The sequence below is a fragment of the Hesperophylax consimilis genome, chromosome 26 (assembly GCF_061612785.1).
Source record: "Hesperophylax consimilis isolate HC1 chromosome 26, BYU_Hcon_1.0, whole genome shotgun sequence".
Lineage (NCBI taxonomy): Eukaryota > Metazoa > Arthropoda > Insecta > Trichoptera > Limnephilidae > Hesperophylax > Hesperophylax consimilis.
The window spans coordinates 17333570-17477748 of NC_142861.1; the positions used below are offsets into that span (position 1 = coordinate 17333570).

Consider the following 144179-nt stretch of genomic DNA (forward strand, 5'->3'; position numbering starts at 1 on the left):
AGAGTCGGGAGATTTGGATCCATCAGTAGATAAAAGAGAAAAGTTGGGCCATTTAGATGAAATAATGTCATTGAACATATTATTGACAGTTCGGGCCGGGAGATTGGAATGACTTTTAAGGATTCCGATCCCTTCTATTATTGTTGGGGATAGGGTGACGTGACTATATTTTAATTTGTATAAGGGAAGTAGATTATTTTGGATGATGTGAAGCTCTGAGAGAGACTTAAAATTTTTACAGATGTCAGGAAGAGGTTTAGTTGAAGCTCTGATTGTAGATGAATGGGTTGAGTCAATAAATAGACGCTGGGGATAACCTGATGACATTTAGAATTTAAACATTTAAGAACAAATTTGTCAGCAAATAGTTGACGCCTTAAATAAAGAGGAGGATCAGAACATTCTACTTGAAGGGAATTGATGGGTGACGATTGCATCGCTCCAGTTATAATTCGCAAAGATTTAGATTGAATTTTGTCTAATTTATCAAGTACATTTTTGAGGCAGTACTAAAAAGTGGGCAGGCATAATCGAGATGGCTTCGAATAAGTGCGTTGTAAAGCAACTTAATGCAAGTAGGGTGAGCTCCCCACCAAACGCCAGATAATGATCTGATGATATTTAAATTTTTTTCGCATTTAGTAACAAAATTATTAATATGGGAAGACCATTTAAGTTTCCTATCAAATGTTACTCCCAAAAATTTTACTTCAGAAGCGTTGGGGATTGGAGAATTTTTAAATAAAATTTGAACGGGGGGGTTTTTATGGCGGTTTGAGAAGGTGACACACTGAGTCTTTTGGATTGAAAGTTCAAAACCATTTAAGGTGAGCCATGTGCAAAGGGCATTCATGGCTTCGTTAAGATATTTGACGGCGAGAGGGATGATTTTGGATGATAAGAAGAAAGCTATGTCATCTGCGAACTCAATAACTTTTACTTGTGGGGGAATAGTGACATGCATATCATATGTGTATATATTATACAGTAAGGGGGACAATACATCGCCTTGTGGTAAACCCTTCCAAACAGACCTACTTTGAGGAGAAATATCTGGAAGTTCAATGAAAATTTTTTCTATCTAGAAATAGATTAATAATAGATTGGACAAAAATGGGGGGAAGGCCAAGGCCTAGAAGTTTTTTTTTCAGGATTGGGATTGAAACATTGTCAAAGGCGCCTTCTATATCTATAAAGACGGCAAGACAAACTTCCTGTTTAGAAATTGATAAATTAATAATTTCGATAATGAATTAAGACAAGTGTTATTAAACTTTAGAAACCCAAATACAATAGTTTTAGGCGACATAGATTTAAATATATCGAACGATTATACATCAAACTATAAATATAACTACCTAATCATGATAGCGGAAATGAATTATGTGCCGTGTATAAAGTCTTACACTAGAAACGTCAACGGACAGCGTCCATCGTGCATCGACCATATTTTTCCAAATATTGTTTGAATCATAGTTGGATATACTCCGAAATGATGACGTCAATGAGTGCTGTAAAATATTTGAAAATAGATTAACGAATTATATAAACGACTCAAAAAAAAATTCATAAAGGAAACTCGGCAAAATTTCGTAAAATCAAACCTTGGATAACACACGGACTTGTTGTGTCCGTAAGACATAAAGAGAGACTTTACAAAGAAACTTTAAAAAAAACCACTAGATATAATTTTAAATAACCATTTTAGAGAATACAAAAATAAATTAGCCTATCTCATGAAAAACACTAAAGAAAAATACTATTTTTTTTATTGTTGATACATTACATATTTTACAATATTTCATATTCTAATTCAGTAATGTTGGCCTCACTGGGTTGTTTACCCGTGCTGAGGCCCCCATTTTATAATATAAGAATTTATACATTTAAAAAAAAAAAAAAAAACAACATTAAAATAAAAAATTTAAACTAAAAATAAAGATTAAAAATTAAAATATAATTATCACACTAAAAGAAAAATATTAAAAGAGAATGGAAATCGGCATTTATAATGATATATGTGTTTGTGCGCGTTTTATATATTTTTTTGTGTTGCGTGTATATGTTTTATTCTTTTATGTTATAGAATTTTGGTAATATTGTCTTTTTGTTCTTTAATCCATTTTTTTATTTTGTGTTTGAATTTATTTTATTTTCCTCAATTTTTTCAAGTGGAAGACTGTTGAATGCTTTAATAGCGTGGTATTTATGGTGTCTTTGTCCAAAGGTAGTGTTTACCGTCGGAGTTTTTATGTTTTCTTTGTACGCTTGTCTGACCGGTCTATTAGTGATATTTTGTGTTTGTTGGGGTTTGTTTTTTTGGTCGAAAATGTAGTTTAGTAGTGTTTTAACATATAATTGACGTATATCAAGTACGTCACAGCTTTTAAATATTTGGTCTGTGTCGGTTAGTTTATGTTTTTTGAGTATTACCTTTAATATCGTTTTCTGTGCGATTTCTATTTGAGCGATAGCTGCGTTTGTTGCTCCTCCCCAACCAATTATTCCATATTCTATTATTGATTGGAATAGTGCATAATATATTGTTTTCAATTGTTTTATTTTATATATGTTTCTTATATTTAGGAAAATGTTTATTGTTCTGAGGAGTCTATTTGTGATTTGTTTGATGTGATGTGTCCATCTAAGATTATGGTCAATTACGATTCCTAGATACTTTATTTGTTCTGTTTTTTCTAGAGGGGGGCAATCAATATAAAAAATAAAGTTGATGATTTTGAAAACTACAGTAAGATAATTGGACTATAAATGAAATCTTGGAAAATAAGCAGAAAACAAAAAATAATACAATAAAGAGCATAATACAAAACAATAATATAATAAACTGTATTGAGGAACCTAATAAAGCAGAAAATGCATTTAATGATTTCTTCGCGAATATCGGAAAGAATCTAGGAGAAAAAATTAAAATTCAAAAAATATTATTGAAAAACAGTAAACAGAAAATAAACTAAAAATTTTGGAACTAACCAATCCACCCGAAGTTGTACAAATTACATCAAAAATGCTAGGTGGTTCTGCCCCGGGTTTCGACGGTCTTTCGGTATAAACACTAAAAAGTATTAAAAATTACGTTTCTACAGAAATCTCCCATATAATAACTGAGAAACTGTGTCTTAAAGAAACTTAAAGAAACTGTGTCTTATAATCACTGTGTCTTATAATAAATGTGTCTTATAATAATAAAAAAAAAATATATATATTTATATTTTTTTCACTGATTCAATCTGTATTGCAATATGGAATTGTTGGCTGAGGTGGTGTATTCAAAACCTCTCTCTTGCCTGTAGAAATCATCCAGAGAATATTAATAAAAATAATTTTAATAAAAATAAGACATGTGATTACCCCACCGTCAGATTATTTATAGAATTTAAAGTCCCTTCTCTGTTAATCACTTAAAAAAACATCACTTTTACAATTTCATAAAGATTCTTTCAACAACGAAAACCAAATACTTTTTTCAAACAGCAACATACCAAATGTGCAAGGTTCTATAACCTCCCCGCGCTGCAAAACCACCACAGCCCAAACATTTTATAAATATAGTGGAGGGAAATGGTTTAACGAATTACCTCTAGATGTAAGATTACAAAAAAAATTGTTGAAATTCAAATTCACAATTTAAAATATAATTCAGCAGTATTTCTTTAATTATTACACTTTTAAAACAATATAATAATTCTCTAAAGTAATATTAGGTATCGTTTTTTCTGCTTTCTTCTTTTTTTCTCTCCTCCTTTTTTCTATTATTTTTTTACAACAATTGTCTGTAACCTGTATTTTATTTTTATTTGTTTAAAATATGTTAAAATAGTAATTAATTACGTTTCCCCACCTTTTTAACACGAGCGTTTGCTCAAAGAAAAGGTTTGTTACTTTACTCTTTCTGATATTAAAAAAAAAAAAACAACCTTGTAATATGTATACATTATAACTGTACCTATTAAACCAATAAACCAAAAAAATATATATATATAAATAAATAAATAATAGCTTCAAGACAGGAATTTTTCCCAGCATGTATAAAGAGCTATAATTACTCAAATATTTAAATCCGATAGTCCAGAGGACGTTTCTAATTATAGACCTATTTCACTATTATCTTATATATCGAAAATTTTTGAAAAAAATACTAAAAAAAGACTTAATGCATTCATAAAAAAAAACTCAATCATAAACGAAAATCAATTTGGATTTACAGAAGGAAAAAGTACTCAAGATGCCATTGCAAAAATCTCATCTAGTATTCAGAGTAGCCTGGACAAATCAAATGAATGTAAAGGAATTTTCATTGACCTAAAGAAAGCATTTGATAGCATTTCCCATGAAAGACTTGTATTAAAATTTAAAGCAAATGGCATAAACCACGTAGCCCTTAAATGGATAGAAAGCTACTTAACAGAGATACCTCAAATTGTAAAATGAAACCAAACATTTAGTATCACTAACATTTGGCATTCCTCAAGGCACAGTTAAAAGTCTATTATTATTTATAATATATATGTTAATAACATTTTCCAACAGAAAATTAAAGGGGAATTAATTTCCTACTTAGATGACACTGTGTTATTAATAAAATTTCAAACATGGGAAATAGTCAACAAACTTAAAAACGAAGATATTAATGCTTAAAAATCATGGTTTGATAATAACCTGCTCACACTTAATGCTAAAAAAACAATATATGTCTTATTCTCCTTAAAGAAAATACCTAATCAGAAAGTAAGTATTAAAATCCACGACGAAAAATGTGATAATGTAAACTGTAAACAAAACAATCCTATTTGTACTGTAATCAACTCTTCTTCAGAAGTTAAATATCTCGGTGTGATCATTGATCAAAACCTGAAGTAGAACGGCTGTTCCACATTAGAGAGCTTGTAAAGAGAATCAGGAAATGCATAGATATATTTGTTAGGTTAAGAAATATTTTAAATGTGAAAACAATAAAAAAATGTTTACTGTGCCCTTGTCCACTCTTTGCTTATCTACGGAATCATAGGCTGGGGAGGATCCTATAAAAACAATCGAAACTCTGTAAAAGTTTCACAAAGAATCATCAATAAAGTAATAATTTTAAAAAAAAATCTACCTTCTCAACAGAGTCACTATTTAAATTGTTTCCAGTACCAAATGTCAATGAAATATTTAAGCAAGCTTCCATTGTAAAAATGTGCAAAGAAAAAAATAACAAAGAATACTTAGAATTTTACAAACTAATGAGTAATAGAAATCAATTTATTACACCAAATTTTTAAACAACACAAATGCAAAACCATTATATTTACCAAGCCATAAAAACTACAATAATCTCCCTTCTGAACTGTGCTGTATTGTCAACCAATCAGAACAAATAAATGATATAATTTAAAAAAAACTTAAATTAAACATTACATTTAAAAATCTATATTCTATACACAAATATTATTACAACATAAAACCTATGGAAGAATCGCGGCTCCCTTATCAGACACAAGAAATCCTCTTTTCTGATAAGGTATGATATGATCCAAAATGTAATATTGTTAAATATTTACGTATCTAAATTCATTATATTACAATAATAAAAAAAAAACAAATGAATATTCAGCTCAGTCAGCATAAACAAAACATGCAGAGCAACCAGTGTCGTGAGTAAATGTCACTTTTCGTTTTAAATTTATAAATTGGTTTCAAATGGCAATAGTTATTGAGATACCACCGAGAAATTAGTTATTGCAGTGATTTATTGCGGATTAACTAGTTTTATAACGGAGAGTTGAAACAATCGACTGTTACACTTGATACTTATATATCTACCTAATAGAGAAAATGAATTCTCTTTTTCAAGATGACATTCGGGCATTGCAGAATTGTTCACCTGTAAACTCGTCAGGTGAGCAATATGGTATAAATAATGGTAAATATTCGGAATCGCTGGACAAGGATTATATGAAATATTTTTAAATAAAACCTTCTGATTTACCTTAATTACTATAAAAGGAATCTGACTGCATTTGGGATATTTTTAATTTTAGCATTTTAATTTTTAATTAGGTAAATCGAAAATTCACTTTCGTTGTATGGGATGACAGCTGGAATGATTTCTGTTGATGACATTTTCTCTGGTTGGTATTCTTGATACGAGTAGCTAGAATTTGAATCATTTCGGAATGCAAATTCTAGTTAGGTACTGTTTTGGCCAAACTCGAAAAATAAAATATTTTTATGTTACTTATAAAACTTAAATTATTTATATTTAGGTAATATTATAATTATTGTTTTATTTAACCTAAACTATAGTAACCTAACCTATAATAATCAAACCTAAACCAACCTAACCTAATCTAACCTATTTCCTAATAATAATCCTACCTAACCTATAATAATCCAACCTAACCTAACCTAACCTATAATAATCCAACCTAACCTATATCCTAATAATAATCCAACCTAACCTAACCTAACCTACAATAATCCAACCTAACCTAACCTAACCTACAATAATCCAACCTAACCTATATCCTAATAATAATCCTACCTAACCTATAATAATCCAACCTAACCTATATCCTAATAATAATCCAACCTAACCTAACCTAACCTATATCCTAATAATAATCCAACCTAACCTAACCTAACCTATAATAATCCAACCTAACCTATATCCTAATAATAATCCAACCTAACCTAACCTAACCTATATCCTAATAATAATCCAACCTAACCTAACCTAACCTATATCCTAATAATAATCCAACCTAACCTAACCTATATCCTAATAATAATCCAACCCAACCTATAATAATCGAACCTAACCTACAATAATCCAACCTAACCTATAATAATCCAACCTAACCTAACCTAACCTATATCCTAATAATAATCCTACCTAACCTATAATATCCAATCTATCCTAACCTAACCTAAATCCTAATAATAAACCAACCTAACCTATAATAATCCAACCTTACCTATAATAACCCCACCTTTTTTAATTTTTCTATTTTATAAAACATACCTAAATATCTTTATTTTATTTTTCGAGTTTCGCTAAAATAGTACCTTACTAGTATTTGCACATGGTAAAAAATATAGCCACTCGTATCAGAAATACAAACAAAAGAAAATTTTATCAACAGAAATCATTCCAGCTGTCATCCCATACAACGAAAGTGAATTTTCGATTTACGTAATTAAAAATTAAAATGCTAAAATTAAAAATATCCCAAATGCAGTCACATTCCTTTTATAGTAATTAAGGTAAATCAGTAGGTTTTATTTAAAAATATTTCATATAATCCTTGTCCAGCGATTCCGAATAATTACCTAAATAATATATTAACTTGTAGTTTTGTCAGATGAGCATTAAGGCAGAATTGTTCACCTGTAATTTTGTCAGATGAGCATTATGGCAGAATTGTTAACCTGTAATTTTGTTAGATGAGCACTATGGCAAAATTGTTAACCTGTAATTTTGTCAGATGAGCATTATGGCACTACAGCACGATCCGCATGCGGCAAATGGAATATGTGAAAAATTGGTTCAAGGAGAGTCTAGAAAACCAGTGTCGAAAACCAGTTTCTAAGGAATCGTGGGCTGTATTTTGGAAAAATGATTATTTTACCCTTTGTTGTGCCAGTGAGTCGCTGATAAAAAATATATTTGTAAATTAGTTTTTTCATAAAATAATATGGGAAAATTATTGTTTACCTGAGGTAATGTACTGTTCAAACTTGTAGCCCCAAGTGGAAAAGGCCTTCTCTTTCTCCGTAATGTTGACTTTCCTCGCCTCAGCTTCAGTTGTCGTTAAATAGTGAGCATATATAACGCCTCGGAACAGGCAGGCGGAGAACCTGAACGATAGATATAATTTATATGGCTGTTGACATATTTCTTGTAACAACCCTCGCGAACACATAAAAGGCACATCCTTCAGAGATATGGCGCTCTGATCAAAGACATTAAAATCTTCCTTATGGTCTTTGAAATATTTAAGAAAAAATTTAATTTTTTCTTCACGTTCTGTGTTTTTGATGACACTAGTTATATTGTGGTTTAAGTCGAAGTAAACGCTCCCATCCGGGATCTTGTTGATGTATTTCAATTGAGAGACATCGTTTATGAAATTTCTCTGAGCCCCGATGCTGTAATGGCCTATGAGTTTAGGCCTGGAGAAGTACGGGAAGTCCTTCATAAATAATCTGCGATCTACTGGAAGCTCCATTTCTTAAGCACATTGACCACGAATAGTTATATATCTGTGGTAAACTGTTATATATCAAAATATTAACAAAATCACAGCTTGTTACCTAGTTCAACGTTGTACAATATACTGTAAATAATATTGGGGATTACAGATAAAAGAAATATGCACAAGTCATATCAGTATCATATTACAAACATACATGGTGTCTGGTCAAACTCGTAGTACAAGCAAAAAACTGGTCAATCTACAATATTTAGAGAACCCAAAAAAAAAATTCGATTTTAGGATTTAATTTTTTTACTTTTTTTGACTTGAATTGAATTTAAAGCCACAGCTTCGACGCATTTCAAAAGAATGTGAAAAGTGACCTCCAAAGAATATTACAAGGAATCATTACATCATGGCAGTATGGTTTCTTAGGCTTAATTTATATATAAAATAAGTATTATAATTAACATTCAATATTGAAGTCATTATTATGGAGGTAAGTAAGTACTAAAAATGCAAAATCTTATTTAACGAGACGTCCGATTAGACACCGTTGACTCGATAAACGAGGAAAATGACTTTTTTTTTATAGTGAATACCTCACAAGAGTCCCAACTGCTCCCGTCTGGAGCCAGTGAGACTATGGCATCCCCAATTGGGGGATGTTGTGAGGCTGAAGGTAAGTGGGGAAGGGAAAGAGGAAGGTGGGGAAGTACCTGGCTATTCAGATCTAGTCACTAAACACGGCTAAAGCTATTTGGAGCAACGTTTCAATTTTGAATGGTGGTCTTACACCAGGGCGATACTGGTAGTATCTTCCACTCTGGAACGTGCCGCAAATATACTATATATTATTTTAATTAATTAATTGTGAAATTACACAAATTAATTAAATAAAATTTATTTGCGCACGCCGGGTTCGAACCCGCGACCTTCGGAATGGTAGTCCAATGCGTTACCACTGGACTATGCCGGCCGTCTGTTTCTGATGAAAGGACATTTCATTAGTGATACCATAATAATAGGTACTACTTACACAATAAATGCATAAGTATTTGGGGAAGTGGTGAGGAGATGAATGGAAGAGGTTGTGAGGTCACAGCGTTTATTGAGTCAGTGTTGTTGTGCAAGATGACTCCTGACCGATGTTCACGCAGTTGGTGAATGGAGTGGTCGAGGCGATGAAGTTGGTGGAGACTGGAGTTGGTTAGTGACGATGAACGACGATGTCATCAGTTGGTATGCATCAAGTGTGGACGCATGTAGGTGGTATTCATCACTAGTGAAGACGTTGCGTCTTCCTGTGTCACTCCAGTGTGAAGTAAGTGGTGGCCAGGGAAGATGTCACAAGGCCTTGACTGATCATTTTGTAGCCTCTCCTTTAAGGTCGCGCAACGCTGGACGTAGTAGGCCGGTGGTTCATGGCGGCTCTGTGATGTAAGAGCGGGGCACGGACGTCTTGCAGTATACAAGTGCGATGTGCAGAGGCGAGGCACGGCACCGGCGCTAGCGCGCAGGACGGGCGACCGGCCGCCTCAGCTCTCAGTTGCAGCTAGATCAGGGGCGTATAACTCCCGTCTGACCTTGTAACCCTGATGGGAGGAGTTATTCCCTTCCCAAATTCTCATCATTCATCATTCTCATTGGCAAATTAGCAAAAATTGTAGTTTGATCTCTCGCTCTCTACCATAGCGACTTGTGAAACAGAAAGAGAAGCTAAGCATGGGTTATGCTCCGATAAAAATTAACGGTAATTTCCAAGACGCCATTTCGAAAGTTGAAGTCAGTTGAAGTTTTTAGCGTAAATATTTTGAATTTTTTTTTCATCCATCTAAAAATAATGTTGCGTGCTAGAATTCTTCAAGGTGATAAATTAATGCTGTGTTGTGTTAAAGTGCGTTATCCGGTTTATCTCCACCAATTGAAAGAAGGACCCGAACCCGTTGTTAAATACAGGTACTAACCTCTCGTTATTTGATACAATGTTTCTGATTCCTGAATGTACTTCATTGGCTAATAATTCAATTAATATTCCTTTTCAGACCTATCCGTATTCCGACGCGATACTATACCACGTATTAGGATGCTAAAACTGCCAAACAAAGCCACGATTACATCAAACAAGTTCATTTAAACCTCTCCAGAATTGCATCATGTAAGTACCTTATTCAGATTTAACCAGCATTTTCCATAATGTTTGCTGACGACAAAGCTGTGGAAATTATATGAAACCCTTGCAGGAAAATTTGAATAACTTCTAGTGCTGTGGCAGTAATAATTAACACTTAAATTTGTTACTCTTTAACTAATATTTATAAGATGTAAGTCACCTACAATAAGGGTACTGTAAGGTATACACTTAATTTATATTACAGTGAAACTCGCTCAAGATGTTTTGTTTTCACTCCCTACAAATTCTGCAGAAACTGCATAAAACGCGATTTTTTTCCATACAAGAAAGTTCAAAAGTTAAACAGTGAATTAATCCATCACCATTAATGTCCCCTTTTTCTTAAAATATTTTTAATTAATTTTATCCATGAAATTTATTGAATGTGTTCAATACTAGAATAGTGTAATCATTGGTCTCAAATTTTGTCTTTTTCTAGGTAAGACGAAGGGCATTTTGAGCTGCATTGGTCCGACGGCAGCCCTTTCTCCCAGGAAACAGAAGACGCACTTGGAGATTTTGGGGACCAGACGGCAGCTGCGATCAGTGGCGGCCAGCTAATATGTGCTCCCGAGCGCCGAACAACCAACAAGATTTCCGACATGGCTAATCACAATACGAAATTCGGTTCGGTTATAATATCTCATTCAAAAGGTACCTACTTATTAAGCGCGCTTAACTTGCAGACCGACTTTGACTTGTGCCTATGTTCGTAGCAGTTCGTTTTCGATTGCGATCCAAAATTTAACTGCTTTGTCGCATATTCTGTGGAACAGTCGAAAGCGTGGGTCCATACCATTACATACTATTCTTTGCAAATAATACCATATCAAGAACGGCGTTCGGAGTTTTACCACCACATCAGAAGGAACGGTTTATTCAGTAGAAAGTTAAACTAAAACGCGTATGTTTGATATTATTGTCGATATCGTTGTTTCAATTTACCATCTGCTATTTTTCAGCGAATGTTACGCTTCTTCGATACAAGCATACAGGATAAAACTTGTCATTAAGAGATGAGTGATGGTCAGATTACTTATTATCAGTTCAGTCAGTACTCGCCGTTGCCGGGCATTGTCTCTTGAATTTAAAACTTTTCTTACTCTGAGAAAGTTTTGAAGTTTAATTGCAGGTTATATCGATCTTGTATATCAATTATTAATAAGGCATATCAATTGCATGTTATACTAATTTATGATTACTTTTGTGTTTGTTCAACGTATAAATTAAGAATGAGTTTGAATGTGGAATACATTAAGAATAATAGGTCGAGTTTTGAAAACAAAGTGATAATAAAAAATGCCGGTCCACCTAAAACCTGAACTGATAATAAAATAAGAGTGCAAATCTGGATCGAAGAAGTTTACTCGATCATTTAACAAAACAATGTATAACAAAGCTTGTAGCTCTGTGCATGTGATCAATTGAATAGTTTATTTTGTTTTACGTGTTTAATTTACGATGTTGATTCAGTTTGGACAATCAGCGGTGTTACTGATGTAACTCACCTTTCTGAAAAAATCAAAAAACATAATTCTTATCATTTACATTTACAAAAAGTTTTGAGCTTAAAGGTTTTAGGAAAAGTTGACATCAGAATGCAATTGGATTCAGGCTACCGTGCCTAAGGTAAACACCATAATGAGCTATTTAATAAAAATCGATACAGGTCAAATTTCCCAGAACATGATTTCAATGTGACGCTTAAAACGTATGACTTCCTAAATAAAGTTCAGTACCTAAAAGGTAAACTCTGTGCAATTTACGCCCGCGACGATTTTTCAAAAGCTAACGGCGCTTTATCAATTTTACAACTTTTTTATAGTACTTGTTTATTAGAAGACTTTCCCGAGACTGTGAAATTACTAAAACTTTTGTGCACCATTCGTGACCTTTGGAATGACCTCAGTTGAAAGCTAAAGATGTTTCTCAACGTTAAAAAGAATAAAATCTTTTAACACGTTGAGCCAGGACAGACTGAACGCACTATCAGTGTTAAGCATTGATAGAGGTCTTTGCTAAACAAAATGAACAGAGAATAGAACTTCTTTATAAATAGGTATGTACCTTTATTTAATTTATTTTATGACTTAATGTTGTAATCCGGTGAACCCCCACATATTTTGACCACCGGCCGCCACTGGCTGCGATATGTATAACATTTGTATATATATATATATATATAACAGACTTTTCTGTAGGCCTTTTTAAGGTATACAATTCCGTAGTACATTATTTTGATATTCTCATAAGGTCTCGCCAGCGTTAGCAATGTAAGCGGCCAAAAATAATCTTTATATCGACTTTTCTCTGCTTTTTATCAATATGTGTCAATGCATATTTATCTAAACCTTCCGGAAGAAATTCTCTAAATGATGCTGAAAACCTTATCGAAATCAGTCGCATAGTTAAGAAGAACTAAGCGCACAAACAGACAGACGCGAATGTCACTTTATTTTATACTATTTATAGATAATGGATTCCACCACGAATTTTCAGTATCCAAAATAGAAATATTAATTACATGTTCTTAACTTCTATTTCATAATATCTTTTGTTGTTTTACAAGCTATATTTCTTTACAAGCTTTTATTATGTATACGATTTTTATTTCTTATATTATGGTTTATGTATTATGATTTAAATTATACCATGTAAAAGTCAAAAGGCGTTACTATTACTTGACATAATGAATATCTTTTAACACGTTGAATATGTATTTTGTGTATATATTCTTGTACTTTTGTGCAAGGTCAAATTAAATCCTATTAAGTTGTTGCAGTAAGACAGAAATCCTGGGTTCGATTCCTAGTTGAGACTGTTACTTTTTATTTTTCTGTGTCTTGTTCTGTTTCATGTTTTGTATAGATATATTAGTATTATCTTCTACTTCAGTGATAAATCAATGCTCAATACATCGGTTGTACTGACCCTGTTTTGTATTAGTGTCCATTGTCTTTTTGAAAATAAAAAATAATTTTTGTTGTGTGCATAGCTGTGGGTTTTTTTTATTTTTCTTTTCCTGCATTCCAATATTTTTATTTTTAAAATATAATTTTTTTGAGCTAGTGAATGAACGATGTTGGCTGGGTGCAGTTATATTGTCTATGTTTGCACTTTTTTTAAATTGCCTTGAGTTTTCTTTATGGGTCCACAATATATTTACCTGTCTGGACCAAACGACCGTTTTATCTGTGTTCGTCTGTGGTTAAGGGGGTGACAAAAAGGGGCCATACAAAAAGCCCGAAGAAATAGATCTAGAGAGTGGTTTATTTATGAGCTAGATGCTCCCCAGGTCTAACTCACTAACTGAGTTTAAGAGTGACTGTCCTAGGTACCTCGATGGCGCTGCTTTATACAGAGCACATGCATTTGAGATTATTAAAGCATTCGTAAGGAGGTACTATATGTACTGTGCGCTGGTCTGGAAGGTCTCGAGCGTTCAATGTTTGGTGATCAGGAGAGAGGCACGAAATGAAAGAAAGTTGTGAAGGTCACATGTGTTTATTGGTGAGTCAGGTAGCCGTGACGAAGAGATGATGTAGGACAGAAGAATACACCGGATGCTGGCTGATGATGGCAGGTCAAGCGCGGGTCAGTGAGTTGACGCCGGGCGCTGGTGACCGGGACTCAATGGAGGTCAGGCACTGGCGAAGAACGTAGGTCTTCAGGCACTCCAGTGCTGACGAGACGGCCGAAGGTGCGGCGAACCTTGTAGGCGGTTGAACGGGAACGGCGTGACCAGTGAGGATGCAGCGTGCCCTCGTGGTGGTCATGGTAGCGTGGAAGAAGCGCTGGTCAGAGACACTGGAACCAGGGCGCTTGTAGTCCGAGCAGCGCTTGCCAGGAACGGCGATCTGGACAAGGCGCTAAGATGATGTCCCGATAGAGTCCATGGTGGTACGGGCGAAGCCGGGTATACGTCCTTCGCGCTAGTAAGAAGAGCGCGGTTGATCACTCGTTGAACCTCGTAGACTGACGGCTGGTAAATAACTAACTGACTGACTGACTCGCTGCGTCGGGCATATTTATACTACACGGCCGACGGCGGCAGTAGGTAGGTGGATGGCAACTAAATCGAAGACACTCGCTCGATCTGGATCATTCGCGAACTTTCGACGGCGTGGCAATTATGCCTAGGCCGTAGGCTCGAATCTTCTGGCGAGTTCTCGTAGTATCCGAGACGGACTGCAGTATTATTGTCATCGATAGGCAGTTAGGTACTTGAAGTACGTAGGTTGCTCTTGTTTACGATTTCGGCTGCAAATATGTACCTAAGTAGCAATTAGCAGGTACGTACCTAAGTAGGTCGAGCGGTTTATTATTAATTATTGTAGATTTTTCTCGACGCTACAAATGTACCATGAACCATTCTAGTACCCAGAGGCGGATTTGCCCTTAGGCCTATGTAGGCCCGGGCCTAGGGCGGCCAGATATTAGGGGCGGCCAATCGTGACAAAAAAGTCACAGATGATAACAAGAAATTACTTCCGAAGTACCTAAATATTCTACGTACGAAATAGCGATATGCAAGAGCGTGTTTACACACAGCACACAGCGCGCCCCCACGCCCCGCAGCCGCCCTCGCCACACCTATCATGCTCCGTCGCTCGCCCGCTCGCGTATTTCCAATCCCTACCGTGATTCAGTTGCGCTAGTGACTGAATCTGGGGATTAGTGTGTCCAGGAGTGACATACGTATGAATACATCCCTCCAACTGCGGTGCAAGGCGATGGGTCAAGATAGTCCGGCTGGAAAGGTCAAAAGGCCTCCCTCACCCAGTCTCTCTCGATCCGGCCCGCCACGCAGCAAGCAGGTGGGCAGACGTATCCGCCGCCAAGACCTGGACAAATCTCACCCCATGAACCATGAATGATAATGGCAGGAAAATTAAAACGGTTTTGACCCTAGGAACTTACTGAAAAGTTTGGATACTCCTGGTCAATATGATGGGTACTGAGAAAGGGGCGGCTACATGGTCTGGGGCCTAGGGCGGCCAAGACTGCAAATCCGCCTCTGCTAGTACCTAAAACTTCGAAAATCAATTTATTTGAAAACGAAAGCTCTTATCATAAAAAGTCATTCTACAAAATCGATTCCAAATGTGATGTAGATTCACTAGTTGCCCGTTTGTACTACGAATTTCTGGACACCGTGTGTTATTTTTTTATCATCTAATACTACTCAATCAAAATGCCAAAAAAGCATTAAGATATTAATTTTATTTTGTAATCGTGACACACACACCGATATCAATTACTTACGTGTTTTGTCAAATATTTATCAAGATTAGTCACTTTGTAAATAGATGTTTTGTGGGGAATTTGCATTTCTTATTTCATCTAAAATGGATATGAAGTTCACTTAAATTTTGTTGCTTTATATCTTATAATTAACCTGGAGTGTTTTTATTGATTAAAGTTTCAAATTACACTTAATCGATAATATCTTTTGAACACAGGAAATTTGAAATCAAATTCACGGGCGTAAACACTAATGCGATTGAAATAAAAGCGCATTCATTGTCGTCTTACTGGAAATGAAGACGAGCCACCATTTTTCTTATTGGAAAAGGGATTCCAATGATATATGGTGAACCAACCTCATATGCGCTCGCTGTATTTTGTTGATATTTGTCCAAGTTATTGCATTTTTATGTAATCATTGTAGCAATATACGAGGGGGTATCCAAAAAAAACCGAACTGAGGTGTCGGGAGGCACAGTTTCTGTAGTGCCGGGTTCTGCTGGTAGGACCGTATACATGTACAGCTACCTTTCCCCAGTCATTAAGCCAAGTACTGCGCTGGAGAGGTCGTCCTTTCAACTGGTGTGAATTTTTTGGTGACAAGTTGTTTTGTTTGCTCATCGTTTTTGCGATGGCCAATTTAATTATTATAATTTATTCATTTCAAATAAGCCTTAAATTCCATTTTTCCCAATCCTACTGACAGAAAAAACAATATATTCGAATATTTGTAACTGATCCACATCTTTATATAAATTTTTCTATGTTCCATAAAACACCCAATCGGGCTATAATGGTGTATATCCCGGGTTACGAATAACCTGACAATATTTGAAAATCTCCTACTACCACCACAATAAGCGGAAAATGTTGCTTGTGTTGTGATGGAGGACTTCAGAGGAAGGAGGAGCCAGCCGAGAAAATAAACACACTGCGCCTGGGTGGGACCCAAACGCGATGTCAACTCAGCCACCGACCGGTCAGGTCAAGTGATATAGACAGCCTACACTGTTCCCATCTTTCATAGAGACAGTTGTTGACACTGTGACAGTCAACTATGAATGGTTATATACCGGGCCAATCTCCGATAGAGACATTCAACTGTTGATGGTGTTACACCGTATAAACCTCGCATAGAGACATTCAACACTGTCCCAATCAACTGTGAATGATGTTTCACCGTGCTGAGATCGTTTGAGCTTGTGCAATAATAACAATTTATTATTAAACAATGTTTATATTTCTAAAAAAAAAATCTCAAAGTTAACTATAATAATAAATTATTTTAGCTAAAATTTAGGATTAAACATCTATTCTGTATCATTTTTTTTAATAAATATATTAGTTAACAGCCCTCCACACAAGCTATTATTCATTTTTTACAAAATCTAAGATTCAATTGAAGATCTAAGCTATATATTACAATAAACCAAAAATGGATAACCTTACATAAATAAAACATAAATAAAAAAATTAGGTAGTTACTTATCGATTTCCATGATGTAAATTGTAGTATATATTCAATGCACTTAGTTGGGGTGCTTAACAATGGTCAATCAACGCCATTTTTTTCTTTCTTATAATTGAAAAGTCCCCGTGAAAGGCCGATTCTATGTCTATTACAGCATTAGAAAAATTTTTGATCAGCAGAAAATGAAATTTTGAGAAAAATTGTTGAGCTCTGACATCACAGAAATTTCCTCATATTCAGCTGTGTACATTTTTCTAACCAGTGATTGTGATTGATCGAAATGTATTCTTTTAAATTTTGACTAGATTGAATGATAAACAATTTTTTAACGCGGTTGACGCAACTCAATTTCAACTTTAGCATAACCAGTGTAATAATGTAATGATTTTCATGATACTGTCATGAAATTATGAATATATAGACTGTCAGAATTCTATGCCGCATCCTGATACGGTTAAATTTTCCGTTGGCCAAAAGAGGAACTAAGAAAATACCAAAAAAACTCAAAATAGCGGTAAATAGCTTTCCAAAAGGAACATATTCTAGGACAATTTAATTTTTTTTAATTTTTAATTATTTAACGTTTTGCAAGGAAAGGTGATTTTTTTATATGTATGACATTTATGTCTCAAAATAGCCATTTATTAGATGTTAAATCAAAATCTAATTCACAGATCAAAATTACAAATTTTAAAAACTTTAAGAAATCGTGTTATGTGATTTTCTCTTGTTTGTTTAAAAAAAAGAGTTCTCCGTGAATGATTTCAAAAACAAAAGAATAGCTTGGTGTTGCCAATTGAATAAATTTCTACAATTTATTGCCAAATAAAATTGTACTTTGCAGGCGGCCTAACAAAACTACTTATTTTTAAAATCCTCTTACAATATCTACAGTTATGTTTGGAATTGTTTATTTTTAATTTTTCTAGGGGCAATTGTAATATTAATATCATACTCATAATAAAATAGACTTAATAACGGTCTTTTATGGAGCAAATAACTTGTATTTTTAAATTATTTTATCGATTTGTGTTTGCTAGACTGGCCAAAGTATTGCTTGATATCCAAATATTGCAATAATATATTCTCTTTTCAAATAATTTATTAACCACTGTGTTTTATTTTTTTGTACCCAATGACATAATAATATATATAGACACGCTGTAGAAATCTCAAATTGGCAAGAAAAATAAAAGTCATTTGTCTTGCTTTCGATTTCATAGTTTTAGTACTAAACTGTCACGCATCATGCGAGGTTGTGTGCTACTGTGTAAGTTGCATGTGAGATGAGAAAGTATTTTCATTACTCTGCAAAACACTAGTAAATGCCGAGGAATGACATTTCATTAGTAAATACACACATATTATTTATTATAAAAAAAACAATTATTTCCATTGTTTCTTGAAGATTTTCAGCGCCATTGGAGAAAGTGAGATAGCGAACGTAGCGACGTATTAGTAAAAGAAGGACAACCTATGAAAGTAGTTCGTCTCCTGCCGATTTTTGCTGATATCGGTAGATCTACCTTAATTTCGGTAGGAATGGCATCGCTGATACCAACAGAAGAAATGGGGGAGGGTTGTGATTAATGGGCTATTCGGATCTTGTTCTTAAAGATAGCTCAATTAATTTAGTACAATGTTCCAATTCACTAAGGAGATTCAAGAGTGAAAGATACTCTCAGTATCGCCCTGGTGAAAGAGCGCCATTCAAAATATAAACGTTGCAAACGTTGGTAACCAGATCTGAATGGCCCGGGAATACCTCTTACCCATATCCTTCACCTTCCCTCTCATAATCCCCATCGTCTCACTGGCTCCAGACGGTTGGAAGCAATTGGGACTCTTGTGCGGTATTCACATTTAAAGCGGGTAGGTACATTTAAAAAAAGTTCTTATTATTTCAGGTTTTACAGGAAAAAAACATTTTTTTAAATAATGTTTATTTCATTCTGATATTTTCATCAAAATTAATAAAAAGCCGCAGCTGTAATCATTACAAATTAATTTTTAAAAAAATGTAAAAAACTGAATTGATTACAAATTGATTAAAAAAGTACAAAGCTTCATTGATTACAACCTGATAAAAAAATATAAAACTTACATTTACAATAAAAAAGCATTAAAAAACTTGATTGATTACAACTTATAAAAATGTACAAAAGGTTACATGAATTGCAATTCAACAAAAAAGTGTTAAAAAAAACTTCATTGATTAAAAACTTAATAACAAAGTAAAAAAGCTTTATTGATTAACTCAATAAAAATGGTAAAAAATAATATATAATACAACTTAATAGAAAAATGTCGTTGATTACAACTTAATAAAAATGCATAAATGATTAATTAATTAAAACAATAAATATATCTCCATCAATTAAAACTTTGCACAAAAAATATAAAAGCTCTGTGGTATTTCTATTTATTCTTGTGAGTTACGAATAACCTAAAAATATTTCAAAATCTCAACTTATATTGTCTCATAGAAATCATTGTGTTTTCCTTAATATTGTGGTGAGAAATATGATCTAAACGGAGAAAGAAGAAAAAAAATAACAACAAAACAAACCACAGAATAATTAAAATGTGCACCTGTACGGAACTAAAGGTACCGACCACAACATGAAAAACAAAAACTTACAAAATTTTGTGAATTTATCATTAAAAAAAATTATATGAAACAACGAAAAAGTGAAGCAACGATAACGTTTGTAATATATTTGTTCAATAAATGCGTGTTTTTTAATATTTTTTTTCGTTTTCATTTAGTTAAAAAAACGTAAAGTGAGCTATTTTAATTTCTTTTTATGTTTGCATTAAAAGTTTTCATGTTTCAAAAATTTTATTTAATTTATTCTAGTAGTAAAATATGAGAGCGATTTTCATCACCTTTCAAAAACAGGTTTTTGTTTTTGGATACGTTTAGAAATATTCAATTGATATTGATTTTATTGCAAAGCGGAAATGTTCCGGCTGTCTGACAGAATTATGATTGAGGCCTGAGAAATTAAATAACAGAACCAGAAATGTTTTATAATTTTTGGAGCATGCTTTTGATTATCGTCAAAAATGACATATACTCGTATATATACTAATCGTTTTGCAACTCTAATCGTATATAAGCGACAGCGGGTACGTACTCAGTCAGTCTACTACGCGCTACGTTTAACGCGCTAATCAAAATAATTTACTCCTTTCACGCCGCGATTGCTTAAATAATCCTTGCTGCGTATGTGTTTAATTACTAGTGTGATATTTAAAATACTGTTGAAATTTATTCACGACTGTTTTATCCCGTCTATTATAAAATATTACATGGTTTACTTTCAATACCGAACACAACTTCAACCTTCCCAACATATATATTTTAAGAGGTTAAAAACGCAAAGTGTTCAAGGGCACAATACATAATAATACATGAGTAATTTTAGATTTATTAAATCTGGAGTGCCACAAGGGTCAATTTTAGGACCCAAATTATACATTATATATGTAATTGCCATGCAATTTAACTTTTTAAAATAGCCCGTAGATTCATTTTTGCTGATGATACTGCACTAGTTGTCTCTAATGAAAACCCTGAAATAGTTATTCAAGAATTACAAATAGACTTTAACGAGCTACTTAAATGGTCTCATGATGTAGGACTAATTATTAATGTCAAAAAAACTAAATACATGTATATAAGATCACCGAGCTTGAAAATGTGGAACTTACCTAAAATAACTGCACATAATTTTGAATATATACATAAAAAAAATGAATAATATTTGCTGCTGTGAAAAAATTGATTTTACAAACGAATATACTTACCTTGGCATAATTGTAGACAATAACTTTAAATGGGACAAAAGTGTGACCAAAATTTGTAACCAGCTCCGATGTTTGGCGAGTAATTTTTATAAATTCAAATTTGTATTGCCTCGATGCACTCTCAAACTTATATATCATTCTATGGTCGAATCAATACTTAGATATGGAATTCGAACTTGGGGACACTCGAGTAATATTAATATTAAATACATTCAAAATTTACAAACTGCTATAATTAAAAAAATTGTTAAACCTAGCATTTACAAACAAAGAAACAACTTAAAATTACTGTATGGCTCTGAGGGCCTACTCTCAATTAAAGGGCTTCTCTGGTTTATTATAATTATGGATAATGCGGGAGAAAATGCGTGCAAAAAGTCATTGGTGCATAGTCACAAAACAAGATTTACTGGAAAAAAAGCCTAAAAATACCAATAATATCAAATAAGTATGGTAGCAGAACACTTGACTATTTGATACCTGTGATTTATAACAAATTTAACGAAAACTTTAACTTAAAAAATAATGAGGAACCCTGCCCTAAACTGACAAAAAAGTGGTTAATAAATGAACAAAACGTTTATCTATCCTAAACATTATATTTGGTATTAATATTTAAACTTAAGCTAATGTGTATTATGTTATAACATTAAATGGTAGAACCTACAGACAAACTGATTGTCACAGCTTTGTGGGACTACCCATATCTTATATTGTATTAAATATAATTATATTCAATTTAATAAATAAATAAAAAATTAAATTAAATAAAAAAATAATTTCGGTGGAAATTCGGAATGCAATAAGTAGACGCAAAAAATAATGTTGTTTCACCAAGTACCATAAAATAAATTTCTTTTTTTGTTCCCTTTAGAAACAATACTTTCATGCGTATTCTTTAAAAAAAGCATTTATTGCTTACAAAAGTACAAGCGTACCCTTTTACCTATCCTTCCGTCTTTTATTTCCTACTTAACTGTAATTCTGTATTCATTTTATTATCTATTTATGCAACTGCGAGGAAAGCTCAAGCTGAACTGAAACTGGTTGGTTTGTATATTTTATATACTAACTCAATAACAAAGTAAAAGTAATTTTTTATTCAAATTATAATTTTAATCTGGCCACAAAGTTACTGGTGCTATAAAAATAAGAATAAATGTTATTGTAATATGAACTGAATAAAATTTAAAAAATAATTAAGTTTATTATATTTTTTTAAACCTTCAGGCTAATTTGTTAGCTTTTGGGAACAACTCATAGAAATCGTTGTATCTTCCTTATTGTCGTAGTGAGAAATAAGAGCTAAACGGATTAAGAAAGAGAAAGCACCATGCTTTATATTCAAATATAGAAATTAATCACTGGAGTATTATGAAATGCACCTCTTCGAAACCAAAGGAACGCAATTTGAAAAAAAAATTATGAAATTTCGTAATTTTTTAAATAATTATATTTATATAAGACGGCAAACGAGTGAGGTGACAATAACAATTGTAATACATTTGTCAAATACATTTAGTGGGTTTTTCTATATTTATTCGTCAACAGTAATTTTAGTTACAAAAACGTAAAGTGAACCAATCAATAGTAAATAAATCAAAAAACATATATTTTTATTTTTAATAATACACTTTGAAAGCGTATTTTATCACCTTCCCTTATCAGTTTTTAGTTTTCGGATACGTTCAGAAATAGGCCAGAAGAGTTAAGTAGAAATACTCTAAAATGTATTCATTTGTTAACCTAACCCAGAGGTCGGCAAATTGCGGCTCCGGAGCCGCATGCGGCTCTTTAGCCTCTTAAGTGCGGCTCCCGCGCAAAAGTTCACGGAAAGGCGCGCAAGACGCGCCGATGGTATCAGCGGGTGACGCCTGTGGGGTGCGCGGTGCGAGGGAGACTCTTCTCGCGTTTCAATAAGTCTGGTTTTCGTTGGATAGCAGTCACCTCGCCAGTCACGTTTGTCGCGCACGTGTTTCAAGGGTTTTTTTCCATCCAGCTTCACATTCTACAGGTATTTACATCATTAATTTAATATTTATTTGATATTTTTATATGATAATCATTTATATTATAATATTATTTATTTAGTGTTGGTGTCGGAAAAAAATTATATTATAATATGGTAGTTATTTAGTATTGGTGACGGAAAAAAAATTTTTGGGATTTTTTTATAGGTCCCCTATTTCACATGGCTTGTTGAGTTGAGTGGACCGAGACTTTCGCGTTTATTCAAAACTTAGATGGCCTTCCGACATGTCTTATTTGTAAGGAAAAATTGGCGCATAACAAAAAGTAAAATTTGGAGAGACATTTAAAAATAAACACACTTCATTTAGCAATAAATATCCTGTCGGTAATGCAAGGAAGAAAGCAGTTGAGGAACCGTACACAGACGGCGAATACATTAAAGTTTTTTTTGTTGTTTGTTTTTGGGGTGTTATGCCGTGTTGCGCTAACTCCTTCTTTAGCCGACGTTTCGGACAGCGTTGCAGTGTAGTGCAGTGCATCAGGGCAGATCTGGTAGATCCGAAGATGTGAGAGTTAGCGCAACACGGCATAACACCCCAAAAACAAACAACAAAAATGCTTTTGGCCGTAAGAATCTAAAAACTTACATTAAAAGTTGTTTTGTAAAGGCATCCGAAGAACTATTTCGGGATTTTAAGAACAAGGCAGAAATTTAAAAAAAAATTAAAGAGTTCCGTTGTCTGCCAAAACAGTGAAAGATAGAACACTTAAAATGTCTTCGAATATAACCATCCAGCAAATCGAAGATCTAAAATTGGTTTAGGCTTTATCAATAGTAGTTGACGAGTCTTGTGACATAAATGATACAGCGCAAGTTTCGATTTTTGTAAGATTTATTTCTCATTCAGGTCCTAAAGAAGAACTTTTAGGATTATTGCCACTCAAAGGTCAGACGCGTGGAGAGGATATCGCAAACGCTGTAATTGGATGCATGGATAAACATCAAATTTCTCTCGAAAAAATTGTGTCGATTTCAACAGACGGGGCCAAAAGTACGACCGGCCACAGAAAGGGGTTTGTTGCTCTTTTGAAAGAAAAAAATAATCACGAGATACTTGCTTACCATTGCATCATTCATCAAGAAGCGCTTTGTGTGCAGACATTTCCAAAAGAAATTTGTAAGGTTATGGAATTGGTGATTACGATTGTTAACTCCATTTTAGCTAAAGCTCTTAATCATAGCCAATTCAAAGAATTTTTAGTTGAAATTGAGAGTGAGTACGGTGATCTTCTGATTCATAACAAGGTACGTTGGTTATCAAGAGGGAACGTTTTAAAGCGTTTCAAATTGCTGTTTACAGAAATCAAAGCATTTCTCCTTGAGAAGGGTGTTAACTATCCAGAACTAACAGACGATAAGTGGATTCAAAACTTTTATTTCATGGTAGACGTTACGTCTCATCTAAATAAAATCATTTTTTTCGATGTTAGAAGAAGTCGTTTTATTTGAAAACAAATTATCCCTCTTTGCTGAAGATTTTGCAAGGGAAACATTGTTTCACTTTCCGAGTCTGCTGAAGCATCGCCAAGAAAATAATTCTTTCATTGACAAGCACTACTAAATATGGAGCTCTAAATTTGAACGTTTTTGTGTTGATTTATAAATACTGGAGAAGAAAAAATGTGAGCTTAGTTCACAACACAAGTGGTCTACCTTGAAAGACCTAGAGAAGGAAGACATGATCATATTCAACGCTTGGAATAGTATTCCCAACTCTTATGACCAGCTGAAAAAACTCGCTTTTTCTGTACTATCCCTTTTCGGTTCTACATATTCATGCGAACAATCTTTTCAAGCATGAACTTTATCAAGAGTAAACTGAGAAGTCGTCTTATTGATGACAACCTGAAATCGTGCCTAAAATTAGAACAACAACATACAAACCTGACTTACTCAAACTTTCGAAGGAGATGCAAGGGCATGGTTCGCATTAAGTACTTATTATGATTGTCATTGTCATGGTTTAATATATATTATTTTTAATATGTTTTTTAAATTTTTCTTTGTACAATATTTTACGTTACTTAAATCTTACAAAACTGATCAATCATTTTGATTGTAAGAAATTTCTCATTTTGCCTGTTTATTCGTTTGAAATAAAATAATTATATCTCAACTTAATATTTGAATAGGTAATACATCATAATTACGTAATAGTGTGATACTTTATATTAAAATACTTAACTGATTATTATAATGCTTTTATAATTGGCTCTTATTTTTTTTTAAATCGTTGTATTGTACATATTTGGCTCTTTGGCAAATAAGTTTGCCGACCTCTGACCTAACCTAACGAACATTGTGTATTTTGATGCAATAAGAACGTTCTGTTAAATTGACAAATATCAATATTAATAAAATACAAAATGGATCACAACTTCGGAAACATGTTGATGTACCAATCATCTAAGACTGAAATGTCCTCATCTGGGAACGGCTGGCCCATCCTCACATTGGACCTGGGCATCCGTTCAAACACCAGCTCCAGGAGTGGGAGACTCCGGACGTTGTTCCCGCAAGACCCAAATTGCTTAATGATTTCACGCTCAAAGCACCGTTTGATGTACGAGAGCATCTCGTCACAGAAGTTCATGCAGACGCTGGGACTCCACAAAATCTGGAACAAATGTTATTATTAAAATATGTATTTAAATTTCATATCAAAGTCTTACAAAATTGAATAGTCACTTAGATAATAAAAAATCTATCAGTTTTTTACAGAAATGTTCAAACCAAAAACACATGATTTTGCATTACTTGGTATTGGAACGCCTTAAGGAGTTAACGAGAAACTTGTTATAAATCAGTAGAAATTGGGTATGCGGGGCTTAAATAAAGTATGTTATCTTCATTTATCTTAGATATTGTTAAAACTCTCGTTTGGGGAAAATGTATTCAGCTAAAACTAATAAAACAGGCGTAATTAACTAGTAAAAGTTTACTTACTTCATTCTGTTTGGACAAATCGTTAATATTGAATGTTTTTACTTCTTTGACTATACCCTCATCGTCTGTGAACCCGCAGACTACGGTTACAATGCCCACCAAGAAGCACTGCATCCACCAGACACGTGTTTTGTGTCTCCTGAAATAAAATAATTAACAATATTTTACCAACAAATCAGCTGTCACAATTTCAAAAATGGCCTAAAGGTTATCGAACACATATCCTCGCCTCATTTCACTAACTTGTTCGAGGTGAGGTGTGTAGTGTGTATTGCAGAATGGAGTTTCATTCAAAGAATCAGAATTCTCAAAAACGGCTCATGAATATGATATAAGAAAATATAATGGAAATGGGTGTGGCAGCGTGTTTGTATAGGGCTGTTATTAGCTGTAATTTACGGCGCCTTCCCAAACCGTTAATTGTGTTCAGGAGATAGGAGATTGAAACGAGTGTCTGCACAATTGATTTAGTTTATTCGTGAGGACGAATATTATAATTTATACAGAACGCGGTGACGGTGGCAGAAAGAGTGGTAGTACTGGCGGTTGAATCGAACGCTAAAACAGGAATGAAGATTCCTCTTCTCATGCTCGCTTGCGTATAGCAGCGGATTAATTCGCGTTAGTATTGCCACATGTGGGGGGAAATAAATAAGTCCCACATGGGAAAGGAAACATAGAGGACCCCATTATTATTTTCTATTTGGTAGGTGGGTATGTGTACCGCCGCCCCGGGAACCATTTATTGGATCACCAACACCTCTGAGATAGGTCGCCCCAAATGGTTCGCTACATGTGGTTACTTTGCAGAGGTGCTCGGGTGTATGAGGTGAGGCTTTTCCACATCTTGGTGGCTGATGCATCTGCCCACCGACTGCGTGGCGGGCCGGATTTGAGAGAGGCCGGTAGATGGAGACCTTTTGACTTCTCCAGCTGAACTTTTTTGACCCGTTGCTTTGCCCCGCAGTGGAAGGGATGGATTCATCCGATCGTCGCGCGTCGCTCCTGGACCCCTAGATTCTTACCTACCCCTTATACTCTTTTCCTTCCCAGAATAATCTCTCTTTTCGTTAAATAAAACGACCGCCCTCACAACATCCCCAAAGATGACATAGGTCTTGAGGAAATTTATGTTCATTGGGCTCTCCTGTGTGAGCTTAATGTAAAAAAATATTATTTGTTGCCCATTTGCCCCAAAGCTTCTATTTTTTGAGAAAATGTAAGAAAAATAGTTACCCTTTTTAAGAATATGCTCATTAGTACGAAGTAAAATAGAATATAATTCAACAGTATGGTCACCGTTCTACAAAGTCCATTCTCAAGCCTTAGAAAAGGTACAAAATAAATTTCTTCGGTACATCAATTTTAAAATGAATATTCCCATCGAATTTATAAATTATAATAACTTACGTACCGAAACCAGACTTCTCAAACTATCGGATAGAAGAGTTCTAACTGATATATTATTTTTATTCAAAATTATCAAATCTCTCATTGACAGCCCTGAATTATTGGAATTAATTTATATGAATGTACCTGCCAGACAAACTCGAAGCATAGACAGTTTTAAATGTAACAATAACCTCAATACTAACTACTCTTTGTACTCACCAATTCCAAGAATTCATCACCTTGCAAACAAATATTGTAAACTTATCGACATATTTGGTGTTTCAACTTTCAACTTTGAGAGTTTCAAAAGGCAACTAATTTTAGACCTTTTTGCTAAGTATTAACTTGTAGTATTTATTAGCTTTAAAAAAAAAGGTCTAGCCTTCATACTTTTTTATACCTTCATACATTTACTTTACCATATTATTTTCTAATTACCTTATGAATAAATTATATTTAGCTATTTTATCCATGTACATGTTACACTTATATACATATACTGTCAACTTATTATGTAAAAGCCCAATAGGGCGTTAATAAATAATAAATAAATAAATAAATAAATATAATATTCTATTTATCGATTAATAAGTAAAAATTATTTAGGCATATTTTTACATTTGCAGCGAAATTTTAGGAAGAACTTTGGGGTGAGTCGATAGGAAAATATTTGTGGACCACTGCATTTAGCGATTTCTAAACGATCTGTAACAGAAAAATCAGAAAAGGATACGGTCACATCTAGGACACGAACCCAGGATTCTTGCCTTGCCGGGGCACAAAATAAATATTACAATTTGTGGTTTTACTCAATAAAGTTATTAAAAAAAAAAAAAATTATATAAAGTACCTGAAAATGGTTTCATGCCAAGTTTCCACAATTTGCCTGTTTGTCTTCAACTCGACAAACGGCATCTTCCTTAGCACCTCCCGGACCTGCTTCTCGGAGAGGCTTCCTGACAGAAAGTTCTCACTTAGCGAGGATCGTTCCATCAGAACGCCATCCATTGCAGCTCTGTAGAACAAACGGTGCTGGTTCAATTGGCTTTCAAATACGCAGCAGAATTCTAAACTTTCATCCACCGGGCGCTCAATGTCAGGATTGCAAGAAGGGTTATCTAGAATTATGAAAGATGAACAGATAAACAATAAATTGAAATTTCAAACAAGTGTAAAATTATAAAATAAACATACAAAATACAAGTTGGTGTAAGGTTGGTCGGAGGTAAAAAAAATATTTTTATTTTTGACATCTCACAATTAAAATCACAAGTTAATGTCGTTAGTGAAATTTCAATAAGAATTATTTATAGAACAAGTGAAAAAATGTGACGAAAGTTCTCTTCTTCAAGATGACACTCGGGCATGGCAGAATTGTTCACCTGTGATCTTGTCAGGTGAACAATATGGCATTAATACTATGTTAATCTGTTGTTTTGTCAGGGGAGCATTAAGGCAGAATTGTTAACCTGTAGTTTTGTCAGGTGAGCACGTCTTCTTTTTTGTATTAAAGGAAAATTTAAATATAAGTTATAAGGTTTACAATTTACACAATATTTAATACCATTCTTCTAGACTCTAGAGGAACATTAGCTTGTGGTTGGAAGAGGAGTGTACATTATATTATTGTAGATATTACATTATGTATTTTACGCAGAATCAAGAGAAGTAGGAAAAAAATATATTGTAAGTAAAATGTACTGCTAGTAGTTAATATATATATATATATTTTTTATAATATTGATTACATTTTGTGCTTTTGATTGTCCAACTAGGAAGGATTCCCGTTTTGGGACAGTCAAATTTACAGGTTTCAAGTTATCCTAGACGAACACAGGATTTAAGAGTAGATAAAATAAGTATGTTAAAATGAAGATACATAAAAGATACATAAAAAGATACAAAAAAGATACATAGAGGCGTTCGTGATAAATAATTATCAAATTGCATTTTTTAGTATCATTTCGGAATCAGTCCTGCCTAGATCCAACAACCATTTTGTCACTCTTGGACCGAAGGATGACAATTCACACAGTTTCAGCTGAGAGGGGATTTTATTATATATTTTAGGACCGAGATATGAGAATATTTTTTGATTGCCGCTCTGTTGCTTGTTGGAACGGAAAGGTAATTTCTTCCCTTACTTCTGGTTTGATGTTTGTGTTCGGCTGTTTTCATTTTGTTTTTATTTTTATGAACATGCATTACAATTTTTTTATATAGAACTGTCGGACATCTAGTACATTAAATTCCTTGAAGAGAGCGTCGCTCGAATATTTTAAAGGTTTCTTCATAATAACACATAAAATAGATTTCTGTGCCTTCAATAACGGGTTTAATGTTGTTCTTCCTGTACCTCCCCACCCAATGCAACCGTAGGTTATGATTGAGTTACACAGCCCGTAGTATATGTTTTTTAAGTCTTGTTTTTTTTTAAATTTCCCGTAATGAAATAAATATGTGAATCTTTTAGCTACATTTTCAATCTAATTCTTCCATTTGAGGTTATTATCAATTATAACGCTTAAGTATTTAATAAATTTAACACACTCGAGGGCTTCACACTTACATGGAGGGTTATTATTTCCACAGGTAATTTTATGTATTATAAGGTATTGGGGTTGCCCTGAAATAGTAGAACTGAATGTTAAGTTTTCGGTTTTTGATACGATTAATATAAGCAAATTACTGTCCAGCCATTGTTACACTCTGTTTATACCGGTGTTCGCAAGGTGGTGTATTTCCTTCCAATCGTCTCCTTCAAACAATATAACGCTATCATCTGCGAACGTAATAATTTTCCCACCTTTATGTTGATTACGCAGTTCGTTAATATATATAATGAAGAGAAGAGGACCTAGCGTACTTCCTTGTGGCACACCAAAATTATTTTCTAACGAAGTGCTAATATCCACATTAATTCTAGTTTGTTGGAATCGATTAGAAATATAACTCCGTATTCATTGAAAAACTTTTCCCGTTATTCCTATATTTCTTTCGTCTTTATAGTAGTATTTTATGAGATATTGTGTAGAAAGCCTTGGCCAGGTCCAGGAATAGGGCAATGGTTTTCTTGCCCCGGTCCACATTTTCTGCTATAGACATGCGATGGCATCATTTGTTCCTTTACCCGACCGAAAACCGTACTGGTTTGGGCTTAGCAATTTATGGTTCTCCACATATTCCCTTAGCCTTGTTTTGAAGATCTTTTCAATGACTTTTGATATTGCGCTTATAGTTTTCTACGAGAAATTTTGGTCCAATTTTGTGAATTGGGACAATTGTTGATTTTTTAAGTGATCGGGAAATATTCCTAAAGCAAAGCTTAAATTATAAATATATGACCGCGGAGCGGCAATTTGAAATTGTGTTTTTTTAAAATTATGTATGTATTTAAACTATCTGGGCCCTTAGCATGGGAAGTTTTAAGACTTTTGATTATTTTTATGATCTCTTCTACAGTGGTTGGTTTAATTTCAAATGAAAAGGTTGGATTGTTTGTTTTGATTTCCGACGCTAAAGAGTCTTCAGTTTTCTGAGTCTCTTTTAAAATATTTTTTTGCTAGTATATAGCCAACGGATGCAAAATATTGATTTGTATGACACGCAATAGTTTGAGGGTCCGTTATGGTCAAATTTCCAATATTTAATTCATTCATAGATGTGCCAGTATAACGTTGAGTTTTTGTTATGTCTCTGACAACATTCCACACATTTTTGCTGGAATTATCCTTATCAAGTAAGGATTTATAATAACGCTCTTTACATTTACGAATAAAGTTTTTGCATATATTTCGGTATCGGTGATAGTTTTGCTTTTTAGTTTCGTTCAATGGGTCAATTTTCGCTATTTTATGTAGATGGTTCCTTTTATGTATAGATTTAACAAGGCCGTTACTAATCCATGGAGTGAGTTTTACTTTATTGTTTGAATGATTTATTATTGTGTGTTTTGTTATGTATGTATTGATTTCATCAGTAAAATAGTTTAGCGCATTGTTAACTTCAGTTTGTTTATAAATATATTCCCAATTTTTTTTATTAAGATCAATTAATAATGTATCATAATCAATTATTAATTTGTTTTTTTATTTTCTGTTTTTTGGGTTCTGAGTTTGGGATACTGATTGCAACGGTGTAGTGGTCAGTAATTGTAGAATATATTTGAAATTTTTATGTTTTATATATATATATATATGATCCAGATACGAGCTTGAATTACCTTGTAGCCTAGTTTGAGAATTAATATTGGAAAAAAAGTTACTTTCCGCCATAGCACATAAATAGTCGTCACACTATCTGTGCATTACTTCTCCGATTGTATTTATATTCATGTCCCCGATTAGCACGTAATGGGGATAATCCTTAGATTTTTTGTCTCTACAATGAGATTTTCTAGGAAAAACTGGATGTCACTAAACGATGGCGATCTATAAATAGCTAAGATACCTAAATACTCATTTATGTTAATTTTTAAACAATTACATTGATTTATGTGTATTTCTTGAACTGCGGAATTGAATGTGTTGTCGATATAAACCACCACGCCGCTATTTTGGTTAATATGTGATGTAGTGTGGTATTCATTATAGCCTGAAATTTGTTTGGCGATATAGGATTCACTTAAGGCGACACAATACCCTGATAACGGGGATTTGCCCCGACGCTCACATTTTAATTATTTCTGATGAGCTTATTACTAAAATCTTAAATGTTTCTAGAGGGATTCGAAGGGATGCAAGTTATTTATATTTAAGATTAATAAAAACAGGACCTTACAATTAAATGTATTATGTAAAACGATAAGTACATTTTATTAAATGTAAAATGTTGTAAGATAAGCGGCAAGTACCAGATTTTATTTTTCTAGACGATGAATTAGTAACTTCCCGACGACTCCCTCACAAAAGATTATAGATTTTATTAATGTATTCATAAGAATTAATTAAAATAAAAACACTCGCGAAAATCCAATTTCTGGCCAGATACACGAAAAACGACCGCCAGTACTTCAAAACTCTCTATTGTGCGTAGTATATTTGTGTGCGGGTTGACAAGGAGTTACTACGTATTGATTCAGACGCCGCGAAAGTTCCGGCCTGTAAGGTTGTGTGTCACCCGGCCCGTCACTCTGGTCATTTCTTTTACGTATTTTTTTATTTAATCAAACGATTACTTTGAAATCTATTAGTGAAATTTTCTGTTTTTTATAATTTAACTTCTTCCTCAAGTGAGTAAAGGTTTTTTTATATAAATAATAAATATAAATATAAATAATAACCAATACAAAAGAATACATTGTTAAATGCGTAAATGTGTAGGCACTTGAGAAAAAAGATGACACTAAAGTATTGTCGTTATGTTATTATATATCATTTCTAGCCCAAGTAGACTTTTTTACTATTAATCTTTTTTTCACGCGACGCGGCTGTCTGTCCGGTTGTCACAACCAGCGGCACAGAATGTTATAGAGTGCCCCTTCACTAGAATCGTTTTCCTAGTTTTATTATTTATTTATTTATTTATTTAACTACAGGAAGGTAGCGAGAGGTACCTAATGTACATAGGTACTCGACTCGTACCACAGCGCTTCGGCAGTTTGGCACTGTATGAGTGGTTTGGTATATTTATGGGCACTGTGATTAAACGTACTCGTGTTATTGAGGTTATTATTGCAATTTTGGAAAAATATGATCACCTTACTTATTTTTTATTTTTTCTTTGTTGTATATATTTTTAAATTATGTATGTATTCTTTCTCATCTTAAATATTTGATAGAACATATCTCACTGTACCTTTTTACTATTTCCTTGTTAAAAATATTATGAACTGAATATACAATTTGGCTGTCCTGAAACGGGTATCATTCCCAGTTGGACAGACAAAGGATCATTTTGAAATGTATTGTAATATATATGTACATCTATGAATAAATAAATAAATAAATCTATGAATAAATAAATAAATAAATTTATTTACGCCCTACTGGGCTTTTACATTAATTTCTAATTATACAGTCATGTTAGTTGTAACAATGGAATATCTAATAAATTATGGTAAAATAAAAGGAGTTTTTTTACTAAGGAGTGGTATTCTCTTATATTTCAATAAAGTGTTTGTGAAGAGTTCGTTTCATTACTAATACTCCAGGGCAATTACCGATTCGCGATCGTAATTATTCCGGTAGTCCCAATTTTTTTATATGTTTTATAAACTGGTCCCCTGATGTCGCGAGTATTCAACTGGCTGGCCTTCCGGAACATCGCTTAGCAGAGAGGACACGAACCGCACCATGAGCTGACAAAATTTACGAACGGTGATGACGCCTCAGTTTAATAATTTACCTTTGGTCATCCTTCGTTCTACATATAAATAACAGCAATGCTTACCGCATCGCTTGGCGCCCATTATTACATTCATCAGGTTAGTTTATAATAAATGTCACCATCCAATTGTCGCTTTCAATGCAATTTTTAAATTACCCATCGTGCTTTCAACCTTCGGTTGTAGCACACGCCTGAGTTATTTGTCATCAATTAAAAGAGTTCTCATGTTGATTAAATGTTGTAGTAATAAATGTTGTATTATGGAATTCATTTTCTCCTCTCTTTTATTTACTACACTTACTGCCCTCGTGGCAATAACCCCTCTTACAATGCTCGCGCCGCCATTTTGAAAAAAACCGGCCGAAATCGCTCCAAAATCTAGTTTTTCCAAAATATCTCATTCCCAATGCAAATTTCGGCTAAATTAGCTAAACAATTAAAGTAGAACATAAAATTACTTACTACTTTTGTGTAAACAATTTTCTTCAATCTCTAATAGGTACCGAGGTAGAAAGTCGTAAAGGTGCGTATATTTTTGAAAAAAACAAGTTTTTTGCGCGACTAGCTTTTGTTTTTTGTAAATATCTCGTTTTCAGTACAATTTTGTGAAAAAATTATTGATACTAATTTTGTAGAAAATAAAATTTCATAAAATAAATAGGTATTTAATTTATGTGTTTTAACTCTAATATGTATCCAAGCTCTTATCCACCAAAACCTGTTAAATTACCCAACAACAAATTTTTGAAATTCGAAAGTTTTTTTTCCATAAAACAAAAACTCTACATCGAAAGTTTTTCTCCATACAGACAATTAGACACATGTCACCTATAAAGTACCTAAAGTCATTCGAATATTAAAAAGAGTCATTAATCTTTTAAGTTTAGATTGTTAGATCATTTGTTGTAGATAGAATTGTGCAATTATCTTCCCAAGTTACTGCACTTACTTACGTTGAAATGATTTTCAAATTTAAGGTAAAATTGAATCAATTTATAATAAATCTCTTGGCTAATATATACTTACGTTTCAGTTAAATATGGGAAAACAGAAGACAAAAGGAGTTTTATCCCGAACAAAATTACGGCACCAAGGAAAATGTTTAACGGAATGGAGAAGGTACTACTTAAATACACACATAAAAATAGATCTTTGGGATACGTTTTTTACAGAACATAATTGTACAATGTCAGCTTAAATAATTTTATATATGTAGATATATACATATATACGCAGTCGATAAACTTCTGAGCATATTGAATTTGGAATATAAGAAGTAAATTAATTTTGATTTCCGGTGACATATTTTTATTTTTACCGAAATGCATTTTTTACACCAAATAAGCTCAGGAATTGTTGGTAAAAGTTTGTCGGGCATGTCTTAATAGGTACATCTCTAAATAATTAGGGAATAGAGACAGTATAAATAATTAACAATATTTCTCATTTTAGGAAAAATTCCGCAAGACTTCATCCAGATAATATTGCAAATAATAAAGAAAATACGAGTATTGTGTTAAACACTATACCGACACTCAACATGGTAATTTTTTCACAATTTCTGTAAATATAAAGTAAATAATATTAATTTTATATGATTAAATAAGCGCTCTAAAAAAATTAACAAAAACTGACATTATTTTTCAGCACGGACCAGAGATGAATGAACCTGAAAAGTTTTCACTATTTGCTGGCTCTAGTTCTTATGACACTAACGTGCATGCCGTTTCCAGCCCCTTATAGCTAGGTCTGACGCAGGCATGACGATTGTTGTCAACTGATATGTTCTCACAACAATAATTGTTGAAGAAAAATAAAATTAAGGAATGAAATTTAAAACACTTAACCTCTGTTTCAATTTTTGGCCTGGTTTTGGTGGATTAGAGCTTGGATACGTATTAGAATTAAAACACATAAATTATGTACATATTTATTTTATGAAATTTTATTTTCTACAAAATTAGTATCAATAATTTTTACACAAAATTGTACTGGAAACGAGATATTTACAAAAAATCAAAGCTAGTCGCGCAAAAAACTTGTTTTTTTCAAAAATATACGCACCTTTACGACTTTCTACCTCGGTACCTATTAGAGATTGAAGAAAATTGTTTTCACAAAAGTTGTAGGTAATTTTATGTTTTACTTTAATTATCTAGCTAATTTAGCCAAAATTTGCATTGAGAATGAGATATTTTGGAAAAACTAGATTTTGGCGCGATTACAGCCGGTTTTTTTTAAATGGTGGCGCGAGCACCGGTGCGCCATGGTCGGAAATTCAGATTATACATCATGGGATCAGTTTATAAAACATATAAAAAAAATTGGGACTACCGGAATAATTACGATCGCAACCCCCTTTTTGGCGCTATGTGTACTGGCCTATAATACGGAATCCCCAAATATATCGACAACATTCTCACATTTATAACCCAGATAACATGTAGGTACGTTTATAATCAACAAATCAATACAAAAACCGACCAATATCATATAACAACAAAGGCAAAGGCATATGGCAACAAAGAAAAAAAGAACAGGAATCCGCTAGTAAGCAGGGTGAAAAAAATCAAAGGCAGAATAAAGAACACAGAAAAAATGTGCAATTAATGCTTGCTTCTAGACTCAGCAATATACCACCTCTATCTATATTACAGCAGGTAATTTATACACTTGTATATACCCGTCTATACGTACTTATACGCTCGTGTGTATAATTCCAAAATTTGATTGAAAAGTGAATTAACATAATGTTTCTAATATTGTTTTTATTTAATCACGAAAATACTTAATATATCAATAATCCGATGCCGAAAGGACCGATTTCACCGGAGAAAAATTCTGATTTAAACATATAATTTTATTATGAACGTATTGAAGTCGTAAAAAATTTTCAAATACATATTTCCCATACATATTGTTTTCAATTATGTATCCGTAATAGAAATTTTAAACCGTTAAATATTTATGTTATAAACAGAAAGCCTACCTCAAACATTAACGAATTCTTAATGTATCATGAATCTATTTTAAATAACTGTATAGATGATACCCTTATCTTTGGTGATTTCAACATTGACATTCTTCAAAAAAATAATAAATCTCTTAAATACATCAACACGCTAGACTCATACAACTGTTTCATATGTAACACATCCTATCCTACACGAGTAACAGATACCTCTACTTCTCTAATAGACCATATCATCTCAAACAGACAAAATATTTCCTCAACTACTGCAAATATAGATGCCTACCTAAGTGATCATAACATTTTGATATTAGATTACCAAAACAGCTTGAAACATCACACTAATAATAGAATACATTCTTTTTCAAACAACACCAAAACCGATAAAAACATGTTTTATTTTTATTTTATTTTATTTATTTGGGAAAATCAACAGATTATTTACATATATAAGAATAAACTAAATAATAAAGATAAAATCCAATAACAGATTTTCACTTAAAATTATAATAATAATAAAAAATATTAAAACAAGAAACTAAGGGTTCTGTACCCGTGGCCTGAGAAGTTTACAAAAAATACAAAATTGTAAATAATAAATAAAAAATAATAACAGATCTAGGAAAACAAATAATATACTAATAACCAGCTAAATTTCAAAAATTTAAATTTAACTGATATACTAATAACCAACTAAAATTCAAAACAAAATGTATTGTAAAATTTCAACACAGCAGCAATCAATAACACTACACAATAGCAATAATAACAATATAATAAATGTATACCTACAACTAAATTGAACACATGAGTATAAATTGGAAGGTAAGTAACTGGAAAGGATTCAAAGCAATAACATGATAACTTCAAGTAGAATATTTAAAATTATTTAATGTTAGTTATTACATATCTTTTAAAGGTTCCTAAATTACTTGAGAATATGTCCATATCATTAAAATTCTTATTAAATATACTACAGGCTCTGAATATAAACGCATTTTGTCTTATATTAGTAGAACATTTATGGAGATGAAAAAGTGATTTTTCTCTAGTTCTAACGCTCGGAACTCTAAAATTAATTTCAGACAGAAGGGGAGAACAATCAATAAAGCCATTGATAATTTTATGGAGATATATTATATCTGCGGAGTCTCTTCTAGTTTTTAATGGCTTAAGTCCATAAAGGTCCATCGAGCTGTTTATGTCAAGGTTTGAATTTAGTTTGAAATTTAAATGATGGACAAATTTTCTTTGGATGGCTTCAATGCGATTTATGTAAATATTATATTGAGGATTCCATATGGGAGAAGCGAATTCAAGATGACTGCGAACATAAGAAAAATACAATATTTTAAGTGTTATGATATTATTAAATTCTTTTCCAATACGGAATAAGAATCCTAGCATTCTAAGGGCTTTCTTAACAATCATATCAATATGAGCCTCAAATGTAAGTTTACTGTCAAGTATAACACCTAGATCACGAATTTGTGTAACTTTTTTGAGTAGTTGGCCAGCTATATGATAATTATGGTCAAACTTAATTTTATTTCTAGTGAAGGTAATTACATAACATTTAGAAGTGTTCATGTTGAGACGATTGCGGATACAATAATCATTAAGCCTATACAGATCTTCTTGTAGTTTAAAGCAGTCAATTATAGAATTAATAGGCAGGAATATTTTCATATCATCAGCGAAAAGTAGAACATTTGCATAATTAAAGCATTTTATAATGTCGTTGATGAAAATTGTAAACAGTAACGGTCCCAGGTGAGATCCTTGGGGCACACCTGAGGGTATATTTACAATCTCAGAGATGAAGCCATTTATTGTTACTCCCTGAGTGCGCCCATTAAGATAGGAGACTAACCATCTATATAAATCCCCATGAATTCCCAAAGCTAGTAATTTGGACAAAAGAAGACTGTGGTCAATTTTATCAAACGCTTTTGAGAAGTCTGTATAGATTACGTCAACTTGGATTTGATCATCCATTGATTTAGTAATATTTTCAATGAAAATGGCAAGATTAGATACAACCGATCTTTTTTTCATAAAGCCATGTTGGTTCACGAGTATTACAGACTCGATGCAGTTATATAGTTGTTCATGAACAATTTTTTCAAAAATTTTACTAAAGATTGGTAATTTAGATATCGGTCGATAGTTCTGGACATCATTTTTAGCCCCAGACTTAAAAACAGGTGTGATGAGAGCACTCTTCCAACGATCAGGAAAGATACCTTCTTTCAATGAGGATTGAAAGAGCAATAAAAGGGGCTTCGAGATTACCTTGCTACACATTTTGATAAAGAAAGCCGGAATTTTATCACTACCCGCACCCAGTGAGCTAGAAATAGTATCGATTATTTTTTCTATTTTTTGTTTTGAAACTGATACCGAGGAGATATTAACTTGATTGTCAAAATGATAGTTGGTAGAGTGTACATCGGAAATAGTGTTGTAATTAAAGGTGGAGACGAAATGCTGTGAGAACAGGTTACATATTGCGAAAGGATTTTCAGCAGTCACTTCGCCCAGTTTCATAACATGAGGCAAACCAGAATTATTTCTTTTTCCTTTAACATAAGACCAAAAGTTTTTAGGGTCACGAGATATATTAAGTTCAGCGTTTGTTATAAATTGTTTAAGACATTCTCTAGACAATTTCTTTTGCCTTGATCTAAGGATACAGAATTCATGGTAGTCTAAAGGATTGGACCACCTTTTCCACATTTTAAACACTTTATATTTTTCCTTAGTCAGTTTTATTAGGGCTGGACTAAACCAATAGGGATAAGAATTATTAATATGAACTTCCTTTGACGGGACGTTTAATCGAATGATTTCATATAAAATTGTATAAAAGCGGTCAATAGCAGTATTGGTTGATAGGTTTAAAAATTCTGCATCCCAATCAATACTACTAAGGACGTTATTTATTGTTTCATAGTTAGCTTTCCTAAAAAGATTGATTGTTCGTTTGTTGTCCACCATAGGAGTTTCCAGAGATATGTTAATGTCAACAAGAATGCTTCTATGATGTTTACATTCAGGGATGAGATACTGGTCAGTATTTGATACAATTACAGGGATCGAGCTAAAAACAAGGTCTAGGTATGTATGATTATTATTTGGAAAGGTGCAGTACTGTGATAGATCAGTAAATGAAAGGGTGTCAGATAGTTTGGAAATAATTTCAGATTTAGAGCCATTCGTAATTTGCATACTATTACCATTACTTAAAGACCAGTTAATTTGAGGTAAGTTGAAATCACCCGATATGACAAAATGATCATCGTGATGTAGTCCTCGAAGTTCACATAATTTATCCATGAATTCATTTATATTTTGTGAGTGATTGACTCCTGGAGGTATGTAAACACAGCATAAATGAATTTTTATGAAATTATTAATCGTAACAGTCACCCAGATGTCTTCAGCATTCGTGTTAAAATCCTTACGTTCATGAGCTATGAGGTGCTTCTTCAACGCAATCATTACTCCACCTCCTCTTTTTTGCTCATTGCGATCGCGCCTAAATACCAGGTAACGGTTGTCAAATAGCTCTTCACTAGCAATACTGTCTACAAGCCAAGTTTCAGTTATCATAATAATATCATAGTTGTTATTGGTAACATTAAAATAAAATCTATCAGTCTTAGAACGCAGTCCAGTCACATTTTGATAATATACATTCAACATTTTAGTACATTTAGTTGATAAAATATATAAAATATAAGATTGATAAAATAGTTGTAAGCATGTTCTAGTAAATTATAAATATTAGAGTGGTGTTGTAGTAACGCAAGCAGAGTAATTGTAGGATAATTTGGATTAAAGTTGGTAGTATTAAAAGAGTTAGTTGTTAATATTATACAAATAAAGAAAAACCAGTACAAAGGATGATATTTTAAAGTAGGAAAAAAGATAAGGTAGATAGGAAAAATAAATTGATAATAGCTTATAGTCACACGAGACGATGTTAAATCTAAGAAGATTATCAGCAAAAAACCTGAGTCACGTCAGATTCCAATGTCACCTGAATAATGGGACTAGTTTCATTTTTGCGTATAAATATTTTTAAATAGTTGTGGGATTCTACATATGTTAAAAACATATGTAGAATCCCACAACTTTCCACACGAAACCACCAGTAATGCCAATGAAATCTATAATAATTTTAATGAATACATCAAAACAGCAATAAAATCATCCCAACATAAATCTGAGTTACGCATAGGAGACCAACGGAGGGGTAATACTCCATGGTTTGATGCAAAATTAAATGCACTTATCAAACAGCGCAACAATGCGTTTAAAATCTGGAAAAAAATCAGCAAAGTGATATATTCACAGCACTGAGAAATAAAACAAGAAATCAAGTTACCAACTATAGAAGATATGCTAAAACCAAATACTACACGACTATATTTAAAGAAAACCTGCGTAATCCGCGACAGACATGGAAAATAATAAATGCAATTCTAACAAATAGCTCGACACCCCAGAAAGATGAAATTGAATGTCTTCTCATTAAGAATGAAGAAATAACATGCCCAACACAGATAGCTTCAACTTTTAACAACTTCTTTATATCAGTTGGGGAAAACTTAGCAGCTACAATTGCATCATATCCAGATGATTCTATCACTATAAACACGGATCAAAAAGCAATCCAGTCCTTATACATGGCCAAAACAAATAAAACAGAAGTTCTCAGTATCATCTCTCAACTAAAGTCTAATGCATCTCCAGGTTTAGATGGAATTACACCAGTGTACCTGAACTTTTGCAAAGATATATTAGCTGACCACCTTGTTTTTCTTATTAATCAATCCCTGAATAGTGGAATCTTCCCAGATCAACTAAAGATAGCAAAAATAATTCCGATTTACAAAGATGATTGCAAAAAAATCCTTCTAATTACCGTCCTATATCCATCCTCTTTGTCGTCTCTAAAGTTTTTGAAAAGGTTATTAAGCTTAGGCTCACTAAATATCTCCTATCAAACAATTTACTCGCATCCCAACAGTATGGATTCAGAAACCAATCTAACACAAAATGTGCTGCCTTCGATTTTGTATACGCCCTCCAAAAGCATATCGACCAGGGTAAGCATGCTGCAGGCTTATTTATAGATTTAAAAAAGGCTTTCGATACGGTTGACCATGGGATACTACTAAAGAAGCTAGAACACCTAGGCATAGTAGGCACTCCCCTGAAGTTACTGTGTAGCTACCTCTCTAACCGACACTGTCAGACCTTTGTTGGAAAGGGGACAAGCAGCATGGGAACGATAAAATGTGGCGTGCCTCAGGGCTCCGTACTTGGACCATTACTATTTTTAATATATATAAATGATATTGCTAAATGGGGACTTAAGGGTACAATACAACTCTATGCAGATGATACAGTGATTCTTTATCACAATAATGATTTAAACGAACTTGAAAAGGAAATGGAAAGTGATGTAGCTTGCCTGGCAAACTGGCTGCGATTAAACAAACTTAGCCTAAACATAAAAAAAAAAACACATTACATACTGTTTGCAAATAAAAAAATGTATGTCTTAATATAAGTCTTGATAATAACCGCCTTGAAAGGGCTGATGTTACAAAATATCTTGGCCTTTTCATTGATTCACAACTCACATGGAATCACCAATTTAAACATGTTCTATCCAAAATTACTCATATAACTGGTGTTTTATATAGACTTCGCGGGTTACTTCCTCCTTCTCTATTAAAATCGATTTACCATGCTATGATTCACTCACATCTAATATATCTCGCCGGAATCTGGGGATTTGCTACAAAAAAAATTATTTCAGAAGTCCAAGTCGTCCAAAATAGAGCCCTGCGAAATATTTTCAGTTTACCTTGGGACACACATGTCAAAGACATCTACAGAAACACCCAAATACTTCATTTTAATACCATTCCCACTTTTGAAATAACGAAAACTATATTAAAAGTAATTCAACACTCGGCACATTCCAACACTACACTCTATTACAATTACGACGTACACCAACACAACACAAGAAATCACAACAAACTACATATACCAAAAATCAAATCAACAAAATATGGACTAAGATCCCTGGAATACATAGCTCACACAAAATATAATCAACTACCCAACGAGATCAAATGTGCAAGTCAATGTAAAAAGACCCAAACTAACATGCTCAAACTTCATCTTATTAATGACTATCTGAAATAATAATGTTGTGTATGTCCCATCATATGTCCATTTAATACATACAGCTATATGTTTCATGTAATGCGTATCATTCCCGCAATGAGTTTATTAACTCCTGGGAGTACAATGCTTTATATAATATACTATATTCTGTATTGTATACTTTTAATAAAAAAAAATTTAAAAAAAAAAAAATTGACGTAAATAAAGTAAAAGTTTTGTTTACACAGGAAGAGAAGAAACCCGTTATTCTGGAAGGAAGGAGAATAGAAGACATATTTTTTCTTTAACTGTATTAAATAGAATTTCGCAGCACGACTCTTTTTATGATTGTAATTATCTAACTTAGAGATAGTTGAGCGTATACTTCGAGATGACAAGTTCTGGGAAGAAAAAATGCTTATTAAATTAACTAATTTTTAAATGGATTGCATTCTTGTCGAGCTTATCGATCCTGGAGTCACAAGGTCTATGAATGTTCGTGATCCTCCACATATCTTAGATATTGTATGTAAAGAACGTCAATTTGGAAATCGTCGTTTAGATTTCGACGAAATGCTATTTATTGAATAATTATTTTCGTTTTTTATATAAAATTATTTTTACTATTTCTAACTTATATTATAATAAATGATGGCCTTTATACAAAAAAGTTGCATCTTATGCTTTTTACATTACATAATTATTTGTTTTATGTAACTTTTTGTAAACGATAATAATAAATATTGAAAATGACTGATATTTTATTTATCTTGTCAATATATTCAGACATAATTATGATCAGATATTATGAAAATGATTCGTGATTGAATACCGTATTGCTTTGACATCTGTCAATGAAGAACACGTCGGTTACGAGTCATAAGTTACTGCCTACCGTCTAGCAGTATGGTTACAGAAATCTGATAAGAATCATAAAATCATGAACTCCTTCTGCAATAGGTAACGTTTCTATCGAAATTTGCCTAAAACATGCACATTCAACTTAATATTACTATTCACATAGTTTGAAAGACGCCCATTATTAAGCATTTCATATTCAAACCTTACTCATGGGTACCATCTAGTGGATTTCATCGCTGCTCTGACTTCGAACTGTTCGTGGTGTCGGGTGTTCCCCATTGCAACGTACTTCATTCCTCTGCACCCCGAAATATTATAATATTTAATTCGAGCGGAGCGCGTGTGAAACTAATTTGCTTCGCCCACTTAAATCGCGTTCACGCCCATAACTGATATTTTTTTAGGATCTTATTTCGTCTTAATCTGCATTCAGTGAATATTAGTACATGAAAATTTACAACAGATTTTATTTCATCTAAAAATATAAGGAAATCATCAAAATTTTCCATACGTCTAATGTTCTGATGAACAATATTAATTTTATTTGATCCCCAATCGAATTGCTTAATTTTCACATTATCTTCAAAGATGATTTCAGTACTCGGCTTTATGATATTATTGATTTCATCATGTTCGCTTATTACCATTAGAGAGTATGTAGTTGTTTACTGGATGAAGTTTTAGCTGAGTAGCAGACAATAATTAAAAGGTTAGAATTTGGACCAAGTAAGGTAAGGTATGGTATAGATATTTAAAGGTGCGATTATTAGTTTTTTCCTTTTTTTTCCATAAGAAGCAATTACTTTGTGGTTAGACATTATATTTTTTAAAATAAAACAAACACTTTGTATTTAACCATGAATATTTATTATTTTACACATCGACCGGTTTCGCTTACACCAAGCTTCATCAGGATATAATAATAACTAAATACTAAGACAGAGTTTTATTGACAATAAAACTCTGTCTTAAGACAAAGTTTTCGCTAGATTTTTTTCAACATTGGCAAAAAAAGAATTAAATATGTTTGCACATTGTTTCGGATAAATGTGAGCTTCTATGATTTGGTTTTCATGTTCAATGTACTTTATGTTTTGGGTTTTTTTAGTATTTTCTACGGCCAAATTAACTGTTTTCTATATTTGTTTATTGTTATTGTCTGCAGATAGTATTTTATTTTTGAAATAGTCCTCTTTACTTTTTTTAATACAGGTTGTAAGTATATTTTAAATTTTTTTGTAAAAAATATTTGTTTTTTCATCTAGGGGATTTTTTAATGTTGCTTTTCAGTTTTTTTTTGTTTCTGATAGATATTATAAGTCCTTGGGTTATCCAAGGTTTTAAACATCTATGTTATGATTTTATTTGAACTGTAGTTTCAATAGTCGAAGTTGTTTGAACAGGTTTCGGTCTCATCACTATCTAACACATTGTTCCATTGCTCATTTTTTTAGTTTTTCGGCTAAAATAGTCAAATGTATGGTGGATTTTTTGGTTATTAGGTATTATGTTTTTTTGGTTTAGTTTTGTTATCACAAAAAAGAATGCATGCATGGTGGTCAGTTATATCGGTTTTCCAAATAATTGACTTCACTTGCAGATCGATTACTATTTATCAGAAATAGTCTAAACAAGATGGAGTGTGACCTTTTATTTTCCTTGTATTTTTGTTTATTCATGATATGAAGTTATGTTCAGTCATACAATTAATTTATTCATTCTTGTTATTATTTATGACGTTTTCATTAATATTAAGATTAAAATCTCCTGCAATAAAGCATAGCTCAAATTTTCAATTTCAATAGTATGTGTTTAAAATCATTAATAAACGAAATAATGTTCGAACCGTGTGTTCTGTAAACAGCATGGTGGTGTTATGGTATTTTGAGTCGATTTTGAATTGTATTTCGATACAGTTTACTAAATGTATAGGATGTTAATTTATTTTGACAATACTAAATTTATCTCTACATACATAAAAATCTCGTGTCACGGAGTTTGTGGTCGCACTCCTCCGAAACGGCATAATTATAATAATAATAATGTATAATTTTTAGGTATGAGAATAGGTTTTAAAGTGTATTTCATACCGTTAGGTGATTAGGGTGTCCTATCCAGATTTTTTCTCGCTGTTTTTGAAAAATTATATTTTTTGTATTTTTTATTATTTTGTATCAATAAATATCTATAACCTTAAATTTTCACCCACCTACCCCCACCCTACCATTTTTTAATCGTGATTTTAGTATTTATATGTGAAAAATTTCGTCGTTCATATTTCAAACATAACGAAATTATTTACGTTGTTGAATAACAGATGGCGCTGCGTTCGCTTCATCTAACATTCATCCACACATGCGCAAGTCATTCACGAGAAGCGTCGCGACATTTTGACATTTCATTTAGCATTTGTTATGTATCACAACGCAGTACGTGCATATTTTTGTACGAAAATGTGCGTTTGAGCATGTCGCAATTGGGTAAATCTCAATCTCAAGAGGCACGAGCTGAACGAAATCAATTTTTTTTGCTTAAATTTCGGCACACCATGTTTTTCACATGGACAATTATAATTGGCATGTTCTCGCGTGGGTGTATTTGTGTTAGCTAAAGACGGACTGACAAAAAATATTATACACTTAATTGCTCTTCGAAATTAATATTGATTTTTTTTATTTCATTTTCATACTTTAAGATAAAAAATATATTGATTTTTTTCACTTTTCATTTAACCCTTAAAAAATCGAAAAATGAATATGTCCGTTACTTTAATGAAACTCAATGAATTAAGGAAATGAATGGTTGGCGTTTTTTGTTTTTACCGGCGGTCATCGTCTTCAGTGCTCTATTTATCTTTTTGCCATAGATCCCATCCCCACACACTTACAATACATTCGTTATTTTTTTATTTAACAACCGAAATATTCACTATAAATAATTTATATTGCAGAACAACGTCAGCTAGTTGTGTACAAATATTACGAGTCCACTGTTTTTACTGATATCTGTTTTGGTTGAAACATAATTGTAATCTGGTAAGTAAATAGAGGGTGATTCGGTGTTAGTATATGTTTCGGATAAAACTATGAGGTCTGGTTTTTTATATTGTTTAATTTTAAAATTAATCATCCAAACTTTTTTCCACACTCATCATATTGATATGAAAAATGAAGATATCATTTAGATTCTTAGATATAAGTTCGTTGCATGAATCAGTGAACACACATTCATATTATTGAATTTTAAAATTATTTTAAATTTCGTTATCTATGAATTCATTATTATTTGAATTGATTAAGGTTTTTTTAGAGTAATGTTTCTGAAATCATCCTTAAAAGTTTCCTTAGATAATTGTAATATTATTCTGATGTTGATATAATCAGATAGAGGTAGTTATCCATATTTGAGGTAAGAACGGTTAATAATATTATTCAGTTTATATTTGAGTAAAATGTTTGTTGACAAATGAGTATACGGTGATTTGCTTACCACGCCAGAGAAGATAATTAGTGTGTGTGAGACCGCGATTGTCCGTCGATTAGGTCTGACTGTCAAGAGTGTAGGGGGTCCCCAACATGCGGTAACATGTGTTCTAGGTTGGTTCTTGAGAAGTGTTGACTGATTTAGAAATTAATTACAAAGTGTGTGGGAGAGGGTACAATGGTAGAGGGAGGGTAAGTGTAAAAGGAGTGGATAAAGGGAGGGGGGAAATTTATAGAGAGACACATGAGTGAGTGAAAAATCTATTTTACGACGCGAAGAGAATGTAGATCGACTCAGGCTATTTTCTTAAGGTCCTACTCCTTGGCAATTGGCAAGGGAGGCGAAGTGGGATTTTTTCTCACAAATATCCTGCTGTTTTTAGTCATGCGAACTGGTATCCCTTATCCGCTATCGGCATGCGGCAAATGGAATATGTGAAAAATTGGTTCAAGGAGAGTCTAGAAAATCAGTTTTGAAGGAATTGTGGCAGTATTTTGGAAAAATGATTACGTTACCTTTTGTTGTGGCAGTGAGTTGATAAAAAATGATAAAGGAAATATGTGAAAATTATTTGTTTACCTGAGGTAATGTACTGTCCAAACTTGTGGCCCCAATTGGAAGAAGCCTTCTCTTTCTCCGTAATGTTGACTTTCCTCGCCTCATCTTCAGTTGTCGTTAAATAGTGGGCATATATAACGCCTCGGAACAGGCAGGCGGAGAACCTCAACGATTCCTGACCTTTATATGGCTGTTGACTAATTTCTTGTAACAACCCCCGAGAACACATAAAAGGCACATCCTTCAGAGATATGGCGCTCTGATCAAAGACATTAAAATCTTCCTTATGGTCTTTGAAATATTCAAGAAAAAATTTCATCTTTTCTTCACCTTCATTGTTTTTGATGACACTAGTTATATTGTGGTTTAGGTCGAAGTGAACGCTCCCATCCGGGATCTTGTTGATGTATTTCAATTGAGAGACATCGCTTGTGAAATTTCTCTGATCCCCGATGCTGTAATAGCCTATCAGTTTAGGCCTGGGGAAGTACGGGAAGTCCTTCTGAAATAATTTGAGATCTGTTGGAAGCTCCATTTCTTAAGCACATTGACCACGAATAGTTATAAATATGTGATAAACTGTTAGATAACAAAATATTAACATCAAAGCTTGTTACTTAGTTGAACGTTGTACAATATACTGCAAATTATGTTGGGAATTACAGATAAAAGAAATATGCACAAGTCATACCATTATCATATTACAAATATACATGGTGTCCGGAAATTCGCAGTACAAGCAAAAAACTGGTGATTTTTGTTGTTTGTTTTTGGGGTGTTATGCCGTGTTGCGCTAACTCCTTTAGCCGTCGTTTCGGACAGCGTTGCAGTGTCCATCATCAGGGCAGATCCGGTAGATCCGAAGATGTAAGATGATGGACACTGCAACGCTGTCCAAAACGTCGGCTAAAGGAGTTAGCGCAACACGGCATAACACACCAAAAACAAACAACAAAAATGCTTTTGGCCGTGAGAATCTAAAAACTTACCCAAAAAACTGGTGAAGCTGCAACACTTAGAGAACCCCAAAAAAACCTTTTTTTCGATTTGAGCATCTCAATTTTTCACCTTTTTGGCATGCCTTTTTGGCACCCTAAACATGCAAATTTATCTAAATTATTATTACGTACCGGATATATTAAATTGATTTTATTTTTATATTTTTTCTTTCTTATAATTTTGTCGATGTTATTTGCCTCGTAGCCGTTATTAACCGCGATTGTTTTGATTGTTTCTTTTTCTTTTTGATATGCTTTATTTTCCAAGGGAATGTTAATTAGTCTATGTACCATTGAATGGTAAGCTGATAATTTATAGGACCAAGGGTGAGTTGAGTTTGCATTTATTGTTTTGTCGGTAAATGTTGGTTTTCTAAATATTTCGAAGGTATGTTTATTATTATTTTTACCGATTGTTAAATCCAAAAAATTTATTTTACCTTCGATCTCGTGTTCTACTGTGAGGCAAATTTTATTATTAATGGTGTTGGCCCAATTCGTAAAAATATCTAATTGTCGGTTGGTGCCTTTCCAATATATGAGAATATCATCTACATATCTGACATAGTATATAATATGTTTTGCTAAGGGGGATTGAAGAATTATGTTTTCAACATAATCCATAAATATCTCCGCTAGAAGCGGGCTAGAATTTTTCGGTCCAACATCTTTAAAAATAGCGAAAGAAATTAAAAAATGTGGTCTAAATATTGCTTTTAAAACTAATAATAATATAGGAACTAACCTCAAAAACTCTAAAAGTAAAATCCCTAAACTTAAAAATAGCGGCATTTATGAATTAAAATGCGACCATATAGACTGTGATGTCGTTTATATTGGACAGACTGGGAGAGCCTTTTCAACTAGATTCAAAGAACATATGCGTTGCTATAAAAATAATAAAATTGATTTAAAATTCGCAGCTCACCTCTTGGAGAAAAACCACGTCCCGCTTGACAACAACGAGCCTAAACCTTTACACATAGAAAGAAAGGGTTTTAGATTAAATTTACTAGAACAATTAGAGATAAATAAAAAACTAATGATCCAAACATAACCCTAATTAATAATCAAACAAAAATGATCAATTCTCCCCTGCTTAATATTTTCAAAAAAACCCAAAAAATATAATTCCTTAACATAATCACCCACGTACCAACAATTAAGAAAACCCTTAAGTCATTAATTTTAACAGGTGTGCAAACACTGCTGGATTCCCAAATATTTTGGTTATTCCAATTCTTAATGAATCATTTTTGTACATTATAGAAATTTAAATGGGTGGGGATAGATAAAATCATATAAATAAGTCGTCGCCGTGTGGACATATCCACAGTTTGATAATGGCCTCAAAAGCCGAAACGGCTGTCACATTAAAAACTGTAAAAATAACAGAAATACTTGCAGAACTTAATAATTATTAAATTTGATTTATTTTAAATTTATTTAAAAAAAAAACCAGAGCTTCGTCGCATTTCAAAATAAAGTGAAAAATCACCTCCAAAAAATATTCTTCGATGGCGCTACAGCCCATATCGAGCTTTGGCCTCCTGCAACAGTTTGCCTCCAACTCCTCCTGTCCTCAGCGGCTGACTTCCAGTTTGTCGCCTGGAGAAGCTGTGCTGCATCCCCTCTTACCTCATCTTCCCACCTCAGTCTGGGTCTTCCCACTTTTCTCTTTCCACCTGGGTGACCAGTCAGAATTCTTTGTGGGACGCGTGTATCCGGCATTCTCTGTACATGCCCAGCCCATCTCAGCCTGAGGAGTCTCATGTGTGCAGAGATGCTAGGGGCCTTATATATATCGTACAATTCTATATTGTGCCGGATACGCCACTGTTTGCCCTCTTTCACGGGTCCACGTATTCTTCTCAGCACCTTTCTTTCAAAAGTATCCAGCATTTCAGCCATCTTTACCGTCAGTGTCAGCGCCTCACATCCATATGCCAATACAGTTCTTACAATGGTCTTATATATGGTTATTTTGGTTTTTCTGTGGACACTACGTGACTTAAACACTGGCAGCAAAGAGAAGTATGTTTTGTTGGCTGCTGTGATTCTCCTTCTGATTTCTGCTGGATCCTCATTTTTCTCTGTCAGGCTGGAGCCCAGGTAGGCGAATTGATCGACCACTTCGTATGAGTAGTTGTCTTTAAATAGTGCACTACTTCTTCTTCTGTGTGAGGGGTTCCTGCTCTGTACCATCATTTTTGTTTTGTCAACATTAACTCGCAGTCCTACTTCCCGCGCCGCTGTTTCTAAAGGATCGAAGACCTCCTTAATGGCTGAAATTGATCTTCCGACAATGTTGATGTCATCCGCATATCCGACAACTTGACTGCTCTTGAAACAAATATTGGAGCCAGTGTCTATTAGTGTTTTTCGTATTACATGTTCGAGCACAATTTTGAAGAGAGTGGGAGCCAGACTGTCCCCTTATTTAAGTCCCTGTGATACTGTAAATTCTTCCGACAATTCTCCGTCTATTTTGACCTGACATCTTGAGTCTGACATTGTGGCTTTTATGAGCCTAACCAATTTAGGTGGAATCTGGAATTGTAGTAGTATGTCATATAGACACCCCCGATCTATGCTATCATATGCCTGCTTGAAATCAATGAATAGTAGGTGTATGTCTATGTCAAATTCCCAGCACTTTGCCAAGATCTGTCTGACGGTGAACAGTTGGTCTATTGTGAATCTACCGGTGCGGAAGCCTGCCTGATACTCTCCCAGTAGGTTTTCTGCATATTTATCAATTCTTTGTTTCAGTATCATGGTGTATATTTTATATGCTGTGCATAGAAGTGATATGCCTCTATGATTTTCGCATTTTAATTTGTCACCTTTCTTGTGAATTGGGCATATTATGCTTATTTGCCATTCCTCTGGGATTTTTTCCAGTGTCCATATTTTAGTTATTAAATTGAGTAGCAGATTTCTCAGATGCTCATTTCCATACTTGAACAACTCTGCCGGGAGGTTGTCTTTCCCAGGTGATTTGTTGTTTTTAATTTTCTTTAGTGCAGCATTTATTTCTTGCATTGTTGGTGGATTCGCTGATTCTTCATTACTTGATTCAGTGGGGATGTTGGTAGGGTGACTTCTCAGGTCGCTATTAGGGTTGAGAAGTTTATAGAAGTAGTTTTTCCACACGGTTTTTATTCGTTCCTTATCTGATATAATTGATCCATCAGCGTCTTTGCATAGTGTTGTATTCGGTTTGAAACCCTTCTTGAAAAAATATTACAAGGAATCATTTCACCATGGTAGTATTGTTTCTTAGACTTGATTTATATGTAAAATACGTATTATAATTATCATTCAATATTGAAGTCATTATTATATAGGTACTTACCTAAACATGCAAAGTCTAGACACCGTAGACTCGATAAACGTGAAAAATTACTGTTTCTGATGATAGGACATTTTTATGCAGTTGGTAGACTTGATTGGTGGCGAATTCCCCAGGCCGAAGATCGATACCGCGTCGGTGAATGTAGTCAGCGGCGAATCCACCAGGTCGATGGTCAACACCAGATGAAGCAGAGATGAACGGAGTGGAGTGGTCGAGGCGATGAAGTCGGTGGCTCAACACCGCGTTGGTGGAGACCGGACTTGCTGACGATGTCATCAGTTAGTATGCATCAAGTGTGGAAGCATGTAGGTGGTGTTCATCACTAGTGAAGAAGTAGCGTCGTCCTGGTACTCCAGTGTGAAGTAAGTGGTGGTCAGGGAAGATGTCACGAGTCATAGAGGTTGTTGTAATTTCCTGCGGAGTCGATGATCATTTGTAGCCTCTCCTTTAAGGTCGTGCAACGCTGGGCGTAGTAGGTCCGTGGTCCAGGGCGGTGTGGTGAGGTAAGAGCGGGGAGAAGGCGTCTTGCAGTATACAAGTGCGGTGTGCAGATCATTTTAGTAGCTACCGCTACAAGTACACAGCTTATGCAAAAAACAATGTGGCTGATATTAACCCCCTAGCGAATAATTTTTTCCCAAAATTTCACCAAAAAATATTATTTTCTTCGTAAATATTATTTTTTTTATTATTTATTTGAAAACGAAAGCTCTTTTGATAAAAAAAAAGCCATACTACAAAATGGACTCCAAACGCGATGTAGATTCACTAGTTTCTCGTCTGTACTACGAGTTTCTGGACACCGTGTGTTATATTATTTAGCATCTAGGGCTACTCAATCAAAATGCCCAAAAAAACGCATTCCGAGATTAGTTTTATTTTTTGAATCGTGACACACACACCGATATAATCATTAATTTATATATCTTATAAATCAGTTAATATCAATTTTGTATCTCTTAGTAGTAAAGTGCAGTTTTAAGTAAAAACAATTCAGGCACTTGGGGCAATTGCGTCATATTGTTTAAACAATTATCTTTACAGATCACATGACTGCAACTCATTGTATTTGAAGTAGTTTCTTTTGTGAATAGCTCATCAACAATAATTTGATTATTATTTTTTTGGTAAACTAATGTTTTAAGACAAGGTTTTTTATGCATAGCACAAAGGGTAACAATTATTTTACAAGCAATAATTATTCGCCTGAAACACTGATAAAAGATACATGACGCCAACGGGACTCGAACCCGTGTCCCTTCGATTTCCGGTCGACAGCTCTGACCACTGAGCTATGGCGGCTTATCTCTTACCCGCGAAATGATTCAATATATACTAGTGTTTCATTCAACAATTACTGTAGTAATTGTTCAACAATTAAAACAATTGTTCAACAATTACGACAGTAATTTTTGAATGAAACACTAGTATATATTGAATCATTTCGCGATTTGAACAATTGAAACAATTGTTCAAATCGCTACAATTGACTAGTCGGAACATCTCTAATTATTATATTAATTGTTAATGCAGTTTTACTTCTGATAAAAATATAGCAATATATTTCGAGATAAAGACAGCCGAAATAAATATTTTTTAAAAAATTACGGGGCGATTGCGTCAATTTAGTAAATGCCGCATTTACCTCTTCATCTAAACATGGATTACCAACCTTTAGTTATGATTTGATATAGATAGAATACAATGTCAAGGGAACCTATCTTCTTTAAATATATTGCGACTGTCTTTGTTCTAATTTGAGTTGTTTCAAACACCAGCGGTTAAAATCTGTGGTAATTTTTAAAGTATTTTAAGGTTTTTTGGAAAATTTTAACCATTAGGTACCAGAGATTTTAGCTATGACTTTATGCATACCACCGATCAAATAACTGGCCCTAGAGTTCGTAATATAAAAAAATGCTGTTTTACAATAGGAATTTGAAAATGTTTTTTTTTCTGTATTCATTATTTACGAGACTTAAATAAAATACAGGTTTACAGTATTTTTCGACCATCAGACTAGGCTAGCCCGTGTTGGTCGGTGACAACACACATTCATAGACATAGACATTTAATTGAATGCAAAATTTAGTCAAAAAATATTTAAGAAAAAAATTGTTTAAAAATATAGTAGGTAAGTATGTAATTCATACGCGTTTATGTAATTTAAACATTTTAGATGAAAAAAATAATCCTTTTATGATGACGATAAAATAGAACTTAGAATTAAGCAATAATTAATTGTCACATAATACAATAAATTGATATACCAGTAAGTACACATTTTAAATTGATATAGAATGTAAGATTACGTTAGAGAAAATTTAACATGGTCTTGTGAGAACAAAAATAATGAAGTTTTTGAAGGGAATGAATGTCTAGTCAGAAACACACAAATCTGGCTCTATATTTATAGCGCCAACTCGAGTCGGGTCTTCCCTGTCGGGAACCTCCCCTTTCATGGAAAGTGAATTTTTTTTATTTTTTATTTAAAGAAAGCAAGACAAAAATATATATTACAGTAAATAATAAAATAAAATACAGAAAAAAAAACAGAAAAGTTCCAATAAACTACTTTTCAGTAGTTTGTCGATGGCAACTTTTCACATAAAAATATCAAAAAACGATAAAAACTTATTTTATTTAATGACAACAGTGATAACAATAAAAAATAACAATTTGTTTTGAAAATATAAAAACATATACACAACAGTGATAGTATCTACCTATAGTTTGTATTAGACTCTAATACAAACTATTTCTTTCAGCGACCCAATTTTTCAACATAATATTTGTTTTTACATTTGTACATTTTTTTTATTTCAGCAGGTAACATATTTAAGCAACTAGGTATCATGTAGTCCAGTGTTCTTTGTCCATATTTGTTTAAATGCTTAGGTACAATTAGTCCTTAGGTATTTGATGATGCCACGTTTTGGGGCAATACCTCTAACTACTCGTAGGTCAGTTCAACTCACCTAAACCATCACCCTTAATCTCGTTTATTTATTTTAATATAAAATATACAGTTTTACTTATTGGCTTTGATGCTCGACATTTTTGGATTGAACATTTTTTGAAAGTAGAAAAATTACAGTTAGTGTTGGGAAGTAAGTTAACTAAGAGCTTCACTGATGCACTCATAAAGGGTAGTAGAAAGAGATTGATTGGAAGTCCGCAAGATGGCAGCTAGTAGTCAGTAGTCGCTAGGGCCAGTTCGGATGATCCGAAACAAACTTGCGTTTTGCATTTAGCCAGCTGCTATTTAGGTCGACTATCGAATCACTATTGTAATATGCGAAGTATTGAACATAATCTCCTTCCACGATGAGTTGGAGAACTGTTTGTGGGAACACAACAGTAAGTTATAAGTTTTCAGGTTATTAGTTTAGTGTATAGTCATTTTTTATTTTTATTCATTGATATTTATTTCCCAGTCAATTACGACCAGTTTCCCGTAATTTAGTCCGACGTTATAAGAAATGGTTATTTTGAACTCTTAATTATGCTCCTTTGCTGTGATTGGCTGTGGGTTTCGGCCATTGAAAGTTCAAATTCCATTCGGAGAAAAGTGGAGGGAGGACAACGTAAATACTGAGGCAGTTCCTTGGCGGTGGTCATTTCCCCGTTTCAGGAGACTTTCAAGCAGGGCCATGACGTCCTCATCATCCTCTGATGCTGCTGTAGGCGGGGCTATGGGCGGGGCTATGGGCGGGGATGTGAGCCCGCCTGGGGCTCAGACTGCTGTTGGGCGGGGGCTAAGACTCCGGCTACATAAGCCCAAGTGCATCCATCAGTCTTTGCTTGAGGAGGTGGCCTGCTGGGGTTATGTTTTTCCGGACGTTGGGACTGTCTGGCGGGTCGCTGCTGGATTAAGGCGACCGACGTATGCTACCCGCATAGGGCAGCCTTTGTAGTTGGCCGGGTGTGGGCCTCCGCACTTGCAGCATGCGGCGTGCTCATCTCTTGTTGTTTTCGGGCATTCTGCCGAAGCATGCTTCGAAAAGCACTTAACCCGTGCCCGAAGTCCTGGCACCGGTACACCGGTGCACAGAAGCCCACAAAAGGTGACAACAGCTCTACGAGGTGAGGAGAAGCCCTTCCAAATCTACACCACAGAGGCGGAAAAAATTAAGAAGACCATCATCAGGAGACTTTCGAAGATGTCACCAAATGACATTATGGAAGACCTGGAGGCCTAGAGCTTCCCGGTGAGTGCAGTGGTCGAAATAACTACCCCGGGACTGGAATACCCGCTTTACCTGATAGACAGATGTTCAGGAAATTGTGAGATAGGTTCCACGTGTCTGTTTATACATTCTTATTCATTTCTTGAAATTCTATCCCAATTTTCTACTATTCAATTCTATTCTAAATCATAAAAAAAAAACAAATATTACTATTGAGCACCGTGTAAACTATGTAAACACAGAATTGACTTTTATCTAATTACTGATTAACACATCTTCGGATCCTGCAAAATTGGGTATTGAATATTGCACTTCAAAATAGAGTGAACTAAAATTTAATTGTATTTCGAAATTGGGTTTTTTAATAAAATAAAATCGGTTATCAGTACCTCAGGCGATAAAATCAAAGTTTAATAAATCTTAATATGTAATCAATACTTCTGAGAAAAAATCAAATTAAAAATGTATAAAGATAACATAGTTGAAATCAGTCAAAACACCTACAATACAATCAAATTACACAATCATTGAAAAAAATAATGACACAAATATTGATTTTGTTGTTACAAGCGGATACAGAAATTATAGTTTCACTAGCAGTTAAAAACTCGCTCCGCGGGTTTTTGCTGCTAGGCCCTGCGGGCGGCACTTGGTTGGGCTGCCCCCAGTTTAAGTGATACTAACAACAGTTACATTTAATAGATAGATATTAGGTCATTCACATAGAGAGGGTGAGTATATATTGTTAAAACACGGAACAGGAAGGAGTTAATGAATAATAACATGCTCAATTTAGGCATAATAAGAATGAGAGTTGTTTGAATAAATGAAATTTTACGTATTTGTGATGGATTATTTCTAATGAAACACTATTATTGACTACATGTCTACAACTGATATTAACTGTTATGGTACCTAATATAATTTGCTCATAGGAGACTTGCAGTGCTTAAATATGTGTTACAACCGTCAATGTCTATAAGTTGAATCAACATCTTATAGTTTGTGACAACAATTAAAGATAGTTATAACAAAGTTGACTGAAATAATAGATTATTACATATTGATTAATTGTACCCGTGTTTATGGATAAAAGGAGGGTAATTGTGCGATGAGATTAGCAGTCGGTTTAATTAAAAGGTGTGAATTTTACTCCAACAGGTGGTAATTCTTTACCTAAAACTGTTACTGTATCTAATAAAGTTTAAAGTTAGATTATATATACACCTTCATCAGGAGAGTAAAAATCTATATATAAAGGTAGATTATTACAACATAGCGCCCCTGATGTGATATCTCACAAAAGCGGCGCTATGCAAATTGTCCAATTAATAAATAAATATAATGTTTACATTTTGTTATGTACGTATGCATTGATATACAATGGAAATAGATAAAATAATGTTATCCGATTAAACTTTATTTTATTAAAAAACAAATAACTTTTTTAACTTCACTTTAATATATAAAACCAATACATGTTTTATGAACGAAGTATACACCGAAGTCAAAAATTAAATATAGATTACAATTGGAAAAAAGAAGTGGAAGGAGGGGGGAGGGGTAAGAGTGGGCTGGATTTATAAGAATTAGGAATTACAATATGAAAGTCCAGTTAAGTGGGAAAATATTTAAAAGAGAGTTTATAAAAAAAAATCTTGTTAATTATATCTACTTTTATAAATATGTTCTCTTATTTCTAAAATTTTGAAATTATTTATTTGTGATGCTTAATATCCTGTGTGAGGTATTTTAAGACCTGAAAAAAAATTGCATATAACCATAAAACAATATATTCATAAGACAAATAACATTTAATAACGGTTATTCTAATAAATTGATAGTTGAAATACTAAATAAAAAAATTAAACATATTCTCTTCAAACGGTATTTTTACCCTATTTCTTAAGATATAAATAAACAATGGCGTAGAATTCTGTTTGTGAATAACGATATTTCTAAAATTATATATAAAAAACATTCCTGGTACTATTCAACCGGCGTTTTACACTAATAACAGAATGAAGACATATATTCTTAATAATAAAGATGGCGAAAATCAAACAAAAATTCAGGAGTTTATAAACTCAATTGGGATGATTGTAATTTCTTTTACAAAGGTAGAACCAATAGAAACTTTGAGTCGGAACTAAAAAACATCTCAGGGTTCTAAATGGAAATAGTGAATCTGAGTTTGCAAATCATCTTTTGAATCACACTTTCGATAAAAATTCAGGTCTTAAAATACTTCACTCAGGATTAAAGCATCGCAAATAAATAATTTTGAAATTTTAGAAATTAGAAACCATGTCAATATAAAATCAGATATAATTAATAACCAAAAAATATATAAATAATAATGAAAAATGCCATTGCAAAGTTGAAATAAAATTTCAGAAGAAATCTTATTATTAAACGCTTGATGTTCAAGTAATTTCGCATATTTAAATATACGCGCCAGTCATTTGGTTCGTTCTTACACCGGCAGAGGTGCGCTCTGTCGGCCACCTATTGCCGCGGTGCGTATCGGCCATATTGAATTAACGCGTGCTTTTTTCGTCAAACGTCAAACGTAATCACGTAATTGTGGATAATTTTCACTGTAATGTAATTAATCCAATGGATTACGAACTTTCTAAAACATATTTTCTTCGATATTATCCAAAAATTGTATGAGCAGAAACGATATTTTTGAAGAAATATCGTATTACATGTGGCGATTCTATTTCAGTATGAAATCGTGTCTTAATTTTTAATGTCTTATTTTTTTTGTATCCGGTCGCCTGCAAACCGAAATGAACCTTACGGTTGCTTAAAATTGCGGGGCAGAGTGGTATTTTTTGCCTGCAGACCCCCAATGCAGAATTTATCCGAATCACATAATTTGAATTTGACCAATCAGAGGGCCTACATCGTCCAGACGCTAGGACAATAATCAGATTGGACAATTTTTATAGCGCCGCTTTTGTGAGTTATCACCTCAGGGGCGCTTTACAGTTGATGCAGGTATTACGAAAAATATAAATATTACCAAAATCAAGTGAAGTTAAGTAAAATAGAATGAAAAACAGGAACAGGTGACATGAAGATATAAGATGGATACTCTGCAGCAAGAATCCAAGGTGGTGAAGAAACTTGACCAGCTGCTCCAGCGAGAGAGTCCACCAACAGTGCCAACACGAGGTTCGTCATGCATCCAGGTATGTGTCTGCTGCCAATAAAGCGCTGACACAATATCCTCACATAGATAACACACCTTGGCAGCACCGCTGTGACGTTCGACGAAGAGTGGAAGATACTCTCAGTATCACCCTGGTGAAAGAGCACCATTCAAAATATAAACGTTGCAAACGTTGGTGACCAGATCTGAATAGCACGGGAATACCTCTTACCCATATCCTTCGCCTTCCCTCTCATAATTCCCATCGTCTCACTGGCTCCAGAGGGTTGGGAGGAGTTGGGACTCTTATGCGGAATTCACATTTAAAATGGGTACATTAAAAAAATATTTTATTATTTAGGTTTTTCAGGAAAAGAGAAGAAGAGAATTTTTTTTTAATGTTTATTTTATTCTGTTTTTTTCATCAAAATGAATAAAAAGCTGCAGTTGCTATCATTACAAGTTAATGTTTTTAAAAGTGTAAAAAAAACTGTATTGATTACAAGTTAATTAAAAAAAAGTATAAAGCTTCACTGATTACAACCTGATAAAAAATATAAAAGCTACATTTATTATAATAAATAAGCATTAAAAAATATTATTGATTTCAACTTAATAAAAAAGTACAAAATTCTTTGTTGATTACAACTAAATAAATAAGGTCAAAAACAACAAATAATATAACTTAACACAACAATTTATAAATAATGTCATTGACCTAACTTAATAAAAGCTTGATTGATTACATTTTAATAAAAAAGCGTAAAAAGATTAATTAATTAAAACACAAAAAACCTTCATTAATTAAAACTTAGCACAAAAAATATAAAAGCTGTATGGAATTGTATACTTACAATCGATAGAGTATTTTTATTTATTTTTGTGGGTTGCGAATAACCTCCTCCTAATTATCTCGTTAATCTCCTACTACCACCACAGTAAGCGGAAAATATTGCTTGTGTTGTGATGGTGGACCTAGCCAGCCGAGGAATTAAAAGTGTTTTTTTTTTTTTTTTTTTTTTTTTTCATAGGAAGCAATTACTTTGTGGTTAGACATTATATTATAAAATAAAGCACAAACACTTTGTATTTAACCACGAATTTAAAAATTCGTGGTTAAATACAAAGTGTTTGTGTTTTATTTTATAATTAAAAGTGTATTCCAGCTCACCTAGTGACCGGCCATTGACAACATAAGTGCATAAAAGTTATAAAAAGTTGTCATTACACTAGTAAACGGCCAAGAAGAATAAGAAAATTGTTTCAAAGGGAGATTTGTAGATATGTGTAAAAAACTACTGTATTTAAAAATAGAGCAACAATTTGTCGATAAATGTTTTAAGTAGCATTTAGAGAAATTTGTATAAATTGTTAAGCCTTGATGCTAATTTGTTCGCTTTTGGGAACAACCCATAGAAATCGTTGTATCTTCCTTATTGTCGTGGTGAGAAATATGATCTAAACGGATTAAGAAAGAGAAAGCACCATGCTTTATATTCAAATATAGAAATTAATCACAGAAGTATTATGAAATGCACCTCTTCGAAACCAAAGGATCTGAACGTAATTTGAAAAAAAAAAAAAAATTTCGTAAATTTTTGAATAATTATTTTTACATGAATCGGAAAAAGAGTGAGATGACAGTAACGTTTGCAATACATTTGTCTTATACATTTAGTGGGTTTTTCTATATTTATATATTTCGTTAACAGTAATTTTAGTTACAAAAACGTAAAGTTAACCATTTTTATTTTTTTTATGCACGCTTTAAAATTTTTAACATTATGTACATTAATTTTTAATAATATAATTTGAAAGCGTATTTTATCACCTTTGCAAAGCAGTTTTTAGTTTTCGGATACGTTCAGAAATAAGCCAGAAAAGGAGTTCAGTAGAAATGCTCTAAAATGTATTCATTTGCAAACCTAACCTAAGTTCTGCTAAATTGGCAAATATCAATAATAATAAAATACAAAATAGATCACAACTTCGGAAACATGTTGATGTACCAATCATCTAGGACTGAAATGTCCTCATCTGGGAACGGCTGGCCCAGCCTCACATTGGACCTGGGCATCCGTTCAAACACCAGCTCCAGGAGTGGGAGACTCCGGACGTTGTTCCCGCAAGATCCAAATTGCTTAATGATTTCACGTTCAAAGCACCGTTTGATGTACGAGAGCATCGCATCACAGAAGTTCATGCAGACGTTGGGATTCCACAAATTCTGGAAGAAATATTATTATTAAAATATGTAGGTATTTAAATTTCATATCAAAGCCTTACAAAACTGAATAGTCAATTTGCTAATAAGAAATCTATCAGGTTTATACATATTTCATTATAAGATACACCAATACTTGTCACATTCAAATTAGTGGTGGTATGTACTTATATTCATATTTCAAGGGAGGTAGAGTGACCGATGGAATGGTAAAATGACAAATAAATTGGATCTTCTTAGTAATGAATGAAAGCGGAATATATTTCCTCTCCCAAACCAACCGAATGATTTATTTTTTAAAACTAAATTAAATATCAAAATATATACAGGATGTCCGGGGGTAAAGTGCACAAGCTTTGGAAGACGATGCTACATGATGGTAGAAGTAAAAAAGATATGTGACTTTCCCATAGAAGAATATTATTTTCTCCATACAAACAATTCTACTTGTATACCTGAAAATTACCTTTTAATAGTACTTATTACCATGTAGAATCACCTTCCGAGGTTGTGCACTTTTCCTCCGTACACCCTGTATAATCACCTCCCAAGGTTTATGCACTTAACCTGTAAAATTACCTCCCGAGGTTTGTGCACTTAATTATTTGCATACCGTGTTATTTTTGCAACCGGCTTTGTGATAGTGAAAAGGTAACTTTGCGGTGTAATTCGAATTCCTAAAATAATATTAGTTTATTTATTAATTTTCAGAGGCACAGCTCAGATTTTCGAAATCGAAAAGGAATTTGTTCCGAAAATAGCCGGTTCCTTGGAAGTATAATATCAGGCGATCCAGTGACAGCTACCATGTCAAAGATCCAGTCACCGGGACAAAATAACCGCGACAGAAATATCGACCATCTCTAGCTGTCATAGACAATGCCTACGCGGAGAGTGGTATACAGGGGCATTTCTCTCAGCTTTGGCCTTGAGACTCATTTGAAACCGCCACGCCCACCTCATTATTCTTATAGAAAATGAATAATATGGCTAAAAGCTCAGATCTCATTGGTTAGAGCAGAAGGGTTGGTTTGATCTCTCGCTCTCTACCATAATGACACGTGTAACAGAAAGAGATGACGGAATTTTGTCGTTAGACTTTTTTCAAATCATTCAAACAAAATGAGAGTGGTTTATTTATACACGCGGGTTGTCATTTGCTGCCGAAATACTATCATTTCGCGTCGAAAATATTGCGTGTTAAAGTTGTTCGTGATAAAAAATACAATTTAGCCAGTATAGTGTTAGCGAGTTACAAACATATATTCGACCTACCTACGTAAGTTCAAGTTTAAAGTGAATTGACAGTTTTTAGGTTATTCGTTCGGTTTTTTGTTAAACAATGCTTCATACTTGGCATATGTCTTCCTCCACAACGTATAAATGTTATTTATTATATCGACCAACTTATTCTTGTTATTAATTAGTGTTATCCTGTATTATCTTATTGTTTTGGTGAAATTAAAGATTTTTAAACATATGTAACCATGAGTTCAAAATAGGCAGAAAAATGTCAGAATTCTTCGTCGTATTGTCGGACAATCGTGTTTTGAAAATTTTCTTCAGTGTTTTTGTAAATTTCTTGTCATTTTGGGTTTCTTCTTCTCAGATTAACAAGTTTCATCTTAAGGAAATGCACTGTAAAAGTTTATTTTCTTAGTCAGATGAACCTTGCCCTTGGAAAACATTTCGACATTTTTCTACTTCAAGGACATTTTTATTTTTAAAATATTTTTTTGGGCTATTGAATGAATGGAGTAGGCCGAGAGCAATTATATTGTCTATGGTTGCATCTTATTTTTAGATGACCTTGAGTTTTGAAGTGAAACTTCTTTACCCGCGTCATGCAATTTCGAGTACCGGAGTAAAACCAACTCATGACCGAAACGAAAATGCGGGACCGATTAAAGTTCATTTGATCTAGTCAAAGTTTTGAAGTAAAATATAAATGCTTCTTAGCTCATCTCGACAACTGGCGTTGGTGGTGTAATGGTCAGCGTAGTTGCTTTCCAAGCAGTTGATCCGAGTTCGATTCTCGGCCATCGCACATAATTTTTTTGTTTTTAACGCCTTTTTTTTTTTCAATGGTTGACCATAATATCAATCCACTAAGTAATATTTTAGGCCTGTAGCATACTTGAAAAGTTAAAGAATGATATAAAATTTTTTATGATGTTAACGATAAAAAAATAAAAAAAAACATAAAATTACCATAAAAAATGGGCCAACGGCACGCGGTGTTCCCAAGCGGTCACCCATCCAAGTACTGACCGCGCCCAATGTTGCTTAACTTCGGTGATCGGACGAGAACCGGTGTGTTCAACATGGTATGGTCGTTGGCAAACGCTAAACAATATTAATTTCTATTCTACCTGCCAATAAATATATGAAAATTAGTATAAAAAAGCCCTAATAATACTGAAAACATTAGCAAGGTGTGTGCGACGTTGATAAAAATAATCATTACATACGCGCTTGAAAAAGATCGTAATTACATCCATAACTTTGCAGGAATTTTTTTTTTCAATGGTTGACCATAATATCAATCCACTAAGTAATATTTTAGGCCTGTAGCATACTTGAAAAGTTAAAGAATTTTATGATATTATTAATGATAGTAACGATAAAAAAATAAAAAAAACATGAAATTACCATAAAAAATGGGCCAACGGCACGCGGTGTTCCCAAGCGGTCACCCATCCAAGTACTGACCGCGCCCAATGTTGCTTAACTTCGGTGATCGGACGAGAACCGGTGTGTTCAACATGGTATGGTCGTTGGCAAACGCTAAACAATATTAATTTCTACTCTACCTGCCAATAAATATATGAAAATTAGTATAAAAAAGCCCTAATAATACTGAAAACATTAGCAAGGTGTGTGCGACGTTGATAAAAATAATCATTACATACGCGCTTGAAAAAGATCGTAATTACATCCATAACTTTGCAGGAATTTTTTTTTTCAATGGTTGACCATAATATCAATCCACTAAGTAATATTTTAGGCCTGTAGCATACTTGAAAAGTTAAAGAATTTTATGATATTATTAATGATAGTAACGATAAAAAAAAAAAAAAAACATGAAATTACCATAAAAAATGGGCCAACGGCACGCGGTGTTCCCAAGCGGTCACCCATCCAAGTACTGACCGCGCCCAATGTTGCTTAACTTCGGTGATCGGACGAGAACCGGTGTGTTCAACATGGTATGGTCGTTGGCAAACGCTAAACAATATTAATTTCTACTCTACCTGCCAATAAATATATGAAAATTAGTATAAAAAAGCCCTAATAATAAGAGAGAAGAATACTAGAAGTTTCACTTCTGTCTTGCGTAGGCTTGACACACCCACTTTTTTTCTACCTTGTCTACTGCTCTTTTCCGCACGGTAAGTACTGCTTGTATATCTGTGGTTAAGTACTGTATAATTATTCTGTTCGATTCAAAAAACCCGAAGGTATCGATCTAGAGAGTGGTATATTTATGCCTACGCGTCAGTTTGTGACATCAAAAGCAAAAGACGTTAAATGGCTTGTTAAAAAGAGCTTCTTGTCAACGCTTTCTTGGCATATATACCTGCACCAATGACTTTGACTAAAGAAAATTAGGTACTAGTCTTTATTCAATGACCGCCTTAATATATAAATGTTATCTATTACCTCGACCTACCTTATTAATGTTATTGATTAATGGTTATCCTGTTTTATCTTATTGTTTTAGCGAGTAAGCAGAAACATGTCGAAATTCGACTGTCGTAGATAAGCACTATCATGTTTGAAAATTTTCTTCTGTGTTGTTTTCGGTTCATCAATTTATTCAAATTTCTTGTTCCTTTTATAAACTTAAATCTTCAAATTTCAAGTCATTTTGGGTTTATTCGTATCAGCTTAGAAAAATTCCGCTGACAAAGTTTCCTTTTTAGAAAATGGGCTGTAAAGAACGATAATTAATTTTCAAACGATAGTTCATTTTCTCAAGACAATGATTTGGTAGATGTGGAACTTTGTCCTCGGGAAACATTTCGATATTTATCTACTTCAAGGAAGTTTTATTTTAAAATATTGTTCTGTACTAAATAATGAATTGAGTAGACTAAGTGCAATTCTATTGCCTATGGTCGCACCTTTTTTTTAAATGGCCTAGTGTTTCTCTATCTTTCACCTCAGCTGGTATATCTGTGGTTAAGTTGAGTACAAACTTTTTAAATACAAAAAGCCCGAAGATATCGATCTAGTCAGTGATCTATTTATGGTTATGAGAAACATACAATTTCACAGCACATGTAAAAATGTAAACAAACACCGGTAGAGCCTTTTTCAAAGCGTATTAAAGTTTTACACAATGTTAGAAAGAGAAAATACTGCGCTTTCAGTTTGTATACAAAAATTTTCTTAGACTTTTCCAAAAATTAAAAATAATTATATGAAACAACATTCAGCATTTGAGAAATATTTGTCAAGGTTTGCAAATTTTTGTAAAATTCACTTTTAAAAATTTCGGTAAGCGACTTAAACACTGTATTTTTCGTTCAATATTTAAATATTTTTAATTGCATGTGTCGATTTGTAATACTAAAATCTGCGGCTCTTTCGTCTGCTTTCAAGAACAGTATTTTATTTTGAAATAGTTCAAAACAGTGAATTTGTCCGGAACCGAATGTAATGTGAAAACATCTGCATTCTGATAGTTCACATATTATGAGAAGTACATTTCAATTTACGACAGTAGTTTTGTTACAAACTTCACGTTCCAAAATGGTTTTCCATATGGCATTGCGTCAGAGAAGTACAACACTTCTACGACTCTTTTTTTAAAATAACAGAGGCCGCCACTTCAGTCTACAACAATCAAAACTTTTCAGGCATTGAGATACTAATACTATCGGATTAAAAACTAACTGAAACTCAAATGCGCACTCAAGCGTCTCATAGGTACATAGACTACTATCGCATCAGTTAACCTTTATCACGTACCTGAAGGTATAATCAAGTACCTAACACCCGAAGAGGGGTCACTAGGGTCCCCCATTATACATCGCGGAGCGATTGTGTCTATTAGTATTCATTTTGTTCTTTCCAGTGACACTTAGATATTAGTTACCACCTACCGTTTTAAACTGGACATCGACCATCTTCGCCAAGAAGGCAATCATTAAGTGTTGCATATCCCATGTCTAGCAAACTCGGACACTCTAAGCGCTCGATTACCAACAAAACGGCTTCCAAGGGTGATCTTCTTCAACGTTCCTCGTGACCTAACGGACGAGTGCTTCCTGAAAAATGCCTTAGCAGGAACCCAGGACAAAGCAGGCCTAGATTTCGCAGTAAAAAGTTGCAAGCTAAGTCACCTTGCTGGCGCTCGAACTGGATCAACTTGCCACCGGGTCTTCGAGGTTCCTGCCCACATTCGTCACGTGCTGGTGGAGCAGGGGAAAGTCTTTGTGGACTGGAATGTGTGCCGTGTTCGTGACTTCATTGGACTTACAGTGTGCTCCAAGTGCCAAATGATCGGACATTCCTTCAAGTTTTGCAAGGACCAGCAAAGATGTGGACACTGCGCAGGCGAAGGTCACGCCCGGATAAACTGCCCAAAAGCCGCCGCCGAGCCTGTCTGCGCCACCTGTACAAGATTTGGGAAGCCCGCTGCACATCCGACTGGAGACAAGGACTCCTGCCCGGCCTACAAGGCTGCCCTTGCCAAGGACTTTGCAACTATTGATTATGGCGTCTAATTACATTGAAGAAGATGACGAGGTAGATTATGAAAATACTCATAATTTCTGTGATTGGCTAAAGGTTCATAGCAACTACAATATGGAAAATATTAATATTGTTCAGTTGAATGTTAGATCGATTTATAAATACTGGGATACTTTGAATGTCTACTTAAATACTTGTTGGAAGCATATTCATGTGTTAATGTTATGTGAAACAGCTATAACACCGAATCTTGTCTGTCTGTATAATATTCCTGGATTTAATTGTTACAACTATTGCCGAACTAAAAAATCTGGAGGAGGTATATTGCTATATGTTCGAAATGAATTCACATTTCAACAGAAAACAATAGAAACAAATCATTTTGAATGTGTGCTTGGCTCTATGACACTTCCAAACAAGAGTATTTTAAACATCATAGCAATATACCGCCCCCCCAACTGTAGCCAACCACAATTTCTTAATGAAATATCTGCCATTCTGCATACTATAAGCCCCAAAGAAAATGTTTTACTTATAGGAGATATTAATCTAGACTTGTTAAATTGTCAAAACCCTATTATTATGGCATATGAAAATATAATGTCGGATAATTATTTAATCAAATGTATTTGTGACGTAACTAGAGAAGCAGTTTTAGCAGGAAAAGTTACTCGTACTTGTTTAGACCACATATTTGTCCGATTTAACAGTGGATGTAAACAAAGCGATTCTCTTTCCTCATGTGTATGTAATAATATTACTATAGCAGATCACTTTTTAACTGCAGTTAATATTAAATATAGTGCAAGGAAAGAAGCCCCAGAACACGGGGAAAGAATTTCGTTTTTATCGCAAAACAAAATCGACAAAAACATTCATAATTTTAAGTGGCACTCCTTGCTTGAGGAACAAGATTGCAATATACTATATAGTAAAATTAAAAACAACTTTAAGAATTTGTATGAACAGAGTAAAATCGTTATGAATTATAAACCCAAAAAAGACCTCTGTCAATAAAACCTTGGATAACTTCTAATATCTTAGAAAACATTAAAAAAAAGATTCATTGTACAGAAGGTGGAAGAGTTTTCCTAGCAATCAATTCTTTGAATTGGAATATAAAACTTTCAGAAATAAGGTGACAAAAGAAATTATTAAATGTAAGTCTACCTTTTTTAACAATAAATTCAAAAATTATTTTGGAAATACAAAAAAAACTTGGGATGAAATAAATAAATTATTAGGACGCAAGTCCAAAAGTAGTTGTGACGAAATAATCTCGAAATATATGTTAAATACGAATAATGAAGAAACCGTAGCAGATAAGTTTGTTGAATATTTTACAAATAGTGTTAGCTCTATGATACATAAATGTGATTATTTAGCATCGACCGTCAGGCCGAATGAAGTGCAACATAGTATGTACCTACCCAGAGCTACCTGCCAAGAAATCAATATTATTGTTAGCAAATTAAACAATTCAAAGTCACCAGGGATTGACAACATTCGAATGTTTGACATTAAGACACATATTAATATTTTAGGGCCTGTTATAACACACTTTATCAATTTAATTTTATCGCAAGCAGTAATACCAGATGAACTAAAAAGTAGCATCATTAGGCCAATTTACAAAGGGGGCAAACATACAGATATTCAAAATTATAGGCCAATAAGCATATTGCCAGCCCTAGAAAAAATACTTGAAAAATACATTTCCATAAAACTTAATAAATATCTAGAATCTTTCTCTTTGTTGGATCCCAACCAATATGGATTTCAAAAGAAAAAAAGTACGGAAATGCTGCTTCAGGAATTTTCAAATCACATAAATTATGAATTAAATCTAAAAAAACAAGTGTTGGTTTTATTCATAGATAACTCTAAGGCATTTGATACCATTGATACAAATAAACTATTAGAAACACTGGAGGCAATAGGAATTAGAGGAAAGCTGCTAGTTTTATTAAAAAATTTACTAACTGATCGACAAATAAGAGTAAAAATTCTTAAAAAATTTAGCAAAAGAAAATATATCTCAACAGGTGTTGCACAGGGGTCAATTCTAGGGCCAACCCTTTATATTATTTATGTCTCAATTATGAGAAAATTGTTTTCATTCGCTAAACATTTTGTATATGCAGACGATACGGCGCTCGTAATATCGCACGAAGATCTGGTTACTGCAATGAACCTTATGCAACATGATTTTATTGCCCTACTGAAATGGTCGCATGATGCAGGCCTCTTTATAAAAGCCAAAAAAACTAAAATTATGCACATCAGATCTCCACACGCCAGATGTAATGTAATTCCTTCATTATATACACACACATTTGACTGCATACATAAAAATGTTGCACAGCCCTGTTCATGTGAAACCATTGATTTTGTCAAAAGTTATGTATATTTGGGTGTTACTATTGACTGCTACATGAAATGGGATATACACATTGCTAATGTTTGTAAACGTCTACGAGCTATTGTGGGTAGGATTTATAAAATAAAATATTTCGTGCCTATAAGTACTTTAAAGTTAATCTACTTATCTCTGGCTGAATCCACTATACGTTATGGAATTACTTCTTGGGGACATTCTTGTAAAACTAATATAAGCTATATACAAACATTACAAAACTCCATTATAAAATTGTTAATCCATAAATATGACAATCAACACAGAAGTAACATTAAATTAATATACAAGTGTCTGAATATTTTACCGGTCAGAGGATTATTGTTTTATAATATTGTAAGTCAACATGTTATATTGTCTGATTCATTGTATAGGGAAAGAGTTTGCCATAAACATAACACAAGATTCTCTCAAAATGAAGGACTGGTAGTTCCGAAATGTACTAATAAATATGGTGAAAGAACTTTAAACTATATAGTACCCAAAATTTTTAACCTATTACCAATGACAATTAAAAATAATAACATGTATACTGCTAATGTTAAATATAATCTAAGGAAATGGTTATTGGATAATAATGATTTATACTGATGCCCCTGAAATGGAATTCATATTGTTAGAAAATGGAAAAACAATTATTTTGTAATACCTGACTACCTACCTCTATTTATGAAACTATTGATGTACTTGTTGATAATACTAATTTGTTCATACATTTATTTTTACTTGCTTATTATATAAGGCTTTTTATGCTGCTATTTAAACTTTTCTGCAATGTAACCAATTTATGTAATTATGTACCGTTCAAATTGTATCTTATGATTTTATAAATGTTGTCTCTATGTCCCTGCTGACAAACTACATAAGTAGTTTAGCGGGTTTAAATGTGAATAAAATAAAAAAAAAATAAAAAAAATAGCGGTAAAAAAATCGAACGTAACTCTTAACTAACTAGCTAAATAACCGTCACTCCATTTCAACGCAGGGGAAACAGAGGGGACGGACCGCCAAACAACTCGGTTTTAGTGATAATAACATCACTCCTTGCCTCATTCACATTCAAACATCCTCTCATACGTCTCATCGTAGGAATTCAGTATGCGGGGCTTAAATAAACTATGTTATCTTTAATTTATCTTATCTAATACATACTTTTCCAGTATTCTGACTTTTGACATGGCCCGACTCAAGTATCTGATTCACTTGATCGTACCATGTCTTCCTCGGGCGTCCCCGATTTCTGCTCCATTCATTCATTCACAACTCCATTTTGGACTACTAGCTTCGCTTCGTTAGATATTTTTCAAACGAGAGACTGTAGACCAAAGATATTAGAAGAACGAGATGTGCTATGCGCAGTTCGTACTGAGTGGAATTGTTTTGCCGACTGTCGCCGGTTTTGTTCACCAATACTACTGCACACCTTCGCTTGCGCTAAGGTATCCGCACTAATACATAGAACAGATTTCTGTGCGTACACGTCCCGATACCGTTCAAAGTACCCTAATTAGGTAGTACTCCGGCTACGGTCCGGCGGCCAACAAAGCATATCTCGTTCTTCTAATATCTTTGCTGTAGACCTTCCATACTATTCGCTATCAGCACCGCATCAGCAGCAACGTGCGATGCTCATTTAAGCTTTTTCACTGGAAAGGGCTGCAATAATGTTATTAGGTATTTACTTAATAACATTATTGTAGCCCTTTCCAGTCATTCACCTTATACGACAGTACTTGTTTGCGGCGAGTAGTGAACACTTTTTCTACGATTAACTAAAATCTAAATTATAGAGTAGGTATGTCATGTAAAAAAAAAAACAACTTAGATTTTCTTCAATAATTACAAATTAAATATCTAGTTTTTATTAATCAATTAAATCAATTGATTTTGAAACAAATGCTTATTTTTTTATTAAGGCCCCTTAAAGATGGTTTTAAAGGGAGATATGGAAATACGAATGTTAGAGGGAGAAAAAAAACGATAATAATTAAGCAAAAATGGTGAAAATATTATGATAAATGAGGAAAAAAACTCTCGAGAATGCTTTAGTTGCATTTAAAGATACACTGTGAATTTTTTCGTAGCTGTAACATTAAATAACAGAACAAAACGTGTTTTAAATAATTTTCGGAGGTTACATTGCGTTTTTCATCCTTAAAAAAAAATGGTTAGCTCTAATCTGCATAACTCTGATCAATTTAATCCTAAATTTATACACCTCCAAATAAATCCTCCTGGTTTACAATTCATAATACGATATTAAATCGTCATCAGAGATTACACCGGCTGAATGATTGTAATTAAACCATTATAACAGTTGTTATTGTTGAATCGGGTTTATATATTAGTCCTTTGTTGTGAGGACTATAAAAGAGGATACGTTACAATAAAGAAGAATTTATTACGTAATGATATTTAGCATAAATATATTCAATTAGTAACAATAGGTAAACTAATTTCATATTATTTTTATAAGAAATTAATGGGAGGGAGACCAATAATTTAAACCTCAAAACACAATGGAGATGACCAGAGGCGGCCCGTGAATGAAAATGCATTTTTCTTTTTAAATTTAGAATATAAGTGTAACATATTAATTAATGCGGGTACCCTAAGTGCACTGAAGGCAAGTGAATTTTGCAACACTTTGATCACGCCGTATCCAATGCGTCTTTAATGTATTCTTTTTTCCAGCCGAAACGTTAATTATACTAAATACCATCTATTTCGTATAATTAACGTTTCGGCATAACAAATAAATATATATTATCTTAAAAAATAACATATATATATATTGTAATTCTACTGCACAAAAATGGGGACAAATCACAGATAAACAACTATCGCCCAGTTTCTTTGATCAACTCTGTATCTAAAATTATTGAGAAAATTGTTAAGAATCAACTCAGCCTATATCTAGAAAACAAAACATCCTTTTCAATAATCAATTCGGTTTCCGTCCAGGTTTAGGCGCTGAAAATGCCATTGCCAACTTGAGTAAAATTATCGCTAATAATATCGACAAAGGAACAAAATGCATTGCGCTCTTCCTAGATCTAGCAAAAGCATTCGACACTATTTCTCATAAAATTCTGTTGAATAAACTACAGCGTATTGGTATACAAGGTCAGCTCTTCAAATGGTTGTGTAGCTATTTAGAAAACAGGAGCCAAAGAGTGCTTATCAACGACACTATAAGCGCCCCTGCTAATATTAAATTCGGCGTACCCCAAGGTACACTAGGACCACTTTTATTCAATATAAATATTTTATATATATATATAAATGATCTATGTAACAGTTCCCTGGCCGACCACATTATCATCTTTTCAGACGACACAGTTTTATTATTTGAAGGCAAAAGCTGGAAAGTTGTTCACAGTAAAGCAGAAGTATTTTTAAACAAGGTCAAACAATGGCTAGACAACAATCTCCTCATTCTCAACCTACATAAAACCAAATTCATCCATTTCAGTGCAACACAAGCAGGAAAACCAAAAGAAATACACAACATCATTATACACCACTGTAACGACCGAACCACTTGTAATTGTGTTATCTTAGAATGTGTCGATAGCATCAAATACCTAGGAGTTATCATAGACAAATCTCTGAGATGGGGCGAACATAAAGACAAAACTTCCACAGAGATCAGAAAACTAACTCATCTATTCATGTCTGTTAGAAATATACTTTGCGTAAAAGATCTCAAATGTACCATGCCTTGTGTAACTTATTGCTGGAATATGCATCCTTGGGATGGGGAGGATGTTCCGAAACTTTACTTGACCTTCTAGCAAAAGCACAAAAATCACTTCTAAGGGTCATTCTTAAGAAACCATTTAGGTATCTCCCAGTGATCTATTATTTGAAGAGGTACGAGTTCTTGATGTGCGGCAACTGTATATAAGAAAAATTATTTTAAATACACAAAAACATCGACACCACTATTCATCCATTGATCATCTCCACAACACTCGTCATGCAAGGAGGAATCCAGTAGTTCCACCCACAACAAACACATCACATGCACAAATACAATACTCCTACTTAGGCCCTAAAGTGTTCAACCTCATTCCCGATGCATAGAAATTGAAAAGGGCTAGCGCGTTACTAGCAATTGGTTTCTGGGCATGGGGAGAGTCGAGAGCGAACTCATGCTAACACAAACTCACTAATCTAATATGAAAAAATATGTACTTACATAATAGCGTTGATAATATTATGTTAAATTTTATGTTTTATTTTCCAAAAGGCTATTTTATACTTAAGAGAGATAAGGATCTAAAGTCTTTTTTTATTTCAAGTTTAAAAATGGTTATTTTTGTTCCTAATACTTGATCTTCATTGTTGTTATTATTTAAATTTAAATTTACGAATCTTTTGCGCGGTTTTATTTCGATTACTGTATAATAATGACTAGCCATTTAATAAATAAGGATTCGAAATTTTAACATTGGAAATTCATATGTCATACGGAATATATGACTGGTCTAGTAGTGTGTAATTTCTATCACCTAAGAAATTCTAAAAATATAGTACTATATGATTCATATGTCTTATACTGATTTATAAATGTGGAAATTCTAAGTATACAATTGTAAATGTTCTCCAAAATGCCATGCAAAGAATATCAGACTTGTGATGTCCCGAAAGAAACCATTCATCTGTTCTGAATGCAATAACTAATGTTATCCAAATTGACCCTGGTAATAAATTACAACTTTGAAATTCATTCAAGGATAAAGAAACCATCCTGTCACTTCGAATGCAATCAACAATGTTCTCGAAATTTGTTATGACAGCTTCGCCATTCCATTGTAAGAATATTGTGTACTAAATACACAATTTTGCTGTCCTGAAACGGGAATCCTTCCCAATTGGACAGTCAATGGTTCATTTTGTTTTGTATTGTTTGTAATTTTTATATATATATATTTATCCCCTCTCGTACTATGTTGATCTCGCGCGACGGTACGCCAGGTATATGTTGATCCATTTGCATTTGTTGATCCACCCCGGATATGTTGATCCATTACCCAAGCTGGCATACATATGTAAATCCCTACAGATCAACTTGTGTCATCGAGATTTAGCTGTAAGCCACGCCCATTTTTCGGTCGCATATACAGTTTACACGATTTATTTTGTTGATCTATATATTTCTGACAAACTTGACGGCTTGCGTGCGTTGTAACTTAACCGCCAATTTCACGCGCGTTGTCGTACTTTTTAGATCCTGTTAGTACATTCATATTCTATGTACTACGTTTCGTGACTTAGCAGGGGTGCCCGGGTTCATGGGGTGAGGTTTGTGTGGGTTGTTTGTTTGAGGTTTGTCTGGGATTATATAAGAGAAATTTTGAACTTTGATTGAATAAAATTTTATTTTAATGTATCTTTTACCGTCTCTCCCGACGTAAGTTTCTTGTAATGATTAAGTTGAAACAAAGCGTAATATCCATAATATGTGCCTATTATAATTGCGGCGATTAGATTGTTGAGAATTAAATTTTTCAAATTTTAAATTATGATTGCTAAAAAATTTATTCTAATTTGTTTATTACTAAACATGGCTAAAGTCATTTCAAGCTACGATTCCAACCAACGAAGTTTTAGTATATGTTCGTCAATCAACAGGAGCCATAATGTCTGTACATCAGAGCCCTCGAGAACTATTACAATTATGTGTATCGCCGCCCCGGGAACCATTTATTAGATAACCAACACCCCTACCATAGTTCACCGCCAACGTTTAGCGAGATTGTTGTTTATTTCTTATATTTTTTACATCATATCCACACAGGAGGCCCTGAGGAAAATCGTAACCCTCAGGGCCTATGTCATCTTTGTGAATGCTGTGTTGGGGGAATTTTGAAGGAAAGGAAGGAGAGTGAGTTCTGGGAAGTAAATAGGTTTGATGGGTGGGTAGTAATCTGGGGTTCAGTGTGTTCGAGTGATATACATAAGAATCTAACTCTCCTACTGCGTTTCAAGGCGATGCGTTGAAAGAGGACTAATCGATCCGGCCCACCACGCAGTTATTGTGGTGATCTGCCGTGCCGATCACTCAGATAATATGTAAATAATAGTCGCTTGGATACCTACTCCATATTATTTGGTTTATTTAGTATTTATACAAATGGACAGTATTCGAGATGTTATTGCAAAGAGAGGACGAGTTATAACAGACACGCCTTTTTATACGTCTCGGTCATGCTGTCTCACTCAGATATGCCTGTCTCTTTCATACCGACAGACATACGTTCACCACAGTTATTAGGCAGGCGCATCCGCCGCCAAGCCCTTCACCTACCTCACCCCATAAACTCGGGCACTCCTGATAAGTCACCAAACATATCAAACAACTTGGGGTGACCTATGGTAGAAGTGTGGGTTATCCAATAAATGGTTCCCGGGGCGGCGGTACACATACCCTCCTCCCAAATTGTGATAAACGTCTACTTTCAAATGTAAAACATAATTTAAAACGTACCTAAATGACGGCCTCCGTTATCGAGGGGTAAGGCTATCGACTAGCAATCCGAAGTTCGCGGGCTCAAATAAATTTTACTAAAATTAATTTGTACTATTTTACAATAAGTGTAAAATAGTACAAATTAAACCAACTCCCAACTTCCTCCTCGTCATCTCCTTCAAGGTTCACAATATCTTCAGTCTCACAACAACCCCAATTGGGAATGCCATAGTCTCACTGGCTCCAGACGGGAGCAGTTGGGACTCTGGTGTGGTATTCAAATTTTTTTTTAAAAATGAAAACAGAAATATTGTCATTATTATCTATAAGCAGATGCCAATTATATTTCCTACAAATCTACAGCTAATTTCGAAAAGTTGAATAAAGTGTTTTTAGCACGGCAAAATGGAAAAATTGAAATATTATTATTGTAGACTAATATTAGACATTAATACATCAATGAATAACATTAATTTTACATGACCACCCAATGAGAAGCTGATTTTTTTCACAGTTTGTGTAGAACCAAACACGTGCGTGTTATACTAATACCAGCTAGAGGAGAGCGTAAAACACTTCAATATTTTTTATTTAAATATTGATAATTCCTCGATGCTTCATATTAATGTTTCATAAAAAAAATACAAATCAAATCACACCACATCCAGACAAAGAAGCCGATATGTTTTTATACACTAACAACGTTTATTTGGATATTCTCTGTACGAAAACTAATTTCGTTAAAAAATAATACTGTATTGTGAATTCGATCAGACCTACCCTTCGTTGTTAAGATATTGCACCTGTGTGTGGTCGCCGGCCGGGATATATCAACACCCTGATTAGAATACATTTAATTGTTTTGTCTTTGATTTCATAAATATTTTTAATAAATTAAAAACGGCTATGGAATTCCACGTTTTGCCACCGCGATACTATTGATTACTTAACACGGCTAAATATTTCAAACCGACTTATTAACGATTCCAGAATGAATTTTATTTATTACTGTTTTAAAAATTTATCTGTTTCTTTAGACAATTAAACAACGTTTTATTACTTATCCACTGGAGCGATTTCTGCCATATTTTAGACCGGTCGGTGGCCGAGTTGACAGTCCCACCCAGGCATAGTGTGTTCAATTCCTGGGCTGGCTAAGTCCTCCATCACAACACAAGCAACATTTTCAGCTGACTGTGGTGGTAGTAGGAGATGTTCAAATATTGCCAGGTTATTCTTAACCCGGGAATGTTTGTCTTTCTTTTAAAAAAGTAGTTTATATTGTTTCTGTTTTTATGTTTTCGGAGGATACCAGTACAATTGACCCAGTAGGTACTACAATTAAATCTCAGTTTTTTTTTAAAGTTTTTGTGAATACAGCTCCCAAGTCTTGCTCAAGTGCATGTCCGTCCGTAACACTTAGTCAATGTACTTATTTGTTCGTTGTCCTCTCGTTCCTAATGTGAAGTTGCTATTTTAATTTTAATTCATAAATGAGATCCCTGAGGCGTATGTGTGATTAAACCATGTTTGATCGTGTGAGGAATGTGGAGATCCGCAAAGAGTGCAAGGCTGATGTAAGCGTAATGAGTAAGATTAAGAAAGGGACGCTTAGATGGTTTGGGCATGTAGAGCGAATGAGCGAAGATAGAAGTGTAAGAAGGATAGTGTAATAAGTGATGCGAATGCGAATGGTAGCAGAAGTCGGGGACGCCCGAGGAAGACATGGCACGATCAAGTGAATCAGATACTCGAGTCGGGCCATGTCAAGAGTCAGAATAATAGAAGAGTATTATGAGACGATGTATGAATGTGAATGAGGCAAGAATTGTGTACCAAGACCGAGTTGTTTGGCGGTCCGTCCTCTCTGCCTACTCCTGCGGGGAAACGGCGTGATCGTTAATTAGTTAGTTAGTTAAATATACACGTTGTTAGGGGGAAAGTTTTATCTCATTCATAAAAAAAAAACTTTTTCCCCTTTTTTTATTGAGATTAAAGCAAACTATGATATTAACATAATTTTATTTTTTTATTTTATTACACTAAATAGTTACGGTTCGTGATAAGACTGATTTTCTTGAGGCCAGATAGTGTATTACGTTAAACATAATTGAAATTTTGAAAAATTATTATTCAACTAATTAAAAAACTTCTTTTCCTCGTCGAAGTTATTAAAATTGGACAACTTTGGTTGAATTGGTTCAATTGGCCCCATATAATATTCATTTGGGCCACTGTAAAAACAACTTCATATAAAATATAATCGAACAAATTGATTAAATATAATTGCATTTGTAACCACCTTGTAGCTGTTTTTTAGTTTATGCGTTATTTTATTTCAAAGAAAGATGCCGACTTCCGGTCATATTGTTGTATAATATTAAATATGAGATGTTTCTTTTAAGAGCATTTCATTTTATTTAGAGAACTTTAAAATATAAACATTTCCGGTAAGGGTTCCATGATAACTCAACACAGTGACAATTCAAAAAACCTTTAAAAAGTGATATAAAGTCATTAGAAATGATGAATAAAAAATTTAAACCTAACCTAACCTAACCTACTTAACCCAGTTAATAATGTTTTTGTTTCATCACTTTCCATGACTTTATATAACTTTTTAAAGATGTGATGAATTATCATTTTGATGATTTGAATATTAATATTTGAAGTTGAGTTGAGTTGTGCGATTATAAAGTTTAGGATTTTTTTAACCTAATAAAATGTGATAATCGATAAAAGATGGGTGGATTCATTGGTTATAGTATAGATCATTTTGTATGTCTCTATATTCAAATTCGGAGATATGATTTTTTTGTGACACCTCTCACAAGAGTGCCCCTGTCTTTACGTGTTAAATACATAGAAACTATTTCGCCACCCAGTTGGGCAGCGTTATGGGTCAGGTTAAGAGAGGGTCTGTAGGAATGAATGTATTAATGCGGGTCTTAAAGAGGCCCGGATTATATTGAGGAAGAAAAACAGATGCCGATAGCTCGTTCCACATGCGAGCCGACTTACGATAAAACGAGTCGGAGAAACGACCCGTTCATATATGTATAGATAACATCAACTTAACTGTGAACGTGTATTCCGCTCGTGTCCGTCGAGTATCAAGCACGTGCACGGTGCACCGGGGATCAATGCTGCTAGCTCCTTTTAACAGGCTCTAATAAAATATCTGTAGAATAGACACAACATACGCACATTTCGTCATACATGATTTTACCGTACATATGCCTCAGGGATCTCATTTCTACAGTATTCAGTCTACTTTCAGCCTTCTTCTGCCAGTTTCATGCCTCACTTCCATATATTAGGGTAGGTATAAGCACTCCATTGTGGACTGCTAGCTTCGCTTCTTTGAACAGTTTTTTGTTAGCTCCAACCTCGTTCAATCATCCATTAATAACCCATTATAACCAAGAACCCGGCCACCCCTACTAAGTCACGAAGCGTAATCAGGAGAGATGGTAATAGATGCAAGTTCAAAATTTCCCATATAACATTATGCCTTTTGCCGCCATTTTGGATTTTGATGGTCAAAAGGTATCCCTCAACCAGTCTCTTTCGATCCGGCCCGCCACGCAGTAGGTATTTTTTTATGGATTTGATTTTTGCGAAAGTTTCGTTTCAATCTAAATACGCATACGTTTCTTATAAACAATTCAAGTAACAAACAGTCGAATGAACACGTCATTTTTATTTGAAACGGTACCATCTCACAGTCATTTCATGCAATATTCGACTCTAGAGACTAATACTTTGAGTTCAATATCACAAAAGATTACGGAATCAGATAAAACCTTGTGATGAACAGTCCACCGATTGCCCCCTTGGTTGGTTCATTTAGTAAAACCATATATAGGGACACAGATCAACTTTGTCTAATAACTTCTTACCTGGATCAACATACTACGGGAATAGATCAATATATATGAGATCAACATAAGTATGCCAATTTGGGTAGATCAACATAAATTATGCATCCGATTTCCATACAAATTTTGAAAATTTTATGAACAGGAAATCAAATGGTTTTTCTGGCAAACTGGCAACATTGATAATTATTGTACCACTGTTGTCAATTCATTCAGATGTATTCCATAATTGCCAAGTTATATGGTGTTAAAGGTGGATCAACTTAGTCTAACAACTTCTTACTGGATCAACATACTACGGGAAGAGGTCTATATATATATATATATATATATATAATATATATATAAAATAAAAATAAATAAATTGTTACATAAAAACTTAAGGAGTTAACGAGAAACTTTTTATAAATCAGTAGAAATTGGGTATGCGGGGTCTTAAATAAAGTATGTTATCTTCATTTATCTTAGATATTGTTAAAACTCTCGTTTGGGGAAAATGTATTCCCTTTTCCGGCACGGAAAGGTTAAAGTGACAACTTTAGTCAATAAAAACTAATTGAGGAAACACATTATTATGTGCACATTACCAACACGCGACGCCACGACATACTAGCAATTTCTGAATACAGTTAGCTAACAGCAGTGGAAGTGAATGGTTTTGTACTATGGATTTAATAAATAACGAGTCAGATGAAGACTTTGAAGAAGATTTGATGCAAATTATGGGTACATATGATACTTTAACGACTCAAGAAAAAGAGAATAACTAGGCGTTACTGGGTTCATGAAATAAATCAAAAGAGGAGTATGTGTGGTGAATATCATACTCTGTATCCAGACTTACTTTAAGATATTGAAAGATTTCATATGTATTTTCGGGTTACTAAAACACAATTTGAAGAAATACACGAATTTATTCAAAGTGACATACACAAGATTATTTGTCACAGTATGATCCCTGTATATAGCTAAACTCATGTCATATAGAACAGGATATTCTCACAGTATGATCCCTGTATATAGCTAAACTCCAGCGGCGTAGCTACCTAGGGGCTACGCGGGGCAGTGCCCCGGGGCCCTCAAGCTCAGGGGGCCCTCGAATCCTTACCAGAAATCTCGATCGAACTGAACTTTTGGAAATTTCTCCCATTTTTAAAATAAATATGACAGGTTGCATCTTGCAACCCCACTTTAATCATGACAACTCAGTTGAGAGAAATTCAAAAGTAATGCCTAGGGAATTCCCCTAAATTCTTTCTGTAGGTTGGCAGTGTTGTCAATTTGACGGATAGTGATATGTGCATCATTTCCCAACGACACTTGTAGCGTATTAAAATATGGATAAAAAGAAGAAACCCAGTGGTGCATTTAAACGCAAACAACGCCAAGAAAGAGAAGATAGTAAACAAAAATTGCCCAAAATTGACAAGTTTTTTAGTCAGCCTTCTGCAAGTACATCTGGCATCTGGTAACTGCAGTGTTGGTTGAGAAGCCTGCTGAAGAAGATTCGACAATTATTCCGTTGGAGATACCTCCGCCGCCGATTATGCGAACGTGGATGATGTTTGCATGACACACATAAGAGCGGAGGGTTTGGAAGAACCACAGACCTCTTTAACAATATTTACTCACATTTAAAAACTAAATCCGACTAGATGGTCCAGTAGGGTTCATACGATATCTGCAATAAAACTTCGTTATTTTGATATTATCAAAGCATTATCAGAAATAGTTCTAAAGAGTCCTAATAAAGATGAGCGTAGTGAAGCAGAGAGTATTAAAACAAAAATGCTAAATTTCGAGTTCGTGTTGCTTTGCGAATTTATGCACAGTGTATTGAACGACATGAATTATTCATCCAAAACTTTGCAAAAATGCGACATCAATTTGGGCGAGGCGAGTAAAGTTTTAGCAGAGACCAAAGCAAAGTTGCAAATTTATAGAAATGATTTCGAATTATTCAAGTGAGCCAGTGAAACTGCAAGAAAATATGGTATTGATACACATTTTCAAGAAAAAAGGCAAAGAAAAGTTAAAAAACATTTTGATGAATTAGCTGCTGATCACCGATTTCCAAACCGAGAAAAAATATTTAAAATTGAGATTTTCAATAATGTACTAGACACAGTAATATCGCAATTAGATACACGTTTTATTGGTATGAGTGCAGTCTGTCATATATTCGATTTTCTAACACCAAAATTTTTATTACATGTTGATGAAGCAACTTTATTACAAAAGTGTGACGAATTCCAAAGAAAATATTTAGATATAATAGGCCCAAATTTTTCACTTCAATTTATTAATATTTACCATCTAGTTTTACCTCAACTAACTCAAGCATGAACTGTTCACCAATTATGTAAGGAAATAATGAGCAAATATGGAGTGCTAATGTTATTATTCTTTACAATTCCTGTCACTTCTGCAGCAGCTGAAAGGTCATTTAAAAAATAATAAAAAAAATATTTAAGAAATAAGATGGGCCAAACTCGACTACTCCGACATTTATCGCTAATAGCAATTGAAAACAAAACCGCATCAAGCCTGGATTTAAACGAAGTCATTGATACTTTTGCGAAAACTAAAGCTAGGAAAAAAATGTAAATATAATTGTTATTTAGTCAGTTGGTAGGCCCGACCTTTATATAATAAACCCTTGAATCTTTTCGTTTTATTAGCCAAACCTACACCAAGTATTAATTGTAATTTATGTTGTTACTGTTTAATATTTTTATTACCTGCCCTGCAGTCTGCAGTGCACAAAAAAGAGCTTAAGTAGCTTAGCATTTTTAAAGTTTTTGTATATTTCATATTTTTATTTGATAAAACCTAATCAGTTTACATAGCAGTGGGGCCCCATTTTTTTTAATTTGCCCCAGGGCCCTTGATTACCTAGCTACGCCACTGCTAAACTCATGTGATATAGAACAGGATATTCTCACAGTATGATCCCTGTATATAGCTAAACTCATGTCATATAGAACAGGATATCGTTTTACCAACTCAATTAATTGTTCATCGGTCATTTCGCTAAATAAATGCAAAAATAATATTAAATTGGCCAAAATTCCGTATATGCTCGGTGACAGTTCTCGAACGACTGACGCGTGGCGTCGGGTGTTGTCTAGAAACATACTGCGCAGGCCGCGTCGGGTGGCGTGTTTACCCCCACCATGGGCAACACGCCGACCTGGCACGTCTAGATCGGGTGGCGTGTGCGCGCATGGCGTCGCGTCGTATGTTCATAGTGTGATTCTGGTCTATAGAAAACAATACATTTGATTCGACTCAACACGCATCGCGTTTCATCGGGTCGCGTCGGGTTTTAATAATGTGTTTCCACCTTAAAACATGCGTAATTATGTAATTAACTAGTAAAAGTTGACTTACATTATTTTGTTTGGGCAAATCCTGCACGTTGAATGTTTTTAATTCTTTGACTATACCCTCATCGTCTCTGAACCCGCAGACTACTGTGTCAATGCCCACCAAGAAGCACTGCATCCACCAGGCACGTGTTTTGTGTTTCCTGAAATAAAATAATTAACAATATCTTTCCTACAAATCCGCTGTCATAATGACCAATATTGAATGTCGAAATTCGTGGCTTTGTATTTCGAAAATGGCCTAAAGGTTATCGCACTCATTTCATCGCCTCATTTCACTAACTTGTCCGAGGTGAGGCGATGCCGATACGATGCTGTATACTGTAGTGTGCATTGCAGTATGGAGTTACATTTAAAGAATTCTGAACGGCTCTGTGCAATATTATGAAAATATGAAATTATGATGGAAATGGGAAAGGAAAAATAGGGGGCCCCATTATTATATTCAATTTTGGAGGTGGGTATGGTATTAGTTAAAATGACGCCACTCACAACATCCCCTAATATGACATAGGCCCTGAAGAAATTTATTTTCATTGGGGACTCTTGCGTGGACGTTTTTTTTTTTTTTTTCATTATTTCTGGCTTTCACCCTTCAAGGATGTTCTTGGCCATCATTTAAAATTATTGAGAAATGAAAGGTGAATTTAAATATTAATTTTATTTAAAGAGGCAAATTTCAAAATTATAGTGAAAATTGGTGTCGATTTCAGACTTAGAAGAGATGAGATATGTGAGATATACAATGAGATATACAATCTGGGGAGTCAAGGACGTGAATTTTAAAAAGATGGGAAGGAACGGAACAATGTCCGATCCTCATTCGAATTAATGAAGAAATATATTTTTTGGAAAAATGAGGGAATTGCTGAAACCACGGTTTTGATGGAATAGTCCTTTATGTGTGGACTTAATATAAAAAAAATATATTATCTGTTGCCCATGTGCCCCCAAGCTTCTAGTTAACGATTGCCCATGTATCCTCAAGCTTCTATTTGTTGCCCATGTGCCTCCAAGCTTCTAGTCAACGATTGCCCATGTATCCTCAAGCTTCTATTTGTTGCCCATGTGCCTCCAAGCTTCTAGTCAACGATTGCCCATGTATCCTCAAGCTTTTATTTGTTGCCCATGTGCCTCCAAGCTTCTAGTCAACGATTGCCCATGTATCCTCAAGCTTCTATTTGTTGCCCATGTGCCTCCAAGCTTCTAGTCAACGATTGCCCATGTATCCTCAAGCTTCTATTTGTTGCCCATGTGCCTCCAAGCTTCTAGTCAACGATTGCCCATGTATCCTCAAGCTTCTATTTGTTGCCCATGTGCCTCCAAGCTTCTAGTCAACGATTGCCCATGTATCCTCAAGCTTCTATTTGTTGCCCATGTGCCTCCAAGCTTCTAGTCAACGATTGCCCATGTATCCTCAAGCTTCTATTTGTTGCCCATGTGCCTCCAAGCTTCTAGTCAACGATTGCCCATGTATCCTCAAGCTTCTATTTGTTGCCCATGTGCCTCCAAGCTTCTAGTCAACGATTGCCCATGTATCCTCAAGCTTCTATCTGTTGCCCATGTGCCTCCAAGCCTCTAGTTATAAATTATCTGTTGCCTATGTGCCCCCAAGCTTCTAGTTATATAGTATATGTAGCCCATGTGCACCCAAGTTTCTAGTTATAAAAATAATTTTTACTCCAGATTAGTGCAATCCCATACAGATACAAATACAAATTTTAACATTTTTTAAAAATAAAAATAGATAAAGAAAAATAAATTAGCAATTAAGGACAACTTTATATACTATTACAACGTTATATATTATCTTTTACCCATGTGCACTAGTATTTGATAAAATGTAAAAAAAATAGTTACCCTTTTTAAGAATGTAGATAGTATCAAATGCTGACCTGTGCAAAGAATGTGATGCTATCTCTCATCCTAAACTATTACAAAAACTATCTAATAATGGTATAAATGGTGATGAACTTACTATTTTTAGCGATTACCTGTCAAACCGTAAGCAAAGTGTGAAAATCAATAACTGCAATAGCTATCAATTAACAATTAGCTACAGCGTACCTCAGGGAAGCGTTTTAGGTCCTACCTTGTTCTTAATATACATAAATGAATTGTGTTATCTTCAAATAGATGTCAAAACTGTAAGTTTCGCTGATGATACGATTCTCCCCTTCAAATCAAGCATTTGGAATGATGTATACATAAAAGCTAACAGGGGCATTGTAGGTAAAATATGGTTAAACAATAATACACTAACAATGAATGTGACCAAACCTAAATACATTGAATTTAGTATTAATCCTTCCTTAAGAACCCCAGAAAATCAAATTCAAATTTGTGCTTGCCCCCTGACAAATGCGATTTCATGTGATTGCCCTTATATAGAACAGGTTACTAAAATTAAATACTTAATTAATTAAATATAACCACTACAGCAAACAAACATAGAAAATTAATTAACTTTTTTAGACAAACTCGCAACTTTTTCAACCTAAACCAGCTCAAAACAATCTACTATGTACTTTGTCAATCTTTAATAGAGTATGGTATTATAGCATGGAGAGGTGCAAACGCTCTTCAAAAAAAAATTTTTTTTTACAATATTCAAACTGCTCGTGATACTAGAACCAAAGGACATAATCTCTTACAAATCCCTTTTGCTAAAACAACTTTTGGCCAGAGAAATTTAAGATATTTTGCAACAAGGCTATATAATGCTCTCCCACTAGCCATTAGACTGAACAATTTTTGTTAAAATATAAAACAGACACCGAGTCTTGGATCATTAGCCAAAACAAATCCAAGATCAAAAAATTTATAAAAACTCCTTCATAAGTATGTTCTGATTGACCAATTTATCATTTATTATTATTGTTTACTATTTTTTATCATTTTCACATTGTCATTTCATGTAATGGAATATTATATGTATCAAATAATATAAAAACAGTAATTTATGTATCCAATACGTCTGTCTCGACACGGGTATATCCTAGTGAGACAGACATCGAAAAACACCTGTAAAAAACTTTATATTGATAATAAAAATAAAAATAAAATATATATATATATTTTATTTATATATATATATTATATTAATCAATTTTAAAAAAATGTGAAATTTGTGAGTGCAATTTATTAAGGCATATTTTTACATTTGCAGCGAAATTTTAGGAAGAACTTTGTTGTGCCGTGGATAGGAATAAGTTTGCGGACCACTGACTTAGATAAATAATTGTTGTATAAGTACCTGAAAGCGGTTTCTTGCCTCTTTTCCACAATTTTCCATTTGGTCTTCAACTCGACAAACGGCATCTTCCTTAGCTCCTCCCGAACCTGCTTCTCGGAGAGGCTTCCTGACAGAAAGTTCTCGCTTAGCGAGGATCCTTCCGTTAGAACACCGTCCATTTCAGCTTCGTAGAACAAACGGTGCTGGTTCAATTGGCTCTCAAATACGCAGCAGAATGCTAAATTTTCATTCACCGTGCGCTCAATGTCAGGATTGCAAGAAGGGTTTTCTAGAAATGTGAAATACAAATAAACAATAAATTGAATTTTCAAACAAATGTAAAATTATAAAATAAACATACAAGTTTTTTCGAAGGTGAAAATAATACTATTTTATTTTGGAAATCTCACAATTACAATCACAAGTTCATGCCGTTAGCTTTAGTCTTTAGAAATTTTGATAAGAATTATTTATAGAGCAAATGAATTCTCTTCTTCAAGATGACACTCGGGCATAGCAGAATTGTTCATCTGTAATTGTCAGATGAACATTATGGCAAAATCGTTAACCTGTAATTTTGTCAGATGAGCATTATGGCAGAATTTTTAACCTGTAATTTTGTTAGATGAGCACTATGGCAAAATTGTTAACCTGTAATTTTGTCAGATGAGCATTATGGCAGAATTGTTAACCTGTGGTTTTATCAGGTGAGCATGTCCTATCCGCTATCCGCATGCGGCAAATGGAATATGTGAAAAATTGGTTCAAGGAGAGTCTAGAAAACCAGTGTCGAAAACCAGTTTCGAAGGAATCGTGGGCTGTATTTTGGAAAAAATTATTACTTTACCCTTTGTTGTGCCAGTGAGTCGCTGATAAAAAATGATATTTTTAATATTAGTTTATTCATAAAATAATGATGGGAAAATTATTTGTTTACCTGAGGCAATGTACTGTGCAAACTTGTAACCCCAAGTGGAAAAGGCCTTCTCTTTCTCCGTAATGTTGACTTTCCTCGCCTCAGCTTCAGTTGTCGTTAAATAGTGGCCATATATAACGCCTCGGAAAAGGCAGGCGGAGAACCTCAACGATTGATGAATTTTATATGGCTGTTGACATATTTCTTGTAACAACCCTCGCGAACACATAAAAGGCACATCCTTCAGAGATATGGCGCTCTGATCAAAGACATTAAAATCTTCCTTATGGTCTTTGAAATATTTAAGAAAAAATTTAATTTTTTCTTCACCTTCTGTGTTTTTGATGACACTAGTTAGATTGTGGTTTAGGTCGAAGTAAACGCTCCCATCCGGGATCTTGTTGATGTATTTCAATTGAGAGACATCGTTTGTGAAATTTCTCTGAGCCCCGACGCTGTAATGGCCTATCAGTTTAGGCCTGGGGAAATACGGGAAGTCCTTCAGAAATAATTTGGGATCTGTTGGAAGTTCCATTTCTTAAGCACTTAACCGCGAATAGTTACATATATGTAGAAAACAAAATATTAACAAAATCAAAGCTTGTTACCTAGTTAAACGTTGTACAACATACTGCAAATTATATTGGGAATTACAGATAAAAGAAATATGCACAAGTCATAACAGTATCATATTACAAATATACATCGTGTCCGGAAACTCGTACTTAGAGAAACCCCAAAAAAAACCTTTTGAGCATTTCAACTTTTCACTTTTTTTGGCAACTTGATTTGACTTGACTTTAAAAAACTTTTAAAGCCAGAGCTTCGACGCATTTCAAAAGAAAGTGAAAAGTCACCTCCAAAAAATATAGGAATCATTTCACCATGGTAGTATTGTTTCTTAGACATGATTTATATTTTAAATACGTATTATAACTATCATTCAATATTGAAGTCATTATTATGAAAGTACCTACCTAAATATGCAAAGCCTAGACACCGTAGACTCGATAAACGTGGAAAATGACTGTTTCTGATGAAAGGACATTTCATTAGTCGTGATACCATAATAATAGGTACTACTTTCACAATGAATGCATAAGTATTTTGGGAAGTGGTAGAAAGTTGAACGATAGAGGTTGTGAGGCCACAGCGTTTATTGAGCCAGTGTAGTTGTGAGAGTTGACTCCTGATCGATGCTCATGCAGTTGGTAGACTTGATCGGTGGTGAATTCCCCAGGCCAAAGATCGATACCGCGTCGGTGAATGTAGTCAGCGGCGAATCCACCAGGTTGATGGTCAACACCAGGTGAAGCAGAGATGAACGGAGTGGAGTGGTCGAGGCGATGAAGTCGGTGGCTCGTCACCGCGTTGGACGAGACCGGACTTGCTGACAATGTCATGAGTTGGTATGCATCTAGTGTGGAAGCATGTAGGTGGTGTTCATCACTATTGAAGACGTTGCGTCTTCCTGGTACTCCAGTGTGAAGTAAGTGGTGGCCAGGGAAGATGTAACGAGTCCTAGACGTGGTTGTAATTTCCTGCGAAATCGATAATCATTTGTAGCCTCTCCTTTAAGGTCGTGCAACGCTGGGCGTAGTAGGTCCGTGGTCCAGGGCGGTGTGGTGAGGTAAGAGCGGGGCGCGGACGTCTTGCAGTATACAAGTGCGGTGTGCAGATCATTTTAGTAGCTACCGCTACAAGTAAACAGCTTATGCAAAAAAAACAATATGGCTGATTTTAACCCCCTAGCGAATATTTTTTTCCAAAAATTTCACCAAAAAATATTCCAACTTCGTAAATATTATTTTTTTTATTATTTATTTGAAAACGAAAGCTCTTTTGATAAAAAAGCCATACTACAAAATCGACTCCAAATGTGATGTAGATTCACTAGTTTCTCGTCTGTAATATGAGTTTCTGGACACCGTGTGTTATATTATTTAGCATCTAGGGCTACTCAATCAAAATGCCCAAAAATTCCGAGATTAGTTTTATTTTTTGAATTGTGACACACACACCGATATAATCATTAATTTATATATCTTATAAATCAGTTATTATATCAATTTTGTATCTCTTAGTAGTAAAGTGCAGTTTTAAGTAAAAACAATTCAGGTCACTTAGGGCAATTGCGTCATATTTTTTTAAACAATTATCTTTACAGATCACATGACTGCAACTCGTTGTATTTGAAGTAGGTAGTTTCTTTTGTGAATAGCTCATCAACAATAATTTGTTTATCAGTAAATGTTTGCTTTAATTAACAAAAGCCTCTTCATTTCGTTAAAATAAAGTGTAAGTAAAAATTTTAAATTTTACGCGTGCCCCTCTCTTGGCCTCTCTATGAAGTAAATGCGTCCAAGACGTATTTTTTACCTAAATTTCAAATTCCTATAACAAAGATTATTATATTAAGAGGGTAGCAGAGATAACGATTTTGTCGAAATTTACTAAAATAGTTAAAAAATTGGTCGACTGTGTCGCCCTCGTCGTATTTTGTAGACAATTCCGCCAAAACGTTACTGAACAAGTGGTTTGTTTATACTATCCGGGCATAAACACCCGAGGTCTCCCGATCGACAACAACGAACATTCCCGATGACAAATTTAAAATAGCGTGTTTTATCTTGGCCGTTTATGTGGTAGCTGGCTTTCAATTTTTCCCTACAATGTGGGAATTTTCCCTTGAGATTCCCTAATGTGTTGACAAACATTATATGAACGGCTTTTTAAAAACTGGCGGATATCCACGATTAAAATAATTTGATTTTATAAGTAAACTATGAGCTTTTTACTGGGTTTAACCACTACTATTTATGCTTATTTTAGTTTCAAAATACATAAATGTCGAAAGAGATCTCCAAGTTTTATGTAAATCTGCATCTTCTCCATATGAAATAATTATTAGAGAGGTATTGATTTAATTAACATGTGAACTAAAATTCCCTATAAAATTGTAAGAATTTAGGAAAAAATATTTTTTCCCCAAATATTGGATATATTTCAATTCGATGAAAACACCACTCGCAAGCGGCCGGCTTAGAGTAATTATATCTCTCGCGACTGCTGTTATGGCTGCTAGGGCTGTCACAACATTGAAATATAAAACACCGTTGAGAATACTTTTATTTATTTAAAAGTTTAGGTTTTTACAGTGAGTAGGCTGTCACAACATTGAAATATAAAACACAGTTGAGAATACATTTATTTAATTAAAAGTTTTGGTTTTTACAGTGAGTAGGCATATAAAAAACAGTTTTTATAATTTTTTTTATGCTTCCGATTTTGTTGTCCGGGTTAAATCTTCCCCATAATCTTTCCTCCCGCCCTTGAGGTGTTTTTGCACAAAAACGGCGCTATACAAGTCATCCAAGTATTATTATTATTACTTATTATAGGAAAAACTAAACCCTTCCACTCACTTTTCCACAAATGATCAGCTAGTCAATCAACACTATGAAAGTGCATTATATAAGTAAAATAAATACAAAACAATACAAGAACAACAACACGTCAACTCACCAGAGATCAAATGGGAAAAAAAAATCACCGACTCCAGATATTTTCATATCAGAGGGTTCGGCTTGGTAGAACTTCTAACAGGGCCTATAAATCCTACTGATCCCTTAGCATAAATATTTAAAAAATCTTTCGTTATCCTACATGTATTCAAAATGACCGACTTTTGCATCTTTATATATAATTTTTTTGATAGATCTAATACGCCTAAATTTTTAATGAGAGAGCTAGGTATGATGCCAGTAGCCGAAATAACGAATGGTAATATTTTTATAGTCTGAGAATGCCAAATTCTTTTTATTTCGTTTCCTAAATCTGTGTATTTTCTTATTTTTTCATTAACAGATTTTTGAATGTTACAGGAATTTGGAATAGCGACATCAATGATATAAGTTATTTTTATAATATTGTCATGTAAATTGTCCGGGTCTATTATGACTAATCGTTCGGTCTGTTAGTATAGTTTTATCATAATATATTTTATAAAATTCAATTATTTATTATTATTATTATGCATTTTTATCAATATTATTATTGTTTTTTGTATTTCTTTGGCATTCACTATGTAACAATTTCTAGAAATTTTTTGTAATAGCTAGTTAATGACACGGACGTGTCGAAACCGGTCGCTAATTTAATAAAATTTATACGTAACAAATGTACATTGTGAATAATAAAACTCGTTAAAAACAAAAAATTACTATTATTGTTTCCTATGAAATATTGATATTTTCATATAAACACTAATGATTCCACTTTTACGTTAAAACTTTTTAGGCTTATAAATAAATACACATTTAAGATTCTTCCAAAATTTGGTATGGTAACAATCACTTTAAAAATATACTAGAATAATGTCTTTCCCTTCTTGGAATAAGTGGATATTGATATTTTTATTGTAAGTAAGGTTCTCGACTTCGATTGCAGAGGTTGCGGGTTCAAATCCCGGCATGTGCGAATAATTTTTTTTTGGGAAATCAAATAATTGAGGTCAGGTTTGTGTTGTTTGCGTTATCTGGTGTTTCTGATGTGGGAAAATTAATTTAAGGGATATGTACAGATTGGAATATTCCAAATAATAGAACTTTTGTGCTATTTTTTTTGCCTAGATCGTGATAGTGAAAAAGTTTGGCAGTAAAATGATTTACGAATTTTTTACAATATTTATGTATTTTTATATATGTATTTTTATAACGTCCCGATAAACCATTTTTTGGCAGATTGACTAACGGGTCCTTTATAAAAAAATCTGATATTAATATTTCATAGATTGTACTACATAAATATATAAAATAAAACATAAAAACAACAATAAAACATTACATAAAGTAGTATTTCAGAACTTAAACCAATACAAACAATTTCTTTCAGCTAGCATGTCTCCAACAATTTTGTTGATTCCGTTTACATCTAGACTCTAGACTATAGACTAAGCGCATACCACGTGATGCATACGGTTGTAACTGGTGGCGACAAGTTAAATAATTTTGTTTTTTATTTGAAAACATGTCAGCGGGTTACAAAATGAAAATTACATTTTTAACGTAGAATAATCTCAAGAATTGCTGGGTAAAGTCTTAGGTCTTGATATGGTATTTATTAATAATAGTATTCTTAATATATTTAAAGTAGTTATGTTATGAAGATATAAAAAAAATCATACGTTTTTTTCTTTCTGTTGAGCTGACGGAAAGTTTTGGAATGCCATTTGTTTCCCATATTTATACACTGAAAAAAAATTAATAAGCTAATTTTCATCTTCAAAAATGGTAAATTCAAAATTAAATTAACAAATATATTCAAAGAATAACTAGGGTTATATATAATTTAACAATATTTTTCACCTCTAATTAATTTTTCAAGAGAACTTAATTTAACTAAGCAAATCATTAATAATAATAATGGTTATAGACAAAAAAATATTGTCAACACTTAAAACAGTCATATTATTCAAACAGTTATATATAATCTTTTACAAAAAAAAAATATATATATACATATATTATATTATATAATTATATTTTATTTTCATTTGTTCAATTCACGAAGAGCTATAATAGCCAAATTAAATAATCAAATTATTATTATAATTAAACATCTATTTGCACAGCCCTATAACACTAGGCACATGAAATACGATACGTCTGCCCGTCTATACTGCTGGAAGCAATTATAATAATGCTGTCTCGTTCGTACATATCCACAGCGGGCGCCAGAAAATGAGATGAGTTGACAATAATTAAGACCTGCTACATATTGTTCAGCTGGAAGGTAATATATAAGAAGGTACAATCATCTCAACAACGTTCGCCTCAACGCTATTCACATTCTTGTTCACCTTTGACACGCTCCCTTCAAATTACATGAACAAAGTCTACGTTTTGATTTTATGTCTACAATATATACGTATATCGAAAATAAACTAATACCCTTACGTTTTTTAACACTACTTCACAGAAGACAGCGTCGCGAAACGACCGCTTGTGGCGAATGATCTTCGCGTTATGATTGAATATGTAAAATGCAATCATTTATATGTGTTTAGGGTTTAAATGAATATAGAATATCACCAATTAAATCTTTAAATTAATTTAATTTATTTATCAATTAAGAGAGTATAAATACTGTTTAATTATACGGTATTTTTTTTTTCAAATTGCTGTTTTTTAATACATAAAATTGACTTCAAAGTAAGTTGATTTACATAGTTTTTAAAAATAATATCACACAGTTACTTAGCTATTATATAAAAATATAGAAGTTGGGTCCTATAGGTTGAGATATGTTCTATTAAAAAATATTTTTTATATGTTTTTGTCATGTTGTATGTAGTAGCAGATGAAAGTAATCTTGAGGTCGATTGGCGATTTATTGAAAACTACTATTTTATAAACAGCTGTAAAGTAGTAAAAATATTTTTTTAGATTATTTATTTTTAACAGGTTGTATATAACATACATGTATCTAAAAAACATACAAAATAAAAAAAAAATTGAATATGCTGTTACGGACACAAATGACTTCGAAAATACGAAAAAAACCGCAAAAATAGAAAAAAGCCCTCTTGGACTGTTAATTGTTAATGCAGTTTTACTTCTGATAAAAATATAGCAATATATTTCGAGATAAAGACAGCCTTAATATATATTTTTTAGAAATTACGGGGCAATTGCGTTAATTTAGTAAATGCCGCATCTACCTCTTCAACTAAACATGGATTACAAACCTTTAGTTATGATTTAGTATATATAAAATACAATGTCAAGGGAACCTATCTTCTTTAAATATATTGCGACTGTCTTTGTTCTAAGTTGAGTTGTTTCAAACACCAGCGGTTAAAATCTGTGGTAATTTTTAAATAAATAATTATTTTAAGGTTTTTTGGAAAATTTTAACCATTACCAGAGATTTTAGCTATGGCTTTATGCCTATCACCGATCAAATAACTGGCACTAGAGTTCGTAATATAAAAAAATGCTGTTTTATAATAGGAATTTTAAAATGTTTTTTTGTTGAATTCATTATTTACAAGACTTAAATAAAATACAGGCTTACACTATTTTTCGATCAGACTAGGCTAGTCCGTGTTGGTCGGTGACATCATACATTCATAGACAAATCCTGGCAAAGGATTACGTAATATAATATTACATTACAACAAAACTACTAACAATAATAATGTATTTAATTGATTGCAAAATGTAGTCAAAAAATATTTAAGAAAAAAAACTTTAAAAAAATAGTAAGTAGGCATGTAAATTATACTCGTATATGTAATTTAAACATTTTAGATGAAAAAATAATGCTTTTATGATGACGATAAAATAGAACTTAGAATTAAGCAATAATTAATTGTCACATAATACAATAAATTGATATACGAGTAAGTACACATTTTAAATTGATATAGAATGTAAGACTACGTTAGAGAAAATTTAACATGGTCTTGTGAGAACAAAAATAATGAAGTTTTTGAAGGGAATGAATGTCTAGTCAGAAACACACAAATCTGGCTCTATATTTATAGCGCCAACTCGAGTCAGGTCTTCCCTGTCGGGAACCTCCCATTCAATGGAAAGTGAATTAGTTAGGTATTTTTCCTCTCGGCTGTTGGCCGACCGAGGATGATGCCACGTTTTGGAGCAATACCTCTAACTACTCGTAGATAAGTTCAACTCACTTTAACCATCACCCTTAATCTCGTTTATTTATTTTACAATAAATATACAGTTTTACATATTGGCTTTGATGCTCGACATTTTCGGATTGAACATTTTTTCAAAGTACAAAAATTACAGTTAGTTTTGGGAAGTAAGAGCTTTACAGATTCACTCATATAGGGCAGTGAAAAGAGCTTGTTTGGAAGTCCGCAAGATGGCAGCTAGTAGCCAGTAGTCGCTAGGGCCAGTTGGGCTGCTCCGAAACAAACTTGTGTTTTGCAGATCTCATTTAGCCAGCACCTAATTAGGTCGACTATCGAGTCACTATTGTAATACGCGAAGTATTGAACATAATCTCCTTCCACGATGAGTTGGGGAACTGTTTGTAAGAAGTCTTATAAGTCTTCAGGTTATTATTTTAGCGTTTGGTCATTTATTAATATTGATATTTATTTCCAGGTCAATTACGACTAGTTTCCCGTAATTAAGTCCGACGTTATAAGAAATGGTTATGTTGAACTCTTAATTATGCTCCTTTGCTGTGATTGGCTGTGGGTTTCGGCCATTGAAAGTTCAAATTCCATTCGGAGAAAAGTGGAGGGAAGACAACGTAAATACTGAGGCAGTTCCTTGGCGGTGGTCATTTCCCCGTCTCAGGAGACTTTCAAGCAGGGCCATGATGTCCTCATCATCCTCTGATGCTGCTGTAGGCGGGGCTATGGGCGGGGCTATGGGCGGGGATGTGAGCCCACCTGGGGCTCAGACTGCTGTTGGGCGGGGGCTAAGCCTCCGGCTACATAGGCCCAAGTGCGTCCATCAGTCCTTGCCCGAGGAGGTGACCTGCTGGGGTTATGTTTTGCCGGACGTTGGGACTGTCTGGCGGGACGCTGCTGGATTCAGGCAACCGACGTATGCTACTCGCTTAGGGTATTGTAATGTAAGATATTGGGATGCCAAATGTAATGTAGGAACATTCCAATGTTTACCTGTAATAGTGAGATCTCCAGGATCCAGTAGAGAGTACAAAAACAACGGTAGAGCAAAGATCTCAGTCTCGTGATTGTGGGGTTAATTTTCTGTCAAGTAAGGTGGGAAATCAGAAATAATAAGAGTAAATACTTAATCGAAATTATATTGAAAACCATCAAAAGTACAACAAAGGAGTACAAATAATAACCATGTAACAATAGGAATAAAAGTAGGCACATACCAGATGGACTCCTGAACCAAACTAAGCTAACTTTACGTGGTCGAGAAACGAAGGAATAACAACGGGTGGCGAACGAAAACTTGACTCCAGTAGAGGGGAACGGACCCGTGGTGGGAGCCAGGACATCCTTCACTTAGTGGAGACGGGAGGGCGCAAGTCCTTCAACGCGCGCCTGTAGAATCTTCAAGTCCGCAGCACGTGGCAACCAACCTGACTCGTCTTACGGAGCCAGGACATCCTTCACTTAATGGAAACAGGAGGGCGCAACTCCTTCAACGTGCGCCTGTAGGATCTTCAAGTCCGCAGCACGTGGCAACCAACCAGACTCGTCTTACGGACTTCGGGAACAGCAATCCGTTCCTTCGCGACGCGGGGATACTCAGCCATCAACTTCTAGCAACAGCTAGGACCAAACTATTTGCGGTTTCAAATCCGAAACACGAGTACTACAAATACGACCACCGGCCAACACTGGATAAAAAGCGGGATTCCATGACCACCACTAAAAATAATAACCAACACGAACTATTCGTGATAGGAAAACACCCCGCGCCCTTTTTAAAAGAAAAGAATAACTTCTAATCACATGATTAACTCAGATTAAAACACCTTAAATGGCGAGTGACAAGATCACCGTCCAGCTGGCCTAGCTGCCCGGGGAGGAAGTGACCATAAACAAAACTCTCCCTTCTACCTTAAAAAATATTGCAAAAGTTCAAAAAAAAAACACCATAGACAAAATAACCCCAATTAGGCAAGAACTACACTTGTCAAAAAAAATTTATGTGACAATTCCCCCTTCCCACGAAAATGTTTGCCCTCAAACATGAACAACTAAGACCACTAACAAACTAAACTATGAGTCCATCAGGTATCTAGAAAAATGAAAACAAAAAAACATAATTAGTAGTTAAAATAACAACTTAGAACTAAGTTTCTTAAAACTAAATTTCTTAAAAATAAATTTCTTAAAAAAATAAATTTCTTAATAATAAAGAAAAAAACATGATCACTTTTCCTTGCACAGGAAATCAAGGCCAATTTGGCTTCACTTTAGGGTGGTCAAACAGCCCTCACTTACACTGAATTTACGCTATAATTAAATAGCAAAATGAGAAACCTATCTAACTAAGTCCATCCGGTTTAACAGTCTTATGACAAAAATCTTATGACAACATTCTTATGACAAAACTTAAAATTAAACAATACTTAAAATTAAACAAGCATAGATAGTGAAAATATCTTTATAGATATACAATTTTTACAACTCGGAACAATGGAGTTCAACGTTGGCAAAATAAGTACACAAGAAAATACTTTTCTGTGATAAAAGTAATATAGAATTAGTTTACAAACTGTCTATTAGACGTGACCAGAGTAGGGGTTTGTATTGGATTATTTATCCGTCATTATTTATCGTTCGTTATTGAACCAGGATTTACAATTCCGAAGAAATACCGGTAAGTAACAAGGTCGTCAAACAAGAATAATATTTAAATTATCCATTTATCGAAAATCAAATCAGGTCAGGTTTATAAAACAATAAATACTTGCCAATCAAGGTGGACAGAATAGGATTTACATAACACAATACCTATCTATTTATCTATCAGTACATGACAAAAGTCAATTGGCACTCAAAAGCAAAACAGAAACTACAAAGTTATGCTCATACCTTAGGATATACAAAAATCCATAAAACAACCTGCAGCAAACACTCAACAGAGTGACATTGTTTGTAAAAAAATGAGACCAAGGCAATACCCAAGCTGGCATTCCTTAAAAAAGACTCCAAGTGTAGACAAAACGTCAGCATTTCTTGTACAAACAAAACAAAATTGTGTGATCAACTATGGCTTTCAGTGAGTTGACACTGTTCGAGGGGTGATCAATCCAAAATTTTAATGAATGACACTAGGAATACTTAATTTATAGTCTAATACTGGTATTAACAGTAAGACACAAATGTTTATCACATTTAGACTTAAAAACCAAACAGAAACACACTTTCCTGTATTAGAGGCAAAGTGAAAATTTCAAAAGAATTAATTACTAGTTAAGCACGCCAAAGCAGTACTTACTTTGTTAGAGACAAAACACTTTCTTATGAACTAAGACTTATTTAAAGAACTTTTAGGAAAGCTGTACCATACTTATAGTTATGAAATACAAACTATCAATAATAGACTTAACAGAACTTTTGTGCATCAGAAAGTAGCTCAAGTTTCTGAAACACAAAATTCCAAGAAATACATTCTCAAGTTCCCTGGAGGTTCCATGGGCCAATAAAAGGGCCTCCAGTGGACTAAAGAAAGAAGGGCATAAACTTAAAAATAATAGTATAACAACATAATCCGTTATACAGACGGAACCAAGAAATAAATCAATGTGTGTGCACGTATGTAACTAAGTATATTATTTAAATATTGAAGACAATATTAGTGATTTCTAAACGAAAATCTGAAACAGAAAAATCAGAAAAGGAAACGGTCACATCTGGGACTCGAACCCAGGACCCTTGTCTTTCCGTGACAGTGCTCTACCAACTGAGCTAATGGGAGCCTATTCCCCTCGGTCACTTTTAACTGTATCATACTTCGAATAAGAACCACCAACATTGTCTTCATTTTTTCACCGCACATTTTTATTGGCAACTATCTTTATGTATGATCGCAAGAATCAACCCGAACTAAATGCAATCCAGACAGCGTCTTTAGATAAACCTATCTTTTTTTTTTTTTTAATGTGCGACATCTGTTAACTTTTCTGCAAGTCTAGAATGAATATTTATTTTTCGGAATAACTTTATTGAGTAAAACCTCAAATTGTAATATTTAAATATTGAAGACAATATTAGTGATTTCTAAACAAAAATCTGAAACAGAAAAATCAGAAAAGGAAACGGTCACATCTAGGACTCGAACCCAGGACCCTTGTCTTTCCGTGACAGTGCTCTACCAACTGAGCTAGTGGGACCCTATTCCCCTCGGTCACTATTAACTGTATCATAATTCGAATAAGAACCACCAACATTGTCTTCATTTTTTCACCGCACATTTTTATTGGCAACTATCTTTATGTATGATTGCAAAATTCAACCCTAACTAAATGCAATCCAGACAGCGTCTTTAGATAAACCTATCTTATTTTTTATTTTTAATGTGCGACATTTGTTGACTTTTCTGCAAGTCTAGAATGAATATTTATTTTTCGGAATAACTTTATTGAGTAAAACCTCAAATTATAATATTTAAATATTGATGACAATATTAGTGATTTCTAAACGAAAATCTGAAACAGAAAAATCAAAATAAAAATCAAAATCAAAAGAAAAATAATAAAATTGGAATAGTGATAAGAATCATGGTCCGAAACGAAATAAGTTACAAAATCTGCATATAGTTGCATTTCCGAAAAAATCATCATTTTAATGGGCACTGATTTCAGATTGGGTTTGATCTTTAAAAACCTTTTTATCCGGCTCAATGATACCAAACGGGCTAAAATTTTGGAAAAGTGATAAAAATCATAGTCCGAAACGAAATCAGTTACAAAATCTGTACAAAGTTGCATTTCTGAAAAAATCATCATTCTTGTGGGCACTGAATTCAGACTTGGGTTCGATCTTTAAAATCATTTTTTCCGAATAAATGGTACCAAACGGGTTGAAATTTTGGAATCGTGAAAAAAATAATGGTCCAAAACGAAATCAGTCATAAAATCTGTGTTAAATTGAATTTCTGGAAAAATAATCATTTTTATGGACACTGATTTCAGACTTGGGTTCGATCTTTAAACACAATTTTTTTCGTCTCTATACACTCTATAGTACCAAATGAGCTGAAATTGTTGAAACGTGATAAAAATCATGGTCCAAAACGGAATCAGGTGTTAAATCTGCATTAAAATGCATTTCTGAAAAAAAATAACATTCTTGTGGGCACTGAATTCAGACTTGGGTTCGATCTTTAAAAACATTATTTTCCGGCTCTATGGTACGAAACGGGCAAAAATTTTGAAATTGTGATATGAATCATCGTCCGAAACAAAATCAGATACAAAATCGGCATAAAGTTGCATTTCTGAAAAAAAAATTCTTGTGGGCACAAAATTTAGACTTAGGTTCGATCTTTAGAAACCATTTTTTCCGACTCTTTGGTTCCAAACGGGCAAAAATTTTGAAAAAATTGATAAGAATCATGGTCCGAAACGTATTCAGTTACAAAATCTGGATGCGTTTTATTTCTGGAAAAATGATAATTTTTATGGGCACTGATTTCACACTTGGGTTCGATCTTTAAAAAACATTTTTTCCGGCTCTATGGTACCAAACGGGCTGAGATTTTGGAAAAGTGATAAGAATCATGGTCCGAAACGAATTCAGTTACAAAATCTGGATACGTTTTATATCTGGAAAAATGATCATTTTTATGGGCACTGATTTCACACTTGGGTTCGATCTTTAAAAAACATTTTTTCCGGCTTTTTGGTACCAAACGGGCTGAAATTTTGGAAAAGTGATAAGAATCATTGTTTAAAACAAAATCAGTCACGATATCTGCATTACATTGAAATTCTGGAAAATTCATCATTTTTATGGGCACTGATTTCAAACTTGGGTTCGATCTTTAAAAAAACCTTTTTTTCCGGCTCTATGGTATCAAACGGGCTAAGATTTTGGAAAAGTGATAAGAATCATGGTCCGAAACGATATCAGTTACAAAATCTGAATACGTTTTATTTCGGGAAAAATCATCATTTTTATGGGCACTGATTTTAGACTTGGGTTCGATCTTTAAAAACATTATTTTCCGGCTCTATGGTACGAAACGGGCAAAAATTTTGAAATTGTGATATGAATCATCGTCCGAAACAAAATCAGATACAAAATCGGCATAAAGTTGCATTTCTGAAAAAAAAATTCTTGTGGGCACAAAATTTAGACTTAGGTTCGATCTTTAGAAACCATTTTTTCCGACTCTTTGGTTCCAAACGGGCAAAAATTTTGAAAAAATTGATAAGAATCATGGTCCGAAACGTATTCAGTTACAAAATCTGGATGCGTTTTATTTCTGGAAAAATGATCATTTTTATGGGCACTGATTTCACACATGGGTTCGATCTTTAAAAAACATTTTTTCCGGCTCTATGGTACCAAACGGGCTGAGATTTTGGAAAAGTGATAAGAATCATGGTCCGAAACGAATTCGTTTTATTTTAACGAGCTAAAATTTTGAAATTGTGATATGAATATTGTCCGAAACAAAATCAGATACAAAATCGGCATAAAATTGCATTTCTGAAAAAAAAATTCTTGTGGGCACAAAATTTAAACTTAGGTTCGATCTTTAGAAACCATTTTTTCCGAATCTTTGGTTCCAAACGGGCAAAAATTTTGAAAAAATTGATAAGAATCATGGTCCGAAACGTATTCAGTTACAAAATCTGGATGCGTTTTATTTCTGGAAAAATGATCATTTTTATGGGCACTGATTTCACACATGGGTTCGATCTTTAAAAAACATTTTTTCCGGCTCTATGGTACCAAACGGGCTGAGATTTTGGAAAAGTGATAAGAATCATGGTCCGAAACGAATTCGTTTTATTTTAACGAGCTAAAATTTTGAAATTGTGATATGAATATTGTCCGAAACAAAATCAGATACAAAATCGGCATAAAATTGCATTTCTGAAAAAAAAAATTCTTGTGGGCACAAAATTTAAACTTAGGTTCGATCTTTAGAAACCATTTTTTCCGAATCTTTGGTTCCAAACGGGCAAAAATTTTGAAAAAATTGATAAGAATCATGGTCCGAAACGTATTCAGTTACAAAATCTGGATGCGTTTTATTTCTGGAAAAATGATCATTTTTATGGGCACTGATTTCACACATGGGTTCGATCTTTAAAAAACATTTTTTCCGGCTCTATGGTACCAAACGGGCTGAGATTTTGGAAAAGTGATAAGAATCATGGTCCGAAACGAATTCGTTTTATTTTAACGAGCTAAAATTTTGAAATTGTGATATGAATATTGTCCGAAACAAAATCAGATACAAAATTGGCATAAAATTGCATTTCTGAAAAAAAAAATTCTTGTGGGCACAAAATTTAAACTTAGGTTCGATCTTTAGAAACCATTTTTTCCGAATCTTTGGTTCCAAACGGGCAAAAATTTTGAAAAAATTGATAAGAATCATGGTCCGAAACGTATTCAGTTACAAAATCTGGATGCGTTTTATTTCTGGAAAAATGATCATTTTTATGGGCACTGATTTCACACATGGGTTCGATCTTTAAAAAACATTTTTTCCGGCTCTATGGTACCAAACGGGCTGAGATTTTGGAAAAGTGATAAGAATCATGGTCCGAAACGAATTCGTTTTATTTTAACGAGCTAAAATTTTGAAATTGTGATATGAATATTGTCCGAAACAAAATCAGATACAAAATCGGCATAAAATTGCATTTCTGAAAAAAAAAATTCTTGTGGGCACAAAATTTAAACTTAGGTTCGATCTTTAGAAACCATTTTTTCTGACTCTTTGGTTCCAAACGTGCAAAAATTTTGAAAAAATTGATAAGAATCATGGTCCGAAACGAATTCAGTTACAAAATCTGGATACGTTTAATATCTGGAAAAATGATCATTTTTATGGGCACTGATTTCACACTAAAATGCATTTCTGAAAAAAAATAACATTCTTGTGGGCACTGAATTCAGACTTGGGTTCGATCTTTAAAAACATTTTTTTCCGGCTCTATGGTACCAAACGGGCTGAAATTTTGGAAAAGTGATAAGAATCATTGTTTAAAACAAAATCAGTCACGTTATCTGCATTACATTGAAATTCTGGAAAATTCATCATTTTTATGGGCACTGATTTCAGACTTGGGTTCGATCTTTAAAAAACATTTTTTCCGGCTCTATGGTTCCAAACGGGACCAAATTTTCAATAAATTGATAAGAATCATGGTCCGAAACGTATTCAGTTACAAAATCTGGATGCGTTTTATTTTTGGAAAAATGATCATTTTTATGGGCACTGATTTCACACTAAAATGCATTTCTGAAAAAAAATAACATTCTTGTGGGCACTGAATTCAGACTTGGGTTCGATCTTTAAAAACATTTTTTTCCGGCTCTATGGTACAAAATGGGCTAAAATTTTGAAATAGTGATAAGAATCATGTTCCGAAACGAAATCAGGTACAAAATCTGCATAAAGTTGCATTTCTGGAAAAATCATCATTTTTATTGGCACTTTATTCGACATTTTTATTGACCTTTAAAAGCCATTTTTCAGGCTATATGGAACTATTCGTCTGAAATTTCGAAATCGTTATGAGGAACATGGTTAAAAACGAAATCTGTTACAAAATCTGCATAATGTTGCATTTCAGAAAAAAATCATCATTTTTATGGGCACTCATTTCCGACTTGGGTTCGATTTTTAAAAACCATTTTTTCCGGCTCTATGGTTCCAAACGGGCTAAAATTTTGGAAATTTGATGAGTTTCATGGTCCGAAACGAAATCAGGTACAAAATCTGCATAAGGTTGCATTTCTGAAAAAAATAACATTCTTGTGGGCACTAAATTCAGACTTGGGTTCGATCTTTAAAAACTATTTTTTCAGAATATATGGTACCAAACGGGCTGAAATTTTTGAATAGTGATAAAAAATCTTAGTCCAAAACAAAATCTGCATAATCAAAACAACAAAATCAAAATCAAAACAACAAGAACAAAATCAGTTACAAAATCTGCATAAGTTTTATTTTTGGAAAAATCATCATTTTTATGGGCACTGATTTCAGACTTGGGTTCGATCTTTAAAAACCATTTTTTCCGGCTCTATGGTACCAAACGGGCTTAAATTTTGGAAAAGTGATAAGAATCATAGTCCGAAACGAAATCAGTTACAAAATCTGCATAAAGTTGAATTTCTGGAAAAATCATCACTTCCGTGGGCACTAATTTCAAACTTGGGTTCCAACTTTGAAATCCATTTTTTCTGTATATTTGGTACCAAAAGGGTTGAATTTTTGGAATCGTGATGAGAATCATGGTCCAAAACTAAATCAGTCACAAAATCTGCAAAAAGTTTCATTTCTAAAAAAATTTCATTCGTGTGGACATTGAATTCAGACTTGCGTTCGAATTTTAAAGCCGTTTTTTCTGAATCTATTGTACAAAATGGGCTGAAATCTTGGAATCGTGATAAGAATCATGGTCCAAAGCAAAATCTGCGTAAAGTTGAATTTTTCGAAAAATCATCACTCCCGTGGGCACTAATTTCAAACATGGGTTCCAACTTTCAAAGCCATTTTTGAAGTGAAACTTCTTACACGAGTCATGCATTTTCGAGGACCGGAGTAAAACCGACTCATGACCGTCACGTAAAACCGTGATCATTTGGTGGTGGGGGTACACACCGCTCACCGTTCACTGTCGCTCTCTCACCGTAGTTGCTTACTGAGGTGAAGGAGCCACTGACGAACGTTCTCTCTCTTTTCTCTTTTTTCCTCTCTCTTTAGCCAACGACGCCACGCCAGGCATCAGCTGCTTGCTTCGTGTACTGCGCGGTGAGTGTAATACGAGTGAAATACGTAATTGATTGTGGTTTATTCGATTTGGAATAGAGTTTTAGTGTCAAAAATGAGTAGTGACAAGATAGATGTGAGAAAAACATTCGTGGCACAAGAGGAAATATCCCCTGAAAATCACCAAAGAAGAAAAGAGTGTGATTCACACAGTGATGACCTTAACGTAAGGTAAACATAACCAAGAAGAGTGGATAAATATCTCACAAAATAGTATTGTTGTTGTAATAGCATGATAGGATTGTTTAACATATTGGCGAGATTATACTAACAGTGAAATATGATGTAATGATCTATAATAATAATGCAAAGTATGTTAATAATTATAATATTGATAATAAATAATGGACATGTACACACAAACTGTTGGCACTAATTTAACTTGGGTTCGAACTTTCAAAGCCATATTTTCTGAATCTATTGTACCAAAAGCGCTAAAATTTTGGAATCGTGATGAGAATCATGGTCCAAAACTAAATCAGCCACAAAATCTCTGTAAAGTTGCATATCTAAAAAAATTATCATGCATATGGGCATAGTGTATTTATCATAGTGTAAGCGAGTAGGGTGTCTTGTCATCTCAGTCACACCTGTGATGTAGAATGTAGTTTTCGGAGAAACTTTTAAATACATTATTGTATTGTGAGTATATTCATATGTTTGTTACTCCTGGATACACTAATCCCTAGATCCTTTCCCAACCCTCATACCCTTTACCTTCCCCGAATTCCCTCTCCTTCCTTCCCTTAAAAAAGACCATTAACACAGCATCCCAAAGATGACAAAGGCAAATTATTTTCCCCAGGGTCTCCTGTGTGGGGTTAATTAATAAAAAAGCTCTTCAAATTCTTGAATACTCCAATTTACATCATTACAAGCGGAAAATATTGCTTGTTCAATGATGGAGGATTTAGCTGGTAGAGGAATTGAACCCACACGACTGTGTAGGACACAGACTCATTTTTCCACTTTTCAATGACCAACCGGTCTATACATATTATTTATTTGCTCACACCAGGCTTTGAAACTGTCACCTCTTAAACTAAAGTCAAGGAACTTATCACTTTGCCACGGAAATCGTCACACTTGAGCATGCCATGACTTCCTGGGAGAAACCAACATCTCCTTCTTTCTGTATTTTTAGAGACTCCTTTTCCATGCATCCGTTGTAACCACATTATTAGAGAATGCTAACCAGTGATACCATACTGCGAAAATTAAAATCGGTAGATTTGGGTGAAAATATCGGTAGATTAGATACGAACATCGGTAGAATTTTAGATTGGATTTGTATGGGGTATTGCTCAGTCAGTACTGGATTCCCCACAATAATTTTTCATATCCATAGGGGTTGGGGTGGCCAGAGAATATCATGAAAAACTTATTCCCCACAATATTTAAATAAATATATGTGAGGTATGGGTGGCTGAGGAACCTCAAAAAAGTAATTCCCCACATTTTTTCGATAAGTTGGGTAGAGAATTTCGAAATAAATTAAATGGCTGGGGAATCTCCAATAAAGTAATTCCCCACATTTTTTCGATTACTTGGGTAGAGAATTTCGAAATAAATTAAATGGCTGGGGAATCTCCAAAAAAGTAATTCCCCACATTTTTTCCATTACTTGGGTAGAGAATTTTGAAATAAATTAAATGGCTGGGGAATCTCCAAAAAGGTAATTCCCCACATTTTTTCGATTACTTGGGTAGAGAATTTCGAAATAAATTAAATGGCTGGGGAATCTCCAAAAATGTAATTCCCCACATTTTTTCCATTACTTGGGTAGAGAATTTTGAAATAAATTAAATGGCTGGGGAATCTCCAAAAAGGTAATTCCCCACATTTTTTCGATTACTTGGGTAGAGAATTTCGAAATAAATTAAATGGCTTGGGAATCTCCAAAAAAAGTAATTCCCCACATTTTTTCGATTACTTGGGTAGAGAATTTCGAAATTAATTCAATAACTGGGGAATCTCCAAAAAAGTAATTCCCCACTTTTTTTCGATTCCATGGGTACAGAATTTCGAAATAAAAAATTCACACTTTGTGATTTTCGAAAATAACTGCCCATAATTCAGAATCTTTTCATGAACTTCGGTAGATTTTCTCTGAAATCGGTAGATCTACCAAAATTTCGGTAGAGATGTCATCGCTGATGCTAACAGAAGGAATAGGGGGGGTTTTGATTAACGGGCATTCAAATCTTCTTATTGAAGATGGCCCAATTAATTCAGTACAATGTTCCAATTCACTAAGGAGATTCAAGAGTGGAAGATACTCTCAGTATCGCCCTGGTGAAAGACCACCATTCAAAATATAAACGTTGCAAACGTTGGTGACCAGATCTGAATAGCCCGGAAATACCTCTTACCCATATCCTTCACCTTCCCTCTCATAATCCTCATCGTCTCACTGGCTCCAGAGGGTTGGGAGCAGTTGGGACTCTTGTGCGGTATTCACATTTAAAGTGGGTACATTTAAAAAAAGGTTTTTATTATTTCAGATTTTTCAGGAAAAAGACAATTTTTTTAATAATGTTTATTATTTCATTTTGTTATTTTCATCAAAATAAATAAAGAGCCGCAGTTGTAATCATTACAAATTAATTTGAAAAAAAACTGTTTTGATTAAAAGTTAATTTAAAAAATGTATAAAGCATCATAGATGTTAAATGACGTCTTAATATACCTGATAAAAAAATATAAAAGCTATATTTATTATAATAAAAAAGCATTAAAAAACTTGATTGATTACAACTTAGTAAAAAAGTATAAAAAAACTTAATTGACTACAACTTAATAAAATAGGATAAAAAAGGTAAAAAAACAGCATATAATATAACTAAATGCAAAAAATTATAAAAAATGTCATTTACTACAACTTAATAATAACTTGATTTATTACAACTTTATAAAAAAAGCATAAAAAGATTAATTAATTAAAACAATAAAAAAACTTCACTAAATAACACTTTGCACAAAAAATATAAAAGCTGTGTGGAATTATATACTTTCAATCGTTATAGTATTTTTATTTATTTTTGTGGGTTACGAATAACCTGACAATATTTCAAAATCTCCTACTACCACCACATTAGGCGGAAAATGTTGCTTGTGTTGTGATGGTGGACTTAGTCAGCCGAAGAATTAAAAGTGTATGGCAGCTCAGCTAGTGACCGGTCATTGACAACAAAGTGTATAAAAGTTATAAAAAGCTGTCATTACACTAATAAACGGTCCTGAAGAATAAGAAAATTGTTTGAAAAGGAGATATGTAAATATCTGTAAAAAAACGATTGTATTTAAAAATAGAGCAACAAAATTTCGATAAATGTCAGTAGCATTTAAAGAAACTCGTAGAATTTGTTAGCCCTTGAGGATAATTTGTTCGCTTTTGGAAACAACTCATAGAAACCGTTGGGTCTTCCTTACTGTTGTGGTGAGAAATGTTATCTAAACGGTGTTAAAAAGAAGAAAAAAAATACTCACAAACCACACCACATAATAATTCAAATGTGCACCTGTATGAAACTGATGCTACCGACCACAACTTGAAAAAAAAACTTTGTGATTTTGTGAATTTATTATTTTTAAAAAATATATGAGACAACAAAAAAGTGAGATAACGATAACATTTGTAGTATATTTGTCCAATAAATGCGTGTTTTTTAAATATATTTTATCGTTTTCATTTAGTTAAAAAAACGTAAAGTGAGCTATTTTAATTTCTTTTTATGTTTGCATTCAAAATTTTCTTGCTTCAAAAAATATTTGTTTATTTCTGGTAATAAAATATGATATCCATCACCTTTCAGAAACAGTTTTTAGTTATTAAACAGAATATGGCTGATGCCTGAGAAATTAAATAACATAACCAGAAATGTTTTATAATTTTTGTAGCATGCTTTGCAATTTTTTTTCTTTTGAGGGTTTTTCTTATTTTTCTTATAGGCAAATGTATTATAGATCATCTGCAAAAAATGACTTTTAAGAGCTTACTAAGAACTCTGAGGAAGGCTCAGACTGAACTGAAACTGGTTAATTGTATATTTTTATATACTCACTCATTAATGTGGTGTTCTAACAAAGTATTTTTTTATTAAAATTATAATTGTGTCTGGCCACAAAGTTATTGGTACTATGAAAATAAGAATAAATGTTTGTATAATATGAACTGAATAAAATTTAAAAGATAATTAAGGTTATTATATTTTTTTAACCCTTCAGGCTAATTTGTTAGCTTTTGGGAACAACTTATAGAAATCTTTGTATCTTCCTTATTGTCGTTGTGAGAAATATGATCTAAACGGATTAAGAAAGAGAAAACAACATGCTTTATATTCAAATATAGAAATTAATCACAGATATATTATAAAGTGCACCTCTTCGAAACCAATGGATCTGAACGCAATTTGAAAAATAAAAGAATTTTCGTAATTTTTTTAATAATTATTTCTATTCGAAACGGCAAAAAGAGAGGTGAAAGTAATTTTAGTTACAAAAAACGTAAAGTGATCCATTTTTATTTTTTTTATGTACGCCTTAAAAATTTGAATATGTCAAAAATTAAATTTTAATTTTAATAATACAATTTGAAAGCGTATTTTATCACCTTCCAAAGCAGTTTTTAGTTTTCGGATACGTTCAGAAATAGGCCAGAAGAGTTAAGTAGAAATACTATAAAATGTATTCATTTGTCAACCTAACCTAACGAACATTTTGTATTTTGATGCAATAAGAACGTTCTGCTAAATTGACAAATATCAATATTAATAAAATACCAAATTGATCACAACTTCGGAAACATGTTGATGTACCAATCATCTAGGACTGAAATGTCCTCATCTGGGAACGGTCGGCCCAGCCTCACATTGGACCTGGGCATCCGTTCAAACACCAGCTCCAGGAGTGGGAGACTCCGGACGTTGTTCCCGCAAGATCCAAATTGCTTAATGATTTCACGCTCAAAGCACCGTTTGATGTACGAGAGCATCGCATCACAGAAGTTCATGCAGACGTTGGGATTCCACAAATTCTGGAAGAAATATTATTATTAAAATATGTATTTTAATTTCATATCAAAGCCTTACAAAACTGAATAGTCAATTTGCTAATAAGAAGTCTATCAGGTTTATACATATTTCATCATAAGATACACCAATACTTGTCACATTCAAATTAGTGGTGGTATGTTCTTATATTCATATTTCAAGGGAGGTAGAGTGACCGATGGAATGGTAATATGACAAATAAATTGGATCTTCTTAGTAATGAATGAAAGCGGAATATATTTCCTCTCCCAAACCAACCGAATGATTTATTTTTTAAAACTAAATTAAATATCAAAATATATACAGGATGTCCGGGGGTAAAGTGCACAAACTTTGGAAGACGATGCTACATGATGGTAGAAGTAAAAAAGATATGTGACTTTCCCATAGAAGAATATTATTTCCTCCATACAAACAATTCAACTTGTATACCTGAAAACTACCTTTTAATAGTACTTATTACCATTTAGAATCACCTCCCGAGGTTTGTGCACTTTACCTCCGGACACCCTGTATAATTACCGCCCGAAGTTTGTGCACTTTACCTGCAGAATTACCTCCCGAGGTTTGTGCACTTTACCTGTGGAATCACCTCCCGAGGTTTGTGCACTTTACCTGTAGAATCACTCCCCGAGGTTTGTGCGCTTTACCTGTGGAATCACCTCCCGAGGTTTGTGCACTTTACCTGTGGAATCACCTCCCGAGGTTTGTGCGCTTTACCTGTAGAATCACCTCCCGAGGTTTGTGTCCTTTACCTGTATAATCACCTCTATAGGTTTGTGCACTTTAGACTTCCTGTATAGTTCGGATATTTAAAAAAAAGTCTTTATGCTGCAATATTATTTAAAATCTCGCTGAAATAATATTATACTCTTACCAAAAATTGTCAATTTAAATACATTCTTAAATATGTAAAGAAGTTACGACTACCATAATACGGACATGTGTCTAGTGTGGTAGTCGAAAAGCATGTAAAAAACTGTATACAAATATATTTTACTAATAAAGGAAAGAAAGTGTTTCATTGGGAAAAATCCAAATATTTGCACTTAACTGGTTGAAATTATATTACACTCTTACGAAAAGATTGTAAAATACCTGCAATTATATAACTAAACTTTTATTTGTTACAATTTACAAAAATAATTATTTGCATTCCGTTTTATTTTTGCAACTGGCTTTGTGATAGTGGAAAGGTAACTTTGCGGTGTAATTCGAATTCCTCGAATAATACTAGTTTATATGTTAATATTCATAGGCACAGCTCAGATTTTCCATAAATTTTCGCATTTTATTAAATCGAAAAGGTCGAATTGGTTCCTGATAATAAATCTCGATGGATATGTTCCATAGAGGCGTAAAAATAAAAAACGTAGGAATTTTTTATGAACTCTTTCAATGTTTAAAATACAGGATGCTTCAAATGGGGCCCAGATAATACAATTCGACTCCAGTACACTTAGCACCAGTGAGTTGTAAAGTAGCCTAATTGTTAGTGGGTTTTGAAATGAGCGTGAATTGCGAATGACAAAGCCCAGCAGTTTATATGCTCTGTTGCATAAATCATTTTTGTGCTGGTGGAATGTCATTTTGCTGTCAAAACTAACCCCTAGATCAAGGCTGCCCAACCTTTTTAACAGTTGGGCGAAATTGACGATTTTGAATCACTGGCGGGCCACTGAATACCTGACGGTTCCTATTTCCATGGGGGGAGGGGGGTTGTTAGAGAATTTCTATAAAACATAATTCCCCACAAAAAAAATCTAAATGAGTGCTCCCCACAAAATATTTGAAATCCATGGGGGGGGGGGTGTTACGGAACTTCGCTGAGAAAAAATTCCGCGCACCCAAAAACATCATATGTGATTCCCCACAACAATTTTTCGAATTCCATGGGGGGGGGGGTGTATTTTTGTTTAAAAAGTAAGTTCAACAGGTTAGATTTTTTCGTCGCTGATTCTCGTTCTGAGTAGCCTAAATAGCGATAAATCGCCTTCGTTGGCAACACTGGTGACCGCGCGCAAGCTGCATTGTTTGTTTTACCGCGGGCCCGCGACACTTTTTCAAATTGGCGGATTGGCGGGTTTTTTGAAAATGGTTCACGCGGGCCACTTATAATTCGTTCGCGGGCCACATTGTGGCCCGCGGGCCTGGGGTTGGGCTGCCTTGCCCTAGATCTTTAATTTGACTAAAGCGATGAAAAATGTTATCGTTAATTGAATATTCAAATATGATCGTCTGTTTTGCCGTTGAGAAAGAGACTACATTGCATTTAGGTGCACTGAAGCTTAAGCAGTTAATTTTTGCCCAGTTTGCGACAGAGTTCACATCGATTTGTAGGAGGACACAGTCAGCAAGATTTTTTACTATGCGGTAGAGTTTTAGGTCATCCGCAAACAATAAATAAGAGGAATGAGTGATGATTGAGCCAATATCGTTGATGAACAACAAAAATAATAGCGGTCCAAGAATTGATCCTTGCGGGACTCCAGAAAAAAACAGGAATTCAGCAGAGCGAGAACCTTTATAAAAAACGTATTGTTTGCGATTAGTGAAGTATGAACCAAAAAGTAATAAAAGTTTTTTTGGAAAAGCCAAACGTAGCTATTTTTTAATAGGACATCGATATCGACCTTGTCAAAGGCCTTTTCAAGGTCAAAGTATGTAACATCTACTTGATTTCCTTGGTCGAGAGTTTTTGATAGTAAGTCGGAAATGCATAGTAGATTTCATGATACTGCCATCTGGGGTCTAAACCCATGTTGACGATCGTCAAGAAGAGGTTTGACATGGCTGTACAAATACCGATGAAGGATTTTTTCGAATATTTTCGCTACAGAGCAAAGAATTGCAACCGGCCGGTAGTTACGGATATCGCATTTATCACCCTTTTTATGTATCAGGGTTATTTTGGTAAGTTTCCATATATCCGGAAAAGATCCAGTTTTTAAGCAAGTGTTAAAAAAAATGACACAATGGTAAAATAAAAAAAGTCAGAACAACCTACGTTGGTATGTGATCAGGTCCCATTGAGTTGGGCTTACTCAGTGTGGATATTGCCGTCTTAACATCCTCCTCTGTGATATTGACTAAGTCGAACGGCTGACCTATTTGCTCGGTGTTTATGATGGCGTTAACGTCAAGAGTTGGTTGTTTAGTATTATAGACGAATGAAAAGAATTCTGCAAAGCTGTATGCAATATCATCATACGTATTTAATTCATTGCCATCAAATGTCATAGATTTAAATGCGTTATTTGATTTTTTAAGCGTCTTTACATAAGTCCAAAACTGTTTGGAATCTGAAGCTAATGATAGTTGGATGGAGTTTAAATAATTTTTTTGAGAGTCTCTTATCTCACGTTTAACTAAATTACGGTAATGTGCCAATTGAGCGTAGTCTGCGAGGAGTTTACTTTTTTTCCATTTTTTATGTAGCATATATATTTTTTATATTACTAATAATATGATGAGAGTACCATTTAGGGTATACTCTGAGCGATGAAGTGCGGTGTGCAGAAGTCGGTATACATTTGTCAAATATATTATAAATTAGATTGTAAAAGATTTCACTTAGAGTATTCACGTCTGTTGAGTTTTGGTAGACAGGTTGCCACTCATTTATTTATTCACCGACATTTATGGTTACGAGAAACATACAATTTCACAGCACATGTAAAAATGTAAACAAACACCCGTAGTGCCTCTTTCAAAGCTTATTAAAGTTTTACACAATGTTAGAAAGAGAGAATACTGCGCTTTTAGTTTGTTTACAAAAATTTTCTTAGACTTTCCGAAAATTAAAAATAATTAAATGAAACAACATTCAGCATTTGAGAAATATTTGTCAAGGTTGGCAATTTTTTTGTAATTCGCTTTGGTAATATTTGATTACTTGCATTTTAAATACACTGTGAATTTTTTCATGGCTATAACATATTAAATAACAGAACAAAGCGTGATTTAATAATTTTCAATTAATTATACGATTAATTAATTATACGAAATACCCTATATTTCGTATAATTAAAGTTTCGGAATAACAAATAAATATATATTATCTTCAAAAATAACATATTATATATTTTTTTTATTTCGTAACTTAAGAAATTAAGGAGTTAACGAGAAACTTGTTATAAATCAGTAGAAATTGGGTAAGCGGGGGCTTAAATAAAGTATGGTATTTTTATTTATCTTAGATATTGTTAAAACTCTCGTTTTGGGAAAATGTATTCCCCTCTCCGGAACGGAAGGGTTAAAGTGACAACTTTAGTCAATAAAAACTAATAAAACAGGCGTAATTAACTAGTAAAAGTTGACTTACATTATTCTGTTTGGGCAAATCCTGCACGTTGAATGTTTTTAATTCTTTGACTATACCCTCATCGTCTCTGAACCCGCAGACTACTGTGTCAATGCCCACCAAGAAGCACTGCATCCACCAGGCACGTGTTTTGTGTTTCCTGAAATAAAATAATTAACAATATCTTTCCTACAAATCCGCTGTCACAATGACCAATATTGAATGTCGAAATTCGTGGCTTTGTATTTCGAAAATGGCCTAAAGGTTATCGCACTCATTTCATCGCCTCATTTCACTAACTTGTCCGAAGTGAGGCGATGCCGATACGATGCTGTATACTGTAGTGTGCATTGCAGTATGGAGTTACATTTAAAGAATTCTGAACGGCTCTGTGCAATATTATGAAAATATAAAATTATGATGGAAATGGGAAAGGAAACATAGGGGGGCCATGGTATTAGTTAAAACGACGCCCCTCACAACATCCCCAAATATGACATAGGCCTTGAGGAAATTTATTTTCACTGGGGTCTCTTGTGTGGACTTAATATAAAAAAATATATTATCTGTTGCCCATGTGCCTCCAAGCTTCTAGCTAACGATTGCCCATGTATCCTTAAGCTTCTATCTGTTGCCCATGTGCCTCCAAGCTTCTAGTTAACGATTGCCCATGTATCCTTAAGCTTCTATCTGTTGCCCATGTGCCTCCAAGCTTCTAGTTAACGATTGCCCATGTATCCTTAAGCTTCTATCTGTTGCCCATGTGCCTCCAAGCTTCTAGTTAACGATTGCCCATGTATCCTCAAGCTTCTATCTGTTGCCCATGTGCCTCCAAGCTTCTAGTTAACGATTGCCCATGTATCCTTAAGCTTCTATCTGTTGCCCATGTGCCTCCAAGCTTCTAGTTAACGATTGCCCATGTATCCACAAGCTTCTATCTGTTGCCCATGTGCCTCCAAGCTTCTAGTTAACGATTGCCCATGTATTCTTAAGCTTCTATCTGTTGCCCATGTGCCTCCAAGCTTCTAGTTAACGATTGCCCATGTATCCTTAAGCTTCTATCTGTTGCCCATGTGCCTCCAAGCTTCTAGTTAACGATTGCCCATGTATCCTTAAGCTTCTATCTCTGTTGCCCATGTGCCTCCAAGTTTCTAGTTATAAATTATCTGTTGCCTATGTGCCCCAAGCTTCTTGTTATATAGCATGTTTCCCATGTACCCCAAACTTCTAGTTATCATCATATTTTTTATTCCAGGTTAGTGCAATCTCACACATCCCATATATAGGTACATATTTTTTTAGCAAAAATTTTTTAAATTTAAAAATAAATAAAGAAAAATAAATTAACAATTATTTAGACAACTTTATTACAACGTTATATATTATCTGTTGCCCATATGCCCCCAAGCTTCTAGTATTTGAAATAATGTAAAAAAAAATGGTTATCCCTTTTAAGAATGTAATATTCTATTTATCAATAGGAAAAGGTTGGCGGACCACTGAAATAGATAAATAATTGTTATATATACCTGAAAGTGGTATCAAAATAAACATTACAATTTGAGGTTTTACTCAATAAAGTTATTCCAAAAAATAAATAATTTTTATATAAAGTACCTGAAAATGGTTTCATGCCACGTTTCCACAATTTGCTTGTTGGTCTTCAACTCGACAAACGGCATCTTCCTTAGCTCATCCCGGACTTGCTTTTCGGAGAGGCTTCCTGACAGAAAGTTCTCGCTTAGGGAGGATCCTTTCGTTAGAACGCCGTCCATTTCAGCTTTGTAGAACAAACGATGCTGGTTCAATTGGCTCTCAAATACGCAGCAGAATTCTAAACTTTCATCCACCGGGCGCTCAATGTCAGGATTGCAAGAAGGGTTATCTAGAAATATGAAAGATGAATACAGATAAACAATAAATTGAATTTTTAAACCAATGTAAGATTATAAAATAGACTTACAAAATATGTTGTATTCGGAATTGGTTAGGAGGTGAAAAATAATATCATTATATTTTGGAAATATCTCACAATTACAATCACTAGTTAATGTAATTAGCTTTAGTCAGAAGAGGATTGAGTCGATGCAATGTTTTAGAGGTGCAATATTATATTGATCAGATTTGGGGTGAAATATTGATAAGAATTATTTAAGAGCAAATGAATTGTCTTCTTCAAGATGACACTCGGGCATAGCAGAATTGTTCACCTGTAGTTTTGTCAGGTGAGCATTAAGGCAGAATTGTTAACCTTTAGTTTTGTCAGGTGAGCATTAAGGCAGAATTGTTAATCTGTAGTTTTGTCAGGTGAGCATTAAGGCAGAATTGTTAACCTGTTGTTTTGTCAGGTGAGCATTAATGCAGAATTGTTAACCTGTAGCTTTGTCAGGTGAGCATTAAGGCAGAATTGTTAACCTGTAGTTTTGTTAGGTGAGCATTAAGGCAGAATTGTTAACCTGTAGTTTTGTCAGGTGAGCATTAAGGCAGAATTGTTAACCTGTGGTTTTGTCAGGTGAGCATGTCTTATCCGCTATCCGCATGCGGCAAATGAAATATGTGAAAAATTGGTTCAAGGAGAGTCTAAGAAACCAGTTTCGTAGGAATCGTGGGCAGTATTTTGGAAAAATTATTACGTTACCTTTTGTTGTACAAGTGAGTCGCTGATAAAAAATTATATTTTTAATATTAGTTTATTCATAAAATAATGATGGGAAAATTATTTGTTTACCTGAGGCAATGTACTGTTCAAACTTGTAGCCCCAAGTGGAAAAAGCCTTCTCTTTCTCCGTAATGTTGACTTTCCTCGCCTCAGCTTCAGTTGTCGTTAAATAGTGGGCATATATAACGCCTCGGAAAAGGCAGGCGGAGAACCTGAACGATTCCTGATTTTTATATGGCTGTTGACTTATTCCTTGTAACAACCCCCGAGAACACATAAAAGGCACATCCTTCAGAGATATGGCGCTCTGATCAAAGACATTAAAATCTTCCTTATGGTCTTTGAAATATTTTAGAAAAAATTTAATTTTTTCTTCACCTTCTGTGTTTTTGATGACACTAGTTATATTGTGGTTTAGGTCGAAGTGAACGCTCCCATCCGGGATCTTGTTGATGTATTTCAATTGAGAGACATCGCTTGTGAAATTTCTCTGAGCCCCGATGCTGTAATAGCCTATCAGTTTAGGCCTGGGAAAGTACGGGAAGTCCTTCAGAAATACTTTGGGATTTGTTGGAAGTTCCATTTCTTAAGCACTTAACCGCGAATAGTTACAAATATGTAGAAAATAAAATATTTACAAAATCAAAGCTTCTTATCTAGCTGAACGTTGTACAATATACTGGATATTATATTCGCAATTAGAGATAAAAGAAATATGCACATGTAAGAAAAACCCGGTCAAAGAACATTATTTTATTTAATGTTCCCGAAAGTATTTCAGAATCAACAACAACAATTATTAAAATGGACAGCGATAAAGTAGTTTCAGCGATTAGTGATATAAATAATGAATTAATACCGAGTGTGGTTAAGTCGTACAGACTTGGTGTAAAAAAGTCCAACAAAATTAGACCGATTAAGGTCGAATTCAATGACTCTGTCTCGGCTCGTGAGGTTTTGACCAGGAACGCAAAACTGAAAAACGGTATAAAGGCCAGTAACGACCAAACACCATTGCAGAGGACTCAACTTCTAGATTTACGCCAACAACTCGAGACGAGGAAGAACAACGGTGAAACCAATATAACTATCAAATATGTGAACTCTGTACCTAAAATTATTGAATGTGCGCCAAAAAACTGAAACAACAAAAAATAAAATGCTACTACCAAAATGTGAGAGGGATCCGCACTAAACTTCCCATGTTGCTGACTTCGGCGGCAACTATCAGCAGTGATATCTTCATTTTAACCGAAACATGGCTCGACTCAGGAATCAATTCCGCCGAATTAGGCTTCCCTAATTTCAACATCTACCGTATGGATAGGAATTCTAAAACAAGTGCCAAAACGAGAGGAGGTGGTGTAGCCATTGCTATCTCAAAAAATCTCAGTTCTTCAAAAATATCCACAAAAAACACATCCATCGAGCAACTATTTGTCAATGTGAACACTTCTAGAGGTAAAATAATAGTGGGATGTGCATACTTACCTCCGAATTCTGATGTCCAAAGCTACAGCAATCACTGCGACGAGGTTGAATCAATTTGTGCTAAATATCCTAATACTAAACTACTTCTAGTTGGTGATTACAATCTGCCACATTATGATTGGTGTAATATGAATTCTGTCAATTCTTGTTCTAATGTTAATATTCGTGTTATTAGAGATATGGCACTGTTCTTAGGTCTAACACAGTGTAATAATGTTCTTAATATAGGAGGTCGTACGTTGGATTTGGCACTGTCAAATGTGTCTGACATCTGTGTTGTGAGAAGTACCGAAATTCTATTACCTGTCGATGTTTACCATCCACCACTAGAAATATGCATGTCCAATCTTAAACCAATTCCTATCGTAAAAAAGGTAGTAGAAACTCGAAATTTCAAAAAAGCTGACTATGTTAAAATTTCAAATTTCCTTAAACAGACTGACTGGTCATTCTTTGATAGCGACGATGATATTAATGTACACCTTAAAAAATTTTACTTCATCGTTAATTCTGCAATTGAACAATTTGTTCCTTTAACGACTTACAGAGAAACTCTATACCCAAAATGGTTCTCAAAAGACCTGATAGACTTAATTTACCTCAAAAAATTATCTCATAAGAGATTCAAACAAAGTCGCCTGGCCATCGATTATACTGCGTTTCAAAAATTGAGGGCAGAGTGCAATAAGCTCTCCGCAAAATGTTACAAAAATTACATTAGTGATGTCGAAGGCTCTATCATGGACGACTCAAATTTCTTTTGGAAATATGTTAAATCCCAAAAAGAAAATGGTACTTACATACCTAGTAGTGTGTCATTCGATTCTAAATTATCCCAAAATCTTCAGGAAACTGTTAATCTTTTTGCTGATTTTTTTAGCGGCGTTTACATTAATGCAAGTGAAGACAGCAATATTTCGTGCTTTGATTTGGTTGAAACTCTTGATATATCTGACTGTAATGTAACCATAGACGATATTATATCTAAGCTGAAGAGTCTTGATTCCCGAAAATCCGCAGGACCTGATAATGTTCCGCCCAGGTTTTTAGTAAATTGTATGCATACATTGTCATATCCTATTCATAAGTTATTTACAAAGTCACTCTCATCAGGTGTATTCCCGGACCTTTGGAAGTTTAGTCTTTTAACGCCCATTTTCAAAAAAGGTAATAAGAGCGAAGTAACAAATTATAGGCCAATATGTATAATGTCTACTTTACCCAAACTTTTTGAAAGCCTAGTACTAGATAAGTTGATATCCCGAATCAATCGAACCATCTCTCCCCTTCAACATGGATTCATTAAAGGTAGATCTACTCTTACCAATTTGATATTGTACACGAATGATATTGTTAATGCCCTTAATGCATCACATCAAACTGATTCCATATATACTGACTTCAGTAAGGCATTTGATAAAGTAAACCACAAAATATTATTACGTAAACTAAAATTGTTGGGAATAAGAGGGAGCATGTTGGAATGGTTTAAGAGTTATCTATTAGGAAGGTACTTAGCAGTCAAGATAGATTCGTTTACTTCTTATACATTTGCTGCCTCGAGCGGAGTACCACAGGGATCTCACTTGGGCCCAATATTATTTTGTTTGTTTATCAATGATATTGTTAATATTTTTACTAATGTTAAAGTCCTGTTATTTGCCGACGATCTGAAGATTTACAGAATAATCAAAGACGATGACGATCGCGCAATTTTGCAGTTGAACCTTAATAAACTATGTGCGTGGTGTTCTGTCAATGATTTGCAACTAAATTTAGGTAAATGCCAGATTATCAGTTTTTACAAAGGCAAAAATCCACTTAATTTTTCCTATTTTATGAATGGTGCTAATCTTCTTCGTGTATCACAGATTCGTGATCTTGGTGTTATATTCCACGAGAGTCTACAGTTTAACGAACACATCGATGAAATAACAAGCGATGCGATGAGAATACTAGGTTTTATTTTGAGAATGGGAGCAAATTTTAAAAGTATGTCAACATTAAAACATCTGTATTGCTCGTTAGTACGAAGCAAATTAGAATACAATTCCACCGTATGGTCACCGTACTACAAGGTCCATTCTCAATCATTAGAAAAGGTACAAAATAAATTCCTTCGGTACATTAATTTTAAAATGAAAATTCCAATCGAATTTATAAATTACAATAACTTGCTTGCTGAAACTAAACTTCTTAAATTATCTGATAGAAGAGTGTTAATTGATTTGCTATTTTTATTCAAAATTATTAAATCTTTAATTGACAGCCCTAATCTGTTGGAACTTATTTGCATTAATGTTCCTGCTAGGCAAACTCGCAGTAAAGATACTTTTAAATTTAACAAGAACCTCAACACTAATTATTCTATTTTTTCACCAATTCCTAGAATTCACAACCTTGCGAATAAATACTGTGAACTTATAGATATGTTTGGTTTTGACAATTTTGTGAGCTTTAAAAGGCAACTTATTTCGATTCTATCGGCTAATAATTAACTTTTATAGCTTTAATAATTTTATTACATCTTCTCCCATTCGAAACCTTTCAAGTAAATTATATCCATATTTGTTTGTTTTTTATTTGCTCTACTATACACTTATAATTGTATGCATATACCTACTAACTACTTTTTATACATAACACTATGTTCCATCTCAGATCTTATTATTTCTTATTCATGTCGATATTGCTAAATTCTATTAGTTTTTGCTTTTTACAGGTGCAACTCTTATTTTGTTATTTTTTTTTTTTTTTTTTTTAAATCTCTGTTATAATGTTCTTTACCTCACGAGTAAGTTACACTCTAATTTATATTGGTTTATCGATTTGTTAAACTCACAATTAATACTGGGTTTAAACACACCCACTTACTTACTTTTTATGTTGAACTTTCTTTTACTTACTATTTCATGCTTGGGTATATTTTATATTGAATCCATCTTATTAGTGTTTTGCTAATTTGCACAAAATTTTATTATATGTGTTGCTTTCTTACAATTAACTCCATTTATCTTCTTATGTTCAATTATTGTAATCAATGTAAATGTATATTTTCATGTAAAAGCCCATTAGGGCGTAAATAAAATAATAAATAAATAAATACCAGTATCAAAGTACAAATATACACGGTGGCTGGAAACTCGTAGTACAAGAAAAAACTGGTGAAGCTACAATACTCAGACAAAAAACTATTTGTTTCGATTTGAGCATTTCAATTTTTTACTTTTTTTGGAAACTTGATTTGACTTGACTTTAAAAAACTTTTAAAGCCAGAGCTTCGACGCATTTTAAAAGAAAGTGAAAAGTCACCTCCGAAAAATATTACAAGGAATCATTACACAATTGTAGTATTGTTTCCTAGGCTTGATTTATATGTAAAATATGTATTATAATTACAATTCAATATTGGAGGTAGGTACTAATTATGCAAAATCTTTATTTAATGAGACACCTGGTTAGACACCGTAGACTCGACAAACGTGGAAAATGACTGTTTCTGATGAAAGGACATTTCATGCAGTTGGTAGACTTGCTCGGTGGCGAATTCCCCAGGCCAAAGATCGATACCGCGTCGGTGAATGTAGTCAGCGGCGAATCCACCAGGTCGATGGTCAACACCAGATGAAGCAGAAATTAACGGAGTGGAGTAGTCGAGGCGATGAAGTCGGTGGCTCAACACCGCGTTGGTGGAGACTGGACTTGCTGACGATGTCATCAGTTGGTATGCATCACGTGTGGACGCATGTAGGTGGTGTTCATCACTAGTGAAGACGTTGCGTCTTCCTGCTACTCCAGTGTGAAGTAAGTGGTGGCCAGGGAAGATTTCACAAGGCCAAGACGTGGTTGTAATTTCCTGGGGAGTCGATGATCACGCGTAGCCTCTTCTTTAAGATCGAGCAAAACTGGGAGTAGTAGGTCCATGGTCGCGCTGTGAGGTAAGAGTGGGGCGCTTCTTGCAGTATACAAGTACACAGCTTATGCAAAAATCAATGTGGCTGATATTAACTCCCTATTGACCATTTTTTTCCCAAAATTTCACCATAAAATATTCCAACTTCGGACATCGATTTATTTGAAAACGAAAGCTCTTATCATAAAAAGTCATACTACAAAAACCGATTCCAAATGTGATGTAGATTCACTAGTTTCCCGCTTGTACCACGAGTTTCTGGACACCGTGTGTTTTATTGTTTAGCATCTAGGGCCAATCAAAATGCCAAAAAAATCGTATTTAGAGATTTGTTTTATCCATTTCTTCGTAATATCTTATCATCGTATCAATAAGTTATTATCAATTTTGTATCTATATAATGATGACCTAGCGCACACATGAGTAAAGTGCATTTTTAAGTAAAAACAATTAAGTGTTTTGTCAAATATTTATCAAGATTTGTAAACAGATAAAAATTTACCATAATTTTTTTTTGCTTTATATATTATAATTAACTTGTGCGTGTTTTTATAATTTAAATTTTCTAATTACACTTAACACATGTGTGTACTAGGCCATCGATAATATCCTGTTACACTGTTACAGTGGACAATGCCGGATTTCCGCTAGAGGCCCCCGGCGAGGTACGCTTCATTTTTTTGGCAAATATTTCAACACATTTTCTAGCACCTTCATTTCGGAGAGGGCTCCGGCTAGGTCCAAAATGGTACACTATAACCAATCTAGCATTATACTAACATGCTTAACAATAAACATTTAATATTTATTTTACTAACATCAACAATGTTTTTATTATTACTGTACCGCTACTACTTCCATAGTTTACCTATCTTGCAGTCATATTATTATTTATTAAAAAACTGCTACTAGAATGCACAACATCTCTCAACGATAACTTATGATATGATCGTACTCGGCCTAATATACTATGTAATTAGCGTTGCCAGACGTCCTTTATTTTAAAGGACGTCCTCTATTTCAGACCCAAAAATTGATATTGTCCTCTAATTTAAAATCTTCAATAGAGGACAATACTTTGTCGTTTAATTTGGAAAAAATAAATGAATCAGCGTGATTTCGCGCGATGTGCTGCGAGGCGGCGGGCGGCGGCGCGGCGCGGGCGCGGGCGGCTGAGTCCAAATGCGGAATACGGTCGGGCAAATATTGCTCGGCGCCTATTTCCTCTGCTAGGTGAGGGGACGCGTGACGTTAGAGAGCGTGTTATTTCGTCAGTACGCAAGTAAAACGAATTGAAGATGCCTTTTTTAGAATGGCAGTCCAGCAAATTCTTCGAAAAATGTCTACTTCTCAGGCTGAAAAATACACTACTATATTTTTGGAGTGGTATCAAAATGTACTGACATATATAGAATCGCGATTCGATTTCTCAGAAAACAGTAATATCCATTGTTTGCAGCCGCTGACACTGACGAAAGAAATTATGTTCCAGGATTTGTGCATCATGGTATCAAAACTACAGATACCTAATATTAACCTTGATGCATTGTATGAAGAGTTCTGTATATTAAAGCCTCTCCTGACGAAAATTATAGACGATAAGTAAATGTTCTTGAAATTTGGAATCAGATTCTCAAATCTACGGATGAAAACAAAAAATCTGCTAAAAATAATACTATACGTAATTTTCATCCCCGTCTCTAATGCCCTAGCCGAAAGGATTTTTTCCTTGTGTACGAATACGTGAACGAAAAACGAAATAAGTTAAATATTGATACATTAAAAGCCAAAAGTAATACCAAGTATTAACTTTATTTATTACTTTAAATGCAAAATGACTAATTAAGGTCGTACTACTTACTTGGCTTCGATTAACATTGTTTTTTATTAATAAATGTAACTACTGATACCATTACAGCATTTTATTAAAAAAATATTGATGTCCTTTTTTTCATCATATGTCCTTTATTTAATCGTATCAAATCCTCTAATTCAGAAAACGGGAGCTGGCAACCCTATATGTAATGTACACTCATTATTGTACTCCTGATCAGCTTACCTTAAACATTGTACACAAGAAAAAGATAAATTAACTATTCAGCCGAAAGAACTATACTTTTACCAACGCAACTATCACTCGCTTTAGTTAGGGGATCGAAACAACTATGTATATTAAACTATGCTAAGCAAAGGACTAGTTATAAGAAAAGTCGACAGAGTGAAAAAAGTACAGTGATCAAATGTCATTCCGTTCGTTCATTATATTTTGTATCTCGTGCATTGCTTATTTTGCTATCATTTTTGTATTAACACTAGGTATATGGTCGGGCATTTTACCGCCAAATTGAGGGCGAAGCGCGGGTGTTTTTTTAAATTTTAGCGCCAAAATTAGACTTTCCGCAAAATATTCTTATCTTATGATCTATTTGAAAATTTTCGATGAAACTTTCAGTGTTTTACTTTAAAAAGATGTCTCTATTTATTTACTTTGCAATGTATGTGTAATTCCTTTTTTTATGAACAAAAACTTTCTACTTTCTTGGGAATCATAGAAAAAACAGTATTTCCCAATCGAAATAACGTATCAAAATTTATACATACAAAATTACAAGATTATTTAGAAATTTTCAATACATATAAAAACAAACTATAACCTAATAGTGCTTCAATGTGTGATAGCTAGAGATGGCAAAATTTAGCATTAATTTTCAGATTTTTTAGCATTAATAATTGGAAATTTCGCGTTTTATAGCATTTTGAGGCATAATTTAGCGTTTTGTAGCAAAATAGAAAAAAATGTATTTCCTGAATGTTTTTAGCGCATATTTTTGGTAAAATATATGTTTAACCTTCATTTGCAAGTATTTCCATGTGAAAGATTATAAATAATTAATTTTAATATTAAATTAATAAAGAAGGAAACTCTAAGTACGGGTGGAACAAAAATACAACAAATGCAGATTGCGATTAACATCAATAGGCGTAATTTATTTCGCACAATTTGTGTAATGTCAAAAAGCAATTTTAGCCTACAGTACAAAAATATTAAATATTTACACATAAAATAGTAACAAAATTATAAAAAATCGTAATGTAAATATCGATTTTTTGAAATTCTCACATATTATTTTAATACCCGGTATTTTCGGGAAATTCGCGCCTATTTCGTTAAACAGAATAATTTAGCTGAAATAGGCCAAAATCACGTTTTTCGCGTTAATTCGCGAAATAGAAATCACTGGAAACACTTTCAAATGCCTTGAAACGCAAAGAAAACTTATAAATGCCCTATTTTCGAAACATAAATATTTTTTCGCGTTTTTAGTTAAAACGAAATTTTGCCATCTCTAGTGATAGCGTTCGAAACGCTTTTCTTTATGCAGGGGCACATTGCAAAACTTGCACATGTACCGCGTTTCACTGAATAGTTTGTGGGCGGAACATACGCGACAACGATTTTATTTTTTTGTTTTTTTCAAACTCATTCTATTGACAGGTAGATAGATAGATCGGGCACCGCCGACAATAGAAAACACATGACCCCGCACCCATTTAGAACCCCTTGTTTATAAGTTTCCCGCTCCTTACCGCTTTGCGAAACAAAACGAGTAAACTCGTCTCCGCGTCTTACTGTAAAAAGGTTTATGACGAGTTTTCTCGTTTCCCGCAAAGAATGTGTTAAATTAATATATTTTACATAATATAAAATATATAGTGGAATGGACGGATGGATGATAATATTGGATTACACAGGCGACGACAGGATGTAGATATTATTTATATATAAATATTGAATGTTATGGTTTTGTTATTGCCGGTTGATGTCATAAGCTCCACTATCTTCATTTTCTCATTCTGATGTAGATCTTGCTAGATTTTGGTTTGTTTTTGCTGACGGGTTTTGTCTGTTTTGGTTTTGTGTCTTAAAAACAAACATTCAATTTTTAACATATTTACATATTGTACCGGACAGCAGATGGATGTACCTAAATAATAAAGGAAATTAATATTTATCTGTTATCACACATTTTACGATGCGAATCCTTTGAGGCTTATCTCGCATGATGAGTCATCTTGATAAGATTTAAATCACCGTACACGTGTCATATCGCCAGTTCGAGGATGAATTACTCCCATGACAAAACTGTGGGACCTTAGTAATTAATTCTCGGCTGCTCTACATTAACACACGTATAAACTGTTGAATTTTAACCCAATAAATACGCAAACAGCTGGCCCAATCAGTCAGTTGTCCGATGACATTCGCGAAGTTGTTTTTCATTGCAAATCCTTACCCAAGGTACCCCCGAGAGGAAACAGGACTTTTTACAGTCAATGTCACTGGCGTAGGTGTCCAGTACATTTATGTATTTAAAACAAACTATGTGTATTCATAAAAAAAGAATATTAATTTATTTTAAGTCAACATGAACAAGCCAGAATTGTTGACGTGTAGCATTGTTAGCTGAGCATTAAGGCAGAATTGTTAACCTGTAGTTTTGCCAGGTGAACATTATGCCGTAACGCCTAACCGCTATGTGAATGAGGTCTCTTCTTCAAGACGACACTCGCACATGGCAGAATTGTTAACCTGTAGTTTTTCCAGGTGAGCATTATGGCAGCTACACCTATCCGCTACACCGTGCGGCAAATGGAATGTGTTGCAAATTTGTTTCAAGGAGAGTCTAGAAAAAACATGGTTTAAAAGGAAACGTGGGCTGAATTTTGAAAAATTATTAGTTTGGTAGCTTTGTTTTGCTAGACTCGCGGAAACAATATTAATTTCTTTATAACATTATAATGGTGGGTAATTTTTCTGCTTACCTGAGACTCTAACTTGTAGCCCCGAGAAGCCATGGCCCTCTCTCTCTCCGTAAAGCCGATATCAGAAGGTTCACTCGGGTGAATGTTCACTCGAGTGAACGATCATTTTTGTTTCATTCCGCGTTCACACGGCACATACACATTGAAATAGAAATGAACGTTCATCCCTCCTTTCCCACTACGATGTCGTCGAACGAAGTTGTGCGCGTTGGAATGCGTTTGATTTGTAACATGTTTCTTGTTTTTTTTTTTTTACGTTAACTCCACACGGAAAATAATTTCCCTCAGAGCCTCGTCATCTTTGGGGATGCTGGGAAATAAAAATGTATTAGGGGTGGGAATCTAGGGATCAATGTGTCCAGGAGTGACGTTTAAATATACCCTTCCCGCTGCGGCGCAAGGCAATTGGTCGGAGACCAGATGGAGAGGTCAAAGGGCCTATGGCAGAGGTGTTGGTTATCCAATAAACAATTCCCGAGGTGGCGGTACCCGAGAGATCTTTAATCATACATTAATCATCTACGAATCCATAAAAGTAAATTTGAAGAACTGCTACTACTTGTTGTTCCTAACGGAGAAAGAAAGAAGATACTTTGATAAGAGAGTATGCCAGCACGAATAAGAGTCACTTGTAAGTTAATATTGTTAAGTCCCCGCATTCCCAATTTCTACCGTTTTATAACAGGTTTTTCGTTAACTTTTTAAGTTTTTAAGTTCCACAAAAAAATTGTGTATTTTTTGAAGATATAAATTTGTTATGCCGATACGTTAATTATATGAAATTCCTACGATGGAAAAAAATCGCAAAGTAGGCTCCGAAAATTATTAAAAACATGTTTTGTTCCGTTATTTAAAATGTTATAGACATGAAAAAATTGACAATGAATCTTTAAATGCAACTAAAACATTTATCTAGAGATGTTAGCTTTATTTCAAACGAGTCGTGTTTTATTAAATATTTTCACCTTGTTCTAAATTATCATTTTTTTAAATTAGCGCGCTCACTCTAACATTCGTATTTACATATCTTCCTTTCACGTTTACTATGGGGCCTTAATCAAAGATTTAATGGAATTAGCATGTAGCGATACATCTTTATATTTGCCAAGTTTATGATTCCAGAGGAATTGGTTATTCTTAAAATTCTCTAAAAAGAGCAGGATGTTCTCATTGTTCCACTTAAATACCATTTTGTTGCGTGCGACCTGACGTGAGTCCACCTACAGGGAAGCGAAACGGAATGAACATAGATATACCACTCAGGACTCACGGAATAAACGAGCCAGTAAATGAAACGGAATGAACATAGATATACCACTCAGGACTCACGGAATAAACGAGCCAGTAAATGAAAAGGTATGCCGAATAAATAAATCTCCCCAGCTTTTTTGCCAAAATTCCTCATATTTTATAAAAACTCCCCATATTCGAAAAATTCAGTACTTCATCGTTTACATGCTTGTAAAACGAGTGGAAGATGCCGATTGCCGAATTCAACATCGACGGATCGGTTCACTAATGAATTCATTCGAAACTTTTCTTTTTTATTTTGTGTTCAAACGCTTCATTCCGAGTGAAAGAGGCAAAATGAAAGACAGAAATGAACGAAAAAAGAACCGTCTGATTCCCGCTTAATGTTATCTTTCCTCGATTTATCTACTGCAGCGGTCAAGTAGTGTATATACTCGTATATGACGCCTCGGAAGAAGCGAGTGGAAAACCTGACGGATTCCTGATTTGCATACGGCAATTTACAAGTGAGCAGAAAACCCGACGGTTTCCTAATTTTCATACGGCAATTTACAAGCGAGGGGAAAACCTGACGGATTCCTGATTCGCATACGACAATTTACAAGCGAGGGGAAAACCTGACGGATTCCTGATTCGCATACGACAATTTACAAGCGAGGGGAAAACCTGACGGATTCCTGATTCGCATACGACAATTTACAAGCGAGGGGAAAACCTGACGGATTCCTGATTCGCATACGACAATTTACAAGCGAGGGGAAAACCTGACTGATTCCTGATTCGCATACGGCAATTTACACATTTCTTCCCACGAAAACACATAAAACTTAAGCACATTGATATGTCCCTAGGTATATACATGACTTGAATTCACAGAAAGACCAAAGCGAACACGTGCTCCAGTACCCAGTCAGAGAGTGATCATCTCGCCTCCCCTTGGGGCGGCCGCCGAGGCGCCTCCGCCCAGGAGGCTGCCCTCTCGGCGGTCACGATCTCGCCTCAACAGCTGAAGACAGATTCCGCAACCAACAGTCCCGAGTCAAGAGTACCCAGTCAGACAGTCATCATCTCGCCCCCCCTTGGGGCGGTCGCCGAGGGGCCTCCGCCCAGGAGGCTGCCCTCTCGACAGTCACAATCTCGCCTTTCGAGAGTCATCATCTCGCCCCCCCTTGGGGCGGTCGCCGAGGCGCCTCCGCCCAGGAGGCTGCCCTCTTGGCGGTCACGATCTCGCCTAGTTCTCGACACTTCACATTTCCGCACTCGACAGTCATCACCTTGGGAGTCATCAACCTGCTCTCCCTCTTGGAGCGGCGCCGAGGCAGCTGCCGACCAGGGAACTGCCCTAGCAGAAGTTACCGTCTCGCCTCCGCCGAGAAACTTCCTGCTCTCCCCCTTTGGAGCGGCACCGAGGCTCTTCCGACCAGGGAGCTGCCCTAGCAGAAGTTACCGTCTCGCCTCCGCCGAGAAACTTCCTGCTCTCCCCCTTGGAGCGGTGCCGAGGATTTTCCCACCCAGAAGCTGCCCACTCAGAATTCGCTGCCTGCCGACTCCGCCCTTCGGAGCCTTGGCCCAGGTTGAACAACTTCCGCCCTTCGGATCCAACCCAAGTTGCCGCTTGTGTTGTCGGTGATAAGTGCGAACGTGGAGATCCGTGATTCCAGAATCATCGTAAAGGGAAGTGTCTGCACAATTTTTGCATAATTATCTCGTAACGTGACCCAACTTTTAAGACAGTGAATGAAGATAATTTAGGATTAAGAAAAAGGACAATTAATTTTAAGAATTACAATTTAAAACTATCATTAAGCTAGATTAAGACTAACCCTTCTTTATACATTTTTTTTAAATAAATTTTAATCGTGTTCGAACTTAAGTAACTTCTTTTTTTTTGTACTCGTTCCTCCTTATCTTTTACCTGAATAATATTAATTTTTAACTTCCCTTAAGTAGAGTTATAACAATTGGCGGCCCTGAACGTGGGGCTTACCGGCTTTTAGGCTGGTAGAAGTATAAGTGCATACTTCCGATTCCCGACCCTGAGATTAGAGCAATTAATTCAAAAGGAGGAACGATTTTCATAATTTGTAAAATTATTTATTCGCTCACAGCCTCGTTAGAATCTAGGATAAGATTTTCAGGTTATTTATAATTTTGTTTAATTTTAAGTGGCAATTTTGATTTATGTTTTACAGTATTTTTCGTCTCTATAATATGTATGTACATCCGGGTTTAATACTTCCCATATCAAAAGAGTATTTGGCGCCCAAAAATCTTAGTAATAGTTTATGTACAGATTTGTTTTTAATTTAGGTATTGCTTTTTTTTATTAACTTAGCTGTAGGTAGTTTTAATTAATTTAGGTATAGATTTTTTCAAATTAAATTAGGTATATATATTTTTTTAAATTTAGGAATAGATTTTACTTTTAGACAATTTAGAATATTTTGAACAATGGCGTCAGCTAGCACCCGGACTACTCGAGCGGCCACAGCAGAAGTCATTCAGGCTACACCTAGTTCCATTCCCACACACACACTATGCCAATATCAATATCGTAATAATGTTAAATCTAGGTTGTTAGGTTAAATGTCGTAGCAATAGTAAATTTAATAATAGCTTATAAGTTAATTATAATCTCCCTGTGAATTCAAGTCAAACAAACCGGGGGCGATTGATATGTCCCTAGGTATATACATGACTTGAATTCACAGAAAGACCAAAGCGAACACGTGCTCCAGTACCCAGTCAGAGAGTGATCATCTCGCCTCCCCTTGGGGCGGCCGCCGAGGCGCCTCCGCCCAGGAGGCTGCCCTCTCGGCGGTCACGATCTCGCCTCAACAGCTGAAGACAGATTCCGCAACCAACAGTCCCGAGTCAAGAGTACCCAGTCAGACAGTCATCATCTCGCCCCCCCTTGGGGCGGTCGCCGAGGGGCCTCCGCCCAGGAGGCTGCCCTCTCGACAGTCACAATCTCGCCTTTCGAGAGTCATCATCTCGCCCCCCCTTGGGGCGGTCGCCGAGGCGCCTCCGCCCAGGAGGCTGCCCTCTTGGCGGTCACGATCTCGCCTAGTTCTCGACACTTCACATTTCCGCACTCGACAGTCATCACCTTGGGAGTCATCAACCTGCTCTCCCTCTTGGAGCGGCGCCGAGGCAGCTGCCGACCAGGGAACTGCCCTAGCAGAAGTTACCGTCTCGCCTCCGCCGAGAAACTTCCTGCTCTCCCCCTTTGGAGCGGCACCGAGGCTCTTCCGACCAGGGAGCTGCCCTAGCAGAAGTTACCGTCTCGCCTCCGCCGAGAAACTTCCTGCTCTCCCCCTTGGAGCGGTGCCGAGGATTTTCCCACCCAGAAGCTGCCCACTCAGAATTCGCTGCCTGCCGACTCCGCCCTTCGGAGCCTTGGCCCAGGTTGAACAACTTCCGCTCTTCGGATCCAACCCAAGTTGCCGCTTGTGTTGTCGGTGATAAGTGCGAACGTGGAGATCCGTGATTCCAGAATCATCGTAAAGGGAAGTGTCTGCACAATTTTTGCATAATTATCTCGTAACGTGACCCAACTTTTAAGACAGTGAATGAAGATAATTTAGGATTAAGAAAAAGGACAATTAATTTTAAGAATTACAATTTAAAACTATCATTAAGCTAGATTAAGACTAACCCTTCTTTATACATTTTTTTTAAATAAATTTTAATCGTGTTCGAACTTAAGTAACTTCTTTTTTTTTGTACTCGTTCCTCCTTATCTTTTACCTGAATAATATTAATTTTTAACTTCCCTTAAGTAGAGTTATAACAATATAAACTGCGAATAATTATAATTAAATGGTGTACCTGCAGTTCACAATAATTTAAACGAGAATACAATGTTATTATTAACAAAATAAAAAAGAGTTGTAAAGGTTTTACAACACGTTTTACAGTACAACCGTACAAACGGGAAAGGAAATCAGAAATCACAGACAAAGGCAGTATGCCCAAGCGTTGCCAGACGTCCAGGTTTTTGCGGGACGTCCCCTTAGGACTGGGGGTCCCAACTTATAACTTTTCGAAAACAGCAGGTTATATATAGGGTTTTCCAATTAGAGGTGTTATGTGTATTTAATTCCGGCCATAAAGTGATTTTTATGGCCGGAATTGGATGGTATTAATCTGGACAACGTTTACTTTCAACAAGACGGCGCTACGTGCCACACGAGCAACAAAACCATTGATCTTTTACGGGAAAAGTTTCCGGACCGTGTTATCTCTCGAAGAGGTGATCACAATTGGCCACCGAGATCTTGTGATTTAACACCTTACGACTTCTTCCTTTGGGGCCACGTGAAAGAGAAGGTCTACGCCAACAGCCCAGCGTCGATTTAAGACCTCAAAGATGGAATTCGTGAGGCTATCGAGGACATAAGGCAGCCACTTTGCGAATTGGTTCTGGAAAATTTCATGAAAAGGATATGGTCCTGTAGGCGTGGTCGTGGTGGTCATTTGACTGATGTTATTTTTCACTATTAACGGCATACCTTCCTCTTTATAATGAAATAAACATTCCATCATTTATAATAAAAAATGATTTTTTTTTTTGAATATCAAAATAACACCTCTTATTGGAAAACCCATATATCCAGATTAGAGCTTTCAATACCGGGATCTCGAAAACCGAGTTGCCGGGAATCCTAGCCGGGGATTATGGGATTTATGTTGGTACCATGACCTTGTTTCGTTTGTCGTTTATTGCGCAATATTCTTGAGATCTTCGCATACTTCGAGTATTGCATATTAAAGGTGGGTTATGTGGGTACTTTTCGTTACTGTGTAAAATAATACAGGTACAGAAAATACCTGTTACGAAATACTATCTTAATACTAAATAGTATCTGGGAACTGGGGACGGAGAGTAATAAATACTCAGTCCCAGTACTGTATTCATAAGTATTGTATGTACTCATAAGTATTATATACTGGGACTGAGTATATAATACTTATGAGTATTTTGTAACCGGTATTTTTTTTAATTCGAGACATGTGATATTTTCATGTACAAAGTACCGCATGAAAATACCCGATACTTTTACTGGGTACGATAAATACGCCTGTACGGGACGTGTTTGCCTGTACAAGAAAAGATTGTAAATGATAAGCACCGGCATACATCAGCCCTCAACCTGGGTAATGATTTAAGTAAAACACGGTGAGGCGTTCTATCCAAACGATCATAAAAGAAAGACGATTCAAATCAAAATTCACATTTTAATTTCATGTATTGTTCTTGTATACAGAACCTACAAAGTGGTGTAGCTTATAGGTACTTTCAAAATTAACCAAATTCACAAGAAATAGTTATAAGTATTTCAATACAACTGGGTTTTAATACACAGAAAGAAACTAAAACAATCGGAATGCTTTCAGCGATGATTTTAGATTGGAGCACATTGTGCATCAGCGCGCCATACGTCACACCAAATGGCGCCAACGACTGCTGCAGCAGTGGCCAGTTCCGTCGGTAGCCAGCTTCTACTAGTTTTTAAACCTGAATGTTAATAAGATATTTTGTCAGGGCTATTTATAATACAGGGTTTTCCAATAAGAGGTGTTATTTTGATATTCAATCGTAAAAGATCAATATTTTCGTTGCTTGTGTGGCACGTAGCACCGTCTTGTTGAAAGTAAACGTTGTCCAGATCAATACCATCCAATTCCGGCCATGAAAAATCATTAATCATCTCTCGATAGCGCAATCCATTCACCGTAACTGTTGCTCCAGCCTCATTTTCGAAAAAGTAAGGTCCAATTACTCCGCCGGACCATAAACCGCACCAAATAGTCACACATTGAGGATAGAGAGGCTTTTCAACAATAACTCTTGGGTTTTCCGAGCCCTAGATGCGACAATTTTGCTTGTTGACGAAGCCACCGAGGTGGAAATGGGCCTCATCACTCAAGATGATTTGCATTTGATTCACTCAAGTGAATTTTAATAATTTTATTGCGTTGTTGAAGCGTGTATCGTTCCGTTTTTATTAATGACGTAGTTTCTACTTGTCAAATGTCAAAAAATGACAGCTTCAAAAGTAACATCTACCGAAATGGCGGGCTATTCAAAATAACACCTCTTATTGGAAAACCCTGTATTTGGCTGTTAGTAATGCAACCCAAATCGGCAACATTGTTCATGTTTTGTTCTGAGGAAACCTTGGATTTTCGATATTGGTGTTGCTCGCGTTAAAAAAATATTATTTTAATTTTCTCAGCAAGTTATCGGGACGCGCGTAGCAACTATTTATTTTCAAATATTTAAAATTAGGTGTAGATACCTACACGGATGGTGCTGGGTAGGTACTAGGTAGGCAGGTACTAAAATCGTAAATAATTTGCAATAGATTTTTCATTTACGTATCATAGGTCGCAGGTAATGCTTCATTCACATTCTGACATTTATAAAAATATATATTACATATTTAGCACGATTGATGAAATAATAATAATAAAAATGACACTGGCCTCGTGTTGGTCCTTTAATTAATTTAATTACTCTAAGCCCGTCGTCCCACGGGTCGGTAAGCAATCAACATAAACCGAATGCTGCAAGACCCTGCACAGTTAATACAGTCGTCGATGGTTGCAGTTTCTTTGTTCTAGGATAAAAACAAAAAAATATATATTATTTTGCAAAGATCACCTGTTAGTGTGATAAAAGCCGGAGAGTTATCTAGTATTATTATTTGCGTGTAACAATCAATAATATTTTTAGCGTTAGGGACGTTCAACGCTTTAAATTTGACCTAGACTAGGGGTTACTGGAAACTAAAAATGGTACAGCAAAGTTATTTTTTTAAAGTTTTTGTGTCAAGTGATATCTAGCGTGGGAATAGTAAAACATTTTATACATAATATGTACTTTAAATACAACAGTACTACTACTGCCATCTATTGAACTTATATGAATGGTGGTGTTCACAATAATAATTATAAATAACAACAATTACTGTAATTTTTATTCTGTATTGTATAGCTTACGGATAGGTGCAAAATATTATATTTATTTTATAAAAACTGACAACATAATTTAACCAAATCACACATTTTTCAATTTAGATACGTATTTTTTATTGATGTTTGAACGCGATGAGGAAGCTTCCATTAAGGAAACAAAGATGTCAGTAAAAATCAATAGACTGTATTAAAAAAAAAACTAAATATATATCTCACTTCGCATCCTTTTGACTACTAACTACTGCTTATGACAGGTTTAGAGTTTAGAAATAAATCGCTGTGAATGTTTACATATTTTTAGTTATAAAATTAAGGCGATACAATACGTCGTGTAGTATTTTAAATTGAGCCGCTATCGATAACAACCCTTACGTAGATGGCGATAAGGTTTAAATTCCCTCTTAACACCATCCGCCTGTTTTGATTAATGCAAGAAAAAAACATGGCCAAAAAGTGCCTTTTATTTTATTTTGTGGATGTTCAGGCGAAAAAATTTTTTTTCGATCATTTTATTAATAACTTAATTTGCCACTTTATACAATAAAATCACAACCGAAAATGGGTTCGTAAGTAGGAGATTTTGAACACTAAAGCAGTTTTCATAGGCCTTTACATTATTTTTTTCTGGGCTTATAAAAAGACTTATAAGAAAAGCTTATAAGAAGACTATAAAAAGAAAAAATACTCGATTATTTCAAAGGCCAAGATGTATTCTAATAGCAGTATTTAATTAAAGCATCTGAAACATTTCTAGGCGACCAAATTTTCAAACCAAAAACACATGATTTTGCATTACTACGTATGGCATCGCCATACATTAGCGATAGTAACAGAATTAGCCGAGCCGAGCATTGGTTCGGAGTAGCGATGGGCGGAATCGATGAATCATCGATGGTTTACTCGATCTTTTTTACCATTCGAAATATCTCGATTCATTGTCAGAATTAATTCGAATGCAACTCCGAGACAATCGTTTTGAAACGTCATCGAAAGTCGTCGCTGTGATTGGTCAGAAATAATCGATGCCAGCCAAGCGTTGTGATTGGTCAGAATTAATTCGAATGCACGGTCGGAAATAAACGTTTTCAAATGTCATCGAAAGTGGAATCGAGACAATCGCTCTGAAATGTCAGAAATCATTCGAATGTTCAGTCCGAGATAATCGTTTTCAAACTGTCAGAATTCGTTCGAAAACGCAAATCGATTCTCACATTCGAGAGGTTATATTTCGAGATGTCAAAATATCTCAGATTGCTTGACAAACGAAGTACATTGTTGGCTGCCTACTGAAGCATGTTGATGTTATAATCAACCTCGTGTGTGAATTGTAAATTATGAATTAATACTTTTAGGTGACGATTTACGTTTCCAGTAGGTATAGTTTATGTGTAAAAGATTTTCATGGTGATAGTTTTTCACAATTGAAGGTTTAATACCTACCTATGTTATTTTTAGGTTATGTATCATCTATTCGGGACATTCGGGTAGTGTATATTTAAAATAAAATAAACCAATAACTTAGCAAACACCATTTTTATATTTAATGCTGATCGGGTTTCACTACAACCGTAGCTTCTTCGGGCAGTATACAATATTCAGTATATATATTAAACTCATCAAGTGACATGTGTTCGTTCATATAAACATAATATATCTGCTACCTATGCTACGAACAAATATATTTAATTTATTTGAAATTAACATGAATGAAACTAACATCGGTGTCTCTTAGTAATTAAAATGAAACGCTTTCTGTAGTAAAATAACTTTATTTACTTAATAATAATTTGTGAATTGCATACAAATTACCAATGAATGAATGGTTTGTTTTGGGTTCTAGTAGGCGCCTACAACGTAAATGAGATTTAGAGGTTATTTTTTAACAAAACGGCATATAATTATTATCTTATTATTAAGAGGTACATTATAAATATTATTAATGGGAATTTGTACCTACTGGCTACACTAAGTAGCTATTCAGCAGGAGCTTACAATATTATATAAAACAGATATCAAAGTACAGCAAATGAAAATTACAGCACAATAATAATGTACATAAAAATATTTTTCTTTGTACTTAAAAAACTTGTATAATAATTTATTTTAATTGTACGTATGTAGATATTCGAATCTTATTAATTATTTATAAAAATGTTAATTGCATATGCATACATATTTGAAATTCGTGGCTTACAGGAATAATACTAATGTTGCTAGCAGACAACAAGGGAATCATTGCCAGGAATGAAAATTAGTGATTGAAATTTCGCTAGTACCTGCTTACCAAAAATATTGCCATACTAATGAAAATAAATTACAACCGGAATATGCAAACAATTTTTTTTTTACGATAGGAATAGTCTTGATATTCGAGTTTCTATTTTCGAATCCTACCCCCCCCCCCCCCCCCCCCGACGGAAAATTTTTTGCCCCTGTCCGTAGCTATTGCTCCCGCACTCCGAGCGATTCATTCGAATGGATCATTCGATTCTTTTGATGTTTCGGTTAAAAAAATCGATTATATAAATATTTCGATCATTCCCATCACTAGTTCGGAGTCATCGCTACATCTACAGTCTACACTGATTCACTATATCTGTCATTCGTCTAGCGCTATGTTATGTTTTCCTTCTTATTGATTTATAATTTTCATAATGTTCTTTTAAACACACTTACAAAAAATAACATACTTACAGAAAGCTTAACTTGATTTAAATTACCTATTTGTAGAACCAAATCGGTAAATCGCGTTATTACATTTCATTCCCGTTTAAAATAAGCTTTTCATTGAAATATTTTCATCTGACAGGAAAGGTTTTTTGAATTTTTCTGAGATAGTTAATTCCCGTTGAAGGAAGCTAATGATTTTGACTTGTTCACTATTAAAAAAATCAAAGTTTGTGTTTCTATTTAATTTTATACATTGTTGCGGCGTGAATGGACTGTAATTGCGGTATTTGTGATATTGTTTGATTGACTTACCAATATCTCCAAACTGTCGGCACCTTCCACTTTGCTCTGCTTTAATCACCGGTGGGGGTAATTGTTAGTATTGGAGGAGGTCAAGGAAAGGAATAGTGATATTGGATTTGCGATATGGTTCAATGCGTTATAGATTGCTATTTTTATGCACTTTTCACGGCGTTCTTTGACTCAAGATAGGTTATGCGGAAGTGGTCGGTTGAACCTTGCGGGCGGCGCGATACTTTAACAACTGACTCATGTAGGCAAAAGGCGCGGAACGCGAGTGGGAAACAACTCGAACCAAACACTATGCAACAATAACTGGCCCGAGCATGCCCCCCGCCTTGACCAATGGTCAAAGTAACTAATACAACAAAGAAAAAAAAATGAAAACCAAAAACACGTTATGAAAGGATTCAATAAACAATACTGAACCCGCGGTAGAACTAAATTCTAAATTAACTAAATCTAAGATAACGTTAAAGTTATTGTGTAGGCAGGGGACAGAGTTTAACGACTGCCCTGCGATATGTTCCGGAGTTAGTCTTAACGTCCGCAACGCGGATCACCCCATCAACGCCGGGGTGGACGTTTACCACTACGCCAATAGGCCATTGTAGTGGTGCGATATTGTCACTCTTAATTATTACCACGGTGCCTTTCGTGATTGGATTCGAATTTGTATTCCATTTCTGACGCGATTGCAGCGTGTTCAGATACTCCATTCGCCATCGATTCCAGAAAGTCTGGACGAGACGATCGACAAGATGTTTTCGTTGCAGCAAATTTACTGGCGCATCTGACAAATCAGCAGCGGGTAAAGATTGTAATGGAGTGAGCGTTAAAAAATGCGCGGGTGTTAAAGGCAATGGAGCCGAAACATCGGTAACGCTGAGCACTGATAATGGGCGTGAATTTAGAATAGCTTCAATCTGATGAAGAACCGTTTGCATCTCTTCGTACGTGAGAAGAGATGTACCCACAACTTTATTTAAGTAACATTTAATGCACTTAATGTTACTCTCCCAGATCCCACCGAAGTGGGGTGCTTGTGGAGGATTCATCTTCCACTCGATACGGTTTTCCAACAAATTTTCTGAGAATTCTTTCTTGTAGTCCGGTGACTCTAAAAGTTCGAATAAAGCCTTCAAATGCGATTTAGCTCCTACGAAATTTGTCCCATTATCAGAATACATTACATTTACAGGCCCCCGACGGGATAGAAAACGTTTGAACGCGTTGAGAAAGACTTCAGTCGAGAGGTCTGAAGCGAGTTCAATGTGAACCGCGCGGGTCACCAGACAGATAAATAAGCAAATGTATGCCTTTTGGCTTCTAACACCCCGACGTCTATGCGGGATTATTTGAAGCGGCCCAGCGTAGTCGACCCCCGTGTGCAGAAAGGCCTTAGCTTCGCGGACGCGGCAAGCGGGTAAATCTCCCATTATTGGGAATTGCGGTTTGGGATTGACTTTAAAGCATGTATTGCACTGATGCACGCGTTTCCGAATCAAATTGCGCGAAGAAAGTATCCAAAACCTTTGCCTCAACAGAGACATAAGTAAGGTGGGTCCCGTATGCAAGTTCTTAGTGTGGTAATAATCTACTATTAAATCAACTATATGATCATGAGCGGGTAATAAAATAGGATGACGACTATCAAATTCGAGTTCGGCGTTTCTCAATCTGCCTCCTACTCTTAGGAGACCGTCCTGAATAAATGGATTTAATTTAGCAAGAACTTGCCGTACTTTCTTGCCGTCGTTCACTGACTTCATATCATCGGAAAAATGTACTTGCTGAACTGCCTTTATAATAGCGATTTCTGCAATGTCAATATGGCTTAACTCAAATTTACGCGGCAATTTCCTAATGAAGCGAAACACGTAAATGACAATTCGAATCAATTTCGACCACGAATGAATGCGAGAAGCCAATGTGCATAATAATGGTGAAACGATTGTCTTGAGGCGATTATCGGTTTTAGGTTTCATTTCGGGTGGATCAGCTACACGAGAGCACAAGCCAAAAGTAGTTGGCTGTTCATACTGATTGGGTTTCAATTCCGGTAACTGTTCTGAATTTGCGTGCTTAAATGGTGAAATAGGCCACTCGAAATGCGGCTGGCAAAGCCATTTTGGACCATTCCACCAAATGTCATTTGCTATCAATTGCGATGGTAGCATACCTCTTGACAGGCAGTCGCTAGGGTTATCAGCACCTGCGACATGATAAAAATGACTACTGTTTAAATTTTCGTGTATTTTTGCTACACGATTGGCTACAAAGGTTTGCCAGCAGTGAGGTGATGAATGAATCCAACTTAAAGTTACAGTCGAATCAGAAAAGGCAAATGTTGAATGAATAGTAAACCTAGCGGAGTAATTATCAATTACCTTTTTTAACAGGTGCGATAACAATAATGCAGCGCATAATTCTAGGCGTGCTAAGGAGACGATTTTTAGCGGCGCTACCTTTGATTTTGCGCAAACTAATTGAACCTTAATTCGGTTATCAGGAGTGGTCACATGAGCGTATACCACTCCTCCATATGCCTTTTCGCTGGCATCCGCAAATCCAACAAGTATTAACGTGCATCCTTCAGTGACTCCTATATGACGTGGAATACGAATCGACGATATTGACGGCAATTCCGCGTTGAACTGCTGCCACTGTTGTGATATCCTTGCGGGTGGGATTTCGTCCCAATCGATTTTTAAATTCCACAGCTCCTTTATTAGAAGCTTGGCTTGTACAATTATAGGTGCTACCAGACCCATCACGTCAAAGAGTCTAGCGACAGATGATAAAATATTGCGTTTCGTACAAGTTCGATTGTCTGGAGTAACTTCAAATGCGAAAATGTCATCCGAAGGATGCCATCGTAGCCCAAGGATTTTTAGCGATGCATCATTATCGAAAGTTACACTTTGCGACAGGCGAAGTTCCAATGGAACGTTTTCTAAAACTGTGCTGGAATTGGATGCCCACTTAGCGAGTTGAAAACCTCCTGACTGGAAGAGCTCAATCAACTCTTCAGCCGCGCGGATAGCTTCTTGCTCATTTAAAGCAGAGCTAGCGATGTCGTCTACATAAACATCTCTATTAATAATATCCTTTGCAAGAGGGAAGCGAGCGCCTTCATCTAACATTAATTGTTTGATTGCTCGAAGGGCTAAGAACGGACTACATTTAAGACCGAATGTTACGCGATTGTATTGGTAAGCCTGAAGCGGCTTTTGCGGATCGAATCTATATAAAATTCGTTGATAACGACGATCTTCTTTGCGAACATTTATACATAAATACATTTGACGAACGTCTGCGGATATTGCGATAGGAAAAAGGCGTAAATTCAGAAGAATGCAAAATAAATCATTCTGTAGGCTTGGTCCCGTGTGTAAAATATCGTTCAAAGATAAACCAGTTTTTGTCTTTGCGCTTGCGTCCAGAACCACTCTCACCTTTGTTGTCATTTTATCTTCACGCCTAACTGCGTGATGCGGGATGTAGTATGCGTTTTCTGACGGTAAGGCTTCCACCTGGGACAGATAACCTTTATGAATATGTTCTCTTATCACTTCATCATAAAGCGGTTTTAGTTCTGGCAGATGATTAAATTTTCTTTCTAGTGCATAAAACCGATTTTGCGCAGCTTGCAATGAATCACCTAAGTCACAAGGGTTGCTTTTGAATGGCAAAGCCACTTCATAAGAACCGTCCTCGAGGCGAGTTGTGGTGCCCTTAAAAATGTCTTCAGCTTCTTTTTCTTCGAGGCTGTGAACTGGTTCCGAACCAATATCTTCGATTTCCCAGAATTTTTGCATTAAGTTCTCAATTTCGTGCGTAGCGCAGAAAGTTAATGCGGTGTTTGGTTGAGAATTTACTGGGGCGTCACCCATAAAAACATAACCTAATGTGGTTTGAATCGCGACTGGAAAACCGGGGGTGATTATCTTATTTGGTAGCAACAGTTGAGAGAACAGACTGACGCCAATTAGCAAATCGATTGGGCCTGGTATTGCCCAGGTGTCGTCTGCCAGCGGAACATTTATAAATTTATATGACGTCAAGTCCACCTTGCAAGTAGGTAAATGAGCGGTAATTTTTTCTAAAACTAGAGCGGTTATGGAGTATTTGAAGTAGGGATCAATCCTAGATTGAATTGTCAATGTGACACTTCCTCTTATTGATTGCGTTTTGCCACCTAAACCCTGGACTGCGAAGCGCGTTCCTGAACTGACTGCCAGGCCTAATTTTTCACAACATTGTGAAGTTATATAATGTTTTTGTGAGCCTGGGTCTAGAAGACAGCGGACGGTATTCTCTTCACCGTTTCGATCAACAGTGTGAACTTTGGCGGTAGCAAGAACTTCAGTGGTTGCCCCTTGTCGCGTGGTTGCTGACATAGTACATATCGGCGGTTCTGCATCGTTAGGTTGAGTTTCTCCATTGGACGTGGAGGCGTTTGCTTGACTGGGTTTATCAAAATGAAGAAAAGTATGGTGCTTGCCATGACACTTATGACAAGTGCCTTTTGATTTACATTTTGTAGATGTATGTTGCGGGTTCAAGCAATTAAAACACAAAGATTTTTCCTTTGCGAAGGAAAACCTTTCCTTTGGTGATAATTTTAAAAATTGTGTACAAGTGTACAGTTGCGTGTGGTTCTCATTTTGACAATAAAGGCATTTTGATTGCGTACTCGTGTAAGTATGATGTGTGCGGAGTTGAGCTGTGCGACCAGTTCCACCGGAACTGGTTGAATGTGTGTTGGCGGTGTTAGGTCCACGAGTTGTTGAAGTTCGTTGCAGAATTTTGACCTGATCTTGCACAAACGACACCAATTGCTTGCAGGTGGGAATCTCAATTTCTCGAACTGAGAGCTCAAAAGCTTGTGCAGTTTGCGACTCTAATTTCTGCAAAGCGCATTGTAGTAATATAAAATCCGAAAGGTCTTCTATTCCCAATTGTTTTAGTGCGGCGATAGATGCTGAATATTTTTCTATAAAACCTGTCAGATTGTTTGCGTTGTGAGCTACGGTTTTTGAATGAAATATGTTATTCAGGTAATAAGTGGCAAGAGATCGCTTATCTTGATATTTATTGACTAGCGTATCCCAGATTATTTTATATGTGTCTCCAGTTGGCACTAAACCTGACGTAACATTTTTCGCGGTTCCAGTTAATTTTCCAATTAAATATTGTACGCGTTGCGAATCAGATAGTTGTGAATTTAAATGAACATTTGTTTTGAATGTTTCATAAAATAGGTGCCAATTTTCCATCCGTCCATCAAACGTAGGTAATTCTATAGCGGGTAACTTAATAAAATTATTATTATTAGTCGTAGCAGCAAACGCAGATGTAGATGTTTGCGGTTTTGTAGCTAAATTTGGTTTTAAATTATTTCGTGCGCGAATAATACGTGTGTATAATTCTTCAAACTGTTCCCAGCTTGAATAATCTGGTTCAGAATTTGGGTCTGACGTAAGAGTATTCTCGTTAATTTGATCAATAATTAATTCAAATTTATTTTTAATTTCTAAAATACTTTCAGATTCGGACATAAATGCTTCACCTGAGCGTGACGCTTCGAAATTAATTGGCAAATTATTTGCAAGCAAAA

General features: G+C 34.5%; 2 protein-coding genes and 3 non-coding genes across 5 annotated transcripts; all 5 read right to left on the minus strand.

Annotated features, from left to right (window-relative positions):
- Window positions 1–25120: 25120 nt before the first annotated feature.
- On the minus strand, window positions 25121–48282 carry LOC149411213 (decapping and exoribonuclease protein-like). Its single transcript, XM_089647070.1, has 4 exons — window positions 47686–48282; window positions 28123–28390; window positions 25881–26019; window positions 25121–25551 (listed from the first exon to the last, which is right to left on the minus strand). Exons 1-4 carry the CDS (start codon window positions 48197–48199, stop codon window positions 25306–25308), a joined length of 1167 nt encoding a protein of 388 aa, XP_089503196.1. The 5' UTR covers window positions 48200–48282; the 3' UTR covers window positions 25121–25305.
- A 12241-nt stretch (window positions 48283–60523) lies between these two features.
- On the minus strand, window positions 60524–88210 carry LOC149411214 (decapping and exoribonuclease protein-like). Its single transcript, XM_089647069.1, has 4 exons — window positions 87634–88210; window positions 86718–86985; window positions 83466–83604; window positions 60524–61597 (listed from the first exon to the last, which is right to left on the minus strand). Exons 1-4 carry the CDS (start codon window positions 88145–88147, stop codon window positions 61352–61354), a joined length of 1167 nt encoding a protein of 388 aa, XP_089503195.1. The 5' UTR covers window positions 88148–88210; the 3' UTR covers window positions 60524–61351.
- On the minus strand, window positions 63817–63935 carry LOC149411215 (5S ribosomal RNA). The gene has a single exon (XR_016304931.1). It is a non-coding gene; the product is annotated as a 5S ribosomal RNA (ribosomal RNA).
- On the minus strand, window positions 64258–64376 carry LOC149411216 (5S ribosomal RNA). Its single transcript, XR_016304932.1, has one exon. It is a non-coding gene; the product is annotated as a 5S ribosomal RNA (ribosomal RNA).
- Window positions 64699–64817, minus strand: LOC149411217 (5S ribosomal RNA). The gene has a single exon (XR_016304933.1). It is a non-coding gene; the product is annotated as a 5S ribosomal RNA (ribosomal RNA).
- Window positions 88211–144179: the final 55969 nt, after the last annotated feature.

Excerpts from the sequence above, each read along its gene's own strand:
- LOC149411213 (XM_089647070.1), bottom strand. The coding sequence starts at position 48,199 with ATGGAGCTTCCAACAGATCTCAAATTATTTCAGAAGGACTTCCCGTAC. Across the intron at positions 28,391-47,685 it reads TGGACAGTACATTACCTCAG|ATAACCCTTCTTGCAATCCT; the intron begins GTAAACAAATAA and ends TCATAATTCTAG. Across the intron at positions 26,020-28,122 it reads TGGCATGAAACCATTTTCAG|GAGACACAAAACACGTGTCT; the intron begins GTACTTTATATA and ends ATTTTATTTCAG.
- LOC149411214 (XM_089647069.1), bottom strand. The coding sequence starts at position 88,147 with ATGGAACTTCCAACAGATCCCAAATTATTTCTGAAGGACTTCCCGTAT. Across the intron at positions 86,986-87,633 it reads TGCACAGTACATTGCCTCAG|AAAACCCTTCTTGCAATCCT; the intron begins GTAAACAAATAA and ends TCACATTTCTAG. Across the intron at positions 61,598-83,465 it reads ATTTGCCCAAACAAAATAAT|AATTTGTGGAATCCCAACGT; the intron begins GTAAGTCAACTT and ends TATTTCTTCCAG.